This window comes from Grus americana, chromosome Z, assembly GCF_028858705.1.
Source record: "Grus americana isolate bGruAme1 chromosome Z, bGruAme1.mat, whole genome shotgun sequence".
Classification (NCBI taxonomy): domain Eukaryota; kingdom Metazoa; phylum Chordata; class Aves; order Gruiformes; family Gruidae; genus Grus; species Grus americana.
The window spans coordinates 19,264,239-19,408,417 of record NC_072891.1 but is presented as its reverse complement, the minus strand read 5'-3'; the positions used below and the strand labels follow the sequence as shown (position 1 = coordinate 19,408,417).

The 144,179-nt window shown below is 41.3% G+C and overlaps 3 protein-coding genes across 5 annotated transcripts; 2 read left to right on the top strand and 1 right to left on the bottom strand.

Moving 5' to 3' along the window:
• The first annotated feature begins 42,867 nt into the window (after positions 1–42,867).
• On the top strand, positions 42,868–46,118 carry MOCS2 (molybdenum cofactor synthesis 2). Its single transcript, XM_054810548.1, has 3 exons — positions 42,868–43,056; positions 43,463–43,584; positions 45,980–46,118. Exons 1-3 carry the CDS (start codon positions 43,045–43,047, stop codon positions 46,104–46,106), a joined length of 261 nt encoding a protein of 86 aa, XP_054666523.1. The 5' UTR covers positions 42,868–43,044; the 3' UTR covers positions 46,107–46,118.
• Positions 46,119–46,259: 141 nt separating this feature from the next.
• Positions 46,260–51,200, top strand: LOC129199677 (molybdopterin synthase catalytic subunit). Of its 2 annotated transcripts, none has more exons than XM_054810547.1 (5): positions 46,260–46,399; positions 47,235–47,370; positions 48,223–48,376; positions 49,803–49,926; positions 51,091–51,200. In XM_054810547.1, the coding sequence occupies exons 2-5, from the start codon at positions 47,250–47,252 to the stop codon at positions 51,157–51,159; spliced, it is 468 nt and encodes a 155-aa protein (XP_054666522.1). In that variant the 5' UTR covers positions 46,260–46,399; positions 47,235–47,249; the 3' UTR covers positions 51,160–51,200. The 2 variants fall into 2 exon arrangements, with proteins under 2 accessions (XP_054666522.1, XP_054666521.1); XM_054810546.1 differs by lacking the exons at positions 46,260–46,399; positions 51,091–51,200 and adding exons at positions 46,406–46,491; positions 50,085–50,840.
• Positions 51,201–56,966: 5,766 nt separating this feature from the next.
• Positions 56,967–134,104, bottom strand: ITGA2 (integrin subunit alpha 2). 2 transcript variants are annotated; one of them, XM_054810214.1, is made up of 30 exons: positions 133,974–134,104; positions 116,934–117,057; positions 105,968–106,077; positions 97,901–97,992; positions 94,037–94,151; positions 93,526–93,653; positions 92,238–92,386; positions 91,014–91,164; positions 90,426–90,591; positions 89,061–89,134; positions 87,489–87,627; positions 85,739–85,884; positions 84,877–85,020; positions 82,605–82,808; positions 81,666–81,802; positions 80,044–80,183; positions 78,900–79,051; positions 76,275–76,385; positions 75,593–75,675; positions 74,648–74,789; positions 72,918–73,010; positions 71,772–71,848; positions 71,590–71,673; positions 68,158–68,260; positions 67,231–67,341; positions 66,611–66,715; positions 66,182–66,295; positions 64,281–64,370; positions 60,741–60,857; positions 56,967–59,967 (listed from the first exon to the last, which is right to left on the bottom strand). In XM_054810214.1, exons 1-30 carry the CDS (start codon positions 134,008–134,010, stop codon positions 59,878–59,880), a joined length of 3,528 nt encoding a protein of 1,175 aa, XP_054666189.1. In that variant the 5' UTR covers positions 134,011–134,104; the 3' UTR covers positions 56,967–59,877. The 2 variants fall into 2 exon arrangements, with proteins under 2 accessions (XP_054666189.1, XP_054666188.1); XM_054810213.1 differs by lacking the exon at positions 133,974–134,104 and having other exon boundaries at positions 116,934–117,133.
• Between the last annotated feature and the right edge of the window lie 10,075 nt (positions 134,105–144,179).

Below are 144,179 nucleotides of genomic sequence, written 5' to 3'. Positions count from 1 at the left end.
AAGACAAAACAGAGCCGCAGATGATGCAGAGCAACAAAACCAAAGAGCTGCAGAGGGGGCTGGAGGTCATGCAAGCTTTATCTGCGTGACACTTTGGGCAGATTTTGGGCCGTCAGAGCTCACTACTTAGGCCAGATTTAATCTTGCCTTCGTGCTCTCCAGCTCTTGTGAGATCTCAATGTCCTTGATGGAGAGCTTCCCAAGTTTCTTCTCCCCTGCTCCTTGAGAGGTTTTGTTTGGCAGATGGCAGGTAGCAGGTGATGGAGCACATGGACCTGGTCATCTCCAAGCCCACATGGTGTATTTCCCACAGAGGGACTGTACGGTGGCATGTCTCAAAGATGGGCATGCTGCCAGCGGTGCCCACACGGGGCTCGGCAGCCACAATGTCAACCCTTGGAAAGAGAGAGGACGCTCGCCGCCCAGCTCATGACCCTCAGGGACCTGGGGGGGCGACTTGAACTTGGGTCACAGGTTTGGATCCATCTAGCAGCCAGCAGCAGTTTTTCGGGGTGAACTCCGAAGGAAAGGGTGCCACCTACTGAACTGCCACCCGCAATTCCCGCAGCACCTGACTTCTTGGAGATCCTCTCCGGTACTCACTGAGCTAGCCTAACCCTGCCATGGCTCATGAGATCCAGTGAGCTCATTGCCTAGGGGGGCATGGCTGCAAGCCAGATAGGAGAAATGTAATAATGCATGTGCTTCAGTGTTCAAAAATGCAACAATTTGGAGAGGGTAAAGAGGATGGGGGAAAATTGGAAAGCTGTTTGCAATGTCCAACATTAGAGCTTGCACCAGAAGCAAGACAGAGGACAATATAACTAGTTTACAGGGAAAGAACACTTCCAGTAAGGTTCATTTAGCCTATTTCTAGCAATGAAGTCTGTCCTGGGAAATTTCCATTGCATTATGATGGGCTTAATTAGAATTGTTGTAATCAAATAAGTGCATTTGGCAGAGCAGTGGGAAAGGAGAATGCTACCATTGCAGGGTTAGCTGCATGCCTGTCTTTTGCTCAGCCTGTCCAATGGTACCTGCTCAGATGTTGGGCTTTACTTTTCCTCAGGTGAAGTTCCAGTTGTTTCCCAGCCTCAGAATCAGTTTGGGGATATTCAGCTCTGAGCATTAACCCCAAATACCCAACAAGTCAAAGTAGATCTGGGGCTTGCACATCTTCTACAGACTCATTTAAAAAAAATAAAATACAGAAACAGGTTCTGGTTAAAATATTATGTCATAGAAGACTGTTCTGTACAGTCTAAACCCTTTTGCTGTCCCTAAAAACTAGATTGACTTCCATGGCAGAGTTTGGACCCTAATGACTTCAGTGAGATTAATTTTAAGCCTCACGTAATAATGCCAGGTCTTGCAGGATTCCTGGGAGACTCACGACAGCTCAAAATTGCTAGATTAGAGTCTGGTGTGACCCTCTCTTGCATCCTCAGTCTTGGTTTCTCTCCTACCTCAGACATATTTGGGTAATGCTGGAGGCCAGAGGGAAGATGATATGGGAGCTGCAGGAGGCTGCCATAAAGAAGCTTAGTCTTTTTGAGAGGAAATCTTCCTACAACTGTTGTTTAATGCTATTTTGGCCTTTTATGGTATATTGGGTTTGACAGGAAGACTAAGGCTTCTTTCTCCTCTTATTTAGGGCTTAACTCTGCAAATGTCTTTAGATCCACAGGTCTTATCTATATTACTGGTATATCTTGCCTAGAAACATCCACAAAATAATAATTCTAGTTTCACAAAACAGATTTTTTAGTAACATTGAATCAATTCTTTGGAACATTTTTTTTTCCTTCCTTCAAAGTGACTAAAAAATTGCTCTGTGTGAGAAATAAAAAGACCTCAGGAGCAAGAACTAAGGGCCAACACCAAACCAAAATTTTCAAATGTATCAAAACAAACAATTCTTTATAAAAAACCCCAAAAACCTCCCCAAAAAGCAAATGGTGATTTTGATATTTCTCCTAATTTTGCACCAAAAAGTTCCAAAACACTCCTTTTTCCCCCACCCCATCCCCCACCCTCCCATCCCCAATGGAGAGAAGAATTATTTTTCTTGTGTAGTCTTGCAGTCAGGGTTGAGGATGCTGAGCATCTTACAAGATCAGGCCCTGGAACAACTCCTCCGCAAGTCAATGGAATGATATTAGAGTAAAACTGGGCTAAAAAAGAGAATTGGGCGTGTAATATACCCCGGGGACTTAGAAAGTTCCAGTTTCCTTTCCATAGTCTTACATTACTTGCACTACTCCCAATGCCATGAATGCCTTCAGAATTTCAATTGTTAACAGTAAGCCATTTTAATATAGAGATCAATTCAAAAAGGGTGTAAAACCAGGTGAAAGAAAATGCATGCTGCTCCTCAATCAGGAGATTAGAAGACAACTAGCCAACAAAACCTAGGAATATTTCACATTTGGCTTCTGGGCTAAGAATTAATATTTTTTTTGCCAGATTTCAAACAATTTTATTGTAGCTACTAAAACAATCCACCACTAAGCCACCAAAATTATATTTTTGGAGTGAAATGAACTTTCAGTAAAATTTGATACTTCCAAAGTACTATTTGTAATCACTTGAGAGAGAATTTTTTTGCCTCTTTTTTTTTAATCTTCTCGTGAAGTGAGAGGAATGTGCAAACCAGTATGGGCTAGTAAAGCATATGACACCAAGTTTGGCTCTACTGAAGTCATAATTGGATGAGACTATGATCCACCCACAGAAATAACACAAATCCTTTAACAAGAGACTTAAGAATAGTTAACTAAAGCCAACATAGCAACAAACTTACCCTGAAAACACACCTTATCTCAGGAAGTGAAAAGTATTCACTGCCTAAATTTCAATTAACTTTGTCACGCTTTTCAGAACCACAGCAGTTGCAAGCTTGATTCACGTTATGATGACAGATAATTGCTTTTACAGGTCTGGTGTGGTGGAACTGTGGAAAAAGGCTTGCCAGACTGTATTACATGAGTGAAAAACATTAAATAGACAGCTAACATGTCTCATCTCTTCCTCTACCTCTTCTCTTTTTTTTCCCCCCATCTTTTGTAACCTTCCATGGAGGTTTATGTGTGTACATCTGTGTGTGTCTTTGTGTCTGTGTCAGTAAAAGCCCAAACATTAGATCACAAGTTCTTGTTTATATAAGCTTCAATTTACCCTTCAGGCAGAAACTTAGAGATTTCCAAACACACAGATGCTTGCCACTATCCAAATTCAATTTGAAATGCTCTGCACAACATCTCCTTTAACTTAACTAACCTTGCATTGTTCAAATACTTCATAATGTGTTTTGATTGCCAAACATCATTACTAACTTTGCCATCGTTAACAAAGCTAATTGAAACACAAATAAATGGAATTTCATAAAATGTCAAATCTCCTGAAAAAAAAAATTGTATTCATTTTATTAAACACATAAATTTGATTTTACAAATACTCATTATGCAAAGCTATTATGGAAAAGCTATCACGAAACCAAAAGAAAATGTTGCTACCTGGTATGATGTAGATCCTGAAACAGACCTTACAGGAATCTGTAGGAATGGGCCATCATCTGCCAAGAGTCTCAGGACTATAATTTATTCACATAGAGCAAAACTTAAGGAAGGGAGGCAGAAACCCCAGGAAACAAAGCAAGGTTTACTTAGGGAAATGCCAAAGAATGCTCCCCTCAAGGGAAGATTTGGAAGTCTGTGGAAGATAGAGAGAGAAGGGCCGAACCTAGCACGCTGTGGGGAATGTAAAGTTTTCAGACCATGACACACTGCAGTTTCTTCCCATGGGCACATTGTGGAGGCAGTGGTTCTGCGTTCTAGAAATAATTGGAATAGGAGAGACACAGGAAGAGAGAATCAGTGTTGCTAACTTCCAGAAAAGCTCATGTGGCAAATAACACGGAGGAGTCTTCAAAGCCTCACCCCTTATAAATTCATTTCAACAGAATACACAAGGCAAATGTAATTTAGTAACAGACAAAGGAAGCAGAAAGTTTGTCATCATTAATCTCCATTTCGCCTCCATGTTGCCAGAAAGTAATGCTGCTTTTACCTGCGGCTTTTTTTTTTTTTTCCCCTTTCAGACACAACATGGTTTAGAAAGTGGCTGCACATAACCCTCCCAAAAATCATGAAAATCTGAGTCTGTAGCAATGCCATTATCTGCTAGATTATGTGCTTTATCAGGAAGTGATATTCTGCATGGAGGTTCTTCTGCAGGATGTCCTGCTCCCACTTCTCCCTGATTCTCCTGCATCTCCCAGAAAAGGGATGTGGGTCCCCAGCCTGCAATTTCCATCTTATGGAATGGACATGCACAAACTCTTAATAGCAATTAGCTGACCCAATTTTACTGTTGTTAATTTTTCTCTAATGAGCTAGCTGCTGCAGAGTAAATTTGTGGCAAAGCATTTACTCTGTTAGAGCAGACCGTGATTCTGCAGTGTCATCTATCAGGGATGATGTTGTTTACATCTCAGTGAAAGACTGGCGGGGTGCGCTGGGTAGACTGCGAGATACAGTAGGTCATAGTGCCTGCATGGGATGCTGCCGCAAACAGATGAAACACTGCCAGTTTACTTCCTAATTTACCCAATAGTACCTTGCTCGTCTACCTATGTGTATTTGATGCATATTGAAAATATGTTATTCTATGCCTACAGGATATCCATATATTGTCCCTTTCTGGCACAACATAAATCTATTGCAGGAATTGTTGCTTAGCTTGAAAAATGTAAGCAGTGTTCTCCCAGATTCGTAGCAACATATGTCTGTGTATCTTGTTCAGAACCGTGCCTGAAACATGTTAATGTGCATGTACAAGTAACGGCACGTAAAGGGGGTTTTGGTTTAGGCACATTTTACCACTGGATTTATATGGGCATGAGGTAACAGCTACTTTTTTTTTTTTTCTTCAAAGAGCTAATCCACATGCATAATTGAAACAAGTCCTTATTCTGCTCACTATAAATATGTACCAGATGTATCTCTTATAAATGTTACATTTTGTAGTGTGGTGGGATTTGCTAGTACCTGTGAGTTATGTCAACCCTGATCCAAAGGGAAATAAAAATGAAGAGGATTGCATTGTAGGATATGGTGTGTCCTAGACACAGTCGCAGGCAAGTCTGTAAGTACAGTAAACAGCTACATTATCATCCTATTGATTTACTCTGTGTAACATGATGGCTTGATTGCTGTAAACAGGAATCATGCCACTAAAATAACAAACAAAATTGATTGTACTGAAGCACACACGTCGTAATTTCCACTGGCTTTTAGGCTTGCTGTGGTATACACTCACAGCTGATGGGGTTATGATGAGCTGTTCTTCATGGTCTAACAAGAGACTAAAGATGTGACAATGTTGTGAATACACTGCATTGCATCCTTAAGAATTAACTTTAAGTACTGGGTTGCTCACAGTTCGAAGGCATTTTAAAAAGACTAATTATGTGACAGTGCCTTGGCTTTAGTGAAATAAACACCCTGGGAATTCCTTCAAAACCCTTCTGATACAACACAAGTCAACCCTTTTAAAAATACAGACATACCACAGAAAAAATTGCTACTACTTTGAGTTCTCTGAAAATCTTATTTCTCTGAAAAATGATATCACAGGATGTCAGATATGAACCCTTTTTTCACGAGGTCCAGGTGACCAAATAAAAAGGCTTTACGCCCATGTTCACCAGCAGAAAATCCTGTGTGTAATCCAAGAGATACAAAACAAACTGGAGAAAAAAAATAACATAGCTTCAAAGCTTTCTGAGATGTTTATCCTCTCATTTGTGCATCTGCTAAAAGTCTCTGTTTTCACTTAATATATTAAAAAAATACAGGAAAAAAAAAGCAACTTGTGAACCAATTACTAACAAGTAAAAGTATAACAGATGCAAACAAAGAACTGCAGTATTTTTCACCATATGTTTCAAATCAATCTTATTCCTTCATCAGTTGGAAACAAAGCATAATGTTGTGGTTCTAACAGTAACTAACCCTGATCTATCAAACCGTAGAAAAACTAGCAGTACTTTGACAAGCCATTTGTTCTATTTATCATAAACAGTCAATAGGATTAACTAAGATTCACCATTCATTTAGAATTATATTACCTAATTATTCCCATTTCAGCTCCTTTTCTAATTGCCCTCTGGTGTTCAAATTCTTCTATTGCTCATTTACTAGCTTCTGCTCTATTCAGTTGGCATTTTGTTTAACAACCTCCAGTCTGCAATTTCAGGTACACAGGTCTGGAGGCGAACAAGGTGGTGGTGGGGAGGAGGACCTGGGCAAAGGGCTGTGCAGGACTGCAGCTGCTTCCCCCTCGCACACCGCAGACGGCGCAGAGCGCCGGGGAGCGCCAGTGCTGCGGCTACAGTCCCTGACGTCCTCCTGAGAAATCTACCCACACGTACAGGCACCTGCACAACATGGCATTTTTACTGTCTTTAAAACAAGTCATTCATCTTGAGGCTAATAGCAAAAAAGCTCCACATACTTTGGTTGCAATAAGACTACTTGAGAACCTGGACGTGTATTCTAAAACTAGAGGCTCTTTCTTGACTTCTCTCTTCTTCTCTCTCTTATTTTTTCATTTAGGCATTTATTTGGCTTTTACACCATAAAGCCCAAATGGTACTCCACATCTCAGGGGCCTGAGAAGACGGTAAGTGTGTGGCACTGGAGAGAACCCCACCGTTTCAAGCTTCAGGTGGGAGGTGCAACTGGGTGATGTCTAGAGAGCCTTTCCAACTGCTGTTTCTGTCATTCTCCCTTGCAGCTTCCTCGTGAATACACAGAGACATGTTAGTAAGAACTGCAGGTGCCTTTTTGTCACCTGTCTGCACTGTGTGCCACAGTGGCTTATTTTGTGCAAAGGTGCTTTCGACATGGATGTTCAGGTCTCCTTTACCACCTGTAAGCAGTCAGCCGCAGTGCCAGGATATTACATGCTGTGCTCACAAACATCTCGCAGGTTCATTGAAGCGCAGCTCCCTGTGCACGCAGTGGTTCAGGCAGTACTAGCAGGAGGACCTTCAATGTCACAGCATTTTTGGGCACACTGTTACTAGGTCAGACTCTCTGTTCCCTCCTTCACTTTCCTCCCAGCTCAGCTCAGGCTGGTGTTTGGGGGTGGGGTGGGGGGTGTGTGTAAATATAATCTTTCTTGCTTTGGGGATGTATGAACTGTAGAAACTGTGTGTTGTAGATCTGCCAGATTCCCAGCTCTCTGAACCACCTTAGCTTGTGTTTGCCAATCTTTCACAACCATGAACTCAGTGAACTTTGCACACCAAACTAAGGTGAGAAATAAGTGACTTCTAATGTAAATGCTATGTTCAGACCTAACTGTGACTTTGGGCCAGCTCCAAAAGAGGACTTAAGTACTTCATTTGAGATCTAGGAGCTTAAGTCCAAAACATGACATTGAAAATAGCTGCCTACCCCTGGAGATATCTGTGGTTAATTGTTGACTTTTTCAATTTAAATTTTCATCCAAAGTTGCTCAGTTTGTGTATCTACATTGACTCATCTTGACATGGACAATCAAGTTTAGTTCCCTCTTATTTATGAGAAGATTCAGAGTTATACCTCCTCCCTTAGAGGGAAATATCTTGACACCAGACTATAAACCAATCTGGGCAGACATACGGTCCACCACTGTGCCACCGCACTGACAAGACTTCAAGGTTTATGGGGCCAAACATGATTCAGTAGTTTAGTGGTTAAGTTGCTCAGCTCAATAGGAGAGTTCTGAGTTCTGGTTTTTGTTCCCAAGACAGTATCTGCATTTTGGATGAAATAGATAAAATACAGGAACGATCATGGAAATGGGCACCAGAACTGTGCTCCCTAGGTGTAAGCCTAACCGCTAGAGTATACAGTCATGCTCTGTCTCTCTCAGTCAGTCTTTCGTATTTTCTGCACAGTAGCCCCATTTTCCCAAGGGGGTGGGAAGAGTCTTTTTCTACCTCCTGCATCAGCCTGTCAGGATTAGGTAACCTCCTGGTGATCTCCATCTTCTGGAAAGTGGGAAAACAGGGATTAAAGTATTCTGAGATGAGGAAAGAATTGAGACTGTTTCCCCTGAGTGCTCTCATCACTTTTGAAGGGCACAGCACAAGTTCTGACTACATTTTAAGAGAGACAAATGAGCCCTGCCTAGTTCTTTAGAGACATATACCTTCCAGAGAAGGTCCTGGTTGTACATATCAAGTGCATACAAGCAATTTCTTGCAGCCCTGAGTAAAGGGCAAGATCTAAGACACATGATATCCTCGGGGTTTCTTTTTTGGCTGGCTTCTGGAGGCTGTATGCTGACTGACATTAGGTAGCTCCTGGCTTAGCTAGGTCTTAGGTTTTAGCTGTCATTCTAAGATGCCTAAATTTGCATGGACAATTTATAGACAACTAATTTGGGGTTCTGGTTTTCACGCTGGGGTACCAGATGTCTGAAAGGTTTTGAAAACCCAGGCTGGGTATTTAAAATGGATCAAGCCTACAGTATGGGAGTACTAAAATTTCTCTCCTTTCTTGGTCTCTCCAGCTCTTCTTGCCCCTGTCCCACCATGTGCCAGTGACAGGGAGAATATAGGCAAGACCGTGGCTCCAGGACAAGTCCCTTGGTCTCTGTGTCATTTTTTCCTTCATTTTCATATTAATCTGTCTCCTTCCTTCCTCCCAGGGAGAGCAGCTGAGATCATGTTATCAAAGGCAACCCCCCTTTCTCCTCTCCTCATTTGCGTTTACCCTTCCCATTGGTTAAAACACAATGGTTCCACAATGATGTCACCCCGAGGAGGCACGTCCCAGCCTCACTGGGCGCTCTCATTGGCCGGTGCAAAGCCAGAGCCTTTGCTACATTAAAGATTCACACGAAGATGAATACGCTGTGTTTGCCCTCACAGGCAGCGGCAACGCTCCTGGTCAGGTTCTGGTGGCCTTCACTCCCAGCTGGCTGAGTAGTGAGGGGGTAGATATAGACAGATGGACTTGATGACGCATATGGAAATCAAACTGGTTAAAACATACGCACGGAGAGATTGGATTACGACCTCCTTTTTGTTTTGTGTCAAGCCAGTATTAGCTAAGAAAAGGTCCAGCAAGAGTGTCATAACTATCTAATTACTGATTATGAAATGGGGTCATTCAGAGAGCTTTCTGGCTCTGCTCTGTGGTATTGTTCCCAAACTGAGGCCCAACATCCTACCTGACAGAAAAACAAACCAGCAGCAGAAGCCAAGACCCTAGTGCCTGGCTTTCTTTTCCCATGTAGATGTAAAGTGGGTGGCATTACAATACTCCCACTGGTGACTGGATGTAATTGCTTGCTCAGGATGAAAATGGGGCACATGGTGGTCATTTTCCCTCCTGCTGTACGCAAGGACAGTAGGTCCCTCTCCAAGGAGAGAACATTGGAGCTTAATGCCATGCTTTTGCATGCATGCTGTTCTTGTCCAATGGAGTCATTACTTCAGGCTCTTTTCTGATTCAGCAAGATGTAACCAGGTCTTCAATACTTAGAGTAAGTTTTCTTCACAGCTTTGGTTTTCCTGAAATAAAAACACCAAATGTAATACCATGACTGGAGTTATTGCCTCTTACATCAGTTTTGACAGGTGCCATTATGAACAGCTGACTGGACCATGCCACTGTCTGTGGATGTCTGATCTGCCTTGATTCTGTCATTGATCATTAACTGCAGTCCTTGATGCTGCCTTTAGGAACTGAGACAGAGAGCTCCACAGTCAAAAGGAGGACAGTATCAGGGCCAAAAAGTTCATTTTTTTTCCACATAGAATGATCTCAGGTACATAGAGGCTACCCATCGTCACAGCACTTGAGTTTCTCTCTGATTTGGTGTTCCTACCTACAGCACAACTCCTCTGGTACCAAAAAGGAGATGTGTCCCAGCATGTACTCAGAGAAGTGTCATAGCTAAGTGACCTGCACCCTGGCCTGACAGTTTCTTACCCCGTCTCTGACTGGCCAAATCCTGCACAGGTGGCTGTGGGTGAAGTTTTACATCGCTGAATCTGTCATTTTCAAAGATGGGTTTGGAGTCAAATTGTTCTTTTTTATCATGTTACAATAACACAATAAAAGACACGCTGTATCTTTCATGGTTGAAAATAATGCAGAGGGATGACTAATTTGTTGATTTTTGGACATTAAGGGCATTGGAGTTACAAAACCATGCAGTGTGCCAGCATGATGGATTTTGCATTTGGATCTCTCTGAATGATAAAATTACACACAGGCAGGCAATTTCCTACTGAATCAGAAGATACACATTTATATTGCCCACTCCTTGTAGCCATGTGAGATACACTGTACTCATTAAACATGCTGACACTGCACTGCCAGGTAGCAATAGCTGTTGAGCAGGGGTAAAACCCACAAATATTTGATCAGAACATGTCTTTCATCACAGCCACATATCAAAGCAATGTGATGTGGATGGTTTGAAGCAGAAATAGCAGTATCCAACACATGGTTTCACTGCTGGGACAGCGGTAGGAATTGATCTTTCCAGTGTTGATCTCAAATAATCTTCTAACCATGAGCAAGAGCAAAGCACAAGCAATGCGAGCCCAGATAGCTCCGCTACAGGTGAGAAGACATGGATTTCCTGAAAACATAAGTATTTTTGCTGACCAGGATTCCTCCAAGGTAAAAGTTTGTGGTTTCTCTATCCCTTGACCAAGCATCATGTTACTTAAAGACACTTGTGCCTCAACTGAGAAAATAGTAGATACATGCTGGAATTACTATTCTCATCGATAGATACTAATTTGAAAAATCGGGGTGTTAGGGTTTTTAAAAAAAACTGGATGATCATTTACACTATTTCAGCAGTATGAAAAGGACAGAAATCTGTATGAAAAGTCTTTGGTATATACCACTGAAAAGGTGGAAAACACATATATGGTGCTTCTTTATTAGGAAAATTGATTTTTTCCTAACCAAAGCATTATGACTACCACAATACAAAATTTTAGTGAAGATAAGGCAGCTTATAGTTTTCATACATTTTGGAAGGTTGTGCAGACAGCAGGGAAATCTAAGGCTATGGGTAAGCTTCCTCACCCTAGGAACAGAAGCTGGGTTGTCTTCAGCAGGATTTTTACCTTACGTTTATTTTGGTTCTTGGCACACGAGCAAGTCACTGCAAGCATGTTGTGGGCACAGGGCTGCTCATTGTAATTAACCTGGTGCCTGCTCTTCAGGAAATTCACTCCTTCACAGCAGCAGGAGTAAGGTAGTTTGCACTTACTGGAGAGTACGCTGTGCAAGGAACAAGTACAGAGAGGCCAAGCTAATGCACAGCTCTGAGGTCACAAGTTCATGTGACAAAGTCCTGGCATAGGTGAGGTCAGGGAACTCACCTTCATAACGAAGATAAAACAGCTGCGTACATGTGCAATGAGTCTATCTGTATCCCAGGGTGATCTCCCTGTTTACGCCACAAATCACTCTTTTGACTGAAGTACATGCTCATTAAGAAATTAGACACCATCTATTAAAAACAATAGCTCATAAAATCAGTGCCTGCTATATTGCTTATCTTTTAACTGTTGAAACTGTAATCTTTAAGAAACTTTCCTTAGGAAGTGAAATTCTCTTATTTTAGGAGATAAAAGGTAGCTCCTTTACAGCTGCTGAGGGTGAGGAGAAGGTGGCAGCTCCACTCTTTCTGTTGAGGTCTTACAGTAACTTGGGTATTCCCAACAGTAGGAATAAGTATTTGTAGGTAGTACTCAAAACACTGCAGCTACAGCTAGTAAAGTTAAGTATGTCCAAACCACTTCAGAAAATACCAATCAACTTTCAAGGATACCCGGTACCTTTTAGTTCAATTTGTGTTGTTACTGGGAAAAGCTGTGCTTTAAGTTGATGTCTAAATGCTGAACTGAATCAGATGGTGTTCTCAATATATTAATTGGATGCAAAAGCAAGAAGGATATTGGTGATGTGTATAGTCCCACCCTCAGACTGTGGCTGTTCCTATATTTCTAATCATTGTATGGCATTGCAATATTTTTAAGGGTTTGGTTTTTTCACTTCCAGAACCCAAAACCCAGGAGCAGTAACACTTGTCTACCGCGGAGAGGTGTTGTGAGGTTTTATAAATGTTCTGTACTGAGAAAATGTAAACACTATAAAATACAGGAAAGCAGATTGTCAAACCAGAAAAGATCAAATTAAACAACCAGTTCTCTATTCAAGCATTTAGCTATGCCAAGAGCTACTGGAAATTAGTGTGCACCTGTAGCTCTTGGTGAAAAGTGAGGACTTCCAAAGCTGAGACTGTTAACTTGGGTGCTCATGTATCAAATTACATTTTCAAAACTCATAAAGACTTGAAAATGCAGAGCTTATATTGTCTTTTTTTTAATACAGATATGTATTACCATCCATGTATATTTAGATATATGTGTGATACATCATTTGTGCATTCTGCTCCTCTATGTCTGTGTTTCAGAAATTTTCTTGCTTCCAGGAACGATTTTCAGGTGGCTGCAGCCTGCTTCAGAGCACGCAGTAACATTAATACAAGCTAACTACATGTTGTTTAGTTTGAAGCTGGACTGCTGTGAAAGTCCTGAAGCTCAGTGTCTTTCTGCCTTCCATCCTGCCATTACTCTTACAGGTTCCCTCCTCAGACCCTTTCTAGGATCTCTTCCCGGTTTTAGTTTGTACTAATGAGCTTTTTTATACATGAGTTTACTTTAGTGCAGATGGTATTTGTCCACAGCCGGAAACACTTCCCAAGAAGTACCATAGCTCAATAAATAAGTTCAAAAAACATCTCAGCGAAAATAAACAGTCAAATGAAATACTGCTTGGATCAAAACAGAGATTAGCAAGTATCAATCCTTACGAGCACCATAACTGACCCCTTTTCACCTCCCTCTTCTTAGTTTTAACAATTTGATCTAGTACACAAGGATAAAAAATAGAAAATTGTTTTCATGACTATATATATATGATTTAATGAGACTTGGTTACTCGATCTGCCGACACCTGTGCTGCATTAAAAACAGGATATTGTGCGTCTCTCTAAACTGTACCAGATAGAACTGTTCACTCAGGGTGTAGTATACATTGTGTTTCAGGACTGTGGTAACACACGCCTCTTACCAAGGACAGTGGACAGTCCCTGGAGAAATCCTGGCCATGGCTTTTTCCATATAGGTGGAACTTCTTTGTGTGCATGCCGTTAATTTTATTTAATTTGCCTTCATTTTGGTTTTGCATGTAAAGGAAAAAAGCAATGCAGGCATACTGTTGATACTTCATGATAAGCATAATTCCTATGAAAATATACCACACTCCCTTAGAGGCAACAATGGTAGGAAGCAAAAATGAACTGTTTTCATTGTGGCTGAAAAACATACTATGAAATGTTAATGAACAGCTCATCATGCACTTTCTTCATATAAATGCCCCATTTACCTGTTTCTCTTAGTGGGCTTTAAGAGCAGGCATTCATCCCTTAGCACTGAAGACTTTATATCAAGATTTGGCTCCTGCATTTGATCCATTTGAGAGGAAAAAAGTTGAGATACAACCATAATGAATAACATGAGATCATCCCAAAAGTGAGGAATTGCTGCTAACGCGTACTGCCACCAAATGGTCGATTAAATGAAAAGCACCAGTTTCCCCCATACACTAGGCAAAATGACCAGTATTCCCAGAAATTACTTATGTGGCCTGTTAGAAAAACATGGTTTTATTCAGAAAATAATAAATTTGATACAGTTCTTAGTATTTCATGAATAGAAAGTAGGAATTTAGGTGTTTCAGATCCAAAGGGGAATTATTATTGGGTTAAATAAAAATGCCTAACTTTTTGAAACCCCTTTCCTCTCCTTCATTCTTTCAGTTCTAGTCATTACACCATGCCCTCACTGACAGGGGGACATCTCCTGTCTGAACTGGGATTTCCCCCTTCATCACTGCACCAGGAAGCCTTTTTTTCCCCCTTTCAATACTTTTCTATACCTTTTGTTCCCCAAGCCTATGAACATTAACTTGCCAGGGATTTCCTGTCCCTTCATTATGGCAATAAAGAAAAAAATATAACCAAGTTATATGCCTCCCCCTCAGTTTGCATGGCTTTGTCTACTAAATTAATTTTATCAACTTCAAATTCTGCTTCAGGATGTACTCCTGGTGCAAAGCCTGCAAGAGACTGACACTGGCTAATGGCCAATGATGGAGACACAGTGGGCCACTGACCGATGCTCTCCCATATCACAGAAGTCATGGTGCATGATTTAGCACCATTCATGATTTAGTAACCCTGATGCCCATGTCACCTTGTTTATGATCGTACATTTGCTTCCTAAATTAAATTTTAAGTTCTGCAGAGCAAAGCCTGTATCTTCTTAAATGCTTGTATGGTGTTAAGCACAGCAGGACCCTGATTGGGACATCTGGGTACTATTACAAAACAAAAAATGAATCATGTCAATAATAACTAGGATTTTAAAAAAAGCAGCAAAACTTATGGTCAGATTTTGGTGTTTGTAGCATGGAAATGCAAGAAGTGCATCTCCTTTCTCATGGTCTCATGCACAGCCTGTCCTAATTTTGGCACTTAGGCTAAATTAAAAAACACATGGTAACAAAGACTGACTTATTTTGGGTGAGGGCTACTCTTGTACGGTATTTATGTACAGTACTTAGCGCACAGAAGCTCGGAGGGACTTGTAGGCACCGCCCCAGTACAAAAGTGCTACCACTGGCTCTGACACCCCTGCAATGAGATGGAAAGGTGAAGCCTTGCCCAAGACACTCTTCTGCACCAGACATGGGGAGCCACGGAGAAGAGCAGCGCTCTGCTGGCATGCCACAGACGGCAAACCAGTTAAAACCTTCAGCCTGTGCAGTCCTCTGGGACACACCGTGCCTTCCTATTTGGCTAAACGGGATTTATTTATCAACACCCACAGGTGCGCTAGAGCTAGAGCAGCAGGAGAAAGCTGCCTTTGGCATGAATCCCTCACTCTGACTTAGGAGGGGATGAGAAGAAAAGGAGATGCAGAAGTAGTGAATGAAGAGAAGATGAAGGGCAAGACAAATTACTGAGATTGCTGGTAGTTACAGAAGGCATGCAACCAGCTTGGGATAATATATTTTTTATTTCCTGGCACTACGCTTCACAGAAGTAAAGCTGTCACTCTAGTCCACGTTTGTCAGCCTGGGGGATGCAATGGTGAGGATGGATCGAGGTGCAGTGGAGACAAAGGTGTGGCTGAGACCTGAGGCAATGTGAAAAACTATTTGTGAGATGAACGGGACATTGAAGCTGTCACTGCAGGAAGGGTAGAGGGAGATAGCAATGCTAAAAGAGCAAATTTAAGTGCTCAACAGACAATTAAAGTGGCAACAATAGAAGAAAAAAGTATCTATAAATCCCTTTTGTCATTATGCATGGAATAATTTGTAAATATGAAATTAATTTTTTTATGAAAGGAAATGTCAGAATATAAATACCTGTGGCCAGAAGACAGGTTCCAGTATGCCAAAACCAAGCTCTGGTATGCTGTTCCAGACGGCTTAGTCACAAAACTAGACTTTCCTTAACACAAATGTTAATGCATGTACTTAGGCATCTGAGTATGTCTTATATTTTGTAGTCTTATAAAGGAAAGTTAATTCCATTCAATTATAGTTATGAAAAATTATATCCTGGAGGGCAAGACAAAAGAAATGCTGAGATCTCATACTATACTTGTCTGTGGCAACAACACAGTTAAAAAAGAAATCAAGTAACAGGCAGACTTTACAAAACCATGGAAAAATTAGTCTCAGTTTGCATATCCTCTGGAAAATTTATCACTGTGATGGTTTCAGGATTAATTAGAGTTCTGACTCTGCTTTTAAGATAGAAAGCCAAATATCAGTCACAATAAAACAATAAGCATTGTATATAATGTGATTACCTCAAATAGTGACAACTACTGCAATGTCCTGAGAGGTCTCTTCAGACCTTTGGTGCCCATCCTACTACACATCCAACCCTTCTGCAACTGTAGCTAATAACATACGCTTGAGCACCAGGATCCCCTCCATATCGATTTACTGGCCAAAGAAGCATTGCCTAACAAGCTGGGGAAATAAAGCCTCCCAGAGAGGACAACAGGTTTTCTTTACAAAACATATGTGCTGAATTGCTATGTTTTTACTCTTGCCCATCAGTTTCACTCAAGATGCATTGCAAGGTAATCACTTTATCATTTTTCACATATAAATATCAGCCATCCTGGAAAATAATCTCTTCTAGATTTCATGAAACAACAATGTGCTTTTGCTTTAATTGAAGGAGGGGGGAAAAGGAGAAGAGAGAAGAAGCGTCATTTGAAAATGAAAGACGTGTGCCAGACAGACTGCATCTGCATTTGCAATACCCTTGCTTCAGGGTATTTGGATGTATCCACAGTTTTGATTCAGACCATTAGAGAGACAGAACCCAACTGTAAAACTCTAAGTGAGATCTGAGCGATGCTTAGAGTGTATTTGGATATAGAGTTTTGGCTGACCTATTTAAAGGATGATGTTGTGCAAGCGATTACTCCATAATCTAGGCATGTGCCAAGACATATTTAATAGCAAAAAGTAGCCAAGACCTTAAAGTTTTCTCCTTTTTTTTTTTTTCCCATAAAGACTGGGGGGAAAAAAAGGATTATACACCACATTGTAGAGTTTTGCTGGTATCTCTCTGCAGAAGTTGCCATTTCTCCTAGAAAAAACAATATTCTAATTAGAGGGGGCAATTTAGGATCATTTCTGTAAAACAAGACAGATTTACTGTGGTTCTGAAACAACTGTGATGGTTTCTTTTCCAGTAAGCTGGAAAAGCTTAGTTACCTACTGCCTCGCGATCTCTTTGGGCAACTTCACCTTACAGAGGATCAAACCCATGGCCCGCCCCCAGGGCTATGCTTTATCTCTCTTTCAGCTCTTCTCTTGGCCTCTGCACAAAACCCAAGAGGGTTCAGCCATTATTGTAGTTGTTAGGTTCTTCTGAAACACTGGACCAAAACTCAAGTGCTGTAAGAAATGCTGTATTGCATTAGCACACTGAACAGGATAAGTTAGCAAAGAAAAGGCATCATCTAAATACCGGACGAGGAATCAGGATTTTAATCTGCCTTCTGCTAATGATTTCTTTGTGGCCTGGAGGAGTATCACATAATCTGTCTGCCTTTGCTTCCACATCCTAGCTGCTCAGTAAGAGGATAATGATCTCAAACCTTGTTGTAAGAATTAGTTAGTAACAATAAGCATGTTGATAAGGTCAACTAGCAGTTTTATGTAAAAAGAAAGTGATCTTAGGCATGAATGAGTCTAGTCCTGATGAAAAGCTGGTTTAAAAAAAACAGATTTAATCAAGAAAAAAAATGCCTTTTGGTCAAACCAGACTGTTGAAAAGATAGAAAGTCTATTACCGAAAAAAGAAGCTCCAGATTAGAAATGCAGACATAGTATTCACTAGTAAAAAGCAAGGCCCTCTTTGTAAATATTTGTAAATATTTGCACCAAGCCCCAAATCCACTCAAACATAGATCCTGTCTAGTCTCAGAAAATAGGTCAAGTTTATAAATGTACTAGCTAACATACAGAGAAGTGCTACCACACACAGAGCATCACTGCTAAAATACAGTGGGCTGGCTGATGTTGAGATGCCTCTCGTTGTGGGATGACATATTCATTAAATTCCATCCATGTTTGCAACAGCTTGATGGTAAAGGGCTCATTTTGGTTTCTCTTCTGAGCAAAACATCCCGTCCTTCCCACTGGGATCTTCAACTCTCTAGTAAGCCCCAGGGCATACCTGCAAACATCTAGAAATAAAAAAAAAAAAAAAAAAAAAAAAAAAAGAGAAAACATTCCAGGAAATGACATGTGGGATTGAACTTTATATGCAATCAACTGAACAACATATATGTGCAAAAACCAGTGACTGTGGAAGTCAGTCTTGCGCAGGCAGGGGAGAGCTGGGAGGCTGGTGCTTGGGGAGGCTGTGCACCGCGCTGCTCTCCCCGCTGCAGTGCCACAATGCCTGCCTTCCATTAAACTCTCCTCCTGGTGGGCTGGGAATTCTTGTGTTCCTAAACCACTCACGGACAATTCATAAGCATAATGGAAATTAAATTCATTGAATAAAATATGTGCTGTAAGTTAGGCAATTGTCTCTAGCATGTTCTCTGAAAGCTCTGTCCATTCAGTTTCAAATGATTCCAAAGACAGATACATGGATAGAACTTTTGATTTCCTCTGGCCCTCAGGACTCTAATGTCTGAATACTTTACCATCTGTAGCATATTTATTCTCACAAGACGTCTGTGATGTAGAGAGGGACTATTAAATCCATCTTAAGGATGAGGAATGAGAGCCAGAACAACGCTGGAATCAAATACGTGATCTGAGCTTGACTAGGGTATGAATCAAAGTTTTCCTGATCACAGACTAACACCTTAATTACTAAATGTTTCCACCCCCAGTACTGTCTTTGCTGGGACCTTTTTCAAGTTGGGGAATTCTGTAGCATTGACAAAAATTCTATGAAAAGGATTTATTTCCTTTTTTACAATCTATAGGGCTTTTTCCCAGAATGGAAGATTGGAAGGAGCTGGAGAGTGAAATCTGAGATAAGGGGAATAGGTTTGCAATCACAACATGAAGGTAACTTCCGTGATATCAGTGAGACAGAAATTCAAGCGAGGATCCAAGGATAGAGGGAATGGGAGAATTTCCTTATAGCAGTGGGCAAAAAATCCACAGGAGTGAAGCTTTTCACTTTTCAGATCATATCAAACTTAAGAGCACTACATGGCTATTACCCAGCACAGTCAGCTCTCCTGTCAGAGCTGCAAATAGGTTTAGTTTTTCAACTTGATTTGTAACTCAGCCCCTGCTGCCCCTTACTGCCTTCTGTTGTTCTCCTATGGGTGTCTAGCCCTGAAACATATTTTCTATTTAGGCACCAGATCACATTACACATATCTAACTGCTGCCCGTTGTTACTACCTTTCATTCAGTTTTGCTAATTTCCAGAAATTCTAGATTCTCTAGTTATATTAGGTTGCATTTTTTCAGGCTGAATCACAGTTAATACTTCCAACCCATATTCCTTACCTCTCAGCATGGACTTTATTATTACGCATGGCCTCCTTCTTGTCTACTTCACTTTCTAACCCTAATTACTCTAGTTTTACTATCCTTTTCCATTGAATCAATATTGACATGCAATGAGACTAATCCCTATGGCACTGTATGGATAATTCACCGCCAGCTTAACCTACTGCCATTAACTGTTACTCTTCATTCATAACCCTTCAGGTAATGAATGCACTGATCACATGCTTATTCCCTTCCTTTTGTAATTTTCCAAGTTTTCAAGAAGCAATGAACAAATTTGTCTCTCATATCTGGCTAGATTTACTCCATATACAGTATCATACATGCTGATTTACATGCTGCAATAAGTATCAATAAACAGAGGATGCTATGATCCCTCTCTCTCTCTCTAACGATCCCGATATGATCACTTTTATTTCTGAATATCTCTTTGCAGCAAAAGCACGTGATCAGGCTGCAAAGTGAGCAGCACATCAAACGAGCCCACTCATGGGGAACCCACAGCAAAGAGACTGAATCTGCAAAGGAAAAAGTTAGTTCTTTTCAATGACTTTGCAACTAGTAAAGGCTGGGAGAACACACAAAGTCAATCACCATGGCTTGGATGGCTTATGGCAACTTAATTGTATTTTTGAAATCAAGAGTGCTAAATCTCTGTACTGTAAATGCTTACAGCTCACAGTTCCATTGGCTCTGACATTCCCAGTACCAACGTATGCATATGTAGCATGAACCACTGACAGCAAATATAACGTCAGTCTTGCCACTGCCAGCATTCTATTGCACTGAATGACACCCTGACACAGATTCTGATATGACCCGGACATACTCAAAATGCCTTTTTGTTTCAATTACACCAGATGGAAGAGTTAGAATTGTCCAGTACTTTGGAAGAAAATGTGAGCATTTTGAAGGCAGCATTTAGTGACTAAATGGCATTTTCTCCTTTGAGTAAATTTTGAAACAATCCTTAAATAATTTTTTTCTTTTTCTTTTTTTTATATTTTTCTGCTGCTTAAGGTGCTGTTTCTGAGAAAAGGCAAAATGAAGTCATAAAAACTTGTGGCAAATTAAATATTTACAGATACCCATATCCCTATTACTGATTCATGTATTTACAAGAAATCCTTTAAACACGTTGACCAAATGCAAATGCTAGTAATTAGATCTGGCCTCCCTAAATATTCCCATTATTGTTTTGTATGAAGACATTTTTCTTAACTTCCCTTACTCAAAAAAGCTGTTATTCCTGGCATGGTATGGTTACCCTATTCTTCTCCAGCAGTAACTGCATTTCAGTGGTTGGGGAAGAATGATTTTTATATGTACAGTCTGTAAAACTCTTTGGGATCTGTCATGATGAAAGGTGCTCTGTGTACAACACTATTATTAACTTATTGTATTTCATCAGGTTATTCTATTTCACATCATGTCACTCTACTGAAAAAGTCTTGCCAAAAATAAAAGCTGCGCAATGTCATCAATTGAGAAAACAGACTCCTTCAAGAGGCAATGTAGCATGCCGATAGCATGGAAGTCCCCAAGAGTTCAGGCTGGCATTGCTATAGCAGGTAGGGACATCTGCGGTTTCAACATGTGTTAGGTGTAAAACACTGTGTTTCCTCATGTACAGAGAGAGGAAGGGTAAGAACTGAATTAGATTGTGAAGAATGCTTAATATACCAACTTTTGAATTAATACCTCTTCAGAACTACTGGAAATGATCATTTATACTTTATTAGTTTATGCAGATGGATGTAATTTGGCAAATTCTGAAACAGTTTCTTAAGCTTTTTAGCAGTCCTAACAAAAAACATCTGAGTCTTCTTAAACAGAAAGCTTCTATTCAATTAGTCATTACTTTAAGAGATAAAATAGAACCATTTGTTATTTCCATTTATTTTACTGGAAAGTCAGTGCCTATTACCTTTAATAATATTTTTTTCCCCTAGTTAGTTCTTTGTAATGCTATAAATTGGATCATGTATTTTTTATAAAATTTATGGAAGACTGTTGCAGCTAAAGAACAAATAAAATGAAGATCAAACTTAGGATCTGAATGATTTTTTATGAGACTTGTCACTGTGACTCCTGAAATCCTAATCACATTCATACAACTCCTGGCTTGCTAGAGGTATTCCATAATAGCTCATTTCAAAGAAGGAAACTAGACACAGAACAAGATCTAATGGATTTCCAAGAAAAAAAAAAATACATCAACACTTTATTACTTGTTTTGCAAATCTTTACACAAACAAACAAGTACTGCTGTGATTAATTTATTGTATTCCCAAGGCCTCATAAATCTACAGGCATTCTGTGACAATATAATAACAAGTTCTGTTTTGAAGGTTGTAGCTAATATTCTTGCTAGCAAACTTCCCTTTCCTTAAGGCTGAATGGTGGATTTGTTCCAAGCCCTAAGCAAGAGGCAGCGCATCGCTGCACTGCCACCAGCAAAGATCAGGTTTGTGCTTGCCATTTTGGGAACCACCTTCTGCTTTGGCCACCTCGACGATGTGAGGAGGCAGTGATATTACCAGGTTTCTGTCCCTTAAGGGGTGCGTTTCATGGGAGACAGGCCAGCACAGCATGCAGTCCCCTCTTTGCTTTGCACTTCCACCCTTCCAAGCTATCAGATGGCCCTGAATTATTATTCTTATTTTAACTGAAAGGAAAAGAAAACCTGTATGAGATGGATCAGATTCTCTGGTAAATCATGCTGTTCTGGGCACAGGGGAGTTAAAAGTGAACAAAGGTGATTCTTCTCTTCACCTTCCTAATTCTGGCCTATGCCTGAAAGTGGTCTTCCCTTAGTCCAACTTAAAACAGTCCAAAAATTGCTCAAAATTAGACTAGACTGAAATAGCTCTTCATAGGCTGCTTTGTAGGGAAAGAACTAGCCTAGTAAATGCACCATGGCCACAACCTCTGCAGCTGCAGACTCCTCATCAGCAGCTCATCACCTGCACTGGAGTTGAGTGGTACCCGGGTTAAGGTTGTTAATGCTGCTGTATGCTATGGGGCAGGCTGCGCTCTCTTCACAGCTCTTCTTTAAATGCATAGAATCATAGAATCATAAAAAGGTTTGGGTTGGAAGCGACCTTAAAGATCACCAAGTTCCAACTCCCCTGCTGTGGGCAGGGACACCCTCCACTAGACCACCTTGCCCAAAGCCCCATCCAACCTGGCCTTGAGCACTTCCAGGGATGGGGCATCCACAACCTCTCTGGGCAACCTGTTCCAGTGCCTCACAGTAAAGAATTTCTTTCTACTCATCCTATCTAAATCAACCCTCTTTTAGCTTAAACCCATTACCCGTTGTCCTGTCACTACACTCCCTGATAAACAGTCCATCTCCAGCTTTCCTGTAGGCCCCTTCAGGTACTGGAAAGGCGCAATTAGATCTCCCTGGAGATGCCTTTTCTCCAGGCTGAACAACTCCAACTCTCTCAGCCTGTCCTCATAGGAGAGGTGCTCCAGCCCTCTGATCAGCTTTGTGGCCCTCCTCTGGACTCACTCCAACAGCTCCATGTCTCTCCTGTACTGGGGCCCCCAGAGCTGGACGCAGTACTCCAGGTGGGGTCTCACAAGAGCAGAGTAGAGGGGCAGGATCACCTCCCTCGACCTGCTGGTCTCACTTCTGTTGATGCAGCCCAGGACACGGTTGGCTTTCTGGGCTGCAAGCGCACACTGCCGGCTCATGTTGAGCTTCTCATCAATCAATACCCCCAAGTCCTTCTCCTCAGGGCTGCTCTCAATCCATTCCTCGCCCAGCCTATAGCCATGCTTGGAATTGCGCCGACCCACGTGCAGGACCTTGCGCTTGGCCTTGTTGAACTTCATGCAGTTCGCACGGGCCCACCTCTCCAGCCTGTGGAGGCCCCTCTGGATGGCATCCCTTCCCTCCAGCATGTCGACCGCATCACACAGCTTGGTGTTGTCAGCAAACTTGGTGAGGGTGCACTCGATCCCACTGTCCATGTCGCTGACAAAGACGTTAAACAGTGCTGGTCCCAGTACCAACCGTGAGGAACACCACTTGTCACCATTCTCCACTTGGACATTGAGCCGTTGATCACAACACTTTGAGTGTGACCATCCAGCCAATTCCTTATCCACCAAGTGGTCCATCCATCGAATCCATGTCTCTCCAATTTAGAGACAAGGATGTCATGCAGGACAGTGTCAAATGCCTTGCACAAGTCGAGGTAGATGATGTCAGTTGCCCTTCCCTTATCCACCAATGCTGTAACCCCATCATAGAAGGCCACCAAGTTTGTCAGGCACAATTTGCCCCTAGCGAAGCCGTGTTGGCTGTCACCAATCACCTCCTTATCTTCCATGTGCCTGAGCATAGTCTCCAGGAGGGTCTGCTCCATAATCTTGCCAGGCACAGAGGTGAGACTGACCAGCCTGTAGTTCCCTGGGTCTTCCTTTTTTCCCCTCTTAAAAATGGGGGTTATGTTTCCCCTCTTCCCGTCGGTGGGAACTTCGCCAGACTGCCAGGACTTCTCAGATATGTTGGAGAGTGGCCTGGCCACTTCATCCACCAGCTCCCTCAAGACCCACGGATGCATCTCATCAGGTCCCATGGACTTGTGCACCTTCAGGTTCCCTAGATATTCTTGATCCTGATCTTCTCCTACAGTGGGCGGTTCTGCATTCTCCCAGTCCCTGCCTTCTGCGACCTGGGCAGTGTGGCTCAAGCATTTGCCAGTGAAGACTGAGGCAATCAGCCTTCTCCATATCCTGGGTAACCAGTTCACCCGTTTCATTCCTGAAGGGACCCACATTTTCCCTCGTCCTCCTTTTACCACTGACATACCTATAGAAGCTTTTCTTATTGTCCTTGACAGCCCTGGCCAGACTAATTTCTATCAGGGCTTTGGCTTTCCTAACCTGCTCCCTGGCTGCTCGGACAGTTTCTCTGTATTCCTCCCAGGCGACCTGCCCTTGCTTCCACCTTCTGTAGGCTTCCTTTTTTTGTTTGACTTTGCCCAGGAGCTCCTTGTTCATCCATAATAATGCAGTGTTAACATGGAAATAAAAACCTATGTTAAAGTAACATCATGTAAGTTAAAGTAAAAACTAAGATTTCCGACTTCAGAAACAGAGGCAGCTATACCAGAATATTTTTACCACACTTTTCTTAAAATCTCATAGGGTATTATTCTCAGCCCCCTGTGGTTGTAAGCACAATGGGTGAACTGAGCATTCGCTCTGCATATGCTGCTTGGCTTTAAGTCAGACTTCTTAACAGTATCTCAGTGGCATTTTCCCCAGGCCAATTCCCTTTGTTGTGGTTTGGGTTTTTTTGGTGGGGTTTTGTGTTTTTTTTTTCCAGGAAAAAAATATATGCCACTGAAGAACCACATGAGAAACAGTTTTAAAATTGTGACATATCCTTCATCTCAATGGAAATGCTCCCAGTGTTTCATACTAAAGAAAATATTGTAGGGCTGCATTGAAATGTAACTTCTTATAAGTAAATGCAAGAAAAAACAGGAAAAATATACTGGGTACCCTAGAGTGAAGTACATTAAACTCCACTGCTTCACTCTGTTAGAAATGACTGATGAAAGAGAAGATGATCAGCAGATATAAAGCAATAAGGAAGAAGGTGAGGAGGCTTCAGGAGAAGGGAGAAGGGAGTGCTGGGCAGAGGATGCTGAACTGCTGCCTGCCCAATGCCTTGTATGGAGGGAGTAAAGGTGTTTTTAGGACATCTGTCCGTTCAAGACCAGTAAAAGAAGAATCATGTATGACACACTTTATTTTCCAAAAAGTTGGGTTAAGCTAACCCACCACAAGCTTTTGCAAATTGCATTGACTGGGATCTTTTTGGTAAAAATTTGGATTCAACTACTTTGCAGAACTGCCATAATTAACAATTTATCTTTACATCAAATAAATCTGCTAGTAACTGACAATAAATATAACTGACTAGCAAACACTGTATAATGGTAATAATAAAATCAATAACTTCCATATATTCATATTTACAGAGCCTCTTTCAGACCTTGAATATATTCTTGGCTTAAGGCTTAATTACTCCACACTACTTCTTCCGAAGTTTTAATCTTCCATTAATGGTCAGAAGTTTATTTTTTGTTTATGACAATTATATGGGGTTTTATGGGTCAAGCAAGAGGCCTTAGGAAAAATGCTGGAATGGAAGGGAGAGGGAAGTGCTTTGAATGTCAATGAAGAATTAATTCAGAAGTCAGTTCTTCCAGGCTTTTAATGATGTTTTCTTTCTGGAAAGACATTAGAGTTATTTAATTCATGTGACCTCTGTGGCACTGAAGACAATGCTTTGATTTTTTTTTCTTTACTATGCTTTCTGTTTTATCTTTTTTATCTGTTATATTTAGAGGTCTTTGTTACTTATCAGATGTGATGTTTAAACTCTGCTGTAATTACCAGCTTTTCTTCTTTCTCACATTTACTTTATGAATGTTGTTATTCACATGAGATTGTCTAAATATTTTGAGAACTCTTCAGGGATTGATAGAGGGCAATTAATATCAACTGTTGGTATTCTCTTTTCTTTTTCCTGTGCTCCCAAGATCTTATCTTTAATCTAGATTAAAGGGATAGGAGAAGAAGAGGAATTAAAGTCATTTGGACCAGGATTTAGAATCTAAATGTCTTCAAAGTTGTGCTCAGCTGTTTTGGTTTAGCCTTCTGCAGTGACAGGGACCATCTGAGGACTTTGGATTTGGATCCAGGTTTGGATTCCTTGGATATGAGCCTCATACACAGAGGCAAAGATAAACACACAAACGTACACACAAATGTTCAGGCTGGACTGGGCCCACCTCTAGTTGCATATTTATAAAATTAATCTGGTATCATAACAAGGTTAATAGTGGAATAATCATAGACAAAAATAGATGGTCAGAGACAAACTAGGATGTCTCTAAGACAGAAATCTAAACACTATTGCTAGACCCCATTCCCTCTTCTATTAGCCAGTCTGGCACATAAAGCTAGGATACTAATTTCATGGCATTTTATGGATGAAGCAAAATGTCTTCTAGAAAATGCTGAAATTTAAAATGCTAAAAGATGCTGTCTGTCTCTAATGAGACGTAAGATGGCCCAGAATGTGGGCTCAGCAGTTAAAAGGAGTGTACCAGATCCACTACAATTATTCATGCACACAAGCTTCGGTGGGACAGAAAGAGTCCCAAACCACTGCAGGACTTGCTTTGCAGCAGATTGAAGTCTTTTCCCAGAAAAAATGTGGGCAAAACCCGGTAAAGCTGACAGGAGCTAGAGAAATCTCTCTTTGACGCCAAAAGTGTGGGAGGCTAGCAAGACGTATCTGGTATTGACTAGTGGACAATTATTAGATAGTGACAAAATGACAGGTACATGATCTGGAAATACTTAACCAAGAGAGGAAAAAGAAATGCCTACAGAATCCAGGACATATCAGCAGTAATCCCCCTTTTCTCTTTAGTCAGCTTTGCGTTTCTTCCTTCGTTTTAGCTTCTTCATATTTCACTTTTTCTGTACTTCTAGTTTATCACTGTGTTTGGGGGTGGTGGGATCAAATCCAAATCAGGATCTGAATCTCATGGATCATTTTTGAACCATTGCTGGACTCCATTCTGTAACAGGGCGGAAGGGCTGGAGCACAGGGTGATTGATGTGCAGAGCAGTTGTTTGCACCGAGGCAGATCTCACACAGCTCTGGTCCCTGCCAGGATTTAGGGGTTCTATACTCCTCCCAAAAGCCCAGATGCATATGCTCCTAACCCAAGACTTCCTACTACCCCCTCATCTTCCTCTCTTCATCTTCCTGTCTTTCACCTGCTCAGCTCAGCACCTTATTTTCTCACCCCTCTGCCCGCTGCTGTTGTGCGTCCCAAACCCTCTCCACGCCTGTGCTCCCATCCTCTCTGGTCTGTGGCACCTGTTCAGTCCTTGGGACATGCCAGGTAGCTTGCTGTTTCCAACCCTTCTATACAAGAACAATGAATTACTGTAGGGTAGGAGCCCACGCATTGCTATGACAGTGCCATTGGCATATGATAATTGAAGGACAGAAGAAAGCTTAAACAGGCCAGGTCTGAGGGGTTGCTAGGAAAATAAGATTGTTGCTTGGACTGTCTGGGATAAGGGCTGGCCTTATTAGCATTTGTACTCTGGCTGGTTTCATCTCACCTAACGCCAGGTACCTTCATCAGGAACGTATTCATTGTTAGCTCCCTCTTGAAGGACAAGGGAAAATCTTTCCAGAGTGTTATTCAGCTCACTCCTAATCCTACCCCCCGAAAATGCATCTCAACAGACTATTAAGGCAGCCTAGGGCAAATATGCTCCTAATCTAGTCCCTCAGTTAAACTGGGTGAATCATAGCTTTGCATTCAGCTCATGCCCCATAAACCTTAGCTCTACATGCATAAAAGAATGAGAGGCAAAAGTGTAGATCTGCAGGCAAGAAAGTGATGCAGATGAATCCTGTGTGACACTTTTATTCAGCCAGTAGCATAGCGCATGTTGTTGCATGAGCTGGCACCGTGCATTTGTGTGTTGGGACATATGGTAACCAAAGAAGCCACAGTGCTGCTCAGCGCTACAGGCAAAAAACGTGCCGGTCTTTGTTTCTTAAAACCCCAGAGACTCAGCCAGCAAGAAAAAAATGTTGAGAGGTCTGAAAGAAACCCACAAAAAGGGTCAAATAGTGGAACCAGGTTTCCTGCTCTCTGAGGAAGACACACAAGTAATGACATTTTCTGCAACTGAACAGTTTGCAACCTAATGGGTTGAGAAAAAATCTGGGTAGGAAGAGTCCTGAACGCTGGGCTAGTTCCAGCTGTGGATCAGCATTCTGTGGTTCAAACCCAATACCTGGACAGAAAGCAAAAATCTAGGCTGTGCCTCAGCTAAAGAAAAACATGAACTTGATGGTCTTTTTCTGTCTCAGGGCTGATTGCAAACATTTAATACCACTGACTGAAACTGCAGTCAGAACAGCAAGCACACAGAAGTATTTTGGCATCCAAATGCTAAACTTCCAATGACTTGGTTCTGATCTCAAGAGTATATAGATCAGTGTTAACCCCATGCAAGAAAATGGTGTTACGCTGCTGTAAAGGTAGTTTCTGTGAGAAGAAATTCACTTTCTATTATTGGTGACCAGGATTATTCAGTTCTTACCTAAGTTCCTAAGAAAAGTGTCCCACTTTTTAAACACTCATTTAATTGGTAAAAATCCTCTGGTGCTCTCATTTTCTCCTGTGAAGTCAGTTATTTTATTTTACTGATTAATAAGGGCCCATTTATGGGCTGACAAGTTCGAGTAGGCAATAAATGCGTGGTCCTGAGCACAGGGATCCATTGAGAACTGAAGTGCCAGAGTTGAAGAAATTAGCATTTTCTGTGGAAGTCCTCAAAATAATAGACTCACAGAAGACTTGACAGTGGGAGGGAGCTCAGGCCACCACCCAGTCCAAGCACATGCTCAGAGCAGAACTACTTTCAACATCAGGTCAGGCTGCTCAGTGCCTTGCTCAGCTGAGTTTTGAATGGAGACTCCACATTCCTTCTGGGCAACCTGTTCCAGTGCTTGCTTGATCCCACTGTGAAAATATTTCCCTTAGCATCTTCAAGAGGTAATTCCCAGAGTAATAGCAGGTGTCCAAATATCTTGACCTGATTCAGAGGTCCAGTGCTTGCTCGTGCCCTCACTTCCTGCCCCCCCCCAAAAAAAAAAATCAAGTCTTGCCTAAGCCTTTCCTGGAAGAGATGAAAAAAAAGTAACTTTTTGTTTTCCGGAAACTTTAAAAATGCATATTACAGAATTATTCTTCCTTCTTTTATGCCTTGAGAAAGTTCTTGGAAGAGCAGCCTCTTCAGAAACCAGTATAGCTGGAAACTGGAGATGCCAGAGCAAAATTAAAATAAAAGGGGCAGATAACAGAGCTACAAAGATTTTTGTTTTCTTTGCATAAATCTGTTGCAGAGTAACCTACAGTTTTGTGTTTTACACTCGGCATTGTGTATTGGAATTAGGACAACAAACATCAAAAGAGACGTCATTGCCATCCATGGTGTGTTGAAATTCTGGGAATATTTACTCAAAACAACTACGCTCCTGGCAGTTCATTCTGTTTCAGGGCTGACAGTTTCAGTGTTTCAAAAAGAGCAAGGAAAATAAATGATTATTTTAATGGGCCCTGGCTGCAGAGCCCTGTGATGAGACCACTTCATTGTCAGGGTCAGTTTAAATCAATTCTGTCATTGATCCCTGTTCCCCGAGACTGTTTACAGCAAATATCCTGTTCTTTCGCCATGACTAAGTGTAATGCTGATGTAATGGCCAATACTGTTGTTAAGTGCCAACAGTGAAAGGCAAGTAGTACGAGAATTACCCAGTTGTAAATTTTACCAAGCAAAGGTACTGAATTTGAAATAGTTGCAAAATTTATAATATGTATAACTGCATATTATCACTACCTACTATTTTCCTGTCATATACTCTGCAAATTTGTCCATCCCACCAGAAGGGTTCTAGTCCCCTGGAATTGGTCAGTGAAATGAAGCTGGGGAGCTCCATGGTCATCCCCTGCTCTGGGGAAGGCTAGTGAATTCCCAGCACATCAATGACTGAGGTGTGCAAGTTCTGGCTGAGTTTTGCAGCTGATGTCAGTGACAAGAACACATCAGCGAGAACACATCCAGATTTCTCACCTACGGACAGAGCGGTGTTATGTTTCTTCTGCATAAATATATATGCTTAACTTAATAATGTGGCCAAAGGCATCTGAGTGATTTCTTCTTCCTTAGAACAACTCTGAGTATCACACCCTCCATGAACACTAACAGGCTCTGTTGCTTGGGACTGTTGTGCTGTCATGCCCTCTTTCCGGCTTGACATGTTTTTAAGCTTTAAGATTATGGTGATCTAGCCTGCTTTAGTCTGCATGGCAATGAAATTATATAAACTAGTCTTAAAAAGGGATACTTACTAGCATCATTTTATGTATTTTAATCACATTTAAAGTTTCCTCTTCAGGTAGCAGTATTGTGAAAACTCTCATGCTGGGAAACATTTAGTTTAAAAGATTGTTGCTCTGTTTGAAGTACTTCAGTTCCTACAGAATGAAGTACAATCTGTTCTTGACAATTTACATTCTTTTTCCCCTTTATATTCTAACAGTTAAAGCAGAGATACCTTCCTCCACATTTACTAAACTATAGCAATGTGTCTGACACCCCAGTAGTTTGACTTTAACAATAAAACATCTTTGACAATGGTCAAGACAGAACTGAAGAAGTTCCAAGAGGAATATGTAGAAACATAATGCAAAGTCTTTGAAAGAAATATATTCTGCTTTTCCATCCCAGGTCCTGCTTCTTGAAAGTGTTGCTCTATTTCATTCATGTGCTGGTAATATGTGGTATATCTATATACAGTCCTTTATTGGTCTTTGAATGTGAGGACATGAATTTTCTTTCAGAGCTGCCAAAAGCAATGTGCTATAATTTGCCCTAGCCTCCTGAAAAGACCAAAGAGAAGGAGGACCTATAGTTTAAAGAGGCAAAAAGACAAATCTCTGTACAGCAACATACAAAGGCAATGCCAAGGTGAAAAGTCTTCACAGCTTGCATGTATAGCTAAAGTGGTGCTGCAATTTGCATCAAGCATTACATTTTCTTTATCTCTGTCAGATAAAAAGAACTGTGAAAAGCTAAAACAGGTACACATGATGTATAAATGATATTGAGACTCGTCAGTAACTACTTGAAGTTAATTCTGGCCCTGTTACCTTCAGTTTCACAATCTCTGAGATCCCAAGAGTGTACACACCAGGATTGTCACATACCTAGAGAGCAGAAAATGGACAAGACAGTAGAAGTAATTCCCAAACCACAGTTCCTCATGTACACTATATCCCTTGTCACACATATGCTGGATTGTTAAACCAACTCTTTTAACTAACAACTCCTACTCATCTCGCTGCAGAGAAAAAGCATCACAACATTGAGCAACAACTTTTTAAAAAAGAAATCACAAACAGCTCCGTTCTCTCTCTGTTCAAATCCAAGGGAAAGATCCAAAGTAAAAGCTCTGATCTACTACAGGCTTGTAAGCTACAGGCTCCCACTAACCATATTAACTGATGTGTGGATGAATGTGTACATAATTCAATCTTAGTAATAAACAGGCTAAAACTGGACATGACCAGTTTTAAATTGGACTGATGCCGGAGCTGTGTGAAACTGAGATGGGAGTTCAGAAGGAGAGGTCTAAAAAGAGGCATTTTCCCTTAGTCCTGAAAAGCATTCCCAAGATGCTTTTACCAAAGGAAAAGTAGCAACAGAAGCATTGAAGAAAAGAATGATTACCTTGGGGTCACTGGAGGAGGCTGTGTAGCATTTGAGCCCCTATTAGGTTTGTTATAGATCACATTCATTTCCCAGGTCTGAGATCCGAGTACTGAGCCCAGAGGAAATTCCATATCAATTTCTACTTTAGAGAGTTTACTTTTGCAAAGAAAGCTTTATTCCAGATTAGTTGAGTAATCCACAGGCCCTCACTTAATGGCAGGAGGTTACTTGATATTCTAGAGACTTCTCCTTGTAACTTCAAATACCACTTCTTTAGTTCAACTAATCACTTCTGAGTTTTTAATTTGATAAACCAATCACAGTCTTGACTTATAATACAGGACAATTTTACTTCCAAGGAACCACTCCTAGGTCAGCCCACAATCACAGCCTGTGTCTGGCGGTACAAGCACCCTGACCACAGCTGCATACGTCAGCCAATGATGTGCATGGACAGCACATGAAATGCACTCAACTTCATTAACTTGCACCTTCATTTCTTTGACAAAAGCATGCCCGTCTTTATGCACAATTTTTTAAACTGTTTCTTTTTTAAATTCAATATTGAGAGAACAATTACAGTCTGATATCAGACACCTGAAGTTCTTCTGAAATCTGGGTTCACTTTTCTGTCCTTAAATTTATGAATGACTAACAAGAGACTTTATCAGTGTGAGTTTCTACTTACACATCATTGTTATATTGGCAACCCTTAGTTTGTAGACCCATGAGCAGTTTATTTTGGCATAAACCCCACACTGCTCCTGAAATAAATGATCCCACCTTCTCACTGCTTGTTCCCACCCGTACCTTCTCTCCTGAGCTGGCATCAATGTTCGTGCAGCTGCATGGTGAACTGATACACTTTCTTTGCAAAGTTTTTTTTGGCTGGGGCTAGACAGCTTTCAGCAGTTACCACATTCGATGGTGAGGCTGGCTACACTATCTGAAATTGCGTACGGAATTAGAAATGCTACAAGTGTACATACGACAGCAACAAATGCTTTTGTTAGCCTTTTAATACAAGGCCAGTAATCATTAGCATCAGGTTGATTGAAGTGTATCTGCTCATTATCGAAAAAGTGGTAATCACTAACTGCTTATCTGCAATACTTTAAGAGTACTATGAATTTTGACAAGACTTGTAAGTGCAAATTCTTCAAAAGAGACTGTAAATGTCCTCATTGCAGAATGCACATAAAGCTGTGTGAAACTTAAGCCTGCAGATACCACACTGCATGTATTAAACAGACATGGTATGCTTCAAACTTTCCAGTTCTTTTTACTTCTCACTGTTTAGATATATAGGCTTAAGAGGAAGTGACAAGACTACTCTTAGGATTAGCTATAAATTCTGGCCAGCTAGGAAAACTTGAATTTCAGTAGTGGTTTCACTCCTGCATCTAAAATGGAAAGGCAAACAGACACTTCTTTATTTTAATCAATATTCATTTTCCATTTGTATCAGTCCTGTAGCATTTGATTGAGGGGCATCAGCTCTCTACAAAAGAGCCAGGTTTGCAATTCCCAGAGCCCTATAAAGCTGCTGTATGGAGTATGCTTCTCTCAAGCTGCTATGGGCAGCACTTTTACTACACTCTTGAAGCATTCTGCAGTGTATCTAGACTCTTTGCAAAGGTGGGGAAAAAAGGGCTGCTGCTGTCTGTCCTTCAGAGCAAACACCAGCCAGAAGCAAGTATGTCCAGGTCCTGCTGCTGCCTGGAAAAAGAGGTTACAGTTCCCTGGTTGTAGGTATATATATTTATTAAATAAAAATGTATAAATATTTATAAAAAAAAATTTGAAGAGGCTGGGAGAAGTCCAGATAAAGGAAGGGGAGGCCAGAGGACTGTATTGAGGCTGAAATGTGCTGGGGAAAAACAACGGGGACGTGCCCTGAACTAAAAAAAAAAAAAAAAAAAACCAAAACCACCATAATTCTACTCAAATGTCATTTATACTACCAAATGTTTGTCTTCACCTGGCAGTTGGAAAAAAAATGCCGTAACTGCAGTTTGCCCTAATATCTTTACCAATCATACCACTACTTGATCACCATGGCAGAGCTATCTGGTAAGTCATCTGAGTTAATCCACGGAAAACATGTTAGTGCTTCTGCTCACAGAAGGATTATTCTTTTAATAAACAGATTGTAGGGTTTTTTCCTGTTAATTTTCATTTTAATTATTGAATAGCATTATTCCAAATACAGCAGTGGAAAAGCATGAGCCTTTTAGGACACTTTAGGACTTGTATCACACTACTGTCATGTTGTTAACACATTTGGATTCAGTTTGTGAAATGGTCCATTTGAATTGAAGTATTAAGGAAGAGAAACTCTTAAGTATACAGGAAAATCCACGCTCTCACTGAATACCTATTAGCAAGACAGAGCTCGCGAGGAAAATACCACACATGACCTCTGTAGTTACTTCTAATTTTTTTCCAGAGTTGCCACTTCCCTGTACAAGGACTCCTGTTTTTTCAGAGCTAGCACTCTTTGTTCACACATGCACGACCATGCATCTGGATTGCACGCAGTCCACATCACTGCTTTCTCCTGTGTCACACTGGTGTCATTATTTTGGTGTAATTTTAAGTACCTGGGTCTCCACGTACTAACTAAGTTGAACTATTAAAACTTTCTTATTTAGAGTTATAAGAAGTCATGTAGAAGTGACCATTAATTGAGACATGAGCTGCAAATGCACAATACCACCTACAAATTGATGGAACTCTTTCTCTTAACTCTAGCTGTCTAAAAGTTAGGAGTCTAATCTAGTACCAGATGATCCCTCTATAGCCAGTGAAGCTCCATAGTTGCCTCTAGACAGCAGATATCCTACCCAGGAGATCTATCTTACCATAGGAGAAACCTAGGCAGCAAATTAAGGCTTGTTAAACAACCCTTGGACAACTAAAATTAGGTCAAACAACTCCCATCCTTTCTGACAGACCTCAGCTCAGAGGCTTCCCACAGAAATAGCCACTACTCCAGCCAGCCTTGCCACTGCTCTGTGCTCCAGCTTCAGTTTATAGTCTTTTATTTTTCATCCGTATCTTAGTTCTTGTAGGTCCTGCGATGCCTTCAAAATCTCGGAGTTGTCAGCACCACTTAGACTCAAAAGGCCTTGACTCACATGCATCAAATGCATCCTGGCACACAGAGTGTTATCAGCTTCACAACTCCCCTCAGGTATGAACACTCCTATAGTTCTTAGGGTACCAACTCTCTCAGGGCTTTACTCGGCAACAAAGCTACATTTTCTGCATTATTTCTGTTGTCTTAGTGTGCATGCTGAAGTCTCAGGTTCCCTGTTATGCATCATTAGCTTTGTCATCTTCTCTCAGGACATGGACATTTTCTTTTCTCCTATATTATCAGCTATGTTGAGCTAAACTGAGGTCTGACCTATGTTAAAATGAATTATCCTGAATCTTTAGAAATCTTCCAGTGTCTCCAAGGCATCAGGCTTTTCAGTTGATGAATATATATTCACTCAATCCAGCCTTCTAGATAGCTGAGCAAGTACTTTATGGATCAACCAGAACCTCTTTTACTGTAACACTTATAACACTTACTGGCTCTGCTGATTACTTTGACCTCAAAAAGTGCTTTGGAAAAAAAGCAATGCAAGAAGACAACCAAACAACTCTCATTCCCCTCCTCCCTTCCCCTGACATACAGTTGTCATTGAGATACAGGAGATACCTGCTGGTACCTATAACAAACAAGCACTCATTAATTATCTCTTGCATTTCTGTTGGTAATATCTGAAGAAAGGAAATAATCACTTAACATGCCTCTGGTGCCAAAATCATACCCCGAAATATAGGTCCCTATACACAAATACCTTAACATTTCCTGGTATGCATTTATATTTAGTGGACATGAAACACTTGCATGGCGAAGTTTTCTTTTTCGTTGCACAGGTGATGCAGGGAGGGATCTTACAGACAGTAACGTCTTCCTCTTTCCCAAAAATAAGTCACTTGAAGATTTTGGACCTAGAGTACTTCTGTAAATTTTGCAACACTAAATTACTGTGCTAAAGAGTGGATATCACACCATTTTTTCTTAGAAAATATAACCTAAAGATTCCTTAAAGTCACTATTTTCCATCAGAATTTCCAGTAGATTCACATCTTCACAACTTCTTAATATCTGCTCCAATGTTCAAGTTTGATCTCACGCAATGAAACATGCTTCTGTCTATGTATCTGTCCTGCAATAAGGACCGATGATAGTCCTCAGCTCAACACCTTTTCTGACTTTTCCAACTCTGTGGCTTTCTGCTGAAAAAAGTTTTCCTAGGCTTTCCACACACCAGAAGGCTATACTATACCACAGTATCTCTAGTCTTTAAATAATGGTATTTTGTTTCTCTGTCACCAGGAGAGAGACGAGCCCCAAGAGGCCAATTTCTCCAGACCACCCCAACAGTCGATGGAGAAACTGGCTTTGCCCAGGGGCAAGCAAAAGAAGTTAATTTGGTTCTTCTGAATCACTCTTTAGAAAAACCTATGGGTTTCCACTGCTTAGGAGTCTAGGGAGATTAGCCTCACTAGGCTAAAACAGCTTTGGTGAATACCCTCCAAAGCATTTTGGAAGTTCCTGACAAGTTTCTCTTTCCTTCAAAATGCTGTCCAGTTGATTCAAAGAAAAATACCCTTTTACATCAATTCATGTTGTGTGCAGTCACCTTTGTCAAATAACCCTACTGTCTGCTTGGGTAACCTTCCCTATTGAGCTAACATATGGTTACATCCTCCTTACAGCATGCAGTCTGCCAGCCCCTGAAGAAAGCCTCAAACCTTTGCAGGTTTGATTGCCTGACGCTTTGGGAGCTGGGAAAGGAAATGTGATAGTTTCTGTACTATATTTATGTTGGTCAACATTCTAGGAGTTCACTGGTGAAAGGAAGTGGACAATCTTGGTCCTAAATCCTCAGCCTAACCCAGAGATGAGCACCAATTATTCTTTGCTTTTTTTAAAACGATTGTATAACTTCTACAAATGGAATGGGTGTTGACTGCATATTTTTGTGGATTTAACAAAAATGAGACTAAAACCTTGGGATTTTTATTCTCCTATCAAAGCTAAGAAAGAATAAATGTTACTAATTTTAATGAGAGTTCACTTACATTCCATTATCCAGCCAGGTTAAAAAAGAAATTTTATTTCTTTCAAAAACTTAACATCCCCCAATCTCTATGTGATTAAAGTTTATTTCAAGACTTCTGCTGAATGTAGAGTTCAAGGAAAGTAAAAATATTGCTGCCCTAAGAATTGAAAAAGAATAAAACAAAATTTGGGAACTGTAACATTTAACAGTTCAATCTTTAGCTTTGCAAGTATAAGGATGGAGTGACCATTGATTGACTTGTTCATTTCAGAAACAGATTACACATTGAGAATCTGAGAATAAGATGTCAGCTGGTGCCCTCATGTGGATATGTGTGCCCTTATATTTAATAGAAAATGAAACTTTTAGTCAAGACGAAGCCATACAAACTCCAGCATCTCAGTTTTGCACACATAATTTGGACAGTTTATTTAAGACAGGCTTTCGTTATTCGCTTGCAGTGCAGGCAATCCCATATTACTTGGTTGTAAGCAGAATTGCCAGAGTTGGATGCCAGGATACAGCACGGCTCTTAATGTAAATTTGAAGTACAAACCTGAACTCATTCTTAACTGCACAGCCACTATCTATCTCCCTCACAAAAAATAATTATTCATGTTGAAAAGTAAAGGTTATCAAATGACTGGCTTTCACAACTAATCACACAACGTTCTTCCAGGGTTTGGAAAAATTTCAACAGACTATAGCCTTTCTTGAGAAACTGTCTGTCTTAATTACAGAGAAAGCATTCCAGTTGTCATCCAACACAGAGAAGAATTGAATTATTACAGGGCATATAGGGTGGTAGAAATAATTCCAGTTTGACCAACCTCAGTGGAAGACATTATCAGTCAAGATCTAACCATGTTTTGTCCAGAAATGTGCGAAACAGGTGAGTAAAAAGCATATAACACTTCCAATAAGAATACTGATTCACTTTTAATATATTGACTGTACAATGATTAACATCTGCAGACTGTCAGCAAGGGTCCTACATAGATGATAAGAAGGTAGGTATGGGAACATGGCATACTGCAAGCTGCAGCCAACCCCCCGGAGAGGGTCAGTGCAGATCTACTCCTAGTGTCTCTTTGTGCCACTGTCCCACTGGAGTGCTTGTAAAAGTGTATGCATTTTTTACTCTGTTACTCAAAAATGCTAAACTTTAAGTGTAGAATTAATCATGTATGTTTAAATACAAGCCCAGCAATCTACAGAATCACCTATATAATCTTTACATCTTAAGTGTAAGGAAAAGATTGAAGGCAAACCAACTATAATATTTTAACAGATATCGAAAGAATTAACCATGTGATATAACCAGAATCCAAACCTAAACTAGACTGCCAATGGCAGAATATCCTACCACAATTGTGCTGTGTGTGCCCCCAGAGGTAGGTAAAGATACTGATCTGAAAAACTAAAAACTTAGGCAAAACTTCCATTTTCAAGCTAAGCAAAACAGCTACAATGATTATAAAGAATTGATAGGTAGGGTAGCTGCAATCTATAATCTGATATGACAAGTGTCTACCTCAAAACTCAAATTCTGAACTGTTGGGTAAAGAGGTTGGTTTTATCTTTATCAGTCACCCACAGATCAGAGTAACTCCTGTGGAATTGCATTGGCTTCAGCAAATCCATATTGTGAAATGTTTCTTACCTTGTGTAATGTTTCAAATTCTTACACATTATGACAATTAGAGGGCCAACAATTTAATCTGGGAATATAAACTAACACTCTATCTGCAGGTGTTTCATGTCTCCCTGTGCTAGGTGCTTTACCAAAGGACAGAAAAGCATACAAGCCAAGCCAAATACTACAAACAAGAGAAAAAATTTATCTTTTTCAACATAACATCAGAGACACGACTTGTGGATTTGACAGCATTCAAAATTCTTTGCCCTTATAACTAGTTTGTTACACGAATTTGGAGCCTTTGCAGAAAGTAATGCATTTTTTACATTAGAAATCTTTTTCCATAATAATACATAACACCTTTGATATTTTAAATATTTAGATTATCTAGATCAAATAATAGCCAGGTAGTTCAGTACCAGGCACTTTAAAACATGAGTTTCTATGGGTTAAAACTTCTGCTCTCCCTTGGCATCAAAGATTGCAGAAACAGTTTTTACCTCAGCATCATCACTGAATGCTCCAATGCCCTTTCCCATCTTCAGAGATGCATTATGCTGCTTAATGATCATCCAAAACTCCACACCTAGCTTTATTTGAATGCTGCTGGTATGTGCGCTGGTTTAATACAACCTTTAGCTATACTTCGGGGCAAAGGACAGTATGAAAATGAAAGAGGTCATCTCTTTAGGAATACTGTAGCCATCAACAGAAAAGGAAAATACTTTGTATAAAACCTGAAAATTTATGGATTTCTTTAAAGTCTCATTTAAGAAGTTACATATTTCACTTACTGCTGTTGCTCAATGAAAATAAATTCTTGTAGAAAAGACTTGCTTATAAATGAGACAGTTGAACAGAAAGAGTTGTGAGCCTATGAATTATAGTTCCAGGCTGCTTATACTCTGCCTTAAAGCTGTGTATTCTTTCTCTGTACTTGTGCAATGCATTTATATTGGCAGACCCTCTTAAAACTGGGTGATCTATTGGTTTAGGGAGCTAAGGATTAATTCCAGATGTGGTCATGCTCTTCTAGCCCTTCAAAAAGTAACTACTGCACCATCTGTTTTGTAATAGACAATTTCAAAGAGTGCCAAGGGGAATGTTAAAGACATTGGTCAAACGGCCACATATACCTCACACACAGGAATCCTAGAGGTCATAGTGCCTTAGACAGATTCATATTTTTACTTTTTTCTCTCCATTGTTCCACCATGGAAACTCAATGAACAGCTCTCCTTCCTCTCAAAATAGGAAGGAGATGTTTTCCAGATTATTACCAGCGTTGACATGTATGAGGCCAAATTCAGACCTGAATTCAGTAGAATGACTGGAATTCATCATGACATATCTCTTACACCTGTCCTGCTTTTGTATCATTGTAGATTATTCCAAACAGCATTGGTTTTGGGTTTTTTTTAAATGAACTCAGTAGCAGGAGGTTAATGTTAAACTGACTTCAGATCTGGCTGGTTGCTCAAGACAAATGAAGGGTGCAACAGGTAATGAAGGGTTATTTCAGATCATGATCATTTTTATTTCTCCTGGTTATTTCAGGAAGCTTGAAGTAAAGGAATTGTGTCTGTTCTTCTAAGTACAGTGTTATGGAACTATATCTACATCTCAAGTGTGTAAAAAAGACGCATTCAGGTCTAGCACCAACATAAGTTAAATTCTTCACAACACTAAAACCAGAGTACAAGAAGTCCTCTGAAGACTTCCTAAGTATCAATCTAAACTTTAGAGCAGTAACTCATGATTTATACTAAATAGTCCTGAGAAAATGTCTAAAATGAAAACAAAAGGAAACAGAGAATCTACTAGAGGTTAGACAATCACAATCTTATACAGTCCCAGACAGTCATTTTTGCTGCAGTGCCATTAAGTAAATCATTGGTAAAAAGAAATAAAGATCAACTATATGTCTCCAGTTCATTCCTCTCTGTTTTTTTTTCCAGCACATCCAGTCATGTTTTATATCAATTCTTGTAACAAGTTATTACAAAAATAGTTTAGGACTAGCAGGCTAGTGTTCCTACTTAAGTTTCCTTGACTTTGCTGTGCTTCTCTCCATATAACAGCACACTGCAGAATCAGTGCCTCAGATTGTAAGCTTAGTGCCTGGATCTTCAAGTTCAAAGTTTGCTGCCAGTAAGACATAAATTAATAGGAATAACGGCTCGTCACCATTTGCCTCTCCTTAGTATTATTAGAATTGAATTTCTCTTAAGCCGTGGTCTATTTGGGTGGTGTAAGGGAATTTGAAAGAGTAAGACTTGCACTTTTTTCAGTATTAAACATTATTAAAACAAAGAAAAGTTGGAAATTAGAATAGGAAACGTCTGGTTTGGAGGGCTTCATCACAGCTTTTAAAATCGAAGACAACCACAAGAAATAGACTCTGAAACACTAATATACATATTGTTGTGGGAAGATGCATACACACCTGTTAGCTAAAGCAAAGGCCCCACAGTTAAGGACAAGATTTAATTCAAAATGTTAGACTGAATAAATAACAATTAGAACTAGACATTGCAGCAATCACAATTACACTCCAAACCAAAAGCTGCAAGAAGAAAACCAAAAGCCTAAAAGAAGGATCCAAACCAGAAACTGTTTTAAGGGAAAATCACGTGGAGCTAGCCCACAGAAATCGTAGAGAAGAGATGGCTTTGAAATCCCGCTCTCTACAGAGCTACCGTATCTGCTCCATAGCTATAAAAACATCTCTCATTTCACCTTATGTAGGTACCTGTACTCCCCAAACCAAGCCAACAAACAAGTAAAACCCCCTAATCTGAATAAAACTCACTCTTGCAAACCAAGCAGTGTAGTATTTACACCTCTTGCTGAGTCTGGTGTTCCTGGAAGACCTCTGGAATGAAGAGGTATTTAAGGAGAATTTTGTTTTAGACATTCAGCTTAATTCCTACTTTTGTGTAAGATCTTTTAATGTCTTTTTATCAGTTCCAGAACATAGTCAATAGATTATCAGAATCACAAATCCTACTCTATTCCTGTGCTGTTTAGGCACAAACTCTGCCTTTAAGTCATGCAACACAGGGCTGAAGACTGACTCATCCTTTTTAAAAATAAGAATTGGCTTAGGTGAGTCATTAGTTGGAGCTCAAATAAAGAAAATCCAGAAATTCACCACCAGTAACTCCTCTCTCCTTATTCCACAGGGAACATAAGTCTAAATTCAACCTTAAGTGTATGGATAAATCTTTCAAAGCTCATTGTTTTCTGGGCGGAGAGGCTAATTTGCTCCAGCTGAGCCCAGTGCTCACACACTTCACTCTAAGGACAGACACCTGTGGCACATCTTTTGCATGGAAAAACGTGCCAGCCACTTGCTAGCTACTGGCTGGGTTATATACACCTTGTCGAAGTGATGTATTTCAGTTAAGATGTATAGATCCAAAATTACACAGCCCAGAGGAAAAAAGAAAGCAATCGTTTTATTCATTTGACACATGCTGTCTTAAGGAGACCTCAATTTGTGACAGTAGTTAATCATCCACAAACAAAAATACAGTTTTAAAAAGTAACTCATTTGTTCCTTGCAGCAGAGGATTAACACATGGTGAACTGGATCACTGGTACAAAATGCATGCTCTGCGGAAGTAATCACATCTCTATTGCACATTTTTCAGAAAACTTTATCACTTTAACTTTCATTGTCTTTGTAGCTCAGAGACAACTATTAGATAGGAAGGTCTGTTTCCTTTCTCAGCCATCTTTTGAAATGACTGGATACCAGTTCTTTACTTGAGGGCACTCTGTTTTTCCTGACAGTGTTGCATCCAGCTAGGGCAGATGTCTTCCACCTGGCCACCTGCCTGAATCACAATTACCTACTACAAACTCTGTGTCGCTGATACCATGTAACTACAGAGATCACCTTGGTTCGCCTGAGACGAGGGGCTCCTCCTTTTCTGTTTGGAGGTTACGAGCGTTGCCTGGCGAACGGCACGGAAATAACCCAGTGCGCCCACGGGGACGCAGCGTCAGGGCACAGTTGTGCCCTATGGAACACTTGCCCTGGGTCTTTGCGCAGCACCGGCCACGTACCCCGCGACGCGTTTCCCTTCTTCCCGGCTGCAGGAGGTTAGCCAGCCTTATTCCTCCCTGCTCCTTCCACGCAGACCATGGCTGAAGGCGTACAGTTGCCCACGGGGAGACAGATACCACAGCAATCTCCGCAATGAAACAGGGCCTACCCCAAAAATCCTGTGTCAGCATGTTGGATAGATCCCTGGCTTTTACATGCTATGTATACCTACTATGTGTATGCGCAGTGGATGTATAATGTGTGCTGGGCAACGTGCGTGTAATGTTTGCAATCATTTGCAATGCCCTTGCACTCTGAGGGCTGAGCCCATATGAAAATCCGGATTTTAAGGTGCTGTCCCCAAAATTGCAGGCTGCGTTTCAAGGGCAAAGCTACGGCCTCTCATCCTCTGCCCCCACCACCCCCCGAGGTACCCCTCCCCCCCGCCGTCTCCCACCTCCGTGCGGCGGAAGGGCCCCGGCACACGGCTGCGCCGCACCAGGAGGCTCAGCTCGGCTCGGCTCTGCCCGGCCTGGCCCGGCCCGGCCCGGCCCAGCCAGGCCTCACAGAGCAGGAGCGGGGGCCGCGCCGCGCTCTTGGCCCAGGCCTCAGGGGGCGGTCCGTGGCCGGCGCCTCTCGTTCGGGCGCAGGCGCCACCGTGAGCCTGCGGCGGAGCGCTGCCCGCCCGGGAACGGCGGCTCCATGCGCTGCCAGGTAGGTGTAAGCCTGCCCGCGCCCCTGAGGAGCGGGCCCCGGCTAGAAGCGTAGGCGGATGCCGGAGAGGGCGGTGGGGCTCCCTTAGCCACTCTCCCCGGCAGGCAGAGGCGCCGGGCGGGCGAGGCCTGGACGGCGGGAGCGGGCCTTGGATCCGCGCGAACTTACCTTCCCCGCCCCCGCCTTCGCTGCTTTCCTGGCAGCCGCGATAGGGCTTATCGGCATTAAAAAAACCCCAAACACAAACCAAAAAACAAACCCCAACAAAATAGAGAAAGCTTTTCCTCACGCTGTTTTGGTTTCGGTTGGTTGGTTTGGTATTTCCGGAGAAGTTAATGTGCAGTAGCCGTTGGGGTTTTTTTTCAGTAGGCCCCGCTCCCCTGATCGGCGTTTGTTCCCCGAGCAGGTCTCGGTACTGTATTTCGCCAGGAGCGCGGAGCTGGCGGGGCTGCGCAGCGAGACCCTCTCGGTGCCACGGCAGATCACCTCGCTGCAGCTCTGGGAGGAGATCGTCAAGGTTCACCCAAGGTATTCGGGAAGGTTACTGCTGAGGTGCACAAAGTTTAACGTGCTTGGGGTTTTTTGGTAAAGACAGGTTCAGTATTTAGAGTTGAGCTGGAACATGTATCAGTACTTTGGTACCGTAAAACCACTGGCATTACGTTGTTCTTGTAACCTGCAGCAAGTGTTTTGTGTTTTGGCCAGTTGGAAATGCTGTAGTTTTATGTATACACAAGGAAAGACTGAGTCCAATAAGCGCACCCAAAAGTTGAGCCTGAAGGGGTACTCTAAGCCATGCAGCCTGTTGTCCAGGAGGGCAGTGATGCTCTAACTCCACTTGCTGCACGTGAAAACTGAGCTGCGTTATTCACCTGCGGAGAAGGTGGGATGACTCAAGGAGGGACCAAGAACAGCTAGGGCAATAAATAAATTCATGGTAAGGTGCAGGTGTACTGTTAACCGTTGGCCTGAGCTTACAGCACACTCTGGAAGGCGGGTCAGGAAGAGAACTGAAGCCCTGCCACAAGTGTCCAGCCACTCAACCCTTGCATAGGAAATAGTCTTAGCCACTTTCAACCTCCTCTGCTTGGAAAAACAACAACCCTGTTGGTTGCATTTCATAGGGAGTCTGGTCCTGAGCGAGTGCTAGGTGTGCACTGTAAGGACCCCTGCAGCGCTGGTGCTCTTTGAGGGTGTCAGCAGAAATCCCCCCTCAGGTTAAGGCTGAGGGAAGGTACTCAGTCCTGTCAGGAATGAGCCTGATAGACAACAACAACACCGTTTTCAAGGTGGGAGTGAAAAAAAACAAATGTAAGGTATAACAGAGGTTGAGGTCCTCAGGATTTACTGTTGAATGCACTGGAATTTCCATCACTTTAGACTTAGGTGCCAAAGTCTTCCTTTAGACACCACCCTTTTTTATTACGTCTACTGTCAAAGACCATGAAAAAAACCCCAACTATTTAGTAATGGCATCTGTTTCCAAATGAGAAGTTCTAACCAAATGTTAGACCATAGGCCTTTTGCTCACAGAGAATTGAGACGAAGTGTGCTTTGGGGAGGAGGCAGTAGGGAATTGCAGCCTATTACTCCTGTCAGAAGCAGCAGCATCACCTTTGGTCGGTTCACCATAGTTTGTCAACTTTGTCCTTTTATGAATGATGACTTCAGGCAGTACTTCTTGCATGTGCAGTTACTTCACAGCGACCTTCTTCGAAAATGCTTCTGCTTCTAGATTTTCTGGAAAAACTCAGCATAATTGCAGGGCATGGACCACAGACTTCTATTCACATTGCAAATGGATATTCAGACTGCAGCTTGAGCATACTTGACAGTGCTCTTCTGTTCCACCCATTTTCCCCAATGAATTAACTTGCAAGTGACATTAATTAGAGCCCGTCCTTCTAATGGGCACTTCACTTCCATAGTTGCACTCAGTTCCTCAGTGGCTTGCTTTACTTCCATGCAGTTCCTCCCTTCAGTGTGCCCTCTGAGTCATTGCTACTGTGTTTTGCTCACTTTGTGACTTGCCTACTTTTGTGTATCTGGCTGGGAGGAAATAAGATGATTTTTACTTTCACCCTTTTGGGGTGCCTACTTGCTTCTAGACAATACAGCTGTCTGTGCCACATTTTGTAGTCTCAAACAGTAACAGTTACCACACCTGCACCTTCTAAAGTAAAATATTGTCATGCCTTTTCTGGTGTCTTACTAGCGTTGCCCTCATAATCACTGTGTGAGTGCACTTAGTCATGAAAGCGGCTCCCTGCCTCATGGTATCCAGAGCTGTGGACTCTCTCACAGCAACATCTCATAGATGTGAAATCAAAAAAATGTATAGAAGATCTGCCAGAAAACACACCATATCTACCATAGTTCTGTTGCCCCTCATTACCAGTAGCAAATTTCAGATCTTTAAGTATAAAAGACCCAAAGCCTCATAAACTGTGAGGTTACACAAGAGCAACTCTTTGACCAGTAAATCTTCCTGAGATCTCACAGACAGCATCCCACAATGCTTCTGGCTATGTAAGAAAATTGCTCCCGTCCAGCCAGACTGAATCAGGGGAACATTTCCTTCTAATCCCAAATTGTATGGCTGCTACCTCTTGAGTTACCTACTTCTTTCTTAGAAGCTGCTGAAGTGGGTCTGGTATACATTGATTTGCTCTATGACAAATCCAGATCCCGACTTCTGAAAATTAGATACTGAGTTGGTTTCTCCTTAGCCACCACAAGAAAATCCAAGAGTAGTAGGAGGGCATTTGTTGTAATTTTCAAAGTGTATGTGAAGCAAAGTTGCATAAGTCTCAGTGGTATTTACCTCAGCTGCCCTAGACAGTTTGTTGTCTAATGAAATCTCATGGTTAAATGCAAACACTCTATGTAGAAACCTATCTGTGCTCCTGCCAATCCCCCTCAGGCTTGCTGTCATCCGGGATCAAGTGGTTTTTGCTGTTCGGCAGGAGTACGTGCTTCTTGGAGATCAGCTCCTGGTCCTGCAGCCCGGAGACGAGGTTGCCGTCATCCCACCAATTAGTGGAGGCTGAACCTGCCCAGGTTCTGTTAGGTAGGTATCATTTCATGCTTAGTTTCCTATGGACTGTCATCCCGTGCTAAAATATCTCATGGAATCTGTATAACGTTCCAGTAATTTGGGTTCTTTTTTGTTTAGATCCAGAGATGTGATTGCAGTTCTCTCCTTCCACCCCAGTGCTGTTTTGAGAGAGCATAACTTGCGTTTCCTGCTGGAGAGAACCATTGCATTGTCCAGAAACTATAAGCTGGTGCACCAATAAATGATTAACACGTATGCAGTAAATGGAAGAAAATTGCCAGAGAGGTCAGGCATTGTTTTGAATTTGGGTTTTAGGTCTTGTTTTTCTTTCATAGTTGTTTCTGGCTGCGAGTACATACCCTCCTTGCCTAAATAAGGTAATAATGAAAAACCTCGTGCCACTTTTTAACAGAAAAGATGATACAGAAAAAAGAATTGACTACTGCTTAAAGAAAAGTTTTTTTTTGTTTTGTTTGTTGCTGTCAAAGGAACAGGTGTCCTTAGAGTACCTTCATTTCTTTGCATGCTTTCAAGTGCCAGTCCATATATTTACTGCAGCTTGTACCATTGCTACTGCTCAAAATAATTCTTTTCCTACTCATTCTTAGATGAACTGGTGACTGGTTTCTACTTAGAGAAATTAGAAGTGTCTCCTGTGTCACCGTAACAGACCAATAGTATGAGGTCCTGAATGTCCTGGGGAGCATATTAAACTTAAAGATTAGAACTCTAATCCATGTTTATCAGAAATACCTGGTTTAAACTGTGTTTGATTTCAGGATAAGATAGGGAGCAGGGGCTGACAATCTTAACACAGATTTACTAGCACAGTGGTCCATGCTGGTTGATTGTACTGTTACACTGGGGCCTCAGAAACTAGTTCTAGTTTCATCCCACTGGACCAGACTTTCCTACCAGGAAGGAACCAGTATGCATTAAAAAACTGGTCATTGCTTGATATTAGCAGTTAATACTCTCTCAACAAGTCTGCTGAGAAGTGAATTTGCCATGAAGACTGATCCCTTGGTGTGAGGAAGTAGATGGTTGATGTTTTCTGCATGAATTGGGGTATCAGTGCTGGTATCGCCAAAACCAACAACAGAGTCTGTTTTGGTTTCAGCTTTTCTAGTGAGCTATGGATGAATGTGAAGATGTGCCAAAAGATTTTATCAAGCTCAAGTCTGAAAAGCTCTCTGTAGATGAAGTGTCAGAGCTGGTCATTTCACCATACTGTGGGGCAGTGTCTGTGTTCATTGGTGAGTTTAATATTTCTGAGCTGGATGTCTGGATGTGTTAGTAGTCTAATAAATGAAACCTAGGTTGTTAACACCCCAAACTTGTGCTTCTCAAATAAATAAGTTCCTGGGTCGAACCTAGGATGTTTAGAAAACATGTTCTAAATTATTTAGAACAAGACCATGGCAGCTTTTAAACAGTTGCACTGGGACAAAGTGGTGAGAAGGTTCCCTGCTGGTGTGGCTATCTTAGGGCTGAACGGAACAGCAGCTCTACAGTACGGGATGGCTTGGCAGCTATTCCCCTATCCTCTTGGCCACAGCTTGTTCAAGGTGGGAAGTGGGTTGTTGTGGCTATGCAAACCATAGGTCCACATCTGTATGAAAGCTGCTGCAACTCAGATCTTGGTTGAAAATAAAGTACTATTTTACCCATGGGCTGGTGAAGGTCAAGGCTGATACGCTGTGCCATTGCTTAATGTACGTGATACAGATCTTGAAACCCCTGTGTGCTTAAACAGTGCTACTGGGTTTCTGAGTACTGAGCATTGAAACATTGCATGGGCAGATGCCATAATACCACCTTAGCAGTTACCACAGAAGATATCCCAGCCTTGGACATTACAGACTGCAGACTTGTATAATGTGTAAACTAAATTCTTGTATATTAAAAGATTTCTCTTGTTCAAAGAATCTCTTTATACGGCCATGATTAGGGAAGGTTGTTTATATTTGCACAGTACTGACCTTGATCGTAGGAGGAGATCCTGGGTTTTTCTCAGTATTTATATATAATTTATTATTACATAATAAATATATAATACATGTATTTATTTACGTAGTGCTTTTGGTTGATAAATCATTTGTGTTTAGGTACTACAAGAAATAATTTTGAAGGAAAAAAAGTGATTCACCTTGAATATGAAGCATATACTTCAATGGCAGAGACTGAAATAAAGAAAATCTGCAGAGATGTTAGACAGAAGTGGCCATCAGTCAAACATATTGCAGTGCACCATAGACTTGGGTATGTATGGCCAGACCCCGTCCTTCTGCAAGTGGAGTATTAATCCTTGTCTGGTGCACGGCTGTGCTTACATAGTTGCAGGATGTGCAGGAGTCTTTATAAACTGTAACGCGGCAAAGCTGGCTGCAGGATTGAGCTCTTGCTGTGGAGCTAACTTTCGGAAACTGTCTTTTCAAAAATGTATGTAGTGGTAGTGTTTGCTGAAGTCCACATTTAGCCTGCAGGATCCTTGATGCTGGTGTGATGGTTTGAAAGTGGAGAGAAGGGATTGAGATTTCATTCCAGGGAAGGGGAGGCTGATGGTTCGTTTTGTCTTTTTTTAAAGATGTGGTGTTGGCAGCACTTTCTTTTTTTCTTCTCTCTTCCATTGAGGTTCTACAGAATGTTCTTATTGTCAGATTTAAGTCAAATTATGCCATAGGGAACCTGAAAGCTTAGATTATAGAGAGGGGAGAGGCACTGTAATTGCCAGCCATGCTTGCCAGACAGCCTCCTGTTGTTCACTGAGTCTTCGATAAGCATTTTCTGTTGGGTTCAAAACATGGAATACTAGTGTCTGACATACTCCTGAGTCTTCACTGTTCATCAGATTTCTCACTGAAACTAGCAGGATTTGCAGAGTCTTGTTTCCTTTTCTCTCAGCAGAATGAACTTGGGAGGTGATCGCAAAGGGTAGTACTAGCTCTGAGGGATATTTTCCTTACATTTCCTCTGTAGTCAACAGAGAGAATCATTCTCTTGAGGGCAGCTCAAAGCATTTAAGCTTAGATATTTTCCTATGAGCTATTTGCCAGAGGAGTCTTACCATAGAGGGAGGGCTGGGAGGCAGCTTTTGGAATACTACCTTTGTGAGGAGCAAAACAAAACCTTGTGCTATGTCTGTTAAGTTTGGAAAACAACACACCAAGCAGGAAAAATTTCATAATTTGAAATCAGAATTTGTGAAAAAATTAAGTTTCATTGCAAATCTGCATAGTTTGAGGCACTCAATTTCTTCTTTCACAAATTCTTATGCAAACTGAGATGATTTCTTAGGTTTTCAGATAAGAACTGGCTGTTCCTAGTTTGTTACTGTTCGTTATTAAGCCAGCTTCCAGTGAGTTTCCTATGCACTGTTGCAAGTTAGCAATTTTCCTCACTTAATTCCATGGACTTTATTTTTAAAAAAGAAAGAATGGAAGAAAAAAGCCTGTGTCTGGTGGCTTTATTCTGAAGTGTGGAATTCTCACATCTGGTACTAATTTTGATTGTGGCTTGCTTTCTTTTAAAAAGTGTATAATCTTTTGGACGTGGCTTGACACTTGCTCAGTATGAATGAGTCAGGAGAGCGTGTGGCCAGAATACTGATGGGACATGGCCACAACTTTTGGGTGCTCTTGATGTTAAGCATTAGCTAAAGCTGCTGTTGTTCCTCTTCTCTCCCTAGTGTGGTTCCAATAACTGAAGCAAGTGTAATTATCGCAGTTTCCTCTCCACACAGAGCAGAATCCCTTGAAGCTGTAACGTACTGCATCAATACCTTAAAAGCATCTGTCCCAATATGGAAAAAGGTACGTTTGGGGAGACATTTGATTTTAGGCCTGTGCTAGAGTCTTAGAGCTGGGCTAAAGGCTGCTGCTGCTCTTAAGGGAAGGAGCTGAAGCATTATGGGCAGCAGTTGCTCCTGTTGGGATGCCAGTGTCTAGTACCAGTGAGTTTCTTGAGCCAGGCTCATCTCTGGAAGGCCCTTCCTTGCCTGTACCGTCCAGCTCCTCTTCCTTTTAACACCATCCTGGGGTCAAATCAAAGGAGCCCTGAGCTCTCCGCTTTTGAGTGGCAAAACTCAGTTCTGCACAGGCTTGTGGAAGAACTTTGAGTCAGCTTTGCTTTGGACAGCACTGCAGTTTGTAAGTAAAAGTGGCATTTCTTGTCTTTCTGTTTTCCCCTCATCCCCATGGTCTTGAGAAAGCACAAAGCATTAAGCAACAGGACACAATGAAGGGATGAGCAGAGGTCCCAAAGCTAGTATAGGCACACAACAACGTGCAGAGAAGCCAGCTCAGGTCTAGAAAGAGCCTCATTGCATAACACAGTGTTGCATGCAAGTAATTAGCATTACCTCTGCCTTCTCTCCCAGGCAGAACGTGGCATGTGGTAACAGTGATGTTCTCTGCATTGCTCCACTTTTCTGACACCTCTTTGAGGAGACTGGAGTTTTGTGGTCTCAGAGAGAATAACCGGGCTCAGAGCCCTGCTGAATTTGCTGCTTGGGACTGGACTGCTGCTGGGTAGTCCAGTCTGTTCTGAAGATCTAATACTTACTGTATTTTGAGTATTGTTGTCATTTTTATGTTTTTAAAACTGACATTTTGTATGCACTTAAATACTTTCTTAAAAATGATGGTACAGTAGTTAACATGGCAACATGTAAAAAGGGCAGTTTCAGGCACAAGGGCTGTGTACTCTACAGCTTTTACATAATTTCTTCTAGATCTCTTTCTTGAATTGGGCTCATCTAAATTTAATGAGGCTCAGCCTGAGGTTCAGCATCTGCCCACATGTAAGTCAGTATGTTCTAAGAGTGCTGCCCTCTTTTGTGTTTGCCAGCCAAGTGCTGTGTAGTCCTGTTGTGATCAGTAAATAATGGCAGGATGGCTGTTGAGTTGTTTGGCTTGGCTTGTGGCTGTATGTAACAGACTTCTACAATATTTCCCATTCTTTGTTTATATTTGCAGGAGATTTATGAGGACGAATATTCTTGGAAAGAAAACAAGGAATGCTTTTGGGCAAATTTGGAAAAATAACTGTACTCTTTTAAAAATAAAGTGTTACTGTTCCTAATGAGCATACTGGTTTATTTGAGTTATTTTTACAGAGAATCTATATGTTTTTAAGCAGTTGTAACAGACCTTTCAATCTGTAATTTAATTAGGACTGAATAAAATGAATGAGTAATAATTAGGGTTTTTAAGTGTTCTTGACTCTCCTTTGAAATCATCTCTCTGTGAATTTAATACGGAGTCAGTTTTTAAAACAATCTTCCCTAAAATTCTTGGTTGCAAGGTGTTTAGTCCTCTGTGATATATACTGCTTTAATGCCTTTACACTGGTAGTCTGTGTTCACTGTCTGCATGGGAGGTCACAACAGGACAATTGGATTTTTTTTTTAATCTTAAAAAAAGTCCTGAGTAGTTTAATTTTATATGACTGTAGAATCAGTTTGCAAGCCGTATGCTATTTTGACATTCTTGTAACATGAAAGCTACTTGAAGTAGATTAAACATTTTGGTACAGACAGAGAAGGAAATATAAACTATACCCCAGAGTTATTAACTTTTCAGTAGTGGTTACATTCCAGTAGCTGTGTCTCAGAGAAACATTTTACTGTGCAGCTGATATTACAAGTCCGTTGCATTAAAAAAATATGGACAGACCTTGATTCAAAGTTAGATCTAATACTCAGCAGCAATAAACTTGCATTAGCGATAACACACAAACCGTAACTACTTAGTGATGTCTCGACATGATTAATTTTGAAGGAACTTTTTTGGCTATGTAATTGTATGGTGCTGCAGAAGAAAAAGCCAGCTATTACTACAAATAGACAACTACAAGTTTAATTAGTTTTAGTAGTTTGACTTTAGACATGTTAGGATTCAGAGTCATTGAAATGGATTATTTCTTCAAAGGAAAGTGGGTCTGTTGAACTTTTTTCAGTTTATATATTCATTTATATTCACATTTATGGTTTTAATACAGTTTTTCTCTTGTTACTGTTTTGAAACTGTGGTGGGTTGACCCTGGCTGGAGGCCAGGTGCCCACCAGAGCTGCTCTCTCACTCCCCTCATTCACTAGACAGGGGAGAAAAGGCATAACAAAATGCTTGTAGGTCGAGATAAGGACAGGGAGAGATCACTCACTAATTGCTGTCATGAGCAAAAGAGACCAAACTTAGGGAATTTATCTAATTTATTACTAGGCAAAACAGAGTAGAGGAATGAGAAATAAAATCAACTCTTAAAACACCTCCCCCCACCCCTCCCATCTTCCCGGGCTCAACTTCACTCCCGGCTTCAACCTTCCCCCCCTCAGCGGCACAGGGGGACGGGGAATGGGGGTTACGGTCAGTTCAGCACATGGTGTCTCTGCCGCTTCTTCATCCTCAGGGGCAGGACTCCTCTCATCGTTCCCCTGCTCCAGCATGGAGTCCCTCTCACGGGGTGCAGACCTTCAGGAGCAAACTGCTCCAGCGTGGGGTCCCCCACAGGGTCACAAGTCCTGCCAGCAAACCTGCCCTGGCGTGGGCTCCCCTCTGCACGGGTCCACCGGTCCGGCCTGGAACTTGCTCCAGCGTGGGCTTCCCACAGGCCACAGCCTCCTTCAGGTGCCTCCACCTGCTCCGGCGTGGGGTCCTCCACGGGCTGCAGGTGGAATCTCTACACCCCCTCATCCTTCCTCCATGGGCTGCAGGGGGACAGCCTGCTTCACCATGGTCTTCACCACGGGCTGCAGGGGGATCTCTACTCTGGTGTCTGGAGCTCCTCCTCCCCCTCCATCTGCACTGACCTTGGTGTCTGCAGAGTTTGTTACATCTTCTCACTCCTCTCTCCGGCTGCAAAAGCTCTCTCTCTCTAAGTGTTTTTCTTCTTCTTAAATATGTTATCACAGAGGCGCTGACTGGCTTGGCCTTGGCCAGCAGCGGGCCCATCTTGGAGCCGGCTGGCATTGGCTCTATCAGACACAGGGGGAGCTTCTAGTAGCTTCTCACAGAAGCCACCCCTGTAGCCCCCCCGCTACCAAAACCTTGCCACGCAAACCCAACACAGAAACCTTGTTAAAAGAGAAAAAGACTAACATCGTATGCCTGTGCTTCCACTGGAAACAATAGACTGCCCATCTGAGTAAGATAATTATATTTATATTATTGTACTGTGCCATGATAGTGTCATGTTCCATGATAGATGCTAAGCGTTCAAAATCCCACTGTGTATGGCATTTTTACTCATGCTGAGAGGCCATTTTATCCTGTCATTATTATCAATATTGACGAGAGATATAAAGGAAGGGAGATGAGGTAAAGAAAAGTAAAATGATTTGCTCAAGTTTATTAAATCACACAACACTTAAGTCTCAGCTGTATAATCCATTTCATTGTGTCTGCAATAAAAATCTACAAACAGGTGCTAGCTGCACAAAATAAACCAAGAAAATAGGTGATGATCTTTTTTTCCCCCCAGTAATTTCAACCAGTTTTAATACTTAGCGATGGTTACTGTATCTGAGTTAAGTAAACCCCAATGAAACAACTTTGGGCAGAAGCACAGTTAGACTGTGCTTGTTAACTTACTGATGGACCTTCCTCAATGGAAGTGAGGGAGTTCTTCGTCTGCAGGACAGCAGCTGCTCCTTGCGTGCTTACACATATGCAAACCGTGTGGGCCCTATTATCTAGGCAGAACTGAGCAAATTTGAGGTTGATTTTCCCTTTGCTTTGGAGATTGGAGAGAAGCCCTCTGCTATATGAATGTCATTTTTACCAGAAATTGTACAGAATCCTGAGTACAGATCACTTCCTCTGTCAAATAGTTCTTTTCGTTTTTAGAAAAGAAAGAAATCCACAAACTTTCTCATTTCTGGTATTCATTTTTCCATGTTCATGTTTGCTGTTACCATGCAACTAATTAGTGTATCAATTTCACAAAAATAAATGGCGAGCTTGCCTTGTAGTGGGTGGTTTATGAATGAAGTAAAACCTATGCAGTGCTTGCATACTGGTGCTGTGCTGGTACAGAAAAATAGTGGTATTTGGAACAGTTAAATTGCACTGGGGGCCCTATGATCAGGGGCAATTCCTGTTTTGCACTGGTGTTTCTTTAGTGCTGCAATCTTATGGAAGATTTCTCCAGGGTGACCTTAAATGCACCTTCCCCATCAGCAGTGCAGCTGGGAAGGAGGGTGCAGAAAAGAAGAGAAAGAATAATTGTGTACTTCCCCACAGTGACCAGGAACAATGAATGGAAGAGATGTTGTACTGAGTCACAGCTGAGTGTTACAATGTGTGTACGCTGCCATGGTCAAAACAATGAAATGTCATTTTGTGTCCCTAGCTGTGCATGAGGCAAGTACTGCTTTGTTCTGGAACAATGATGTATCAGTCTTGTGTAACTTTGGGTTCTTCAGCTGGCATCTAAAAGCGAAATGGAAATGCCCCTAGGAGGGATGATGTGCATAATAGAGGTAAAATGTATCTCACTGAAATTTTAAGTCCATACTCTGAGCTCCGTGTTCTGGCTCCCTCTGTAGGGCTACCCTCCCTGCTAGGCAGGTTTTATCCTAAGAGGGCAAATTACCCTCTTCTAAGATAGCTGCCTAAGGCTATGTCTGTAGGGACCCAGAAGTGCTTCCAAATTTCCAGGCCGGGGGATGAATCCCAGCTGCTCTGACTGTGTGTCAGGGAAGGATGTGGCTGCACATGTCCTGGTTTCCAGACACGCAGGACTAGGCTGCTGGGTGAGGGCTACCTTGTGTTCTGGTGAGGTCCGTGAGTGGGATGGTAGGCAGCTGCGGATCAATACACAGCGCAGCCCTAGCTTCTGGGACAAGTCCAGCTGTTTCTCTGCCTTCGCTACAGAGGAAGGTAGTCCCACCCCTCCGTGGCTCTTCCAGCTGTGTCATGGTGTGCTGCAGAGGTGGTGGCTCCAGGTGCGGACAGATGTTCCTGGCAACCTGTAAACCAGAGGGGTCATCGTGTGATTCCCGTGAAGATCTGCCAGATGGGGGGTGTTTGTGGAAGGGGAAGAATCTGTCCTGAAAAATGTCTTGATCTTGGCTGGCAACATTTGAATGCACTGATCCCTTTGTCTGGCAGAACGTACATATACCAGCATTGCTTAATTTAAAGAGTTTCCATGCCTGGTTTCAGCTGTGTTCTCAAGAGAAGCTGAGCCCGATGCATATTATGAAAACGGTACTTGATTGTCGTGAAGTGACCGGGAGCGGCGGTCTGTGTTATGAGGAGCCTCCCCAGGAGATGGCAGCCGAGAGACGGCTGCGCGGGAGGAGCGGCTCCCAGCCTGCCCAGGTGCTGCGTGTGCTGCCGAGTACAGGGCTCGCTTCCGCTGTCGCTCATCAAACCGCCAGTGTCGCGGTCGGGAGCCAAGCCTTTAGCTTGATAAACTTTAAACTGCGTTTTCTGGCTTTTTTCTCAGCTCACTTTCCCCATAGCTGTTAAAGGAATTTGTGGTTTTATAGACTAATGCATTCATTTGTTCCATCAGAAACATTAAAAAGAAAAAAAATGTTAAAATAGTTATTAACAAAGTTAAATTATCTGTGAAAGCAGACAATGCTACCTTCTGCCCCCCCCAAAAGCTCTGAAAACTCAGTCTTGAGCTCTTCCATTAAGTGGCCTGTGGAGGTACTTGAAGAGAGTTAGAAAAGGTGTTTCTCAGCAGTTTCTCTGTGTACCTTAGGCCTGTTTTTTAAAAACAACCATACATTTTGATCTTATCAGGTGTTAATCAGTATCCTGATGTACCTTTATAGCAGTTCTGTTTCAAAAGTTCTATTTCAACTATTTTAAGAGAAAGAGGCAAATATATTTTAAAAACTGCTAAGCACACCAAAGCCTGTGATTGCCTATGAATAACTGCTCATAAATGAGGACAGAAGGGTTGACTAAAGAGATAGCACTCAGCTTTTCTGAGGCTGTGAAAATTATGTACATTTTATTACCTTTAAAGGCAATAAACGGTTGAGGCAATGAGCTGTGGATTTTGAGATGCATTTTAATACTCTAATTTGCTTTAGTCTTTAATTTTCAAGTTTTTGTTGTACCTCAGTTTTGGGTATAAAGGGTAATAGATGCACAAGTCTGTATATAAGGAATATGGCTTTCAATTCTGCAGAACACTGCAACTTGGTGACCATGGAGTTTTGTGCCGTAAGATTAGGGTCATCCAATTCTGTATTATGGACGTGTTAATGTTGATAGCCTGAATGTTTATGTACCACTGTTAAAAGCATGGAGGAGCTGAAAGTGGAAGAGGGAAAAAAAAAAAAAAGCAAGCTAGTTTTGAGGTGGTTACTGCCACGACTGTCTTCCTAATGTCTTCCTATTCGCAGCCAAGTTCTTCCCTCTCTTCCTGTCCCACCATATTCCTGCTGAAATGTTGCCTTTGGCTTTTCCAGTGTATGGTGGGGAGCAGCCAGAGCAGGTGGCAGGAGATGCTACCGCTGACCAATTCTGTATGTCTGACTGCAGGACATGAGACTAGCAGAATACAGCATAATTTTAGATGCCAGTGATAAGTCCACGTTTATAGGAAGGCCTGACCATGGTCAGGTTTTAACACCAACTATTCAACCACAGCTATTCAAATATAGATATTACGCACTAATGAGAACTGACTTACCGGTAGTGTTACACATGTGACTATAACCTACAAGGCTTCAAGTGCAACTTCTTTGTATACCTAGCAGTCATCTCCTTAGGGTTTTCACTGTGTGCTACTGGAACAAAGATATATTTGGCCCCCTTTTATATAGTCCTTTTTCAGTAGTGTTTCTTCTCTTTAGGGTGCTGTTTAAAAAAATAAACGAGTCCGTGTTCAGCAGTATTCTTGTTTTTATTGTAGTAACGCTGCTGGCCCTCAGGTAGGCACGACAGTGATACAGTCCCTGCTCCCATAGAGCTTACATGCTAGCTTTCAGAAGTCAGTTTGATTATAAACTCTCTTGTACATCCCAAATCTATACACAGGCTCATATGGAACTAACTCTGACTTTGGACTTGATTCTAGTACTTCATGAAATTAGCAGCTAGATTTCAAGACCAGAATCAGAAATGATGTGAGTTTGCTGAAGGTAGTCCTGACTTCTCTTGCTGCAAGCACAAACAGAAGCACATGCTGAAGCTCAATATTTCAGAATATTATTTCATCTGTAACGTGCTATTTTAAAAAACTAAAACTAAAACAAAACCCAGAACACAGCTCCTTGCACATAATACAAAATATACATAATATTTCCAGCATTATTTGCAGGTGTGCCAACTTAAAAGTGCAATAAACTTACTCATTATAAAAACTTAATTAGCCATTTAAGTATTAATTATAAAAGAAAAATAAACTAGTAACTTTAAGTGGTTAGGATACAAAAACCTTCCCCATTGTTATGCCTTCCCTTTATTTTGGGAAAAAGTATGTCCAGGCCGGGGGGGGGAATCCTGTTGTCTGGGACAAAATAAAACCCAGTGAAGGCTAGTGAATTGAATCATTGCTACCTCATCAATAAACTGTTAAATCCCCAAAGAAGTTGCATGTTAGATATTGACCTGTACCTCTCACCGAAGGTGAAAGGAGGAAATCTGGCTGAATGCCTAAATTTCCCTTGCAAGCAGCACCAGAAATGAAAGATGTTGCCATCCACTGCATTGTGAAATTCCCCGTCTGGCCTGGAGTGCATGACCCTGGTTATGCAGGAGCTTCCCACACATACGGGTGTAGGGTTTTGTTTTCTTCCTCACAAGTTTATACAAGAATTGAGGCAGACAAATTTATATCCTTACTTTCAGAGCATTTGCCCTCAGGGTTTATAATTACAAGTCAGGAGCTTATTCTTTAGCTTTATGCAATTGCTACTTTTTTTTCTTTCACTTTTAAAATAATTGTTTTGGTCACAAACTCAGCTGATGGCAACAATCTTGTCTGACAATTGAGATCAGAATCTGGATTGTTTTTCAGAACGTTAAAAAACCCACCCCAAAACATAACATTTCATAGATAAAAAATAAATCTAAACCACATAAAACTACACTGAGCACAATCCAGCTGTCACTGCAAATGAAGCTGTTATTTGCCAAAAAGATGGTTGGCTCCTGACTGATTACTGATTAAAAAAGACTGAGTAAAACTTTCAAATGTGCTCAAGCCTAGTTTTTGAAGAGTCCCTCAGAAAATAATCTGAAAGGTGCCTAAGCATAATTATAATCTAGTTTTGGGGGAAAGAAAACATGACTTTGGGTTCTCAGTCAGGCACATTTAAATGTTTTACTCTCCAAGTAAATCACCTCGAGTTGAAAACAATCATCTCACTTGCATGGCAGTGTACAAGAGGACAACACACACATCTTCTCTCACAACTGATTACAAGCATAACTCCCAGCCATGAGAGAGAAAGGCAGCCAAAAGGCCAGTTCCCCTGACTGTTACCAGTCTTACAGCATAGGCCTTTTTAAGACTGAGCTTTCATTAAAACCAGGCAGCGTAATGGCATGTGATAAACTTGAGGTGTGTAACCAACACAAAGTCAACCCAAGTGTTGTTCTCAGAGCTCCTTCCAGAGCACTACAGTACTTTTCTGTATAAAACATAAGATAACTTCATCAAGGCATGAACATGTGGGACAAAATAAAATGTGACAGGTAAGGAGGTCATAATGAACTTTGGTCTCCTGGAGGGCACTGAGATGCTAAAGAAACAAGTGCAGTAAACAGCTTAGCTTAGATCTTCGCTACCCTCTGTCCTAACGTGCATACTTCCTCAGTCATTATCCCCTTTAGTTCGCTTCATGCTCTTTGTCAGGCAAAATCTTTCAATACTGAATTGAAGGCAAGATCTTGACTGTCTTCCCTATTGATGTGAAAAGCCAAACTGGTGTCAGAGGGACTGTGAGCATAAAGCCCAGTGTAACAGTAGTGGTAGTGCTTCTCGAGATGAAATATGAAAACCAATCACAACATTGCAGAGAACATGTAAGTGATTACGAAATTCATATTTTCTTCTCAGAGAGAAAGTATGCAGAAGGCAGTTATACATACCATTTGGCAATATTTCCCCAAAACAATGTACTTCAGTAATTTAGTTGTGACCTTAGTGCAAGGAATATGGTGAACTTTCAGACCAGTTTCTTCATCCAGTTGTCCTGTAGCACCCAGACAGACATCCTGATACACAGTTCCCACTTTATAGATTAGTTAAGACAAAGGTTTACTGGTGCAAATTATTTCTCTAAAACAATAAGGATGGAGCTTAGTCAATGAAAAAATTAGTTTCCTTCTCCCATTCTGGAAGCAGTATTCACCACACATTCATCATCAACTTAATAGAAAATGTCCTTTACACATATGGTACTTGTCAACTGAATTACAAACTGATGCTGTTCCGCAATAATCTGAAATAAATTGCTCTGTTTCACTCTGCAGTGGGTCAGGAGAAGGGTTGCTGGCACAATATGTTACTGTAAACTCCGGACCTGCCAGTTCTAAGGGCTAAGTTTGTTTGAAAGGCAAAAATTTACAAGAAAAGGCACTATAAATCATTTTTGAAGAAAACAAACTGTCCTGCAGTTACTCTTACAATAGAGTAGACTCTGTAAAATATTTTCATCTATACAAAGACACTTTCATTAAAAATGTTTAAATGTTACTAATCATTAAGGCACTCCAGCTGAAGAACCGACTGGATCACAACTACTGTTGGTGGCTCAGATCTCCTCTCTTCATCCATGCAACTCATCTTCTTCAGTCTTTGTCCTTTGTGAGTTCTGTAATTTCATCGACATCTTCCATATCCTGTCTCATTTTCTCATACTGTCTCTTGAAGAAGCCAAGCTGTGAGAAGTATTAAAATAACACATCGCAGTCAGTCATCAATAGTTAAATTTCTCAGCTAAGCTAAATAGTGTGATGGCAGGAATGCACGTGTGCGTGTACACACATACAATGTTTGATTTGCAGACAATTTCTAACGCTAAAATGAAAGGAGATGGGCCTTAAACTCCTGCCTGGTGCAATTAAATGTCAAAACAGCAGTGCTGACTAGCCACTTGTCTCACTGCTGAGATATAGGCATCCCTGTGCTGCCTTGGTATGCCAAGGAGCCCTTCAAGCACCAATGCCCTGGTATGCAGAAAAATTTTTCTCTCCCCTTAATCTAGGTATCCTTTGTAAATGGCTTTTTGCCCTCACCCTTCTCTGTTCTCTTTTTGTCTGTTCAGTGTATATCCTCTCCCTCCTTGCTTCTAATCCCCAGCCTTGCCCACTTGAATATCATGGGAGTTCAGAGCCCAGCTTCAGAGTTAGGGAAGGGGGCAGACAGTGTCAAAGGAAAAAAGTAAATGCCACAGCCCCTGTTTTGAACCGCTGGAAACTCATTTATCATCTTCACATTGCCAGTATCTATGGGGACCCATTTCAGAATTTTGATGTTTAAAGCCCTTCTAAACACTCCCATCAAAGGCGCAATGCCAGTGCAGTAGTACTCATACCACCAAACTGCACGTGCAGCTTTGTTCAGCACCACAGAAAAGAGATTCCAAAGAAAATAGCCCAAATGTATTTATCTCTTTCTACTTTTCTTTCTAAGAATATAAACACCTACTTACTTTCCACAGAACGGCAACCAATACTAACAGCAAGATGAGTCCAGCCAATACACTGCCAATCACAACACCAACTGGTATCTCAGCTTTCTCATCCGGCTTTATTATTGTAACTGGGATCTGAAAGTAGAGAGGTTGTGAGTTAGAGGTTAATGTTAACTGCATATAAAGTAGGATTTGTAAACCAAATACTTCACTAATCAAGAATAGCTGGACTGCACACATTCCAGGATCAATGACTGGAACACAGCAGGCAATTACAGCCCTTTCACTGCTGTCCACAGGTACCTGGTTGCACCACTATGGCACATGGCAGTGCCAGTTAAGGATTAGGGGCCGTCGCCACTCTTGGCCATACACAACAGGCAGAGAAGCAATCTCTTCTGCCAGCTTTCTGCCTCTCCAGTAACAGGAGGTCTTTCAGAGTTGTTCCCATAGCGCATAGACACACCATCACTAGGTAACCAGATAGGCTTAGATGCAGGCAGGAAATAGCCTTGTGTAGAGCCCCACCTGCTCAAAACAGACTTCTGCTGCATCAGCTGGAGGATAACTTCTTTCAACAGAGCACTGTCAGAGCCTGTTAGCTGTGGCAGGCAGCTGTAGGAGGCAATACTAATCATGGAGGCCAGAAAACATCATGCACTCATTGTGTGCTGAAATTTCTCCCCTCCTGCTGGGCAGGTACCTCTGTCTCCTTTGTCTGCTGTTCCTACCTTCTGGGAAACCACTAGCAACTTCTTAGATCTTCTCATGTTAATCTGTGTTCTCCTGAGTCAACTGCATGAATTTGCTGTAAGATGTATGGGTCAAACAGGAGTGTTTCTAGCACACTTAGGCTTCCTGAACTACACGCAATAACAGAGAGCTCCCAGAACAGCATACTGTGTCTGGAAGTTAGTTTTCAGGTGATACCCTATCTTGTTGGATTTGGTATGACCAACTATATAGTTACGTATAACATAGTTGCTCAGGGAGACGTTGCTGTAATATTTATGAACTGTCAAATCTTTGGATTTAATCGTGGAACAACATGCATTTAGCATGAAGGTTTTTTTCTTCCTGAAACATGATAAAAGAAGTCAACGTTGGTTTACTTTCTCAGTGCATTTGTCTGGTGTAATTTAATCTTAAGCTTTCTGGGAAACTTGCATTGGACTGACATCTCAGTGATTTAAGTAATTTCTGCTGGAAGGCTCCAATATTGTCCTAGGTGTGGCTATGTGTATTCATTTCACTGAGGCAGGCTGGTTTTGTGTATTTTCTAACCAAATGGTCATAATGATGATTATAGCAGGTTAACTTTCTGTCCTCCAGCTGGCAGTCCTTTCCAACTTGGAAAAAATCTGAAAGCTTTTACGCAAAGATACCTAAGCAGCTTCCCCACATAGCATCACAAGGCAATATTAATTTATTTGGCTACAGAGCAACCCAGCTCATCCAAACTAAAGAGCCAATCTGATATGTACGTGCAGTTTGCCTAGTAATGCTTTCTCCATTAGACTCACAACAATGTGGCACTGTTGGAGAGGTAAATGGATGCGTAAGAACAAATATCTCCCCTGAAGTCAAACAGTGCTCAGTAAGACACCATGCCTGGGATTCACCTCATCTAGTGTTGTATCTACAACATAGTTCCTTGGCTTCCCATGGAGAAGGATAGGCTCTTTTAGGGCCTAAATCACCCTACTTATTTTCAGGATTATCTTTAAGATGAGATGAATTGCATTTCAGAAATACCTATTCTTTCTACTGATGGTTTATAGAAGGGCTACCTCTGATGTGGATGACTAACACAGATATTAAGTTGGATGAATCCTACCACCCTCATCTAAAATAACAGGGTAAGTAGGGAAATAAACTCAGATTGCTTCTGCACTGTCCTGTTCCCAAGGAAGTGAAGGGCAGACTGGGTATCACTGCCAGCCTGCCAAGAAGTATATGCATGGCTGGGTACTGAGTCCATCACTGAAGTGTCAAAGGAAACTCTGCCCTAGGGACAGTATACCTCCACCAGCTGACACATTTTCCAAGACTTCTCACAGGGCAAGGGGCTATCGAGTAAGGATCAGGCTGTAAGCATCACCAAAAGCCACTGTGTTTCTTAAGAGCCCTATGGATAACTTTCAGGGTCTGTTCAGCCACTGCTTCCAAGCTGTTGAAGTCCCAGCTGCAGATGTTTCAATGGCTGGCTGAGGAACTACCTTTTATTTGTCAACTGACTTAATCAACAGTCATGTGAATAATTAAATTCTGGTTCTCCTGAAACCACCAACAGAAGTGCTGGTACTGTAAATTTGGAAATAATCATGCTCCAACTGTAGAAAAATACCTAGTAATACGAGGTTTATGAGCTACCTAAAAAGCCTGTGCAGTTAATTGGAATATTTGCATTGTGTATTAATGAGTTTCATTTCCTAGCAGAAATAATACTGTGCCACAAAGCTGAGGCATTCAGCACACTTCAAATACAGGCATATAATTTTTCTGCAAAAATTTGGCATTATTTCCAGAACTATTTCTGCTTCTTCAGGCACTGGGGTTTCCCTGAATACAAATGGATCTGTTTAGAGGTTCTTCACAAGAAATGGAGTGATCCATGAGACAACAATGACAAAAAATAGTACTGAATTATGGTCTTATTTCCACATTGAGATAGATAATGAATAACCGCCTTCATACATATTTAACTGAATTTTCCATTGCCTGTGAATGAGCTATGCTACACATTCTCACAGATATTTGACTCCCTTTCTAACTTGCATTTTAGTCTTCAATGGCCTTGGGTTATTTTTATGGATAAAACAGGCTGGTAAATCTTGTAGAAATAAATCTGAACTTAGTACTGCAAATGGAAGAGTATTCCTCCCTCGATAGGCCAAGAGAACAAGGTATCTTTTTATTAAAACAGCACCACAGTGCTAATGTATTCTTCAAGTCTTGTTTATGTTTGTATATAGCGGATGTAAACCTTGGGACAAGGACTCTACATTAATAAAGCGGTGGTTTGGAGACTTTTTTGAGATTAGCTGTGTCCATATGACAGCCATTCCAAATGAAAAAAAATACTTCACAAATGAGATTAAGTATACTTTCTAGAGACCTGTGTCAAACATCTGTCTACAAAGATAAAACAAAATACACTTACAGAAGACTGTAAATCAGATTTGCAAAAATGTTTCCCAGAGCTCACTTATCTACAACAATTAATTCTGTTGCAGAAAGAAGTCCCAATTTTGATCTTTTCATGAACAGGAAGCTAAATGAATTTCAGAAGTTTGTAACTGAGTTTTGCTGATAGTTCTACAATCTATTTGCGATCTACAGGTTTTAACTAAGTCTGGTTTATATAGCAGTTGGCTGAAATGAAAACATCTTAGTAACTTCAGGGAGGTTGTACATAGCCAAAAGGATACATTAGTTCACCATCATCAGAATTTTTAATTTGCTATGTACTCCTAACAGACACTGAAAATTAAATATTATCACTTTAATATGGTAAAAAGTAGAGAAGTAGAAAAAATATACTTATCTATCACTTACAGTTAGGGTGTTCTCTCCAATTATAAATAACTCAGGGTTATGTGTATCAATTTTTGCCTCTGCAGAGAGCTGTAATGTCTGGAAAGTTAACTGAAAGAGAAGATTAAAAAACCTGTGAAACTGTATTACATGACAAATTGATTAGAATTCAGACATCCTAAAATAATTCTCTTGCTTTGAAATCGAGATTTCAGAAGCAGAAATAAATCACAGTAATAAGAAAATAAAAAAGATCTTTTTATTAGACCAAAGCTAAAATGTCTATGAAAGTAATCATGTATCAGTAATCCAGATTTAACTTTGCTGTTCTTACTTATTAGTAATGAAACTGGAGAACTGGCTTTTTTTCTTGAGCATATAGTTCAAGAAACACAGAAGAATTTGATTATGTACCCATTTTTATAGTTGTTTCAAAGCTGTCACTGCTGCTAGCAGGGGAGAGATGGGGAAAAATAACAGTGAGAAAGGGAGAAATAGCTCAGCAGCAAACGACAGATGGGTATACATCTCCTGCCTTTGAAAGAAATGGAAACTCGATGTTCTTTCTCTTTTTCCCCCCCTCACCTCTATCCAATGCTTCTGGTTTTCCCCATTTATTTTTTCCTATCACCCTCTGTTCCTCTCCACTGCTCAAATTCCAACATCGCTCCCCCAGCTTAAAGAAAGACGACGACACAAATCTTAAGTCAATTCCCATTTGAAAAGGGACCTTGTGCCAGATCCCACTTTCCTCTGCACATGTGTAGAGAGGCAGAGGAGCATGGCTGGGCAGCCACTGCCAGCTCACCTCTGCTCTTCTCCCCACCTGGCAGGCATAGAGACCCTCATTTCCTACAGTACCTCTGGGATAGAAAATACCAAAACGGGAGATGAGAGGAAAATTGTGACATGCAATCTTTCCTTCCTATCTCCCAGTGGTAGACAAATTATTTCCACTCACTTTCTTGTGAAGGTAGCAACCTTTTGTTCAGGTCTCCACCTTGTGCATACCTGACAGCACTAACAAGTGGTCTTGACTCAGCTGATTTGAAAAATACGAACTTTTAAGGCAGACAGATGCTTTCCTTCACACACTTGCATAAGTATATTACATTATCAACCTGACCTTTTCCTTTTCAGCTGAATGCTAAACCTGACAACAGCCTTGCTGTTAAATGTCAATACCTGCCATAAGATTTGCCAGACAGACTAAGGAGACTGCGTCATGTTCGTGACACCCTAGGCAAACCCAGGACTCCAAGACAGTTTGGTTGGTTGCCTAGCTAAGCAGCAAACATGGTCTCATTTCAAAAGTCTGGTAATTCATGATGAGTTATATCCTGGAGGACACATGGTGATTTAAGTCAAGATATTATTGATGAATATTTTTGGTCTTTAAGCAAGAACTGTTTCCTTGACACCAACTCTAATAAAAACAAAATTCAATTAAAAAAAATTCCACACCTTTTCTAACAAATATAACTGGCAGCACTAACAGGCTTTTGATATTTTGATGTGACTTAAAATGATCACTATGTAGCCTGTGATGTTCAAAAGCTAAAAGCAACATTATTTTCCAGGCTATGACGATACTATACTCTGCTGTCCTATGTTGAGTTTTGTGGAAACTGTAGTTCCCCTTGAATGAATTTAACAGATGCAGAAAATGTTTTTTTCAGCTGTGAAGATTGCATCATCACAGCATTTTCTTAGGTTTTGTGCTGGACTGAAGGTTATCAACTCCATATGCAGCCTCACTACCTTTATATTCTTGTTTTCAATCTTGAAAAACACACACAAAAACATAAAGTAAAGGAAGCTCTTTCTAGATTGGAAGACTTCTTTACTGAACATTGAAAAATATCAGGAGTTAGGAAATATCTGAGTATTGGATCCTTCATGAAGATGCAGCTGATACTCACAGCAGCAAAGGTTCCATTCCAGATTCGGGTGGACACATTCACAAAGTACTCTCCCTTCAGCATAATGTCTTCCAGTTTGCATGCGATGGTACTGCACTTCACATTCTTGCAGTTCTTCCAGGGGAAACAGCAAGAACCAACAGCGTGCATTAAAGATACAATTTAAAAAATGCTCTTTTTAACATCCAGATTTTTTGCCCTTGCCTTTGCCATTCTGTGCATACAAATTAAGTGCTTGCAGGCTATGAAGAACATGCACCTTTTCTTCTATCTAAGGCAGATGCAGCATGTGTGACAACATCCATAGGCTGCACTCCTGCAATGAGAATGAAGAATGCCACCCCCACCACAGCTGTCCTTATAGGTACAGCAGTGGACTCATAAGGGTCAGCTCTGCACCCCTGTCCTGCAGCCCTGAGTCTTACTCACCAGTTCTTTTGAAGCTCTGACGTTCTCTTTTGTGAAAGATGTGGAATAAGGTCTTTTCCCTATTTGCAGTGGATTTATCTGAGCTTGACAAGTAACACCTCTGGCCTAGGAAAGATGGCAGGAATGAAATTGGAGGACATCATACTCTGGAGTTTATAGTCAACATAATAATATATATTTCTGGGATGAGATAGTGGCTGTGAAAGGCTAGATTGTGAATTATGTAACACTGGATACTTTAGGAAACTAAGAGAACTGTATCTGGGTTTGGTCAGAACTAAACAGCTCTTACAGTAATTTTTTTTCCCCCTAGATTGACCTGAAAGGTTTGTCCCAATCTAAAAATTCCATTTTTACTATAACCTTCCCAGGAACTTGGACTAGAGTTCCAGAGTCATATGAAAACTCAGCCATGGACTGTAGAGAGAACCCACATGTGCCAAGTAATAGACTAGTGTACTGCTGACATCATGGTCCTCCCCCTTCCCTTTATGAGGAAGGGACAAGGAGATATGGCATAGATTCTCCAAATCTCAGCCATACTGTGAGGGAAAGAACTGATGCTTATGGTACTGATTAAAGCCCAAAACACAGCATGTTCATGTAATTCAGTTATTCACCTGATCTGTGGTGACTGCAGTTATGTACATCAGTGGGTTTTCTTTGCTGGTCAATTCTGGAAGATAGATTTTTACAGATACCATCTTTACTGGAATACTTCCTGTTGTTACCTGCAAAACAAGTAACTCACAATTAATTCAAGTAGCTATACTTACATATACATAAATTACTTGATATAGCAAGAAAATCAGAAATTGTGGATGAGTATGGAAGGACTGGACTCCTTTTGTATCGATTTTTTTTGTACTAATACACTTACTAGGGTAGTAATTACATTATACCAATAGTAAAGCAGAAAGTGTACTGTATAGCTTCAGGTCTCTGTTTCCTTAGCAAAGCTCTTATTAACTGCATGAAATACATTTTGAAAAGCAAATATTCTGCCACAGCCAACAGGCCTGTTATTTAGTCCTTTAGAGTAGCAGTTACAGGAATATAAATGGAACATAATTTAAGTTTCTTCCACATTGCATATTTGGATCTAAGTTTTTCTCAGTTATATAATAAATGTTGTGATCTGGCTAGTTCTTGCACCTGGCTTGAGCACTTAACCCTTGCCAAACTTCGTTTCAAAGTCCAAGTATGCAAAGACTTGTTTTCCTTTATCAAGTCAGCAGAAGACAAATATGCTCTGTGAAAAAAAGTCTAAATTGACCTAAAGTTAAGCATTAACCATCTTCTAAATATGTAAACAGTGCAGGGCCAATCCCTCCCCCATTCTACTTGTGCAGTAAGTGCAAATTTCATCCTTAATCTCATAAAGACTCTAAGTATTTATGCCCCAGTTATTTGCAATTTTTTTCTTACTTGACTGATTGAAAAGCATCAAAATCAGACAGTGAAATCAGGAATATTTTTTCAACTACACTTTGGGACCAGGCTACAGGAGGCAGCTTCTCAAACCAGAACCAGAAACATTTACTAACCTTAACTGAGAAGTTGAACGTGGGGCCAATATCTTCAAAATTATTCACAGTGGAAGGAATGTTATGACCAGAGTATACTTCATAGAAGTTGATGTTGGCAAGCCTAGTTAACAACCATAAAACAATACATTTCAATTTGGCAGCTGCTTTGAAAACATGTTACTGGATGTGCCTTCGTGAAACAGGTCAGAAGTACAGTCAGAGGAAAAACCATTCACTTATACTGCTGTTTGAATTTTACAAAGTTGGTTAAGAAAACACATGGTGTATTGAAGCCTGGAGCAGAAGTGAGCATGTGAAGGTGAGACAGGAGGGTTGCATGTGATGGAGGCTCCGCTCAGTCTCCTGCACTCCATGGTGTTTCAGTGCCATACTACAAGCTCTCTCCCAGGCACAAACTGTGACTTTCAGCCTTGCAGTTGTGCCCGTCCTCAGAAAGCAGCCCCCTGATGGTTCCCCTTGGTACATCTATAACAGCAAATACCAACAGTCTGAGTGAGATCCTGGGCCCTAACGCCATAGACCACAGGCAGACCTATTTCCATATGGCCTGGGCGTGGAAACACGCACAGCGCCCTGCTTGTGGGCGTGGTACACATCACATAGCCCTCAGTCTCCTCTGGGCCACTTTCTTTAGTATTTATGGGTTTCAAAATTCAAAATTTCCAAAAGTAATATGAGGGTGGTTGCAGCCCACCACAGCATGAAATTACAGGTATGTGATGGAAGGACATTGTGTGAGGGCCCGAGGATGCTAGAGGGGCTCAGCCAGCTGGGACCATGCTCAAAGACAATGAAAGCATCCCTGTGTAGTGCATTGCATCCATGTGCTACCTGCAAGCAGCCCCTGTGCTGAACCATCCCAGAACTGTTTCTGCTTTTCATTATTAGCTTTCATTAGGAGGCTAATTTAAGCAATCAAAAAGCAAGCTGGGGAGTGAGTTAACAAGATGCAGGGGCTACCATGATTCCTACATCAGCTGTTCTTGTAGCAAAAGGTGAAAATCCATCCTCTTTACCGGTGTCACTCTCCCTGTTTAATCTGGGTAACATCTGTGCATACAATGCCAAATTAACACGTGTGCAGTCTCACAGAGGTACTTCCTCAACAGTTGTGCTCCTCCATACTGCATCATGGATCCTTTTCAATCCTCCATACTTCCTCCCACGCCCCCATTTCTTGAACGACCTCCTCACAAGAACTCCTAGGAAAACCCGTGTGATGCATTTTCTGCTTCCTTATTGCTCAAATCTCCAGTCCTTCCAGGATGCACAGTATCAGCTCCCTTGTCCTTGCAGGAGTCACTGAAGGACTGATTCTCACCTCTTCTCCTGGAAACTCAGATTAGGAGAGTTGCCCTAGAAAGGCTTCATTTCAGCAAGACAATGCACTTTTCTCAACACTTTTTATTTTAAGAGGTTGCTCCTCAGCTATATTACCTGCCTCAACAAGGAACTATCTCCAGATAGGTATTTCCTAAGTGGAAGAAATTAACAATCAGCAAACTCCACAGGAAGCATTTAAAACTGTACCTTGGCGTAATGTGTGTACTTCCTTTAGTCCTTTTAAGTTGATTCATCTCCAAGAATAACTAATCCTTTTCTGGCAGTAGGAATTCCTTCATGCCTTGACTTGCATATGAAATCGCATTTTCTCATACTCAGGAGAAGCACCTGAATTCAAACCCCTGTTTTTCCTTGAGTAACTCTTCTATAGAATCCATGCCTGGCCTTTTCTGAAGCACTGAGTTTCCATTCGTATTTCTCAGCTAATTAAATTTGCTGATTCAAGTTTGCACCATCTGAATTTCCTAGGAGGCTGCTGAAGTTGCTGTGCTAGTCACCTAGTCAGATGCTTCTGTAGCCTCTGTGCTGCTACTAACTTTAGTAACAGTCTGCTTCTGCTGAAGTCTCACATGACTTTCTCAGGGAGCTGAAAGAACTTGCATCGCTGATTCAAATGCTTCTCTGCAATTAAAATAATCTGAGAAATTCTGCATGACTCTGGAATTAGTGCACCTAGCTGTGTGAATGCAGGGCCTCTGAATATTCTGAAGGTGCTGCTGCAAAGCAGGTTATTAAACTCGGCTTCTGTACTGTGGTCCCTAATTCCAGCTCAGGTCATCCTACGCAGCCAACAGTTCCTGTAGTTATGGTGGTCTTTGAATAGTCATTTCCTGCATTCATTCTTGCTGTGCATTTTTAAGCAGTTCCTCTTTTTCAAATTTCTGTCATTCTTTGAATAATTACTATTTATTTTCTATCAGTTTATGTTTACAAATTTTTGAATGTTTTGGGATGCAAAAGTATTTTTTTCACCAAGAATTGGTGACCAAGTACATCAAATATAACTACATGTAGTTTATGCTAGGAATTCAGTAATTGGGAAAGATGAAAAAAAAAAATCTTTTCTTTGATGAAAAGTAAAATATCCTATCTTGATCCGCTTTTTTAACGGTTGGACTTGATGATTTAAAGGTCTTTTCCAACCAAAACGATTCTATGATTCAAGAGTCAAACTAGTGTATTTTTGTTTCAGTTCTAATTTAAGTTAAACTGTAACTGAAATTATCCTTCTCTGGAACAGTGACTAATTACTGTTTCAGTGCATCCCAAATCACCAGGGGTTTCCAGGGCTGGAGATAAGAGGTTTCAAGGGCATGATAGGAACATAAGTCTTAAAGGTATTTTTGTCTGTCTCTCCTTACAAACTGCCCTTTCCAGGGTAAAGGATCCCTCTTGCAACAGCCCTAACCTGCCTTCTGCGGGGAGGGGAAAGGGTTGACACCAGGAGGGAAGGAAGGGGTAGGTGTGAGCCAGAGGTCAGGCATGTGGAAAAGCAGAGTGTGCTGCTTCGATGCCAGCGCAGCTGCAGCAAGGGGGAATCTGCCATGTGCCACCTCAGGTTTTAGTTCAAATTATTATCTCAGACTGCTAACAAGTGTTTTTATTTTTGGTCCAGGTCCAGCCAATATGTCCATAATTATTTTTTTCTTTTTCCCCCCTACCCTTTGCTTAGAGTTTGAGCTGGCACATTTTTTCTTTTGTTGTTGCTGTTTTGTTTAGTTTTGATCACTTTAACTTCAAATGTCACTACATTTGAGTCCAGAGGCCCAACTTCATTATATAGTATATACTAATTATATTATCAAAACCATCATTTGGTTTTTATACCACTTCCATTCATGGGAGCATCTGTAACAATTGTGCAGAGGTAAACATGCATCCACGATTTCTTACTACACATTCCATACTTTTTGAAATGTAAGATTATAGAACATAAAATTCTGCTACTGTTGATAAAGTGAGAATTTCTTATGACTTCCAAAATGAAAACAAAGTTTCAGTATCTTTTTCAGTGATGTTTCAGGACTGTTATTATATTCCAAAGCCTTGGCAAACTGATAGTGACTCTTACATTATTCAGCGTACCTTGTGAAGTGAATTTCTGCATCATATCGCAAAGGAATTGATAAGCTGACCTGGTTGTCCAACTCTTGCTCTTCCTTACTTTCACTGTGCATCAAAACAGATTTAAGTCAGATGTTAGAATATTATTTTACACAAATAAGGTATTAATACCTAACTTGCTTTCATATGATCACATACTTTACCTCAACGCCTGAAAACTTAGAACTGCCACATTCTGAAGATTTTTCAGGTTAAAATCAAAACTAATATCAAAGGATACCTATGGAAGAGACAAGGAACACACAATATATGAGTTGATGGTACAACATCCAACGAACTTTCCAATAGAAACACAATTATTCATATGTGCAACAGCCTAGAATTGCCCTCTGTATCTGAATTCTCCACCAATGTCTCCATAATATTTCAGTAATTTCTAATACTCCAGAATTGCTTTGTTCCCACTTTCCCCTACAAATGGGCAATGTGACATAAACATAAGCTATGTGCATTTTTAAACTGCATATAACTAGCTACAAGCTGCAATAAAAGGTGTTCAGGATTACTTAAATGACATGCTTTTAAACACTAGCACTAACACAAGTTTTGTATTCACTCTTTTCTTCCATTTGTTCCAACAGGTCTGCTTTGACCAATATCATAAAAACTCAGAACAAACTTAACTTTTTATATGTAATTAGTTCTTTTGATTTTGCTCCCCCTGCCACAGAATGTCATGTTTATATTCTTTCTAGCAAGTTTCTTATTTCTCCAGCTGATTGTGTTAGAGGCTGGAAGCCTATTTCTGTTCTGCCCTTGAGGAATAAGACATTAAGTTCCATAAAACCACGGGTATTCTGAGATTTATCGTATATATGAGAACAAGGATATATGACCTCTCCTAGGGCTGCGTGGGCCACCTCTCTCCTCCCAAAGCAATGCTGGTTTTGTGGAGAGATGAGATTCACAGAGCAGGGGAGGGAGCTACCGCAGGTTCATACAGCAGGAGGGGTTTTATGGAATGGTGCTCAGTTCCCAGGACGCTACGCACTATGCTCTCAGCTTCTGCTCCCAGCCCTCATCCTCCAAGAGTTACAAAGCTACAGTAGCATTTGAAAGTCGTGGGTAGGGATAAATGTGCTTCAATAGCCTTTTCTCCTTTAATGTGGCAGGGGTCACAAGATTTTACCCCTTAGTTTCCTTCTTTTAATGCCTCTGAAACCCAAAGGGAAGTTAACTTTTGCCAAATCTAAGAAATGCTCACCAGCAGTAAACGCAGATATAGTGAAAAACAACAACAAAAAAACTTTTGGGTATCATTCAAGGTTTTTTAAACATGCTAACTGTACCTGTTGTCCTGTTCTGAAAACAGGATAGCTTATTTGGCAAATGACTGTACTTTGTGCCGTTCCTGTCTGACAGGAGACTTCAGTCCCATCACTCTGCCGAGGAAACAGACAGAAAAGTCAAGTTTTGATAAAGCAGAGAGCAAGTTCCCAGTCTGTATCTTCAACAGGACACATACTACACTAAGGAGTAGTATAGATAGGTGTTATGGCAGTAATTCCTAGAGATGCAACAGATGGGTGGGGCATAGGCAGGGCTAGGAGAGAGGCAGGATAAAGGTGGGACAAAGACCAGTCCCATATGATTTCTTGTGAGCTGTAATGACCTTCTTAGAATTTTGTGCAGGGCTTTGAAGAAGGAATACAGGCTAAAGAGTACAGGTCACTCACAGCATTAACTCCTACAGTGCTTTTTACAGCATTTTTCCAGAACTTTTGCAGCCATGTTTACAGGACCTGAGAGCTAGTTAAGTACTCCTACTGTAGGGGAGAGTGTGCAGAGGGGAACTCTATCATACTTTTTGTAGAAAAATCTACAGTATGTAAGAGTTTAGGTACTACTTTGCAGAATATTTAGCATGTCATCATCCTACATCAAAAGACAAACTTGTAGATCATAGCCAGTCAGCACCACTTTGAAAAGAATTCATTAAGATGTACTGTCTTTTGTTAAAAGCATCCCTACAGACATTTACCATTCATGAATTATGCTACCAAAAAAACCCCCAAAAAACAACCAACACCAATACCTTCTCAGCTTAAGCTTTTCTTCCTGCTTTGAAGCAGGCATATTTTTGGTTAAAAGCTTCACTTGCAGGCTGAAGTACTTCTAAGCAAATGGGCTTTTAAAGGAAAAGAAAATCCTATCTCCAGTGTGATCTTTTGGCATGAGTGGAATGAGCAATTTTACTGCACACCAGGATGGGGAAGTAGAGGGTCACCCTCAGCTCTGTGTGGAGTACTTCTGCCAGTTCATTGTTCAGGAAAATGCTGCTCTTGGGCAGTGATGAATGCTCCTATCCCTGCTCTCCCTTCAGTATAAGGATTGCTCTGGATTCCACCCCTAGGATTATCATGCACCTCTCCAGTAGCACCCTGACCATATAAGTCAAGCACTGCAGTCCAGATTTCATCCTTTATGAATTGTTTGGGAGCAACAGTTGAGATTACAGATTTACTGCATTTCCCAAAATAGTATATATAATTCCTTTCTTTTCCCTTTTCTAAGACAAAATTCATTAGAAGTAGAGCTTCTGGTATAGCAATCATTTCAATCTGATTAGCTGTCTAGCTGGAACACATGGTCTTGGCAATAACACTATTTCTGGATCCAAAGTCTGTGCTTTAAGGCTGCATCATCGATGCTACATGCTTGATTTATCAAATTTAAATTCCCTGTGGCACAGCAACTGCATTCAGGCATGCTGTTGGGAGTCAAGCAGAAGATGTGGGTGCCAAGGCCTAAAGAAAGGAAAAGATGACTGAAATACTGAGGTGAGGTCAAACTCAGCAGGTTGCCAACTTTTATGCTGAGTTGGCAGTGTCTCTCCTTGACCTAAATAAACTGATATGCTGAAGGGAATAATTCTGGTATGCAAGAAAACAAATTGGGAGAGAGGTTTGCACACACATTCTTTCCTGGGATAGGCTAGGAAGAAAAAAAAAAAAAAATTATCTGAGAAGCTCAAAAATCAGTGGCAATAACAGAAACAGCGAGGTTGCGTATCACATACCGGTAAAGATGACGAAGCAAAAAACAAGTTGTCTGAAAATGTAGCTTGGATTCTGGTGTTATATGCATTTTCCTTTTTATTTCTCAATTTCACGTTGAACGTTAGTCTTCTGGTTTTGCTGCTGACAACAAACTGCTGTTTGCTGTTGGAAAATAAAGTCCGTTGTTGTAAACAGAGGTATTAGAACAGCTGTGGATCATGAAAAATGTGTTGCCTGTAGTCAACAACAAATAACAAGCACAGCAAGACATTTCCTACATTCTACACACTTAAACACTCTACTTTCTAAACCCTGTGACATAAGAAACTCTGTGAATGGAATTAGTGTCTTCTTAAAAGTGTAGGACCTCGATTATGTATGGCCAAAGTCACTTTGCTGTATTTTCAAGGGCTCTATCCTGGTGGGAAGATTGGTAGAGAGTGGGCAGTGGACTTGGATGGCAGTGCCAGAAAGAGGCAGCCGTGTTCGTCTGCATACTGTACATGTATGTGTACAACTGCATATGGACTTGAAATATGTGCTGCCCGAATGGCTGACCTCAGCTCCCCAGTGGCACAGCCTGCTGCAGGATCCTCACTGCTCCCTGCGGGAGGGATGGAAACAGCTGCTGCAGCCGCTGCTGCTCTCCCAGCATGCTCCCTTTCCCGCCAGCAGCCAGCCAGCCACGATTCTTCTGAATGCTGTGTCCTCAGTCTCTAAGGTACCGAAACTTGGGTTTGTCTAAGCTGACAAGAGTCCGACTTCTGTATCTGTGTTCCTATCATACCTCTTTTTTCTTGATGAGTTATTTAGACAGAAATGCTATTGCTTTTTTTTATCCCTACTGTTTCTAAGCAGATGTTGAACTAGAAAGGCATTCTCATCTAGAAATTCATCCAAAGCCTACAGACAAACCAACTGGTTAAAACACTTGACCCCAACAATTCCACTTATTCAGCTCTTACCCATCATCTGCCTTCTGCTGAACGTTCAGAACAAGATCACAGACACAAAGTTCATCTTCACCACAGTCTTTAATAAAAGGAATCTACAAAAACCAAATACATTTCCTGAATGACAGTGCTCAACTTCAAAATTATCTATAGATAACAGAGTGCAAACACCTTTGAGTTCGCACATTCTTGGTTTGCAGGTAAGAAAATCCCTCTGAAGGGTATTAAAAACTCTGACACATGAAAAGTTACCACTGAATAACACGTTACTACGTGTCAACTGATCCGTAAGAACGGTACAAGCAGATTATCATTAACCCCCAACAAATGTGATGTAATCGAAGGGGTTCCATCTCTCTTACGTACTCTTTTATAGAGGGCCAAACTAGCCTAGAATAGTTCTTCTTTGCCATCAACTAGAAGTTCACATCAACAGTGGCACGGCTGAACCAACAAGCTTGTTATGCCATGGTGGCTGATACATGTGTGTGTGAGCAAGCACACGCAATACAGGCAAAGACGTACGAGGAACCAGGGGACACCCCCACCCCCCTGGGTGCCTCCTTTCAGCCCAGTTCTAGAAAACTAGAACACCAGTTTTCACTTGCATGTATGTCTTTGGTGTTTGTGCAGGACACACATTATGAACATGTGTATAGCTGTGCATTTTTCGATCATAAGTCTGCATACTTACACTATAAGCCACAGATGCAGGAGAATATATATCAAGGACAGGGCCAGAGCCAGGATTTGCAAGGCCAATGTCAATGCGCAGACTAAGGGAATTCACTGCATCGGAAGGTTCCTGTAAAACAAATGGTTCAGATGATAGCTGTCAGCACAGCAAACAGGGTAAAATTGGTAATTCTATTGTAAATTGCGAATGCCTAGTAAAATCATACTTGGCTCTAAACAAGAAGTAACGGTGCAAAGCTTTCTTTCTTGACTGAAATAATTTTGTGAGATTGCCTACTGTGGGCTCCTCTTGCTAAATAGCTTTTAGTGCCATTTCCATGACAAAACTAATTTTCCTAATATCACAGAATGGTTTGGGTTGGAAGCGACCTTAAAGATCACCTAGTTCCAACCCCCCTGCTGCGGGCAGGGACACCCTCCACTAGACCACCTTGCCCAAAGCCTCATCCAACCTGGCCTTGAACACTTCCAGGGATGGGGCATCCATAACCTCTTTGGGCAACCTGTTCCAGTGCCTCACCACCCTCACAGTAAAGAATTTCTTCTTAACATCTAATCTAAATCGACCCTCCTTCAGCTTAAACCCATTACCCCTTGTCCTGTCACTACACTCCCTGATAAACAGTCCATCTCCAGCTTTCCTGTAGGCCCCTTCAGGTACTGGTAAGCCGCAATTAGATCTCCCCGGAGCCGCCTTTTCTCCAGGCTGAACAATCCCAACTCTCTCAGCCTGTCCTCACAGGAGAGGTGCTCCAGCCCTCTGATCAGCTTTGTGGCCCTCCTCTGGACTCACTCCAACAGCTCCATGTCTCTCCTGTACTGGGGCCCCCAGAGCTGGACGCAGCACTCCAGGTGGGGTCTCACAAGAGTGGAGTAGAGGGGCAGGATCACCTCCCTCGACCTGCTGGTCTCACTTCTGTTGATGCAGCCCAGGACACGGTTGGCTTTCTGGGCTGCAAGCGCATACTGCCGGCTCATGTTGAGCTTCTCATCAATCAATACCCCCAAGTCCTTCTCCTCAGGGCTGCTCTCAATCCATTCCCTGCCCAGCCTATAGTCGTGCTTGGAATTGCACCGACCCATGTGCAGGACCTTGTACTTGGCCTTGTTGAACTTCATGCGGTTCGCACGGGCCCACCTCTCCAGCCTGTGGAGGTCCCTCTGGATGGCATCCCTTCCCTCCAGCGTGTCAACCACACCACACAGCTTGGTGTCGTCGGCAAACTTGGTGAGGGTACACTCAATCCCACTGTCCATGTCGCTGACAAAGATGTTGAACCGACCCAGTACTGACCCCTGAGAAACACCACTCGTCACCATTCTCCACTTGGACATTGAGCCGTTGATCACAACTCTTTGAGTGCCACCATCCAGCCAATTCCTTGTCCAGCCAGTGGTCCATCCATCGAATCCATGTCTCTCCAATTTAGAGACAAGGATGTCATGCAGGACAGTGTCAAATGCCTTGCACAAGTCGAGGTAGATGATGTCAGTTGCTCTTGCCTTATCCATCAATGCTGTAACCCCATCATAGAAGGCCACCAAGTTTGTCAGGCATGATTTGCCCCTAGTGAAGCCGTGTTGGCTGTCACTAATCACCTCCTTATTTTCCATGTGCCTGAGCATGGTCTCCAGGAGGGTCTGCTCCATAATCTTGCCAGGCACAGAGGTGAGACTGACCGGCCTGTAGTTCCCTGGGTCTTCCTTTTTTCCCTTCTTAAAAATGGGGGTTATGTTTCTGCTCTTCCAGTCGGTGGGAACTTTGCCAGACTGCCAGGACTTCTCAGATATGATGGAGAGTGGCCTGGCCACTTCATCACAGTCACTGTGATTTTAGGACTAAGGAACGTGCAGATTCTCTGCAGCTGCAGAAGCTGGTCCTCAAAAGCCAGCAGCAGGTGACCTTCATTGTCACCTGGCTGCGGAAGTCAAATTCCTATTCCACTGTGCCTTACCCTCACAGAGAGCAGCTGGGCCTCAGCAACGCTAAAATACAATATATATACCTCATGTTTCCTCTGTTTCTTAGTACTGGATGAATGCTCTGTGAATGAATGCCCTGTGGTTCATGGCTCCACAATGGCACTAAATGTGATCATCAAGTCAAAGATACTTGCATTGCAAAGCAAAGCAAGAATCAAAGTCCTCTACCTGACCTAGCATCATGCAGGGGGCTTAAGGCAACTCTCAGGGCTGTGTTCGGTCTTTGGTTCTAGGGGAAGATAGAAACATTCTTAATTTTATTTTTCCCTAGGTATATTACCTAGGGCTAGCAGGCATCAGAAGTCTGCCTGAAATGTTGTTAGTTTGAGAAAAAACATTTGCATGTATGTCTCAGTTCTTACAGAAGAATCTGCTCAGAAGGAAATTAAAATCTATTGAAACTATGGACTATGGACTCGGTGTTATGTCAGACCTGAAGTACATAATTAAAAACTGCCTCTAAAATGCTGTGCTGAATTTGACAGTTTTTAGGGTTTTTTGAAATCAGAATCGTACTAAGTATTTTTCAGTTGTTGGGGAATCTGACAAACATAAATCATTGAGTAAACCAGGCATAAAATTCATCAACATCTTCATCTGATCATTTTTGTCACATAAGACTGCTTGCAATTGCACTTACCTGTACACTGAAGATGTCATGAACACAATTCTCCTCATGACGTACCTCAAGATCCCTCTGCATGTACCTTTCATTATTTTCTTTGAATAATCCTCTAGAAGTCACTCTTGAGGACTGGAGATCTGCATCCAATGTTGCATTGTACTTTATAGCTATAAGAAGAGTAACAGTACATTTTTAGCTGAGTATGACTGCCCATGATCTCATTATTATGCTCAACATTACAGCGTGACTGGGCTTTCCAAACTGCACTGAATATTTGATTTTTTTTTTTTGTATCTTGCTAAACACAGAGCAGTCTCAAAACGATAAAATTTTCTTTCGTGTTTTCCAAAGCAGTCAAACAGGTTTCAGTACTGACGTAAGTTCTCATCCACAATCAGCACATTAAATGACAATCAATCCAATCTCCACTGCAGATGCCTGAGCCTGCATCTCTGGCAAGAAGCCAGTCAGCAGGCCCAGGATTACACTAGATAAAGGGGCCTTGCAACCATATTCTGGAGCTCTGAGAAGACTATAAAGAATCTGCATCTTCTCTTCAATCACATAATAATGTGTGTCTTCTTCTCTTCATATTATGACTAATACTCTGTGGAAGCTCAACATTATTTTATAGCTCACAATCATGAGTTCCTAAAGGCACTATACATAGTGCTGAAGCAGTCCAACTGGTGTTATCCATGATGTGTACATTTAACTAAATAGCTTCATGAGAGGCCAGTGCTGGTCTCAGAAATATTTGGTGCTCTCCTGTCCTCTGAAAAGAAGAGCATCTCCCCACTGAAATCTGCATTGAGCCTATGGAAATTTTTATTTACTTTTTTGCTGAAGATAGAAGAAAAGTCTGCAGTCTGCTGTTGAAACCAGTAGGTTGAAAAAAATCATCTTCTCACGAATGACATTTTCTGGGGTTTGTTGAGGATACAGCTCTCCTTTATACTGTTAATTCCTCACTTTTCAAAGATTATGGAGCCTTTTATTAAAGTAGGTCTTAAAAACACTTTCTCAAGCACTTCAGTTTTCTACTGATTTTGCCTTTCTTGACATTCAATCTAATATATCTTTAGAATTTCCACTACTCATTTGAATAATGGACTTTTGAAAAAAATTAGTATAAGACAAGTCATTGAAATACTCTTACCCACTTGATTATTTCTCTTAGCAGGTCTAAATGTAGCCTGAAAACATATTTTGACAGTTATATCTGTGTTCTTGTTCAGCAGACTGATTTTCTCAGGTTTAAATGAGGCAATTATGGACACATTTGCAATGCTTTGTGACCTGAAAAATATTTTTAAAAGGTTTAAAAGACGATTTTGAAGAGCACTGGGTAACATAAAAGCTGTTGTGTATTACTATCTGTAAATGTAACATTGATTTTCTTGGTTCCCAACATAAACATTTTTAATGGCACTGGTAAAATTATTTTTCTTTGCATATAAGTGAATTTGTTGATACAGTAGCTTTCAGTAATGACAATAAATAATTTATTGTGTCAAGTTACTGGAAAATCAATGTCTTTATCCTAATGTTCTAATCCTTTCCTCAGGATAACAGAGAACAAAGCCCTTGTCCTGTTTTCCCAATAAGTAACCTTCTTCTGCTCCTTTAGGGAAGTTACTTGGCTCCTCTTAGAAGGCCAAAAAGGGTAGTTCTTCATTTTAATTAATACTCCTATTTTTCAGAAAAACAACTTAAATGTAATTAATCAAGATTTTGAAAAACAGTTGCAGAGGAACTCTGCATGTAAAACCAAACACTTTAATCAAAAGTAAAACTCATTAATCAGACCAAATGCCAGAGTGAAAGAAAAATGAGCATCTTCATTAATCAAATCTAAATAAATGCTGGTACTCCAAGAAGCACAATTTTCTTTAATGCAATTCCCACCAGCATCAGCAGCAGTTCCATTGTGGGTCAAAGGTCCAAACTGACCACTCATTTTTAATAATATTGTTTCATTATGAAATAAGTAGCAATTCAGTGATGTTTTCCTTCTTACATTGGGGAGCCTCAGGCAAGAAGACAGGCAACAGAGAAAAGCAAGCTGCATTTTGATTTAGCTCCTCAAGGAAGTAGTGGAAAATACACAGTACTCAGGGAGGCAGAAGATTCGGGTTCTGTGAAGCCTTTATTTTGTGGAAGTACTCAGATTGCTCTGGCAAAGGCCACATGCCAGAAGAAAATGGGTTTCTTGCCAGAAATAGGTGCCAACTCTCTTTCATTGCTCTCTGTCCTTACCCTGCAGAACAACTCTCTCCCCTAGATCAGCCCACCAGCCAGTAAAGGTCACGCAGGTTGTGTGGGAAGTGGTTTCATCTGTCTCAGGCTCAGCTAACAAAATTATAATGCGGCTGCTGAAGTACAACCTGCTGTTACAAATATTCTCAAGCAAGCCCCACTCCCTGCTGCTGCCCCTTCCCTCTGGACAGCACCAGCAGGCAGGGGTGTCTCCTGGCCTTCTCCTTCCCTGCCCAGGTCCCTCCCAGCAGCCTCCACCACCCGGCTTCACCCCGTGTGCCCTGGCTCTGGCCCCCACACTGCCTTGGCTTTCAATGGTTTGATGATACATGCTCAAAAGAGGTTTAGTCTAAAGCAGTTTTTCAGCTAGCTACTATCGCAGCGATGAGGCAATAAGTGTGTTAGCTCTGAACAAAGGGAATGAAAGAGCTTTTTGGTTTGTTTGTTTTACTGTTTAATTAACTAAATGCTCCACTTGCATCTGAATCATTAAGTGCTTCCTTTCTAAAAGAGTTTACCAACCATAGCAGAACCACATTTCCATCAGCACCAACTGATACGTCAGTAATGTCATCGTCATCTAAGTCTCTATGGCCATCTACTGATCTTCCAAAGAATTGGAGCCGTTGTCCAAAAGCAGAATCCGATCCTAAAATTTTCTGGGAAAGAGAGTTTGGTTACTGAGTTTGCTACAAGTGTGCTTAAGTCTGTAGATAGCAGCCTAAGCAACAGATTTTCACTGATATTCCCTGTATATACAATGTATTGTTTAAACAAAATGCTTTTGTGGATGTTTTCTCAGATGCTTTTAAGCACTTTTTCCTCCCCTGTTGGAGCAGACAATGGACTAGATTTTTCTGTCTTGGGAGTAGATCAACTAACTGACTGCTGTATGCCAGCTAGTACTTACTGGAAACTTTTTCCATCTCACATTGAGCAACTCAAAGAATAGGAAGCTTAACAGGACTTCTAACAAATACTTTCTGCAACCAGAAAGTCTGCATGGAAAATGTCACTAAAATTACCATTATATTGGCATATAGGATATGGAAAGACCCTTGAAGGTCTCTTCCTTTAATACTATGTATTTATAATTTACACAGCTGGGATTTATCTAATCTGACCTACATTGCTTTACAGCAACCCTAAAAACCTGAATAATTAGGTTCAAAAAATCTATAGGAAATTAGCTGATTTCATATGAAGGAACTAAAAGGCTCAGATAGAGGAAAAGGACTTGCAAGATGCTCTATATCCTTCAGTTATAAGCACCACCACATCAACCAGGGCATGCTGACAGCTGAAGTAAGGAGAGGCACAAAACTTGAAATAAGCCATGAGAATAACGGTACTCCTTTAAGAGGATCAAACAGTAGCCAATTAAAAGATAGAAAATCCTTCTGTTTTCCTCTACCAGAGCTAAAGGCACCAAGTACAGCATTATGCAACAAAGTTATCTACCTGAGAATATTTGGTACGTATAGTCTTTTGAAAGCCATTGTAAATATAAATTGCTCCAGAGTTTTGGTTTTCCAGTGGTGCACCTACTATAACATCATTAAAGCCATCCAAATCAATGTCTGCAAGTGCTGCAATTGCTGATCCAAAGCGAGCATTTTCTGACCCCTGTGGACCTTCCAAGAGTTCTTGCTGATCCAAAATTCCCTTTAAAAAAGGACAAAGAAGAAAAAGCAAAAACACAGCTATCATTGCACCAGATTAGACATAGGAGCAGTATCTATGTGCATTGGTTTTTGTTTCTGTTTTCCAGTACATTCCTCTTGGACTGCTCAACCCTGAATTCCTTCCCCATTGTATTGCCCATTCAGTTTGCATTATGTCTCAGAGTCTTGGCAAGCATTACACAGCAAAATCAAAGCATGCTATGCAAAGCACTAACATCAAATATAACCATATGTACGAAGCTTAAATGCTCTCACTGTCCTCATCTGACTGTTCTGAAAGTTTCACAATACATTGAAAAATACAGTTTCCAGTTTTGGATTACCAGTTTTTATGCAAAGGGAATGGAAATTATGTAACTGGACATAATTCTTTGAAACAGAAATGGAATTTCCTAACTAAACTAATGCAAAAAACATGTGTCCAAATGCTAAACTCCTGACCTCTCCACTGCCAATGAAGAAAGAAAGATTGGAGATTTTTACAGTTAAATAATCACATTTACACTAGCTTAAATTCACCTTTCCAGCAAATACAGGTCTCATCTTTTAAGCACAGTGTGATAACTGAGGTTAAATTTTAGAAATACCAGCCAAGTTATTTATAAAAAATTACTAGAAAAATATTATTTGTGTAACATGGACAAGTTGCACAAATCCAGGTTCCTTAAAAAAGAATAATGAAAGAATGATTTATTTTAACTTTTAAATAATTATAAACCTAACATTTGACAAAGACTAAAAGTTTTAAGGCTAGCCTTCCAATTTATTCAGTTTTCAAAACATGAAAAAAACATATCCTTTCATTTTTCTTTTCTTCTGTATTTCATGTCTAAATTCACAGCCACGAAGACCAATGTAAGCTGCCAGCACCTTCATCTACCTTGAAATTGCCTCACGGTACAGTTTCCTGTTGCTCCAGAATGATCTGACTGAGCTGCTGCTGAAGGGGGTGGTACTTCCTCTCTATTTATTTGATTGCAATTTACCTAGTAAAAATGTCATGTTCAGTTTTTGCTGATGGATGGCAGGTATTAATTTATTATACGTATTCAGACATCCAGTGACTGACTGAGAGACTGTTCAAAAGTGCCAAAGATTTCAGGCCTCTGAATACAGATATTCTGAAAGCACCTACTACAGGTCTGAATAAAAACCACAGTCAGTCAAGCATAAGAAAAATAACATAGCTTCTCTGAACAAAGGAAACATGAGTAATAACAACCATCCAGTGTGAAAGTCCACGAAACAATGCAGAAAACTGTCAGAAGAGCATATATTAGAACTGTTTGGGGAATACTGTTAGGTGTTGAATAGATTTGCCAAAATCAAATTGTCAACTTTGTGTTATATTTGTGTATAGTGCCTAGCACAGTGCCTAAAACCAGGACCAGGGAGCCACCTGGTCACTAGTAGTGCTTAGCTTAGCTACCAACTTGCTTATTGACTCCATTTTGGTCTGTTCCAGCTGGCTTATTCCCAGATTACATGCACAAGTAGTTCTGTGGAAAGTTTGCAGCTGCTCCTGAAAAGCAGAATGGGCGAGATTGTACTGGGAAGGACTCCATTCACAGTCCTCTAAGCAGGCAGGCTTGGCACCATTTACCCCTTGCCTTTATGCCACACCCCAGGAAAAAGCACATGCTCCGTTTCTGCTTACAAAAACACCACTCGCAATATTTCAAACACTTTGAAAAAAATCACTAAATAGTGACTAAGAGGCCCTGAAGAGATCCAGGGCCAGAGGCTTTTTGGCATGCATGTGGCCAGCTGGCTTTGAAATACGCTAGCCCTAAGCAATGCTGGCTTGAGTGAGTCTGCTGCAGCAGTTCGCTGTGGGGCAAGGGATTGCTCTTCTGATCACTCTTTGATTTAACAAAACAGACGCTACTACTAAGCAGTATTGCAGTTTGGACTGCTTTTTCCTTGGTAAAACTGTAGTCCAGGGAACAACAGTAAATCCCTCCAGCTGCAAATGAAAGTATATCAGCACTTATCATGGATGGAAAGGCAGGAAGCTGATTCCAGCTTTGCTACAGTACCCTTCTTACCTTGGTGATGGAAAACATGTATACTCTCCCTTCCTCTTTCTTCAAGTCATTCATAAACATTGGTGCACCCACAAGCAGCACATCTGTCACAGAATCCCTGTTAACGTCCACTGAACACACCACACTGCCAAAGTAGGAGCCAAACTGAAATCAGTAGTAAGAGAATCGTGTTTGTACGTGGGTTTTGTAAAGCATAACGTTTTAGCATCTGACTCAGAAAACTAACACCAAGAAATACTAATGAATGAAACTGCCCATTGGAATGAAATTACTATATAACATACTCCAGTGTTTGAAGAATCATATCCTTATCATGTGTGCACTGCTTCTGCCCAGTAGCTGCCGCTATGGTTTTACCACTCAGCCATAAGAACGTCAACAGAGAGTAAGTTATGGGAGGTGTATTTTTTATATTAAACTGTGCACATGAAACTACTCAATCTCTGATTTACTCTCAGATTTGTCTTACAAACAAACAAAACCAAAACCATCTAAACTCTCTGCTCTTTTCCAAATGAAGAAAAGGACAATGAGTGTACAAATCTCTCTTTTGACATAATCTACTTCACAACTTCTCAGGCAGAGTGGAGCTTACTGAGTCCATTAGAAGTGCTGACAGAATGATACATTAAGTACCTTTGTATATTATCTTTTACCACTAATTGGATGACCTCCTAAAATACTGTTTAAGAGTTACAGTTAACCTCATTGAAACAGTCCAGTGGCAGAGAAAAGTTCAAGTGGATTCTAAATGCATTGCAAAAAAAGAGGAATTTTCAGAACAAATGCATTGCAATTTACTGCTGTGTCAATAAAAACAGATGCCTTCAAAATCTGCGTTCATGACCAAAAATATACGTGCCTGCTCGCCTCTCTGGGACTGCACAATTGTGATCTTGCCATCACTGTCAACATCATAAACTACTACTCTGCCAGTGTAGTTGGATCTTGGTGCACCAGCAACAAAATAGATGGAACTCTGAGTTGACAGAACAGCAACAGAATAACCTGGGGAGAGAAGCCAACATTTAGCATGTGTGAGAGACCATTAACTACATGTCGTCAGTTGGTTATCCATAAAGGCACAGAGAATGAGTCAATCTGGTATGTTAGTCACAGAGAATGATGCTTCCAGACGGGAAGTTAGGCTGTCACATATGCATAAATCTGCAATAGTTTTCTGGAGAGAATGATGACACACAGATCAAGTTGAAGCAGGTTTGCAGAACAGCATGGACACAAGTTTAGCCTGTTCAGTAAAACATATACCACAAAAATGTCATGCTTGTGAAGGAGATAGGAAAAAGAGCTCAAAGAGTATCCTTGGAATGAAGAAATAAACACAAATATGAGATTAACATTTGAACCAGCCTTCAAAGTGAGAAGGAACACCTAGCTTCTGCAAAGCTTGCAGTGCATTTTCCCACAGTTCACCAAACCACAGCCCAGTGTATTGGCTGACTACAAGAGGCTATATTAATAGCTTGTCAGCTGATGGGCTTAGGTTGATTGAACTTCTTTAAACATTTTAATCCTCATTCCCATTATTCTAACTTTATTTGCTTTCAGGAAACATCTTTTAATACCTGCAACTACTTTAAACATGTATTAGCACTATAACGCTAGCATTATTACCTATTTTATATTTCTGTGGTTTAATTACAGCAAATTTATTTTAACAGAAAAAAACCCCATCCTTTACAAAGACTACATTTTAAACTGAATAACAAAATCCCAGTGACTGGGCAGAATATGCAGGTTTTTAGCAAGCTGCAGGACAATGTGAGGAGCACAGTCTAAATGAATTATGCCTTGGTCATTACGTACACCAGTCTAATTCAGATTTGTGTTCAGTCACTGTTTTTCTAGGGAGAGGACATCATCGGAAACTAGAAGTTCAACAAGCAGCAACAAGATTTTATTCTGCAAGTTAAGGCCACGTTTCTAATTAATACACCATACAGCCATTTGAAGCGAGAGGGTGCAGTGAACAACAGAGGCCAGTCTAGCAAGCTGTGATGTGCTAGCAGCCCTTTAGCTTAGGCGTCCCCAAGCTGCTGAGAGAGACCTGGTATGGACACCTCTTAGTGAAGGACAGGAGGTGGAAAGGAAATGACGGGTCAGAAAAGGCATCAACATTGTTTGCTCCAAAGAGATTAAGGCCAAAACTCTAGAAAGTGCCTTGTGGAGAAGTGCCGAAATGAAATGACCTGACCTTTTAAGAATTATTCTAGATAAGCAAGTCAGTCAATTTCTCATCCACATGTAATTGGGGAAGCACATACAAATATTAAACCAGAAGGTATTCATAAGGATCCATATGATACACTAAACAGCCTTTTCAAATCCCATGACTTCTTATGTCTTTGTGACAAAGCCCGATTTTTTTTTTTTTAGTTTACCACATTGATACGAGTAGAATTTTAAAAACACGACAAAGATTTCATTCAATGAGCTGTTGACCAGTAAATAAAATCTTTTTGGATGCAAAATTCTTCTCATATTCTCAAATCAATTCTTAACAGGAGTCTGGCTAAAGCAGAATTACCCAAGTTCTTTAACATCTTAATAAAGGTTTGATACATTTCCAGATTTGTATTTCAGCCCCTTACCTAGATAAGAGCTATGATTTCTGTCCTGTAGAATTTTCTCAAATACGTGGCTTGGAAAGGTGGTGACTCTGCCTGAAGACTCCTGAACTACTGTTCCGCTCCAGTCATAGGCCCCAACAGCACCCAGCAGCAGAACATCCTTTAAAAAATAAAAATCAACATTTTAGAACTACCTATTTCAGGGAAAGTGTGAGCAAAGCTGAAGTTACCATATGTGACGTCCTACATCACTGTTTTTAAGGCAGTGATGTACAGTCTAATGACTGCAAGTAGTTGACTGGAGCTGCTTATAATTACCACTACTTATATGCAGGACTTTACTGCTCCATTAAAAGGGATTATCACCCCTCTACTGCAAGAGGATAAATGACTGCTTTAGCTTCCAGGGCACTGCAACTCAAGATCAGATGGGTTTATTTAAACACTGTGATAATTTCTTAAGCCTGTCCACCCTGGGGTTGGGCTTGCCAAGTCTATGCGATAATGCATTCATGATCCCTGGAAGAATAAGGATCAGACAAACTAAAGCCCCCTTTTTGCCAACAAAAGTGCCAATGACATCACACAAAAGCTGATGGAAAAAGATACAAAATTTCATTCTTTAAGTGTATTGAAAGGAGATGTCCTTGTGACAACAGTTAAATCTAAAATCCAAATTAATATGGTTTATTATACAGAATACTTAATATAGAAATACTTAATCTTAAGACTTGCACACGTCAAAAACCCATAGTTTAGAATATCCACGATTAAAATTCTTTACTGAACTGAGATACTGTTATAGAAAACTGCAGTAAAAATAGTATGTGTAACTTCCCTGAAGAAAACTTTAAATATTTCTTAATTTTTGCTGTTTCCTAGCATTATGTGCTAAATAAATTAAAACTTCAATTTGTGCAAACATAGAGGACTTTTTAAAAATTATTTCATTCATCTTAAGGGCTATGAGAAACGAACAGTCTGTGTTTTTCACTTGAAAGCTACTTGAACCACATTGGAATTTTACAAAGAGAACCTATTCTGTCAAGATAATATTTTTTTTGCTAATCAACTTTAAGATATCTGATTTATTATTCTTTCAAATTTTTAAGTGTTAATATACTTTAAACAAATATTACTAACTTTATAAATATTAGACAAATTCTATTCAGACTTTATGTATTTACATCTTGGTGACTGCTTAGAAATACAACAGCTTTACAATAAGGTTTCAATTCTTCTGAGTTACTCAACTACAAAATATTAACTTGGAGCAATTGAGTTTTTAATGCTATGTGAACTCAGAAATCACTGAAATAATTGGATTAACACATCTCAAAATCATTACATGAAAGAAACTATTACTCAACTTCACATATTAATGTATTTTTTCATTTTAGGGATATACAGTATCTATTAGAAGTAATTTTTGTGGTATTCAAAAAAGAGAAGATGATTATTTTACATTCTGCTTTTTAAAAAAATCTTAAAATTGGTCATTGTGTTTTATTAGTCTTATTTTGTTGCACTTCTAAGCACTCGTGTCTGTGTAATTACATCTATTTGTATCATTAAATAATTAAATTCACATACCTTTTTTCGTGAGTAATACGCACTGAAGCCCACCTGTGACATCTCCATTTGGAATGTATCACCTTGATCTGTACCTGGCAAAACAAATATTCACATAAGGTTAACCCTACAGAACCACACAAAAGATCCAATATTGCTGCCTCTGAGCATAGCTATATAGGGACTGTATGTTATTTTTTTCCAAAATCCACCAATTCTTCTAAAACATTTCCAACATTTCCAAACAACAGAAACCTGAGAGCTAATAAACTGCAGAATATTTGGATGATTTAATGCAAAATTGGTAAGATGGAGCCATGATGTTATAAATCTCTTCCAAAAAAAGGCAGAAGATGATGATAAAGATGGCTTCAATCAGTCTGCACAGTGTGTCACTGTGGCTAATCTGTTTTTATGTTTTCTAGGAAGCAGTAACAATACACTGAAGTTAGCAACTTTAATAACTGTATATTCACGACTTTCAAATAAATTTTTATTATTATATAGGACTTATACAACTGTTGTAATTGTCCTGAAAAGCGCTGTGATGTGCAGGAATATTTCCTAAGTGACATGGATGGGACTCAGGTAATAGGAATTCAACACAAGTACAAAAAACTGAAGAGGGGGAGCTCACCTGATCCCCTTGACTTGATTAGCAGCACAGGCCTGGTAAAGAATAGATGAAGGTGAAAGAGAAGAGGAGTTCACATTGAGCACAGGAAGGCTGCAGCCACGAAAAGGTCCTTGGGCAGGGCTGAGGGTAGGTCACAAATCTCCCAAGCATGGTCTAAATTTGATTTTAAAAAGCTTGCTTTTGGGGGGACAAAGTGCCTCTGAGTTGCCTCTACAACACCCTCCTCCAAACAGTACACAGAGGACTGTGGGTGATGCTAGGGACAGAGCCTGCCAAGACACCACACAGATTGCATAACTGTAGATTTTCAGTTCTGTAATCAGTAACTGAGGCTTCTGATTTGCTTTTTAAATTCACAGTTGCTTAGCATTAACAGAAAAACACAGGTGAATCTGACAAGCATAAAGGCACCTTTACTCCTCTGGTGGTAACAGCTCTGAATACATTTGGACGCATACAGACAAGCCTGCATTTGATGCCTGAAGCCCAGGACTTGACTGGAATTTTCAGCAACCGGGGAATATTTCCCACAAACTACAGAAACTAACTTCAAGCTCAGGCTTATTAGGGGTGGGGTAGCTGGGGGAACACCTGTGCAAACCAGAGCCCTCCTGGGGAGAAGGGAGCAGCCCTCAGCTCCAGCTGCCCCTCATTTTCACTGCGCTATACTAAGGTGAAGCTAAATAAAATCCTTAGCTCATCAGCTCAGAGAATCTGATCTAATTTTCCAGAGACATTGAGTATTTTACCTTCTATGCTAAAAATGCGCTCTCCGAGTGTTCCTGCTTCTTCCAGTAGTGCAGCCTCAGATGACACATTAAAGAAATACTTGTCTGTTGGATGACTAGCAATTCCTTTGATTTCTTTAATTAAGTTTTTAGTATCGAGTTCTTGCCTGATTAAGTATCCCAAAACCTTGGGCAAAAAAGAACAAAATAAGAAGAGTAAAGGAACTCATGGTGTTACTCCATTTCCTTCTGTATTATTTAAGTAAATAATCTACATATTAAAGAAAAATAAAATTACCTTAATTCATATAATTGAATTGCTTATCAGACTATACAAGGGACCACTCATATTGAAAAAATACATAAAGCAAGGGAAAGGAAAAAACCACTGAAGTTGCTCAGGTAACATTGTTTTTACTTTTTCAGCCAATTAAAGACGACCAATATTTCACTAGTTCATAAAGATTAATTTCACCAAGTTTCAGTCTCACCAATGTAACAATGAACGTATTACATACAGCTTATATATAGAACATGCACTTTCATACATACACAACAAAATGATCTTTCAAAAATTGCAATAATATATAAAATTATAGTATTACTTACAGCAATGCCAAATCTGGTTATATTGTCTTCATTGCATTTGCCTATCACTGTTTTCAAGTTGGAGCCATCATGAGATTCACCGTCCGTCACAACAACCATTACTTTTGTGGCTGTCGGACGTCCTCCCGACTCAGGTGAGAAGGCAAACTGTCTGTTATAAAATATTGGATTTATCACGTCAATTTATAATGGATGGAATTCAGTAATACTGTAATGAATCTGTCCATCACTGACTTAGAACAAGGTGCATCTGTAGTGTTTTTTATTTAAAATTAACAACCTGCAATAAGAAGTTTCAATTATGCTCTTGACAGCTTCTTCTCAAAGTACTGCTCAAAAAGCCATCAGAAATGTAATCAAAGTAGTAGGAAAAAACTCCAATTAGGACTGGATGGTATTTCCATAGATAGCAATGTACATTCCAGGAAAAACATTATTTTTTTGTACAAATATTTCTAAATAAAAAAGGGTTTTTTTGTCAGAACTATTAATGTTTTTGTAACACCGCAATAGCCAGGAATTGGCTCCACCAAGTTCAAACAATAGGGGAAGAGTATTAATAATAGGTTCCACAATATTACTGCAGATATCACCTCCATTGAAGGCTGAGTCTGTCCCTAAATAAGATTTTCAAGGCCATTTGATTCAGCATGTATTTTGGCCTAGAGTCCTGTCCCTGGTTCAACTGTAAAATAGCATCTTCCTATTGAAAAACTGACCTGGTTTGTACACATATTCATAGTCACAGTAGACTGTTTTAGTGTTTCCTATTTTTCATGCTGCTGGTGCTGCAATGAAAAACTGACAACAAACAGGAGATTTGTCTGCAATCAACCAAAGCCTGACCTGCAAACGTGAATGTTACCGGTCTCACTGAATCCCTGGATAAACTTTACTTCTGTCAATGGTTTTGTATTTTTCATAAAAGCTTGTCCATGTTGTTTAGACATCTGTGACAGCCTAAACAATTCTGTTGGGTACCAGAACTATTTTAGTGTAGAGTATAACCAATGGTTAAAGAAATGCTTTTCAGCAAATCTAATTTACATATCCCTGTACTGTTCTGCATGGGGCACAGTAAATGTATCTGAAGGATTCTGCCTGGTGCTGGGAACCTCCTCAGAGGCTCCAAGCACGTGTACTCCCAGCGGAAAATTCAGGATGTGCCCATTGCCTTGTAAGGTAAGTTACAATAGTTGCACAGTAATCATCAATGTGTTTTACCTTGCATTGTCAATGGCTTTGAAAGTATTAGTTAGATCTCCTCCCTTCTGGGATGTTCCCTCCATTGCTTTAACAACCTCATCCTTTGTTCGATATGTATTCAAGTTGAACACTACACGGGGATTGTTAGCATACTGAATTAAACCCACCTATGCAATAAAGAAATTACGTTAGATTATCACACATTACAATCAGTTATGTAGAATCATGACACTTACTTAACTGTCAGGTTGGAGTAAAAGATCTGCAGATGGACGTGGTTTTACAATTTTCTTTCAACATATACAAAAGCAATTAATATTAACATGCTTGGAAAGCAAAGAAAGCTAAGATGCTCTGGCACATTATGTTATTTATTATGGACTACAATATGTTAATGCAAACAGTCTGAAATAGTAGGCATTAAATGTTTGCTTGGTTACTTCTGGAAGAGCTGATGGATAGCAATAATACAGGGAGCTCTGGGCAAAATGAGAAAATGGCAAAAATTCTACAAGCTGACAGCACCTCAATCTGATCTTTTCTATGGACATCCTAAAGTTACTTGACAGTACCGCAAACCCTATTTATTTATTTTATTAGGTGAAGCTAAAGACATATGTCAAAATGTACATTTAGTATGAAAAAAAAAGAGAAGATGCTAAAGGTGACGTTCAGAAAGGACTGAGCAGGAAGCCTAGTTTTCAAGCACCTCACTTCCAAAGTTGCCCCAGGAAGAAGGCAGCCTTTGGGAGAAAGATTTCCAGTGCCCCAGTCTTTGTTCTCAGAACTGTTTATGGAAAATGGATAACTGTAAAGACAGAAAATGTTTAAAAAAAAAAGTATAAAATTTTCCTTACCATCACCAAATTAAAAGGAAAAAAAGAATTCACACAGTAACCAAGCAGGAAAAAACCCTATTTTAACGATGCAGCAGCTGGAAAGTAAATGCCATATGAAAAGCCCATTAAAAAATCTGGTTTACTTTTACCACATCCCCACAGACTACATTTTAATTACATTTATATCTTATGCATGAAAGAGATCTGACCCCACTAGATATAATCTAGACTTCTATTTCAATTGTCTTATGTTTTGAATCAAATTACTAATCCCTTTTGAAATAGGTTAGCTGTGAGATAAAAAAACTCAGTTCTGAAAGATACAAGACAACTGTGTAATGTGTGGCTTTGGGGGAGGTACTGTAGTTATGCTAAAGCACACTCGGTTTCCTTTCAAATTGCTCTTAAAACCAATTAACCCATTGCCTTTTTTTTTTTGGTCTTTCTCAAAGAGGTCTTTGACTTACCTGGGTTTTGTTAGGGCCTATGTCTAAGCCTTGTACAAATTTTTTCAAAAATGCCCGCACTGCATCCCAGGGATAAATGCTGTTTGACTCATCACAAACCACCACAACATCTATTACAGAGGAACACTCTAAAACAAAAATAAAAAGTGGAGATCACATGCACTTTCAGCCTCAATATACTTACAACTCTTTGGCTAAATCCAGGGATGTATATTTAGGTCTCACACAGGCAACGCTTCAGATAGGAAGGTTTTGCCAGAATAAGGACTCAATAGAAGCATATGCAGATTTTGAGTCTGCGCTGGTGCAATGCCTCTGAATTCAGAGGAGTGAGTCCATATTCATTTCAGCATTGGATCATGATTTGTCAGTCCTTACGTGTGAAATCACGGGACTTTGCTTTTTGCAGATACATTTTTTTAAAAAATCCCAAATTAAGAGTCCCCGACACAACATATCTTTATTTCATTTTTTTTTTTTAATTGAATCTGTTTTGCACATGTTGCCTTACTTTGAACAGCAGGAGAAAAACTTCTTAGGATCTGGAAACTTGGACTGATTTCAGAACAGACTCCTGTAGCATAGTATTGGCTTCCACACTGCTGTGCCCACAAAGGACCACAAGTCTTTAAAAATAACAACAAAAAAGAAACTATAAAAATAACAAATACTTGTCTCACTGTATCCATATACAAAAGCACAATAAGCAGGACTACAGGCATATAGGATCAGAGATACCCTCTTGGGTTATCAGGCCAAATCCCTGGCAATCACAGTGACAAGTGTAACCCCTTTCATAGACTTTCTCATTAAAAGGATTTTCTATTGATGATCATCCTAATGCCTCCTTCTGCAAGCTGACCGCTCCAGACTATGCGTAGCTATAACATGTAGAGAGTGTGACTTGGTCTGCAAAGAATCTGTGCTGCTTTAAGCCATCTGCTCTGCAAACTACAGGTTTAAAACTAGGGTTGGTACTTGCACATCGCCTATAAGCGTGCAGAGAAATACTTCCACTAACCAGGAGGTGGCATCAGAGCCATGAGCATGCAGGTTGCTGCAAACACGCAGAAAGGAGCTTTTGACGTACGTCCAATTACCACCAGTCTGTGACCAGACTGAAGACTTTTGTGATAGGTGCGCACACACATTTATTAATTTGAGAAGTCTTGTTCCCAAGGGAAATCCACTGTGCCGAAATATTTATAAGTTAAACGTCACCATCTCCAGTGAGGCTGCAGCCTCACAGTATGCACTGTCCTATTTAGCTGCCGCTAAAAGTTTGGCTCTGGTCTCACATATACCTCCACTACATGTTTCATTGCCTTCCAGGGAAAATAATCTTGCTTCTCTGCTGAAAATCTCTGTAAAAAGAAACGTTTTCAGCTGGATCAATGAGCTGGTTGCATGACAGCCACACCTCTGATATTAGAAGGATAGGTACAAAAGTACCTAGATAAGAGAGACAGATACGTGAGATGGTATTTTGTCATGAGGATATTGGCGAGGGGCGGGGAGGGGAAGAGGATTTTCTTTTCAAAAGAAAATCAGGTTAGGAATTCAAGGAAAAAACATAACCTCTACATAACCTTCACCCAACAGTTGTGAAAGAAATTATATCTTCATTACATATACTATCTGATTGCCTTATCCAGTTGGGACAGCCTGGAAAACCTAAAATGTACCATCTCTATTTAGGAAGAGAAGAGAAAGTGAACAGCACTGTTACCCTTTTCTCAAGAACACTGAAAAAAGGTAATTAAAGGCAGAAGTAAATGGAAAATGAGCTAAATCACACAGTGGTTTACCAGCAGTAGACCACATCACACTTTCTAACATCTTCAACAAGATGGCAGATTTTCTAGACACAAGAAAGGAAGTGTATCTACATTATCTGATCTTAAGTAAGTGCTCTTTTTAGCTGCTACATGGGGCATGATTAGTTTTACTGGAAAAGATGGATATTTACAGAGGTGAGAGGTACAAAATAAATCATCTATATCAATAACTATAGGAGAATTACTAGTCTTTGAAGTTATTTTTAATTTAGAGTTCTTAGATCAATCTCATTTGCACATTTTCTAGTTTTCTTCTGTATTAGTGGTAACTTAAAATTGTGATGTTAATCTTGGAGCAAAAAATAAATGTTCTAATGAACTTTGTTGATATTCACTTTTTTTTAAAAAAAGGAAAAGCTCTAATGTTCTAGCAGAAATTTCAGATGCATCATTAATGCAGGGTAAAACTGGGGAGATCCCATATCAAGACTGATGAATTTGAAAAGTGGAACATTAGAATGGGGCATAGACTTGCCCCTCAGGACTAATGTTAAGAAATGTGTACGTAAACTGGGACCTCATTGTTTGAAAGACTTGAGCAGACAGATTGGGCACTGGCTGACTGCAGGGTGACCATAAGCATGCAGCCAGCATGCAAAGCAAATAGAGCCTAAAGGTATGTGACAAAAAGCACTTGCAGTTGAGACAAGGAAATACCAAATACACTATACAGTGCCCTGAAGAGACTCATGTGGAATACAGCATAGATCTGCTCATTCATATTTGAAAGAGGTGTATTTTTAAAAGTGCATTTCAGTCAAAACACTGTGTTTGTTTAGCAAAGCAAAGGACAAAGGAGAACGATTGTGGGGTGTTAAATACAGAAGGGAGATTTTACATGAAGGGAGATGGGAGCTGGAATCAAAAGTTGGAACAAAGTTGTTAACCATCAGTGAAATCCTTAAGCACCTTTCCAACAGGACCGAGCATGCCTCAGAAAAATGTAATGAGCATATGGAAATGACTGCCCTGTATTTAGGATACCTGTGGGAAGCAATCACATGGCATCAAACAGCTGAACCAGCAGGACTCACAAGCTATGGCACAGACACCGATGCAGCACAGACTGGTGCAAGTGGATGGAGGCTGAGAGACAAGCAGCCGCAAAAGGAAGGAGCACAGTGAGCTGGGAGGAGGAAGCCCTGAGCATAACCCAAAGAGCACACCACTAGGCTAGCTGCCAGAGACAGTATCTCGGAGCGAAGCCCTGGTTGGCAGCAGCTTGCAATTACGAGCAGGCCGTTTCCACTTGTTGTCCGGTTCTTGCCACAACTGGTTCATGGGGCTTTTGATATTTGTTGAGGCCGAGTACCCTGTTGTCTTTATGTCAAAAAGAACTGCTGTTGCAAAAGACATGGCTAACTGCTCATGTCTTAACATTCAACCTTTTTTTTTTTTTTTTTTTTTTTTTACTTTATGCAGTTTAAGGAGAGTCAGTCAATAACATATGGATCAGGACATCCTTTTGAACTGAGACAGGTTCAAGTATTATTAGGAAATACAAGTTTTTCTGCATGAGATGTTTTAAATCACTGCAATTATGGTACTGATTAAAAGTGGGTATACATAGAACAGTATTAACAGTAATTCAAGGTATTATCCAAGAGACAGAATAAGATTTTTTTTTTTAATCACTATCTTCTCAAACCAACAATCAAGAAGAGCTGCACTCTTGCTGTTTTTTGAAGTTATGATTAACTTTACTAACTCTAAGACAGCTGCTGGAAAGGCTGGAATTAGACCTACTTTTAAGTACTTCAGTGTACTGGGCTATGTGGAAATGAAGGTAATAAACATTTTAAAACTTTTGTGATTATTAGGAAGATGCAACAGAAAAATACAAAGCTTAAAGTGAACCTCAGAGCTATTTTGTAGTTTATTGTCTCACTTAGTTACTGCATATGCCTACAATGTATGCATCAAACTGGAATACACCTGCACTGCAAGTTTTCATACTTACGGTTAAGATTGTAAAAAAGCATATTAAACAGGTGTTAGCTTCCTTTCAATTATGAAATCTGTTATACAGGTTCCAAGGAGAGTGGTTTGCAGAATATACACATACAAAATGCATCCTCCTCCAGCTCACTAACCAAATAAAAGGTGTCACAACTCCACAGGACTAGAAATCCTAACATCTCAGGAGAACAGTCACTGTGCAAGTGCACATGGCGGGGGAGAGATCCCATACTGTCTTTTGAAAGCATAATCAGAACTATACAAGACTACCTTAAAGATATACCTGGTGGAAAGATTCCAGCCTATGTTGTCCGACTTAAATCACATAATCTTTAATTATGTGCCCTTCCATAGGATATTTAGATAAATGATGAAGGACAGAATTCGTAATTTTCCTGATTTTGAACCCTAGGTAATGACAGTGGCATTGAATATTTTAAAATATGCAAAATATGTATTAATCTATGCTGCATAATAAAACATATTCAGCTTGGACTTCTCAAACAACATGGAAAATTCTAGTTTCTTCATTCTCCTCTGGAATTTCTGTGTGTACCGAATATATTCTTGATACGTACCAAAAACCCTCCTGTTTTTGAGTTCTGTATCAGAGTCAAGCCAAGGTTCATGTTTTCCTTTACCTCAGTCACATTTGGAATATTTATTAAAGCTGAAATAAAAAGAGATTAATGACAGAATAGTAAATAAGAAGTAGAAGCAATTTCCTTTTCAAAAGCTTCATCTCTCAGAATCTAAGACACCTTTTCCAAATGGCTGCATACAATTCTGAGACAAAAGAAATGAAAGCTAGACTTTGTCAAAAATTTGCTAACCATTAACTATAGGTATGAATTAAGTATGGCCGTTTAGAGTACCTGCCCTCAAAACAGCTGAAGGCAAAAGAGGAAGAAAAGGTGTACCTAACTGACTATTTTTAGCTGGCTGAGTAGCTGCAGTAGTAACTGTTACATTCCTCAGGACACCAGACTCCTCTGATCCAGTATCAAGCTTTAGACAAAAACCTGGAGGGAGCAGTGGAGGACAGAAATGCCCCACACCACTAATAAACATAAAGTAGGCATCTCAGCATACTGCTGCCCTGTATTTTCACTATATCCAAAAGTGATTCCCATTTTATACTCTGTTTGCAAACACACAGAGGCACAAAAGGCTTCAGATAATACTAAGTGCTACTCAAAAGGAGGCTGTAACAAGTGTTAAGTTATGTTAAGAGCGTGGTGGCCTCCTCCAGCTGCTCTGGCCCAGGTCCCTCCTTGCCGGCCATGGGAGGCCAGCCTAGCGGCCAGGGAGCCGGCGCCTCTGCCCAGGCCGAGGGATAAGGCACCAGTAGTGAAGCTGAGCAGGTACTCAAGACACACATGCACAAACACGCAACAAGGGCCCTGAGGGGCTGGTCACGCAGACCACCACCGGCAGCACCTGCGTACAGAGTGTGCTCCTCCCAGCCTGGCAGCGTGTGCACACAGATACACATGCAGACACACACACAGACACACTGGGTTCACAAGCACCAGCACAGCCACTATGTCTGACCCACGGCTCCCCTACTCCCCAGCTGGTCGAGCTCCAGCTTGTGCAAACACGCGCACGCTTACCTCTCATGCACTCCACGGGCATAACTGCATGGACTCCCCCACCCACCTGATACCTGGGACCTAAGGCCCCCCTAAGCTGGCTGGTCCAGCTGAAAGTTTGCTAGTGAACGCGCGCACACACACACACACACACGTGCGTGCACCTGCTTTGGGGAAGACACAGATACTCGTCCCCTCAGCAGCCAGCACCAGGCCCCCGGGCTGTGACTCGTGGTCCCACTCCAGCTGCTAGCGCAGAGACCCTCACTGGTGTGGAGCCCTGGTCCCCCCAGCAGCTGGTTTTGGGGCACACACCGTTCCCGCCTGTCCTGGTTCTGGCAAGGCTAGAGTTAATTTCACAAGGAGCCAGGACAGGTGACCCAAGCTGGCCGGGGGCTATTCCATACCATGTGACATCATGCTCACCATAAAAGGGGGCTAGTGGGCAGGGGCGGGTTCGGTGTGGCTCCGGGACGGGTAGAGTGTCTGTTCGGTCAGTTGGTCGGTCATCGGATCGGTAAATTGTTCTCTGTTATCACCCATTGTTAATATCTGTTATCAGTACTGTTGTTTATTGTTTCCCTCTCTCTTGCTGTCCCAGTGACCTGCCCATATCCCAACCCTCGAGGCTTTGCCGTTGTTTTTCTGTTCTCCTCCCCAGCCTGCCGGGGGAGGGGTGAGTGAGTGGTGCGTGGCACCCAGCTGCCGGCTGGGGCTAAACCACGTCAGTCCTTTTTGGCGCCCAACATGGGGCTCGAGGGGTTGTGATAACGACAAGTGTGACCCAAGTGTGTTAAAACAAAGTTATTATAAGCATTTATAATGTTATTGAAACAGTCGCTGGTCATAATGATGTTGTTTGGTCACATGGCTCTGGTTTGTAAACCCGTGTTTACTCTATGTAATCCCTGCGGCGCTGTTTATCATCTCTGGGAGAGGGGTTTATGTTCTCATGTTGTTGTATTGTGTGATAAGACTTATGATAAGACATCATGAGTCTGAGCTGGTACTTGTATGTAGCATTTCTGTCAGGCCCGTACCTCGGTCAATATCTTTCAGAATTGATTAATAATTGCACCCAATCTATGGGGAAGACGGGGGGGGGGGGGGGATACCTTCTCCCACTCTTTCACCTCCCCTTTTCCCTTTTGGTTGATTACAACAATTTTTGAGAATTTTAAATACCCTTGGAATGTTCAGGCCAGTATATTCCTATTGCTAGGTCTCCTGCATGCTTTCCAAGTCCTGTTCAGGGTTAGCAAAAATTGTTTCAAGAATACCACCCAAGGATCTTCCCCAAGGCTGAATGGTCAGGGCAGCATGGCATGTGGGAGAGTATGGGCGGGTATCTAGAGACCTTTCACCCCCAATGGTTTGGAGCTTCACTCCCGAACAACTGCAAGACCCTGATAAAATGGTAGAATATTTGAAAGGAAAATGCTGTGGGGATTCTAAGGAGACACAACTTACTGCACTGTGCTGGGCCCTGGCCACAATCTATCAAACACTGCTTGAGAGCAGACAGCACCACCCAGAGGGAGAGAGTGGACCCACAGGCCCTGCAGCTACCCAGACCCCCGCAATAGGCCCTGCAGCTACCCAGACCCCTGCAACAGGCACTATAGCCGAGCCAAAAGATCAACCCATACGAGTATCAGTCGCCCCTATACACAAAAAGAAATACACAAGGAAATCGGTTTGCTTAGTGAAAGATGATGATGAACCGGGGCCATCACGAGAACCAGAAGTGATCACCCGATCCCTGTCCCTGAGTGAGCTGCGAGATATGCGGAAAGATTTCAGCCGCCTTCCAGGGGAGCACATTATTACCTGGCTGCTCCGCTGCTGGGATAACGGGGCCAGCAGCCTGGAACTGGAGGGCAGGGAGGCCAAGCAGCTGGGATCCTTGTCTAGGGAAAGGGGCATTGACAAGGCAATTGGGAAGAAGGCACAGGCCCTCAGCCTCTGGAGGCGACTCCTGTCAAGTGTGAGGGAAAGGTATCCTTTCAGCGAAGATGTCGTATGTTGGCCAGGCAAGTGGCCCACCATGGAGAGAGGTATCCAATATCTGAGGGAATTAGCTGTGCGGGAGATGGTTTATTATGATCCGGACAATGCACAGTTGCCCGCAGACCCCAATGAAGTCCAGTATACCCGACCCATGTGGCGAAAATTTGTATGAAGCACACCATCATCGTATGCCAACTCACTGGCAGTGATCAACTGGAAAAGTGAAGAGGCACCCACAGTGGACGAAGTGGCTGGCTGACTCCGGCAATATGAAGAGAGCCTTTCTTCCTCCCTTGTCTCAGCTGTGGAGAAACTGTCCCAGGACATCCGGCAACTCAAAGAGGATATATCTTACTCCCCACTTGTACAGACCCGTATTGCAGCTGTTAGGAGTAAGCGTTTTTCTGCTCCAGAGAGGGCATATAGAACATACACACCACGAGGTAGCCGGTGGTTTTATCTGCGTGACCACAGAGAAGACATGAGGAAATGGGATGGGAAGCCTACCTCAACCCTGCGGGCATGCGTACATGAGCTACAAGGCAAGACAGCTGTACAAAGGGACTCTTCCAGAAAGAATGCTGCTCCAGTTTCCACCGGGCAGCCCCCCAGACCAAGTGAAAGGCCCGATCGCACTTATGACCCTCTTGAAGGGACTTCTAAGCCCTTTTTGCAAGAGGTGAGTAGTGACTATGATGAGCAGGATTAGAGGGGCCCTGCCTCCAGCCAGGTGGAGGAAAGGGACAATAGGGTTTATTGGACTGTGTGGATCCGATGGCCTGGCACATCAGACCCACAAGAGTACAAAGCCCTAGTGGACACTGGTGCACAGTGTACCCTAATGCCACCAAACTATGAAGGGGTGGAACCGATATCTATTTCTGGTGTGATGGGGGGATCCCAACAGTTGACTCTGTTGGAGACTGAAGTAAGTCTAACTGGGAATGAGTGGCAAAAGCACCCCATTGTGACTGGGCCAGAGGCTCCGTGCATCCTGGGCATAGATTACCTCCGGAAAGGGTATTTCAAAGATCCAAAAGGCTACCGGTGGGCTTTTGGAATAGCTGCCTTGGAAGCGGAGGAAATTGAACCATTGTCTAGTTTGCCCGGTCTCTCGGAGGACCCTTCTGTTGTAGGGTTGCTGAGGGTTGAAGAGCAACAGGTGCCGATTGCTACCACAACTGTGCACCGGCGGCAATACCGCACCAACAGAGACTCCCTGGTTCCCATCCACAAGCTAATTCGTCAACTGGAGGGTCAGGGAGTGATCAGCAGAACCCGCTCACCCTTTAACAGTCCCATATGGCCAGTGCGGAAGTCCAATGGAGAGTGGAGGCTGACGGTAGACTATCGTGGCCTGAATGAAGTCACACCGCCGATGAGTGCTGCCGTGCCAGACATGCTGGAGCTTCAATATGAACTGGAGTCAAAGGCAGCCAAGTGATATGCCACAATTGATATAGCTAATGCATTTTTCTCGATCCCTTTGGCAGCAGAGTACAGGCCACAGTTTGCCTTCACTTGGAGGGGCGTCCTGTACACCTGGAATCGACTGCCCCAGGGGTGGAAACACAGCCCCACCATTTGCCATGGACTGATCCAGACTGCACTGGAAAAGGGTGAAGCCCCAGAGCACCTGCAATACATTGATGACATCATTGTATGGGGCAACTCAGCAGAGGAAGTTTCTGAGAAAGGGAAGAAAATAATCCAAATCCTGCTGCAGGCTGGCTTGGCCATAAAATGAAGGAAGGTGAAGGGGCCTGCGCAGGAAATCCAATTTTTAGGAATAAGGTGGCATGATGGGCGGCGTCAGATCCCAATGGATATTATCAACAAAATAGCAGCCATGTCTCCACCAACCAACAAAAAGGAGACACAGGCCTTCTTAGGTGTTGTCGGTTTCTGGAGAACGCACATTCCGAATTACAGTCTGATAGTAAACCCTCTCTACCACGTAACCCGGAAGAAGAATGATTTCAAATGGGGCCCTGAGCAACGACAAGCTTTTGAACAAATTAAACAGGAAATAGTTCATGCCGTAGCTCTTGGGCCAGTCCAGGCAGGACCAGATGTAAGAAATGTGCTGTACACCACAGCCGGGGAGAATGGCCCTACCTGGAGTCTCTGGGAGAAAGCACCAGGGGAGACTCGAGGTCAACCTCTGGGGTTTTGGAGTCGGGGATACAGAGGATCCGAGGCCCGCTACACTCCAACGGAAAAGGAGATATTGGCAGCCTATGAAGGGGTTCGAGCTGCTTCAGAGGTGATTGGTACTGAAGCACAGCTCCTCTTGGCACCCCGACTGCCAGTGCTGGGCTGGATGTTCAAAGAGAGGGCTCCTTCTACACATCATGCAACCGATGCTACATGGAGTAAGTGGGTTGCACTGATTACACAGCAGGCTCAAATAGGAAGCCCCAATCATCCAGGAATTCTGGAAGTGATCACAGACTGGCCAGAAGGGAAAGATTTCAGAATGTCGCCAGAGAAGGAGGTGACACGTGCTGAAGAAGCCCCACCGTATAATAAACTAACAGAAGATGAGAAACCATATGCCCTGTTCACTGATGGGTCCTGTTGCATCGTGGGAAAACATCGAAGGTGGAAGGCCGCTGTATGGAGTCCTACACGGTGAGTTGCAGAAGCTGCTGAAGGACAAGGTGAATCGAGCCAGTTTGCAGAGGTGAAAGCCATCCAGCTGGCTTTAGATACTGCTGAAAGAGAAAAGTGGCCAACACTGTACCTCTATACTGACTCATGGATGGTGGCCAATGCCCTGTGGGGGTGGTTACAGCAGTGGAAGCGGAGCAACTGGCAACGCAGAGGCAAACCCATCTGGGCTGCCCCATTGTGGCAAGATATTGCTGCCCGGCTAGAGAAGCTAGTTGTAAAGGTACGTCATGTAGATGCCCACGTACCCAAGAGTCGGGCCACTGAGGAACATCAGAACAACCAGCAGGTGGATCAGGCTGCCAAGATTGAAGTGGCTCAGGTGGATTTGGACTGGCAGCGTAAGGGTGAATTGTTCATAGCTCGGTGGGCCCATGACACCTCAGGCCATCATGGAAGAGATGTGACATATAGATGGGCCCATGATCGAGGGGTGGACTTGAGCATGGACATCATCTCACAGGTCATCCATCAATGTGAAACATGCGCCGCCATCAAGCAAGCCAAGCAGGTAAAGCCTCTGTGGTATGGAGGCCGATGGTTGAAATATAAATATGGGGAAGCATGGCAAATCGACTACATCACGCTCCCACAAACCCGCCAAGGCAAGCGTTATGTTCTTACAATGGTGGAAGCAACCACTGGATGGCTGGAAACATATCCTGTGCCCCATGCCACTGCCCAGAACACTATTCTGGGTCTTGAAAAGCAAGTCCTGTGGCAACATGGCACCCCAGAGAGAAATGAGTCAGACAATGGGACTCATTTTCGGAACAACCTCACAGGCACCTGGGCCAAAGAGCATGGCATTGAGTGGGTGTATCACATCCCCTACCATGCACCAGCCTCTGGGAAAACTGAAAGGTACAATGGACTGCTAAAAACTACCCTGAGAGCAATGGGTGGTGGGACCCTCAAACACTGGGACACACATTTAGCAAAGGCCACCTGGTTAGTTAACACTAGGGGATCTGTCAATCGAGCTGGCCCTGCTCAATCAAAATGTCCACGCCCAGTAGAAGGGGATAAAGTTCCTGTAGTGCGCATGAAAAATATGTTGGGTAAAACAGTTTGGGTTATCCCTGCTTCAGGCAAAGGCAAGCCCATCTGCGGGATCGCGTTTGCTCAGGGACCAGGGTGCACTTGGTGGGTGATAAGAAAGGATGGGGAAGTCCGGCGTGTACCCCAAGGGGATTTGATTTTGGGTGAAAATAGCCAATAAATTAAATTGCATGATATTAATAGCTATATACTGTATCAATGGTATGACCATAAGAATCACCCAAAACTAATGAAGGATGGACTTTGAAACTGAACAAAATGCCATGATGATGGAACTAGAACTGACTTCAACTGGTGCCCAGGAACTTCATTAAAAATCACATCTTTGACATCCAGACTGCGAGCATGGACCATAACAGATACACCGGCCATGAAAAAAACCTCCGGATGCAGCATGCAACAATCCAGTAGCATGCACCATTGCTTCTGCTCTGAGAGACTGTAATGGCAGATGGAACCCAAAGCCATGGACTAAATGAACTCGACAGACATTTTAGAGTGATAGCCCATAGAGTAAGGGAATGAGATCTGTGAAATAACCTGGGCATGATGTAGATGGTATGGAATAAGGGGTGGATAATGTCCTGGTTCTGGCAAGGCTAGAGTTAATTTCACAAGGAGCTAGGACAGGTGAGCCAAGCTGGCCGGGGGCTATTCCATACCATGTGACATCATGCTCACCATAAAAGGCAGCTAGTCGGGCAGGGGCGGGTTTGGTTGAGTGTCCGGTTGGTCGGTCATCGGATCGGTAAACTTTTCTCTGTTATCAGTACTATTGTTGATTGTTTCCCTCTCCCTTGCTGTCCCAGTAAACTGCCCTTATCCCAACCCTCGAGGCTTTGCCATTGTTTTTCCGTTCTCCTTACCAGCCCGCCGGGGGAGGGGCGAGCGAGCGGCGCGTGGCACCCAGCTGCCGGCTGGGGCTAAACCACGTCACTGCCCCATGGCTGAAGGTTACAGGCCCCAGCGGCTCCAGCAGCTGATGCCGAGACCCCCGTGGCTCCAGCAGCTACACCACAGGCCAGGGCGCCCACACCTCGGCCCCACTCCAGGGGCAGGCACCAATTTTCACTCACACAGGTCTCACCAGTAGCTGGCACCGAGTCCTTGCAACGCGCATAGACACACACAGAGGCACAGACACACACACACTCTTTCTCTCTCTCACACACTTTCTCACACAGACACACTCGAGACTGAGATTATGCAGAGGGCTAAGAAAGTATTTAGTAAAATAGATTGGCCTGGTACAAAAACAAGGAAGAACTGAACAACTGTAGTGACACATTATTCATGACAACTTACCTTCTAAATTCAATTTTTTACATGCAGTTTTGATCGTACCAACAGGACATGCGTAGATATCTCCAGTTCTGTTAGACAGATAGCCACTCCAGGGTGAGCCAACCAACAACCTAAAGTAACAGGAAATTCAGTAGGTCTTTAATGATACTGGAAAAGCCCAGCAGCATTATTGGCTAGCACATAGTAGGGAACAGGTAAAGAGGCTGTTAGCAGATACAGCACCTAAGGCACCCAGGAGTTTTCTCCAGAGCTGTTCAGCAGCTCTACTTGCATGTTCATACACTGGATTCACTAGGGGCAACTTTGGTGGAGAAGCCTCCGGGGATTAGGCTGTATAGGCCTGAGTATGTATACTGTTGTTTCTGTGACATTACATCGTAGTATCAGAAGAAATGCAGCAAAGATATTAATATATACAGATGCATACGAATTTAGAAATATATACATTGGGGATTGAGAGACAAAAAAATTATTGTCCTGTCAGGTAACAGTTAACTGATTCCTTTTAAGTTATTCTTTTAACTGAGAAGAAGCATTTCCTACAGGATCTGCTCAGCAACAGTCAAATGCTTATGTCTGAGCTTGAACACCACCACACCTTCACAACACTGAGTCAGAAAGAAAATACTGCAGGTGATAACAGTTTGCTACGTGAAGTACTTAATCCGGAACAAGAAAGTTAAGATAATTTGTGCTTGCAATACAAAGTGATTCACTTTCTCTGACTCATTCCTTCATCTGCCATGAGTTTTCCCTCCAATATATGCTCAAGACCCCTTTAATTTTTATCTCTCTGAAAGCCTTCACAAATCTGCTTAATTCACCTCCTGGGAATACTGTTTAAGAACATCTGTTTTTCAGAACAACTCTCTGCAAGAGTGAAGCCACCAGACAGTACAGGGCCATGTAGTGCTGGAAGAGGGCAATTCTTTATACAGTTTAACACGCAGCAAAATAAGGGCAAGGCAAAACATGACTATAGGAAGATGATCTCGAGGGATATGAAAAAATGAAACGGATTATTAGAAAGCAGGGATTGCAGGTATTCGCTCCAGCTGTAATATGACTTTCCTTTCATACAGAACAGTCTATGGTAGTAATTAATGAAATTATGGGACAGTAAAATGACAAGCAATGGGACCCCAGACAGAATATGGAGTTTCATAAGAAACCATCTTTTTTAGTTGGTCAATAGCTTGCTAAAAGGAAAATTGTCATCGTCTAAAATTTTATAGGTAGCTAATGCAAATATTTTGCACTATAAAAAGAATTCATTTTGTAAAATTACTGTGTTTCAAAGCAATTGCTATATATCATATTAACTTTAAAGGCATCATCTGATTTTACTGCTGCAGTGTTACAACTAGTTTGAATAAAATGGCTTTGATAAAAAATACATAGTTTTAGATGCAGAAGCAAGAGTTTGAGTCCTTTTTAGCTTTCTCAAAGAAAATCATGCTAATTGCATTTTTTTTTAGTTTATTTCATCTCAATTAAACAAAAACTTAAGAGCACAAATAACGTTATTCTATTTTGCCTGTTCAGTTGGGGGTAATCTCAGATTCTATTTTCTGTGTATAGGAATATTTTAAAAATACCTACCTCCTTCTCAATTACCTTGTTGAAAAACAATGATTACACAGGCAGCAGGAACAGGATTTTGTGTACTTTTAGCATCTCTAAACCTACAATTCAGGTTCATATAAATACCTCTCTCTCTAAAAACAGTGTATGTTACAGCTGCTGTAAAGAGGCCTCTGATCTTTTTGGTATTTCCTGAGGAATACAGCCTTTTCTGCACAGTGGAAACCAGAACCACCATAGCTCAGGACCAAATAACCAGAGCTCATCAGAAACTACTCCATTGGTCATGCGCCAATAGATAATATAAGCTGCCAACACTTGCAGTGATACAGGGGGCTAGAGCCAGTCAACAGTGACTGACAGGAGGAAGACATGGTATTACAGTCTCCTCCCTTGTTAGGTACTACAGATTTATTTACAGTTATAAAATGCTGACTGGGCTGATGGGAGAAAGAAAGGGCTAACAGTTTTCATGGAAACAGAAAACAATTTTAAAAAGGATGGCAGCACTGCATGTGTAATATCTGAAACTGGAACAGCTTTTCAGCATTAACTGTCAAGCTGAACATTGCACTGTGTACATTTATAAATATTTGCATGTTTCTTCTAAGTTTCCCAGAAGGCAAATGTATTTCAGAGTCCCTGCAGGAGGACGGCTGCTGTTCAAAGAATGACCCTAACTGATCTTGGAAATACCCCCTGCACTACTCTGGTCGCGAAACTCGCTGTGAATCTCTGTATCACACTGGCATTGCTCTGCAGCCATCGGTTATCCTGAAGGCCAAAGCACATAGTTTCACTCACAGAGTAAGGATGAGAGGAGGGAAGAGGAGGAGATGCGTGCTTGAGCACTAGCTGTCCCCAAATCCAAGCCTAATTCCAGCCGTCAACCTTGCTATGGCATAAACTAGAGACAAACACCATCCAGAGTGCAGAAACAGCAGTCCTCTCCTCTTTCAGCATGCATATTTGTGCTCACTCCATGGGCTTCATGCTGCTCAGCAGTAATGTGGGCTCTGAAACTCCTGTTTTCCCCAACCTCAACATTAATTCCAACCCAGACATGTATTTATACCAAGGAACCATCACTCTTTGTACCCATCCACTTCTAGAACTTAATATTCACAACTGTATTTTACTTTTTCTAGCCCTAAAACTAACCTTGTAGCTGTTGCGTAGTACAAACAGAAAAACATAAGTCAAACAAGACAAACTCTTCTAATTTTAAACCCAAATCTAAATCTATGCCAGCTGTGCCCAAAGCAAACTTAATTTTGTCTTTCATTCAGCTTGCACATCTCATACTTTACTGGAAATTATTATACTAACTTCCCCTTTGCTGTAGATTTATAGGGTCCATGAATCTCAATCGTAACTATGTCGTAGGCCAAAAAATGCCACTCTGTACACAGAACTTAACACTTAGAACTATTACAGTGATTTTCAGAAATGAACAGAGCTATTAAACCCCTTCCCTTATCTGACTTAACTAATCTGTCATCAATACGCTCCTGAGAAAAAAGTTATTAACCAACTTCTGCCAAGCCTAGGCCTCTACTTTTAATTTCCAACCTTAAAGGTCCTAGGAAATAACTCATTATTTCTCTTGTATCTTGAGTCTTACTTAAGCTTAATATGAGCCTTAATCTATACTAGAAATCAGCAAGTCCTACTTGCCTTTGAAAATTAATATAAACCATTACAGTACAGAGTTACACAACACTGCTCTGGGAAAATGCATGTGTATCTTTCTGAACCATCAGAAGTGAAGAAAGCAAGAGGGTATCTGGCTAGCATCCTAACGACAAAAATATTTTTTTACTGTGATTAAACAGGATGCACATGAAGCAGAGTGAAACAGAATGAATCAGGAAAGAATGCAAGAAATGAGTACTAAAATACTTGAAGATGCTTGTTTCCAAATAAACTGTATCATGTATAGGGTCTTTTCCAGCCATGAGTTAAATATTTATTTTTACAAAACTTCCTTATGTATCTTTGTAGACTGTCTTTACACAACACTATAGTGATTAGCATGTAATATGGCCACTGATTTTATTCTTCAGCTCCTTAATCAGTCTCCATCACTGTATACAAAGCAATGGAACTACACGAAGTCAAATAAAGTTCAGTGGCAATGCCATACCACACAGGCTGCAGGAGTGGCAGATCAAAGTGCAACAGGAATTATTTCTGGGAAATTACACCATGACAAAGCTAGTAACTGGCAAAGTGTGATGTAGCAGAAAACAAAATCAGAATTCATGGCAAAGGGCTGAATTCCCAGCTGTTGTCAGAGCACGTTTTAGATTTTCTGGTTTCTTCTTTTTTTCTTTTCATGCATTTGCTCTTCAGTGTGTTTTTTTAAACACAAAGATGGCTAATAGGAAATAGGAAAATAAAAGTAGAAAGGACCTCTTAAATCATCTGGCCCTTTTCCCTACAATTACAGGAAGCAATGAATAAGACACGAAGACCAGAAAACTTCACTCTCATAGATGCTTTTCTGCACAGCCTAAAACACTTATCGCCATCTAAAACTTTTGATCCTTTGAACAAAAGACTCAAAACTTCAAAAACTACAGCGAGCTATAGCAAGAAACTTTGACAAACTTAATAGGCCTAGGAGACAGAAGCCAGAACTGCTTCTCCAAGCAGGAAAAAGGGAAACTGTAGGGCATGCAGTCAGGGGAAGCAAAAGCTGGGCAAGGAACTCAACGTTAGCAGTGGTGTTGGCACCCTAACCATAACAGCATTTTATTAAAAAAAAAAAAGTTGGCAGAAATTGCCCTACTCATTAAAATCAGACAATTTCACAAATGTATTGATTTCAACACAAGTTGCTGCAGAAATGTGTCTTTTCAGCAAAACATCTTATTAGTCTGAAGCAGCAACACATGACCTCAGGAGAAAGGCTGCTGAGCCTTGATGACTAGTGAGCGGTATGCAATGATTTTTAAAACTAGTAGTGCAATGATTATGTGAAATATCAGTAAGGATAGTGCATATTAAGGTGTCATTACTGACATGATACAGAATGAAGCAAAATATTTTAAAAAAGAAAAATGCCATAACATAAATTCCAAAACAAAATTCAAAAATTCCAAGTCCTATGCACGAGACACAACTGAGCAGGGTGGCTGCAACTTGATACCAAGCAGTACCTCAACAGGAGACTCAGATTTTAACTTTGTTGTGGGATGCATCCACAAACTGAAGACACATATGGGTAGGAAAAAACATTTGAACAGCTATATACAGCTATTCAATCTTCCTTACCCGAGATAGATATAAAACCAAATATCAGTATGGAGTAGGTACTATTATATTTGCTGAATGTACTATATTATCAGCTGCTGTTCAGGGCATGCACATTGAAGACGAACTTGACAGGGGACAGTCTGCCTTTCTAAGAGATTACGTTTACAAAATAACAGAGAATTTGGTCTCAATTTAAGGTTCAAATACAGATGATCTCATGACAGGAACCAGACCATAAACTGAATTATGTTTTTGTTGTGACTAATTACTTGTGTGATGGACTGCTTAAACTTTTCTAATTGATGAGTTTCTTTGGTGTTCACAACTTTCCTTGATATCACTAAAGAGCTCCTGTTTTGAAATTCCCACCAGACACCATGAAAAGCTTCAGCTGTGCTTAACTTGCAAGTTTGTCCTTATTTATGAGCATCACATGCCATCAATACACAGCAGAGCAGTGTCCAATTATCCTGGATCATCTGACTCAACACAAAAAAAGGCTCCCTTGGTGGTTTGTATCACAGCTTCCCAACATGTACCAGCCCCCTCTATAGCTCTACATGCCTGGTTGGACTGTCTTCCTTCTTCTCTCTGAACTCATTTCAAAGGAAAAGTGATAACACACTGCTGCATGCAGTCGCAATTCTGCAAAAACTCTCTTTATCATTTTCTATAGCCCTTACCACCTCAGGAGATGTACCTCCCAGAAATACAGCTGAATAATATAACTAGCATGTGCTGGGTTTTCTGTATCTCTTCTTTCCGCTCTTTGAGAAAGTACAGGAGGATTTTTAAAGCTGTATTGACTATAGCATCATGTGATTTTATTAACAGAAGCAAGCTCTAGGAAGTAATAAAATTACTGGCGGATCTCAGATCCTGGATAACCACTCCCTTGCAGAGAGGTGCCACCCCAGAAGCTTTTGATGTGGTGGGCAGCCCCACTGTGCCTGAACTGAGTTTTTGAGTGCATCACAATCTTGCTGCACAAAGATAGCCTATGCATATAGTGATAAATGCTCCCCTCTCCAGAAAGCAGCATCCTGATCTTATGCAAGACACAGTGTTTATCTCACTCCTAGTTCAGCCCTATCAACAAGCGCCCTGCACAAGGACTGCAGCCTCTGCGATGCTTACAGGAGAAACCAAGTCTACTGAACAGCTTGAGTGTTTTGTGGTTTGGGTTTTTGCTTTTTTTTTTTAATAACGCACACAAGAGAAAGATTAAATGATCACTTTCTCCAAGCTCAGGAATGATGCATCCCAACAAAGAGGAAGTCAGGCAAAAATGCCAGGAGGCCTGCATGGATGAACAAGGAGCTCCCGGACAAACTCTGACACCAAAAGGAAACCTACAGAGGGTGGAAGCAAGGGCAGGTAGCCTGGGGGGAATACAGAGAAACTGTCTGAGCAGCCAGGGATCAGGTTAGGAAATGAAAAGTCTTGATAGAATTAAATCTGGCCAGGGATGTCAAGGGCAACCAGAAAAGCTTCTATAGGTATGTCAGTGATAAAAGGAAGACAAGGGGAAAATGTGGGCCCCCTCCAGAATGAAACGGGAGACCTGGTTGCCCAGGATATGGAGAAGGCTGAGGTACCTAATGACTTCTTTCCCTCAGTCTTCACTGGCAAATGCTTGAGCCACACTGCCCAAGTCTCAGAAGGCAAAGGCAGGGACTGGGAGAACAAAGAACCACCCACTGTAGAAGATCAAGTTCGAGACATCTGAGGAACCTCCATGGGACCTGCTGAGTTGCATCTGCATGTCCTGAGGGAACTGGCAGATGAAGTGACTAAGCCACTCTCCATCATATTTGAGAAGTCCTGGCAGTCAAGTGTTCTCATTGACTGGAAAAGGGGAAACATAATCCCCATTTTTAAAAAGGGAAAAAAAGGAAGACATGGGGAAGTATAGGCTGCACAGTGTCACCTCTGTACCTGGCAAGGTTATGGAGCAGACACTCCTGGAAACTATGCTCAGGCACATGGAAAATAAGGAGGTGATGGGTGACAGCCAACACGGCTTCACTAAGGGCAAATTGTGCCTATTAAATTTGGTGGCCTTCTATGATGGCATTACAGCGTTGGTGGATAAGGGAAAAGCAACTGATGTCATCTGCCTGGATTTGTGCAAAGCATTTGACACTGTCCTGCATGACATCCTTGTCTCTAAACTGGAGAGACATGGATTCGATGGATGGACCACTCGGTGGATAAGGAATTGGCTGGATGGTCGCACTCAAAGCTGGTCAACAGCTCAATGTCCAAGTGGAGAACAGTGACAAGAGGTGTTCCTTGGGTCAGTATTGGGACTGGTGCTATTTAACATCTTTGTTGGTGACATGGACAGGGGGATTGAGTGTGCCCTCAGCAGATCTGCTGACAACACCAGGCTGTGTGATGTGGTCGACACGCTGGAGGGAAGGGATGCAATCCAGAGGGACCTCCACAGGCTGGAGAGGTGGGCCCATGCAAACCGCATAAAGTTCAACAAGGCCAAGTGCAAGGTCGTGCATGTGGGTCAGGGCAACCCCAAGCACAACTACAGGCTGAGCAGAGAATGGATTGAAAGCAGCCCTGAGGAGAAGGACTTGGGAGAGTTGATTGATCAAAAGCTCAACATGAGCCAGCAGTGTGCGCCTGCAGCCCAGAAAGCCAACCATATCCTCGGCTGCATCAAAAGAGGTGTGACCAGCAGGTTGAGGGAGGTGATCCTGCCCCTCTACTCCACTCTTGTGAGACCCCACCTGGAGTACTGCATCCAGCTCTGGGGTCCCCAGAGCAAGAAAGACATGGAACAAGTCCAGAGGAGGGCCACAAAGATGATCACAGGGCTGGAGCACCTCTCCTATGAGGACAGGCTGAGAGAATTGGGGCTTTTCAGCCTGGACAAGAAAAGGCTCCAGGGAGACCTTATAGCAGCTTTCCAGTACCTGAAGGGGGCCTGCAGGAAAGCTGGTGAGGGACTGTTTATAAGGGCATGGAGTGACAGGACAAAGGGTAATGGGTTTAAGCTGAAGGAGGGTTGATTTAAATTAGATGTTAGGAAGAAATTCTTTACTGTTAGAGTGGTGAGGCACTGGAACAGGTTGCCCAGAGAAGCTGTGGAGGCCCCATCCCTGGAAGTGTTCAAGGCCAGGTTGGATGGGGCTTTGGGCAACCTGGTCTAGTGGAGGGTGTCCCTGCCCATGGCAGGGGAGTTGGAACTAGATGATCTTTAAGGTCCCTTCCAACCCAAACCACTTTATGATTCTATGATAAAATAGGAAAAGTTAATCCAAATTTACTCACTTTCCCAAAACCCACGACACATCATTCAAGGAAATGGTCCTGGAGGAGACTTTATAGCAGAAGTAAAAATAAAACAGGGAAATATAAAACTTAAATAGCCTGGGTGAGTCTGGAACCTAGTGCTCCTGTTGCAAGCTTATATAAAAACTTACAGGAAGTACAAAACACAAGACATAATTTATCCATGTATCAGCCAAAGCATTCAATTCACTTCAGACGGACATTCTTGTTTTCCTTCAATGGCTTTACACAGAATTTAAAAAAAAAAAAAGCTCTGATCTATGGCTGACTAAACACATAATTAAAGTAGGCAGAAATGCAGTGAGAAGCCACCACAACATCAGGTGAGGAGTGGGGGTAGACTGGGACCCTACCCAAGGGAGGGAGAGGAAATGCCAAGCTCCTAGTTTGGAGGGTACAGCTCTGCTTTCCACTTATTTTGCCTCCTCGTCACTGGTGGTAAACAGTAATGTCATAGATGCAGTGGGATTTAGGTAGTCTTACATCTTTGCATATGCAATTGGTTGCAACTGTACAGTGTCTCTGTACAGGGCTATGCATAAAAGTCTCAGCTAGCTCAGTATTTTCGTATGGGCTTTTCCAAACTTTAACTGTAAAATACATTTTCATACGCATTTCCATGGATTTCAGATTTTGACATCCTTCTTTCTTTTTACTGAAAAAACTTCTGTTACTAACTATCCATCAATCATCACTGTATTGGGTTTGCGTGGCAAGATTTTGGTAGCAGAGGGGGCTACAGGGGTGGCTTCTGTGAGAAGCTGCTAGAAGCTTCCCCTGTGTCCAACCAATGCCAGCTGGCTCCAATACAGACCAACTGCTGGCCAAGGCCGAGCCCATCAGCGATGGTGGTAGCACCTCTGGGATAACAGAGTTAAGAAGGGGGAAAACAAACCCCAAACAAAAAACCACCAGGAGCAATAGCAACTGGAGAGAGGAGTGACAACAAGCAAGAAAAACAACCCTGCAGACACCAAGGTCAGTGAAGAAGGAGGGGGAGGAGGTTCTCCAGGCACTGGAGCTGAGTTTTCCCTGCAGCATGTGGAGAAGACCACAGTGAGGCAGGCTGTCCCCCTGCAGCCCATGGAGGACTCCGTGCTGGAGCAGACATGTGCCCACAGGAGGCTGTGACCCCATGGGAAGCCCAGGCTGGAGCAGGCTCCTGGCAGGACCTGTGGCCCCATGGAGGGAGGAGCCCAGGCTGGAGCAGGTTTGCTGGCAGGACTTGTGACCCAATGGGGGACCCACGCTGGAGCAGTCTGCTCCTGAAGGTCTGCACCCCATGGGAGACACCCACGTTGGAACAGTTTGTGAAGGACCGCAGCCTGTGGGAAGGACTCACGTTGGAGAAGTTCATGGAGGACTGTCTCCTGTGGGAGGGACCCCACACTGGAGCAGGGGCAGAGTGTGAGGAGTCCTCCCCCTGAGGAGGAAGGAGCGGCAGAGACACCGTGTGATGAACTGACCACAACCCCCATTCCCTGTCCCCCTGTGCCGCTGGTTAGAGGTAGAGAAAATTGGGAGTGAAGTTAAGTCTGGGAAGAAGGGAGCGGTGGAGGGGAAGATGTTTTAAGATTTAGGGGGGTTTTTTTCCCCCTCATTATCCTACTCTGATTTGATTTGTAATTGGTAATTTGATTGGTAATAAATTAAAATCAGTTTTCCTGAGTTGAGTCTGTTTTGCCCATGACAGTAACTGGTGAGTGATCTCTTCCTGCCCTCATCTCGATCCACAAGCCTTTTGCTATATCTTCTCTCGCCTGTCTGCTGAGGAGGGGAGTGACAGAGCGGCTTTGGGGGGTACCTGGCCTCCAGCCTGGGTCAGCCCACCACAAACACTTAAGCAAACATGTCAGTTTGTGGCTATGTTGGTTCTGATATTGTTTCAATCTATGGAGAAAGAGACATCTAAAATGTCGTCTCGGCTTATGATAATATATATAACTTGTGTGACTTTCCACTATAGACTTAAAACCACGTATACACAAATAACAATTTAAAGTAGTTGAGTACCACTATTTATAGACATGTAGTCCTTGCCATGAAAGACACCTTAAGCTTTGAGGTTGCTGAGGCTGCAGAGGCAACTGTGTTTTCCACTAAATGGGCTTACTCTGGGTTAATATTTTAAAGTTCTTTTTGAAACCAACATTACCAGAAAAAATATTTTACTAATTACTCATCAAGCTCAATGTTGTAGCAACAGTGGATTTCACATCAAATTTTATGGCTGAAGAGATGCAGTGGACACAAGGCATTTGCTAGGATTGTGTTATGATATACATCTGAATATGCTGTCCCTTGAGAAGTGAACACAATACTATATCAGACACAAAATTATATAAATTTAAGTTCACTTAATTTTAATATTCATAATTAGAACATCCCAGCCCTAATCATTTGTTTTAACCTCAACAATGTTAAAATGGAAAGTATCCCACAGTTACGTAATGCGTAACAGAGATGCTATTGGTAAAGGAAGGAATTAAGTGAGAGTTAAAATTTTACAGGAATTGTAAATCTGAAGAAACTGGTGTATTGGAGATGAAAGTAAAAGATTAACGGAAAGAAAGACTTCAGACTGCATTGTGTAAAGGAAAAAAGCCTGAACCTTGACATGTATACATCTTTAGAATATTTTCACTTTCATTTTAATAATGTAAGTATTTACTAGTAAAAAGGTAACTGTAATATAAAAAGGAATTAATTGGAATGCATTGAAATGAAATTTGGAATTAGAAAAATTAGTTGCGATATTTTTTCCTTAACTTTTTAACTGGACATTTAACAAGGTGTTCAAACTGCTTACCATTTGCCTTGTTCATTTGTAAACTGTTGAATGGCATATCCAAACTGCTCAGTTGATGGACCAGAAAATATTTTTGCTTCTAGGAGTCCAACATTGTAGGCTTCACAGCAGTTATGAAGAATGCCTGTTAACAGAAAGATTATGATTATCACAGAAGCAATTAGAGAAGAATTTTGATCCCAGTGAAAAAGGCTCTTCATCTGTGGCAGCTCCCCCAATAGAAGAAAATTTAGCCTTTGACATGTGCAAGAAAAAAACCAGCCTTTTCCCTACAGTACTCATCTGCCCATGTGTAATGCCTGTCTGGCACAATCTTTTAAGGTGTTATAATATCGTGGGCAGAGATTAAAGACTCATTCACTGTTTGCCTTAACAAAAGTTGCAGCATTACTAATGGGAATGTTTTTAGCTTACGGGAGCCAAGAGCTATGACTCAGAGGTCTGTTATCCTCCTTTACCTTAAGGCATAAGTTATGCTTATGGCACAGCAAACACATCAACACCCTGCTGAGATACATCAAAATGAAAATGCACTGACTGTAACTGCTAATACTGTTTATATTCTAGTGTCTATCTTAATGTTTGAAGCACTGGAACAAAAAACAGATTATCTACTGCAGCAGAAAATCTACGTTTTTGAGTCATTGCATTATCACACCAGAAGCCTTTGTTTTCAGTCCAAACAGTCTGAACAGTTGTCCAAACAGGAAAGCTTAGAAATACAAACATGCAAAATAGAACTGCGTTAATAAATCACGACAATTAACACAAACTCCACTTTGCTGTGGTCATGGTATTAATTGCTTTTCCTTGGGCACTTGCGTGCCTAGGAATAAGGGTATGCCTCTCTATGCCATTTTTTGGGGGGCACTGGCAGTGTGGGCTGGGGACAAGGTCCTAAGTGTTTGCAAGGCACGGGGGCCCACTCCTCATTCAATAAGGACCTGCTTGCTTTCTGATCAAGAGCTGTAAGTGGACATCTAGGAGAACGTCCACTACAAGAGCTGCAGGAAAAGGCACAGAGTCCCCTAATAACCAGGAGTAGGTAACTCCTCCTGCAGCTTGCAGGTGGTAGGACTGAGACAATAGTGGGATCCCAGGAACAAGCTACAGCCTGGCTGAGGAACACCTTAGGGCTCCTGACAACCCCCCAAAAATGGCAGTGACAGCAGAAACCATGACCTGTGGTTGCACCGTGCAGTTACTGCCCAAGGTTCCCAGGTGAGGCAGGTTCATGGAGTTGCTCATGGGTTAAACAACATCCTTCACGTTTCCCCTCCCTTCCTGTGTGCCCAGACAGAGTGAGTTTTACCTGCTCTACACACAAAATATGCCTCACGGTAATGATTTGGTATGAGTCATCGTGTAGCAAAGTGGCAGCCGGTATAATACCTTATAACAGGGTACCTTTAAGGAGATATATGCTGGGATCTCAAAAATATAAGCTTAAATTCTAAGCGTTTCTCTAGTTTTGATGGGCAGAGCACTCGTCGGTGTCACTCTTTTCCAGGTCCCAAAACCAGCTTTGGAAGAGAGGTTAACAGGGACTATATCAGCATAAAACAGCCATCACAGTAGCTTAGCTGTAATAATAATAACATCATAGTGAAAATATTAAAATCATAACCACAGGTTTGCAGGCAAAGTTCATGACACATAACAAATTTAAATTAATTTTGTACCTTTGCCCATAGAATAGAAAACACAAATGATACTAGCAGAAGACTAAATACAACTCACACAGTTACTACTTTTTTTACCATGAACTCAAAACAGGAAATCATATATTACTTATTTCAAACAACCACTATCTACAGCTGTTCTCTGTAAAGCAAGCAATTACCCTTTGCTAAAAGTATAGTTCCTTGAGAAACATCCTTAGAGATAAATATATTTCCTGAGTCATGTTTTTTAAGATTGGAGAAGGGAATGTGTACAGACATATCACTCTGTGTTTTGCAGTACTTTTGACATGAAACACAACCACATATATTCATAGTTCAAGTCTGGGTTTTGGGGAAGGGGAAAACCCCACCTCTGAAGACACACTGTCATTGGCAATATTCTTATGGATCAGCTTGCCTCTCACTCATGACCGCTTCACAAAATCGAAGTAGAAAAGCTAGCAAATGCACTCTTGACTCACCATGAACATTATCAAGTGAACCATAGTTTCAGCATATTTCAATCACAGACATTTTAAATTCCACATTTTTATAATCATCAGAAGGTTTTTGATTTTTAGATCTACTCCACACAAATCTTACTTGGTTTGGGCCTAGCAAGTATATACTTGCAATAATATACTAAGGCATTTCCCTGCCATTTTTCACCATCTTATATATAGTGCTTACACTATAAGGACATCTTTTATCCATTTTGTACATCTATCTAAATACAGTGTTCAGAACAAGAAATTCAAACATTTGTAGCCAAAAAAGAGAAAATGCTAAGTTTGCTTCAAACCTATTTTAAGCCTGTGCCAGAATAAGAGGGTCTCTTATGCATTAAAAGGGTGCCAATCATTGAAGCATCTAGGTTCAGAGTACTGTATATTCTAGGCTGGAAAGATTCAGTATCTGTTGCTGCCCTCAGGCACTGAACTTTGATAATTTAAGAATCTTGAAATAAAGAAAACTAATTCACTATCTGGATTTTAATAGCTTTTGGTGACAGACTTCTACTTTGTGACTTAACGATCATGATGAGAGATTAGTCAGGCAAGTAATCACTTCCTAATTTCTTTCTGTAAATGGCACTTTATTTACAGTCAAATAAACAGACTGCATGAAACAAAGGAAGCCAGATACAAGCCTAAAGCTTCTGAAGGCCCTTCTGAAGACTTCAAAAGCAAGTTTCTCTCTGCTGACTGGGTAGGGGGTTTGGGCACTTTGGTTTAAATTGGACAGCTTCATCAAGCAAAGCAGCTCCCAACATAAAGCTTCAGACAAGAAAAGTTAGAAAAAAGTGCTTAATGGGATAAAAGGAACTGTAAGCTTTCCAATAAATGCCACTAATCTCTTTGCATGTTTTTTTTTTTTTTCCTGGGAATTCCAGTATTTCAGGAACTGCATTATTGCAGCATATACCACAGCAGCTGCACTGTAAGAGTATAGCTGCTGGTATACTTCTGCACCACCATTTTCTTGCTTCTAGTAGGATGAAAAATAATACATGTTCTGACTGTGCACCTTTAAGCCTGAACGTGTGGGAATTCTTCTGCAACTATAAATGACATGTCTAAAGATGGCTATAATGCCTTCAGTTTGCTGCTGTTTAAGTGCAAGCTGAAGCAAGTTTACTGAAGTAACAGCTCATGTTAGGTACACCCAGTTCATAATTGTTTTGATTTTGTAAGCAAAGCTCACAGCTTAAAGCAAGCAAGCAGAAAATATCTGTTGGATAATCAATCATTTGATGTCATGATTATAATAGTTGTCTGATTATAGGCTTTCAGATTAATCAGTATTAAAAAAATTGTTCAATTGGATGAGAAAAAAAGAAATCAGATTTTGTGTGTTTGATTACTTGGTTTGTGGAATAAGTTTATAAAAAGTTTAATAAAATATACTAAAAATATTATTAGCCTGCATTTTGTGTCATAAGTGTCAATAAATGTGTCATTTTGTTTTCAGTCTATGAGTAAAATTGAATTTCTAATCACTTTATACTACATTGTAAAGATGATGCTCCAATTTAAGAAGGCAATATAGGACAGAATCCCATAATTATACAGACTAAGTTATGACAAGTCTCATGTCATTAAAACATCCATTCAAACAGAGGCATTCACTGCTGCTGTTATTTATAGCTTGCATCAAACAGGTCTAGCAATCATAGTACAAAGAAAAAAGACGACATGATGGTATTTGACCACTGAGTCTATAAGGATCCACCCCATGCTAAGCATTAGTTTTAAATTTATCTAGTATTAACCTTGCCAGTAGGAAACTTTACAATGAAGGAAACCTCATCACCTTTTTTTCCTTAACGGCACAGTGTTTGCTTCTTTAAGCAACTACAGGATATAAAACAGAAAAAGTTTCTTACATAATCCAGCTAAGCGACCCTTTGTCTTTGTAAGCGAGGATTCGTGCCAGTAACGATGCCAGGAGAGGGAAGAGGGGGAGCCCCTGCGGCAGCTCCCCTCTGCTCCGCAGCCCGGCCACAGCCATACCCGCTGCCCCTGTGCCGCCTCCAGCAGGGCAGCGGACCCTGACAAACCCAAACCCATCAGCATGCTGTGGGATTTGGGGTGGAAGGGGCAAGTGTGTAGTCACTAAAGAAGAACAAAGCCGTGACCTGGCATTATGGTAAAACCAAGACAGTATTACATGCATTCTTGCATGGGTTTTTTAGTCCACAAATTGTTTTGGAAAAAAAGGTCAAGAAAATCCTACTGGATTATTGTCTGCTTCCTGAAGCAGTTTCATAGATTGGCAGCCAGTAAAATGTGTACAGCCTACAGTGCCTTAATTACTCAGTGTAGCATTTTTTTCAAGTATGTGCTCTTTCCAGAAGAGGGCTTTTCTTTGCCCTTTGTTAATCTGCTCTAAGACAGTCACTACAAATTCCACTAAAAAAATTTTCCCCTTGGTCTGAAAGATTTCCTTCTCCAAAGAAGGCACATTGGTAGGGCTCTGAAGCCTGTCAGACTCTGCTGGGGCAGAGAAAAGAAAAGGGTGGGAGGGATGAGAGAACTTGTAACTCTTCTTTTCCACTGGCTTTATCTCACAGTGGATTGACAACTCTGGTTCAAGCTTTCTCCATGACTGAAGGGCTCTCTTTGAGGTGGATTTTCTGGTGGTTTGTACTATGCAAGGTCACACTGGATTGCCTTAGATGTCAGGGAACTTGTAAAAGCACTTTTGTCTCACTCCAATACCCAACTAGTTATTTTTTTTCATCCCTCAGCAAAAATTTTCTGAAATTGGCTCACGTTTTCCAAAGTTAGTAAGGGAGTACAGGCACCTACAGTTACTGCTCACGCTATAGTTACTTGAAATATTAGGAAAAAGGTAGAATGAAGGCAGGAAGAGAAAATAATGAAGTTAGGAAAGAGGGTAGTCAAGTAGTATTTGCTTCATAATAGATATATTTACTGTTACTTTACTGCTTTTTATTAAAAGGCAACAACATTTTGGTGTAAGAGTAAAATTAGTCCCTTATTATTCAGAACCTATGTTATCAGAGCAATAATCCAACTGCAATTAGTCAACTATTTTTACAGAAAGAACAACCCATAATTTGAATAGCTTTCCTAATATGTTGTTTTGAAGGTTTTACTGACAAGACTCTGAATACATAAAGAACACAACAAGCAGCATAGTTACTTCATTCTGTTGAACTGCAGCACAGATATTCTTCATTGTGGCTTCATTCTCATGGCAATGAGCTTGTTCACGGAGCAAACCTGCCCAAAAAAGGAACCACTTTTTTTTTTGCTAATGTGTTAGTCTTCAGCCAGATCTGCTTTACTGTATTGGTACATGTGTTGTGTGCATGCACAGGTAATGACATCAAATCAAGTTCTTTTCCATGTAAAACAAAAAATTCTATATTGGTTGCACTGTTTGGGGCTTTTCTGTAGATTAACATAAATATAAAAAACACCTTTTTGATATATCTTTAGTATACTCAGTCAGGGCTATGTGGAATCCAACTCACTTAATGCAGGGAAAACAGAGGACTACTTATAATTCAATCTGGAAAGGTATATGAACCTTTAGCCAATACAGTCACTATAAATCAAAAGTATTTTCTCACTAGTTTTCTCCTGTATATTTACTTCTCTATTTTTTGTAGCTTTTTCTTCAATATGCACAACATCATCAGTATATACTCACAATGGCAAGTAGGTATCTGCAGCTTATGTACTGAAACAGCAGTTTTATAATCACAGTTAATCTATTTTTATTTTAAATCTAACATTTCTTATTGAGAAAAACCTTCTAAATAAAAACAACATGAACCGCTGACAAGAATCAGAAGAAGCAAAGAATGCTATTGGCAAGACATTGGCTTTTTTTAGTAAAAGTTGTAGTATTCTATAATCCTCACTTCAATTACTTTGTTGATATTTCATTATGTTTACAGAAGCCTTAAAAGGCAAGTCTTCATCTTACTGCTTCATCTATTTGTTTTATTTTCATCCTGAGACCAACATTTTCTTCACATCAGCTACAATATCTCAAGCTATTTAATAATTAACAGTGATTATAATGTTTAGTGTAGAAAAAAATTATAGGCTACCAAACCCCCCCCCCCAAAAAAAAAATCAAAAAACCAAACCCAAAAAAACACCCAGAAGAAAGGAAAAACAATACCTCATTTAGTAACAAATCCTCCCTCCCTCCCGCCCCTCTTCCTCCCCTCCTCTCCCTCCCTCCAACAAGTTTTCTTGGCTTAGTTGGCCGACCGCTTCTTCCTGGAAGTAGGTCAGCTTCCAGCCTGAAAGCCTCAGTGTGTGAAAGCCTGAGTCACTGCCTTTCAGTTACAACTGTTTATGGTCCAAGAAGTTGCAGCGAAGAGTTACCAACAACCTGCTAAAAAGCAACCCAGACATGATACAACACACAAACTGTGAACGAAAAGTTGGAGAGACCGGGATAACATGACTAGGTGCTCTCTATTTTACTGTTCTGGCACTGCTGCAGAGTAAGAGATCTAATTAAATTTACCCACGACTGCATTAGTTACTCCGAAACACTTGTCTTTCTCTTTCTAAGTCCCTATTTGTGGCCCACACATTGCCCTCCTTGGCTCCCAGAGCACACAAATAAGCTGCTCTTTATCTGGAGCTAATAAATTTCAACAATCTACTGTACACACAAGGACTGATTCCAAAGTAATGCTTGAGAGCAGTTCCTGCAGGACTGACAACTTCCTATCTGTTTTTAATAAAGACAGCAACTATTCAAGCCCACTCAAATTTATTATCCTGGCATGTTTCCATCATTAAGTTCAGTGGGAAAAAACTTTCTTTTACAGAAAATTCACATAAATTGCATCTTTTTAATATATCCTGGAGGTTTTCATTTTATCTTGGTACAACAAACAGGATTGTTTCAACTTTGTCCTTAGACTACCACAACTTGTTCTCAACAATACAAAAAAGAGATTAAAAAGTACATGAGGCTATCAATCTGTACACATATATATGCAGTTAGGTCACTGGCTTTACAAGTAAAGATGATAAAAAAATCTTCATATGCTTCCCTATGATAACTGACTTTTCAAGCAGCATTTCACTCCAGCAAATTCTCTTCCCCTTTGTCAACCTTATCAGTTGTTGACCCTTTTTTTAAGCCAACAATATTTCCAAATATAGTCAGAGAAGCATGAGCCACATTACGACTGTAATAGAGGAAATGCATGTCACCACACAGAAACCGATGGAACTGCGATCTCTATACCCTATTTGCTGCTTTTGCTTGTTTCAGCTGCCACGAAAAGGCGTGTTTGTACGCAAATGAAAAGGCATGTTTGCACACAGGTATCAAGAAGATGGGAAAGCAACCAAAGGCATCTGTATTTCCTTATCCATATCACACTCTAGGCTATATGAAAATTTCAGTGTACTATAATGCATTAGTGTATTATATCGTATTTATCACTGTTAAATGTGACCTGAAAAGGCTAAATTAGAAAAAGGCTGAGGGACGAACCACCTTCATCAGTCCCTCTGCTGCTCCAGTGCCGCAGCCTGCAGTGGCTCGAGAGCAACCCTGCCATCACGCTGTTTAGGACACCGCGTTTAGGACCCTGTTCCTCCCTCACGGTTTGTCAAGGTGTAGCCGGGAGCTCAGCTTTCTGCACTGTACACAGACAGCCCCAGAAACAAGAACAGCGTCAGCTGTAAAAAGTTTGCTACATCAGCTTCCTGCAACAAGAAAACCTCCAAAGCACCACAGGATATATAATACAATAGTTGGAAGAGCTATAATTATCAGAACTTTTGTTTTCCTATAGCAGACCTAACGTCTGTTTCTCTCCCCCTGATGGTAATGGGAGCTTGTAGCTTGGCAGCCTGAATGGTAGATAGGTGGTCCCAATCACCCACCTGAAATTCCTCCTTAATGCATATTGAAGTGATCAATTCTGGCATCAGATATGGCTTAGGCAGAATTTGGGATCATTACAATTAGGAAAATTGTCCAGGAACCCCAGACTTCGGTAGCTGCCTAACCCAGAATGCTTTCACCTACATTTCATAGCACAAAGTTGCATAAAAATTTAGAATATGATACAGGTGTAGAAGCACCCCTAAGAACAAGGTATCCTACCCGACTGTAGGCCCACTCTGATGTCATGGCCAGAGGCAATGAATGCTTACTGATCAAATAATTTCTGCTCTAAATAGTTAAATGATTTAACTAAATAGCTAAATAACTTTTTTTTTTTATGCACTGCCTGTTTACCAACTGTGAATTGCTTGAGCAGTCCAAAAGGGCCAACTCAGAACTCCTCCTCCCAGCTAAGTGCCCCTGACGTTGTTAGGCCACAGGCAAGACGTGTCTTTGCTTGTCTGCCTGGAAACACAAACATACATCTGGGGATGAGGTGAGACCTGGTTTCTGTAACAGAGGTAGAGAGTGCTTCCCTGACTACTTTATTGCCTGGTACCAAAGATGCTTCTGGAAAAGTCTGAGAGGTGAGTCTACATTGCAGTGAGCCTCAAGGGAGAGCTAAGCCCACATTTCCCAGGTTTCCCATCACTTCTCAGGCAGCTACTTGATAGAAAGCTGAACTGGACACCTACCTCCCAAAATTCTTGCCCCCACTCTTGACCTCAGGGAAGGAGGCACTTTCATGCAGGTGCCTGAGAAGAACAGAGTTCAAACACTCCCCTCGACTCCCTGCTTAACTGCAGGAGCCTTCCTGCTTTGCAAGCAAGCATTTTTCATGCACTTTAAAAGCACCTAAATGACTTTGCTGAGTCCAAGGTACCTAAATTTGCACTCTGGGGCAGGGGGGACCAGGTTTCTGGTGAAATGGGGCTGCAGGGTGCACTCTCCCAGCCCTCAGCCAGACTCTGGCGTATCCAGATGCCTGTGGTCAGGTGGGTAACAAGGTATCTCCAGTCAAGAGTTCAAAAAGAAGTTATCTTTTTTTGTAAAATGCAGGCATTGTACATTTTGGGGTCAGAGAGAAGGGCCCACGTACATTTAAGAAGAGTTTTCTGCAGATAATATTTGCTTCCACAGAAGCAGAACAGTTGCTTTTTGTCTTCAGAGAAGTGAAGTCTATTGTAGCTGTCAACTTCTCAGAAAGACAAATCCAGAGACTCTTACAGTATTCTTTTTTTTACTGTTCGATATGATGAACTAGGTTTGGGCAGTTTGGAAAAGAAAAAAAGAGAGAGTTAGAGACAGTGAAGGATATTTGGCTATAGTCAAATGGATCACTATTATTAGCAGAGCTACAAAAAAACTACTATCCGAGAAGTGCTGCTGGATTTTTTTTTCTCTGTTTATTGTTTTGTCCATCTTAATAATATATTTGCTTCATTTAGAATAGCAGAAATGACTGAAAATGAATTTCAGGCATATTTAAATGGGAACTCTATTTGGTGGGCATAGTTAGATGAAGTATCAGGCCACTTTTTTTTTTTTTAAGGAAAGGTTACCTAAATTCTCATTTGAGAAATTTCAGCTAAATCTGAATTTAATATCTATAAATCAAATCAGTTTTATGTGCCTCTGAAGTATTGCACCTAGATATAACTGAGTTTTATTCTACACAGTAGGAATATTGGATTAAATTGCTCTCATGTACACTATTAGACCACTACTCTTAGGGTCTTATTAGAATTTACAATTAAGAAGGTAGAACGGGTGAAAAACTATTTAATAAAATGTTGTGCCTTTCTTCAGTTAGCAATTACCATTGTTCTCAAATAGAAAATGCAAATAAGGATACAGGCACAGGAACATTTGAGTCACGCACCCTCCACTGCAATGATATTTGGTAACCATCTAGGACCCACTATTTGCCCAGGGACAAGATATCCCACTTGCTTCTGCTTCAGACAGGTGTCTATCAAAGGGATTATTCTGTGTTTTACTTTCCTTATTGTAGCATGTTGCTATTAAGAAACCAGGCCACTGACTCTTGACACAAGTTGCCCTGATTTGGACACCTACTTAGACATTTACCTAACTAAGAGAACGGGACCAGCCAAGAGTAAATTTAAGCTTAAAGTCCAGTAATTTACTGATTTGTTGTTTTAGCAGATTATGTAATGAAGTAGAATTTCTTACCGGGTGTGCTTTCGCAGCTGAAGGGAGACATGAACACAACAGTCACAAGGACTGAGAAGTTATGAGAAGTGACTGCTGCGTACGTCAGAGAGGTAGACACCTGGTTAGCTAATCCAGCTGGTTACCTGCGGGCAGCTGCCTTACTCCAGGCAGCATAGAGCATGACACAAACACATCCCAAAAAACGTGCTGGGCTCACAGCTTTTCGTAACGGCATCCATCGCTGCACTCAGCTCATGTGAGCCAAGCACGGGTCGACTATTCCTCATTCGGGCAAGCCGATCTTGCAGTCAGCTGAGGTAGTTATTTACTGGGTAGTGCAGTGGGTCAGGCAGCCTGGGCATCTGCAGTCTTACCACTACATACAGCTTTGTGTCGCAGCCTGAACACAGCATCGGCTGCCGCCAGCTTTCTTGCTTAAGGGTCACGTGTATTTGAGATAGATAGCTAGACAGGCAGACAGATAAAAGGTAAAAACCTAATTCAATCTTTCCCCATCACCACCACCCCAAACTCTGTTATTTCCTCAGGTACTTCCACTGTGTGATACTCTGCCCTCCAGAAGTGTGTTGTTAAGAGTAATTTTCTAAAGAACAGACAATAAAGAAATCTTGAGGAAATAACCAACCGTATTAGCCAAGGAGATTTCTGTGGTTAAAAAAATATTGTGTATGTAGTAAAGGAAGAATGATGAACTTGGAAGCAGGATTCAAAGAGCAAAACAAATCGGTAATAAAGCAAGAGAGTTCCACTAGGTCTGTGCATAACTTCCAAGCCCTTCACCCCATCTACCAGTAATTTGAAAGGGACAAAAGAATCCGTGACATTCATCATGTGTGACATTCAACCATGCAGAAGCCATTCAGTTATACACAGAATGTCTTTGCTTGTCCTGCATTCAAAGAGTCTGTGTTGATCTCACTTCTTTGCCTATATAATTCCTCTTGTAAGTTCTGAATAATATGCAAGTCTCACTAGATTTTTTTAAAGAATATGCATCTCCAGGACAAAATAAAAGTTAGTCCTTTGAAGATCCTGAAATGCTATTCAGGGACTAATTCAAAGTAACAGTTATTAGTACTCAGAATATTGAGTTTATTTAGTAATTCAGAACTCCCAGCCTGATTTGGAAGCTATGGACACACTCACACAGCTTATGTTGACTCCACTAGATGCCTTAATATTCTGCACCTTGAGAAAGTGCATGCGTATCATACATTGCTTTACAGAGATACGCGCTCACACTCAGCTAACGTAGACAGAAGGTATCATTTATCCCATGTAATTCACATTAATTTATTTTTATTATCCTTTTATCAGTGCCTTGAGAGGACGTTCATATAACTATTCAGCGCAGATACATGTCAGTCTTTCACCTGAAGGTTTATAAATAAAAATCCTTCTCTGTTACCTTTAACAGAAATGAAAACCAAGGCTGAGACAATTCTCTGATGTCCTTGACTAATTTGAATGGGAACAGTACAGGCAATTTATTTACACAAAAAATAAACTTATCAGTTTTCTTTCTCTCGCTGTACAGTGTCTGAAATCCTAACACAGTGCAGTATCGCAGGGCCAGGGATTGCTATGTGAAAATGAAGTCCTAAACATTAAAACTGCTAATGGAAACATCCTAATCCAAGCAGATAACGTGTGTTGGTATGCAAGTGCATGGCTACGCCGATGAGAATCCAGCCTGTGTCCCGTCTGCATTTCGGCATGGTCACCATGGAAATGGGAACTCGCCTGCACAGAGCCTAACAAAGGGAACCTTTAAATGAAAATAACAACACTGGATAGATAGTGCCCGAGATTTCTCCTGGGGAAAATGACTTGCTTCACTCGTCTGAAGATGTAGAAACTCCCTTCTACTTGCATTAACCCTAAAGGAAAGTATTTTATGAACATTTAGCTGTTTCAACATTAAGCCATTACATTGGCAGTTCCAGTTATTAGCCCTCATGAAAATATATTACATGAAGTACATGCAAAATGCACTTTCCTTAATTCAAAATTAACAACAGTGAAGAAAGACCACAATGAATATTATTTATATAGTGGCTAAGAAACACAATAAAACCAAGGAGTATCGGTCCTCTTACTTCTTTGACTTCTTAAATGAAAATTCTCTGTCACTGAACCAAAAAAGCAAAGAGCAATTTCAAAAATTGTTCCAGAGCCAGACAGCACCCAGTTAAAACTTGTTGGTAAGGTCTCATGTTGACTTTGCCCAAATTATGCACAAATATTAACTGTTAATGTGTTTAGGAGTGTGATGGTAATACCCTGTATGCTTTCTAAAATAAACATCATTTGTACAAAATACAAGTCCTGTAATACAGTATGAATGAAGCCTCGCTTCAATGCGCAATGCTGTGAAAGGCAAAACTCCAAAAATAACACTCCTACTACCTGACAAATTCCCTTAAAGTAGGGAAAACTAGAAATAGTTTTAGTTTAAGAAAAGTTCATGTTTGGATCCTGCTTTCAAGCAATCTCCAGATTTTCGAGTGATTTTTAACATTACTCACAGATACAATAATAAAATAGCAAGGTAACAAAAGAAGAATACAAAGAGGGGGAAAGGCAGAAATTAAGATGAGTTGTACAGCTTTAAGTTGGTGTGCGCATGCATGTGTTTTACAATCATACACTGCATTTTCACCTGGACTTCTGGCTTCATTTATTGCACCAAATGTGCAATTTTTACTTGCTATTCAGTTATCAGTTTAGCCCTTGCTGTTCAGTACATGGCCTCGTACTTTTTATGTATAATATTTTAACCTACTGAATTAGCAGCTTCCTTGTGGATTCATCTCTACATATCTTGACCATAAGCATGTAAGTATTTGCAAATGACAGAGAATTTAATTTTCAACACTCAAGTGAAATATCATCCTTAGCTCCATTTAAAAAATAAATAAATAAAAATCAAAGTTAAAAGTACTTACTACTTTTGGATATCTAGTGATACATCTAAAACCTTATTTTTTCAGAATACTTAGCACATTCAAAATACAGTTTCCATTTACTTCATTCACAGCTGTGAATACACAGCAGCTTTGCATGTCAAGATGCACTTCAACAACCAGCCCAAGCCAGCTGAAGTGCTGGCTACCAGTGAAAGGGACTTTTCCAAATTCCCTCCCTCCTCTGGCCACGAGTTCTGCCTGTCCCCTATGCCAGCACTAGCACTCAAATAAATTGCTCAAGTGAACAGGATCAGTTTAACTCATCTCCAGAACCAACCTGGCTGAAAGAAGGGGAAAAAATTATTCAGACAAATGGGTCCCTGACCTGTTCCCCAGCCCAAGCCCCAGTGGTAGCACAGGGAAACTGGTGGGAACATGCAATCAGGAGTTGATGAAACGTCCTTGCAGCATCAGCCCCACATTCAGGTCAGCTTAACCAGATTGTCAAAACGCAGCTTCAGTTTTGAGAACCCCTGGCTGAGCAAAGAGAAAGAGAAGAACACAAAAGCTCCAACCACGTGTCAAAGATTTGATTTAAATGACTCGCCTAAAACTGCACTCGGCTTTTGTGACAAAAAAGGAGAGAAAGAATCCAGTTCTGCAAGGGGAAAAAAAAAATAATTCCTTTTTCACCCTACCTTTCTTCCTCATTCATAAAACACCTGATTTCAAAACTAAGCAAGGCAGGAGACTCAGCCTCTTCTCTGACCTCACTACCTTTCCCTGTCCACAGGCAGCGACTGATGCACAGAAGGGACAAATCCAGGTTGCTGACTTATTTCGGGCACTTTCTACCTTTTGCATGTTAAACTCTTATCACAACTTTCATCCCAGTTTAAACAAAACCGATCTGAAGAAAAAGACTATGTTACTGGGGTCCTCTCCTATCCCTCTATACAGCTCTACAGCCCATTGCCAACAAGGTCCCCAGGACAACAGGATGTTCTTCATCAGCAAGGGTCAGATATGTACCAAACAGAAAAGGGGTTACACTTGGAAATTCTCAATTCTATCCAAAGTTTCAGAGAATCCTCCCTTCCCAATTTCAGATAGGGCTCCTTCTTCCTCCAGACTGCCTGGTTCCTAGAGGGAGGCTTGAGGACTTGTGGTCCTCAAGTGGTACACCTGTGGCCCAAAGGCCTAATAACCCTTATTTAGCTGTGATTTTCCACTTCAGATTTAAATAGAGTGAGGGACGCGTGCTTCACAGAGTGGAGATTTTACGAATGTGCCAGAGTGATATCATTCACGTCCTGGGTTGTTGGAGGAAGGTTCGTGGTGTGCTTGAATGTGAAAGCCTGCTGAGACAGTATAGGTGAGGCCATGCTAAATTTGATTTCCTCCACTAGGCATGGTTCTCCAACACTGTCACTTGAGAATTTGTTCTGAAGTGAATTATTCTCATAAAAGGGAAGAACAAGCTGATTTCACCAGGAAATCAGCTAACAGCATGCAGTACGGACAATCAGCAGACCAGGACCCAGAAACAAACTGGAAAGCAGAGTGCCTCAAACAACAATGGAGACGGCTGTAAAAGTACCAGATAACATGAGAACACAAGAGAGTTTCTATGTTTGCAGGTGTAGATCTAGACGTCACACAAACACAGCTACACCCCACTACAGCTCTAATAGCAGAGGAAGTCTGAGAGAGCTCCACACCAAGGATGGACAGAATGTACTGTCAAGAATCAATGTAGAATCAAGCTGACAAAAACAGATTCCTTTCCAGAGCAATGCAGTTTTCCAAGGATTTGTTACTTGGCCAAATTTAGGTAGATATTCAAGATGATGCAAATAGCACCTTCCTGCCAAATTTCAAGTATCTCCTCTGAAACATGAGGGCACTCAAGCTTTCCAAAGAAAATGTTACCAGAATTGAGCCCAGGAAAGCTACTGTATTTTCCACTGGCCGCACTCTCAGAAAATGCTGGGCTATGTTGGCTCTGATTTTTAAGAACTGGCTAAGGAAAAAAAATAGATCCTTAAAATGTAAATTTAAAGAACCAGATGTGGCAAACCTATAAGCAGCTAACAGCAGGGTGTTACAACAGAAAACATCAGGCTTTGTTGTATAGGTTGCCCTAGTAAGTCCTTCACTTACTGTTACTCCTCTTAACATAATCTACTTAGGTATGCTATATACTTTTTGATCAACGAGTAATAAAGTTGATAGCAAACTCATTAAAATTGTAGTTCTATTGCATTTCTATTCCTTTGTTCTTGTATAATCTACAAAGTCTTAATGACTTTCCAAACACAAATGAATACACCAACAATGAATAACCCACACCTTTACTTTTGTGTTACTTTTAGTTGAATTTGTGGAGACACCATAAAGCAATACCTCTATGTGGTCCATTAGCTGACAATTCAGAAGTGACTATATTGACATAAAATCAAGTTTAAAATAAAGTTGGGAAGTTTTCCTGAAGTACTGACTAATGCAGCTTAGCTAGCCTGATTAAATTCAAGAACATCACCTTTGAAAGTAAAGCAGTTAATTAGAATTCAATCAATTTAAAAATGATTATGGGAAAGCTGCAACAGCACCACCACAGTGGGACTCCAAATCACTTGGGGAAAATGCTCCAGTCCTGAAATTTTCTTTTCCCTGCTACTTCTACAAGATGGAAAAGGCCTAAGAGAGTATTAACTCAGCAATTACATCCACTAACATCAAATGTCACACACATCTGAAATCAAAATTATGACAGCTATCAACTGTATAAAAGAAGACAAATCATGGATAGTGCCTGAACAAAGCAGACCAATCCCACTTCTGTCAGTCTCATTGTCAGGGGAATCGTCCTCTCACAATCAGTCCTTAACTTCTGCTTTCAGCACCACTCTACAAACCTTTGCAAGTCCTAAAACCCCATGAATTACAGGGGATTTTAACGTTTCTGGTGCACAGTGGCTGCAACCAGGAAAATAAAGGATGTGCAAAAGCACAGAGTGAATGTTTTGACCATTGATGCTTTTAAGAATTTTTCTTTTTAAAAAGTTACCAGGTTGTCTGTATACTGTATATCTTACCACAGGTTAATATTTTTGTATTTGATTTCATACCCTGCAGCCGCACATTCCAAGGCAGAGTTTGCTGTAGTTACTGAAAGAACAAGTTGGAACAGCTCATCAGTGAAAACTGATTTTTATGCTGCTTCTTCAGTAACTTGCTAATTAAGGGTTTGTGAGAATATACAGTAATACTAAAACTCTGAAAGTGCGTGGGAATTCGCTCATGGCATGTGAATATGATGGCTTATAGTTCCCAGGAAAATGTATGTAATGGTAATTTAGTCAGCCAAGAGAAGGAGATGGTTCAAGTTTCCCTGTCCTTTTCCAAGGAGCGACATCTGCCCAACAGGGTAGGAACAGACCTAGACGACTCTTGCAAATTAGGAACAGCATTCACAATTATGAATATCATCTTCCCTTTTAAAAAGGCGTAATCGCCACATAACCATAAATTCACACATCAAACTGCACCGATTCCCTCTCCCTCAGCACGCACACGCTCCATTTTATGGAAAGGCGAACTCCACGCCAATCCACGAGTTTGGGGGTTAACCTGCTTTAAAAACGCCACCGACACCCCGCACTGCACACGGGGCCGCAGCCACACACACAGAGTCCGGCCCAGAGGCACTCACCGCCCGGCGCTGCCCCGTCCCCAGCGCACCCCGCTCCGCACCGGCTGCGGCCGCGGGGAGACCTTCCTTCCCGGTGCGGGGAGACAGACAGACCTTCCCGGTGCGGGGAGACAGACAGACAGACCTTCCCGGTGCGGGGAGACAGACCTACCCAGAGCGAGGAGCAGCAGCGGCAGCGCGGAGCCCATGGTGCGGTGCGGAAGTCGGGCCGGTCCCGCTCCCAAGCTGGCCGCTTCCCAGCGCGGCACTGAGCGCCACCTGCTCCTCGCCGCCCCGAAATACCCCTCCTCCTTCTCCTCCTCCTCCTCTTCCTCTTCTTCCTCCTCCTCCACGCCCCCTGCGCTGCGGGCGCGGAGCGGTCAGAGGCAGCTCCCGCCCCCCGCCCCCGCGGTGCTCGCCGGCGGGGTCCCGGCGGTCCCCGGCAGACTCTGCGGCCGGGTTGTCCCCCTCGGTTCTCCCCCCGTTTCAGTCCCTAGAGGAGACACCCGCGCCCGCCTCGGCTGGCGCTGCCCGGGGCTGCGTGCCCGCTCCCCGGCGCTGCGCTGGAAGGAGGTCTGCGGAGCCTGAGCCCGGGGTACCCTGAGACAACGGTTTGGAGGGGTGGGGATGCCTCTTTTCCAGTTTTGGAAAAGAGTGCAATCGTGGTAAAAGGCGGATTTATGTAACAGCCTAGAGTGGCTGTCTTCCTCGAGTATTAAATTGAACATTTAATGACATTAAGTCTGTATCTTCTCCTTTAAATAATATTCCTGCAGAATATGCCCTCAGCCACACAACTGATCCGAAGTTGGCAATGAGGTGAGAATGTATTTATTGCTTACACAAAATACTGCCTATGTTGGCTTAGGTGCCAGGCCAATATCCAGGGAGACGATGTGAATCAAAGCCAGTAAGAAGACAGAGGTGAGGATTTCAACTCACAAAGAAATCAGGAAGAAGTGCAAAGAGCAGGGTACCCGTGTGCTGTGCAGCTTTCAGCCTATCTAGCCTTGTCAGCACTGTTTGAATACTGTATATTCAGAGTACTTGAGAAACATTCATTTTCTCCATCCCACAGTTCTGGTAAATATCAGAATCTGTGGTGCCCCCTTTTCATATTGGGTGTATTCTATTGTGTAAAAATTATTTCTGCTGAATAATTTTGAACTTCTTGGTATTAACATTGTGTAATGAAAAAGACAGTTTGCTTGGAAAATTGAAATAGAAATGCTTCCTTCCTTCCCCCTTCTCAGCATCTAGGTTATGGTCCTTAGGCGTGACACAGACAATAGCTTTTATTTCAGGGGTGCTATAAAAGTACATGTGTTCTCTTAGTTTCTTATTTCTTTTTAACATTCTGAATCTGAATTGTAAGTTAAAATGAAGAAGCTTGTCAACAGGTGGGACTGTTCAACAGGTATTTATTTGGACATTAGTCCTTTATGGATATAGTGTAATTCAGGAAGTTCTGCCAGGACATTAAAGTCATTGATGGAAGTACAGCAGGGATCTGTCCCTGTATAACTCACATCATTGATTTATTTCATATATTTACTCTTTTAGGACATGCAAGCATGTTACTCATCCTTGCACATGAACTCACTGTTACACATGAACCTTGCACATGGACTCACTGTGAGCACTTCCCACCGTCTCTTCTGAACTCTGAAGCCCTTTTCTAACACTAACAGAAATGACTCATGTCTTAGAGCAGTTCCTGGGTTTCCTCTTTGCGGTGTCACAGAAGCCTGGCAAACAGATGCTTCAAGGTGCAGATACCTGAGGCAGAAGCATCAGCTTCAGTACCAAGTGCAACCCAGGGATTGCAGGCAAGTTGTGATCTGGAGAGCAGCTCTAGCCACTTCTCTTCCCATCTGCGCTGAGCGTATAAATATTTGTGCAGCTCTGGGACGAGGAGAAAAATCTGTAGTTCAACAAGGAAGAAGAAGAACAGTAATTAATAGATACTAATGAAAGGACAATAAGAAAAAAATCCACAGCATAGAGAAAAATGGTTTCTTAACAGATGAAATAAACCTAGAATCCCCCTCTGCCCCACCCTAAAATAACCTCCACAGACTAAGATGTCTCAGTTTCCTAAGAAACAATGTCTTTGATTCAGTTACATCATTCTAATTATAAATATACCCTAAGGATACGAAACTGTCTTCCTCAGCCAGACACAATGTTGAAAAATAGTTTCTCACACACAAAGGCTGTCTCCCAGGGTGTTTCTTCTCAGACCAACATTTGTCTGTATCTACAAAGAATAGGTCATAGGAGAATAAATACTGTGTGAATTATTGTATTCTTTAGTAGTATTCCCTTAGATGAATACTTCTGTTTTAAATAGATTAAAAGGCATTTGATAGCAACCCTTTCATATAATGCTGAGATACATGTAATTCATATTACAGAAAACCAGATTTTCTATATTGTGTAGTATTTCACGTTTTTGACTCTTTTCAGCTACTTTATACATTTTATACTTATACCGAAAAATTATTCCTTATTATAGTTCACCCACACTGATAAAAATAATCATCCAGAGAACAGTTTGGTTAGTGCTTTTTATCTTTGCAATTTGAAATGGGACAGATATACACCCTGTGCTGCACATATCTTTGTTGTTTAATGATGTGTTTTATACCACCCTGTTGTGTCTGCTTGTCAGGGACACTTGCCAAAAACACCATGTCTGCTTAAGCCGGTTTGCAAAGTTTCAAGCTTGGTTCTATGCAAATATGGATTACTTGAACGTTAGAAGAAACTATTTTGTTGGCAAGTGCCAAAAGAACTTTCTTCTTCATGGTGAGGGCTGTGGGAAGCAAGTAGTTAGATAAGTTCCATTACAAAAAGATTACTATAATTTTTGCATTTTCAAGAAAAATTAAATGTTGCAGAGGGAAGATACTGAGCAAATATTTGATATTTAAAAGATATTTTGGTGAACACCTACTTAAAAATCAGTTTCATTGTGGGATTTTACAACTAATGTGTGTTATCCTAGCTTTTTAATGTGATGACAAAATGTACAATTAATGCCAATCTTCTCAGAAAAACATTCAGATATTTCCATTTTTGTCATCTACGAGGAGTGGCCACAGACTCACGGTTTCTGTGGTATGCAAAACTGAGGAGTTTTTTGTTAATATGTTTCGGGGAGGAGCTCTTGCAAAGGTGATGTGATTTGCACACAGGGAGGCCAAGGTGTATGGCTCCAGGTCACTCCTTTGATATGATTTGTCCGAAGATGTTAAAGGGATGGGCTATCAAGCGTCAGTTATTATTTTTGGCAGACACATGATGTCTGTAAACCAATGTTATGTTAAGGGCTGCACTGAATGAAAAAAAAATAAGATACCAAAAAAAAATAAAATCTAAAAAGGAAATGTTAAAATTAGCTGTGCGGATGTAGGTTAGACATTAGTAATAATTCAGTTTTGGTGTTAAACTGGAAAAGGTAAAAAATACACAAATGAGATTTTAGCGATTATTTAGGCAGTGAGTAGAAAACAGCTATGCTACTGTCCAAAACACACATTTTTAACACTTTGTGCAAGTTTGGTTCAGTGATCTCAAAATGCTACAGCAGAACTAGAAAAAAGTTGAGACAGAATAAGGAAAGTGGGGAATGACCTCAATGCAAAGGCTAACCAAGTATATTAGGACTCTTTGTTCTGGAAAAGAGATGCCTTTAAAAGGAAATGGTAAATATATACTAGAAGGGGCATGGATCAGGCCGATGGGGTCAGTTGTACTTGGTCTTTTACAATACATGAGTGAGCGATCTGATGAAGCTGCCACCTAGCAAGATCAGCACAAACAGAAGATGATTCTTCTCCCAGGGTGCATGCAGGTGCAGACCGCAGTGCCGCAGGGGGCAGATATTTAGAGCTAACTTGGGTTCCCAGTCAAGGTCAGGGAAGAGAAATGTGCCAAGGATTGCTAAACACATTGAAACCTTCCCAGCCTATGAAGACCTTGAGCTGCAAAAAGGCTGGAGGCTGGAAGAGTCCTTGTGGGAAGCTGGTCGCCTGCATGCTTTGGTCTTACGCTTTCCCCTTGGTATCTGCTTTGGCTGACATGAGACACGACTTGGTACTGCATAGACCTTTGTTCTGATCCAATATTGATTCTTTTATGTGTTTCTGCTGTTGGGCCAATTCATAGTTTTCTATTCAATTGATTTAATTATAATGAATAATCAGGAAGAGAGACTTCTGGTATGTATAAGGATTAGTTATTTTTAGTATTTAGCTCATTCCATGATTTAATTCCAAGCCATTATTGAGAATATCATGGCTGATTGAAAGCTGGAGAGGGACTGTTTACAAGGGCATGGAGTGATAGGACAAGGGGCTTTAAAGTGAAGGAAGATAGATTTAGATTAGATATAAGGAAGAAATTCTTTACTGTGAGGGTGGTGAGGCACTGGAACAGGTTGCCCAGAAAAGCTGTGGAGGCCCCATCCCTGGAAGTGTTCAAGGCCAGGTTGGATGAGGCTTTGGGCAACGTGGTCTAGTGGAGGGTGTCCCTGCCCGCAGCAGGGGGGTTGGAACTAGATGATCTTTGAGGTCCCTTCCAACCCAAACCATTCTGTGATTCTATGATTTGATTTTAATAGATATATTTCTGTATTCTTAATATTGTATCATTAACAAGATAGTTGCTTTCCTCTAATGGAAATCTGCATAGAGAGCAGAAGATTGGTGACAGTTGAAAATATCCTGTAGTCTCACTTCCCTTTGAAAGCCTCTGCATGCAAAGGGTGGACAGCTAATTCAGGCAGCAAGACTCCCTCTGTGTAGTTTTCAGAAATATTTACGCTGCTGATTGAAGGGAAAAGCAGCCATGTAGTTCAGGAGGACTGGTGTGTCAGACACCCAAAGTAGTATGTAATGTCTAAAGCGATACGTCAAGACCCCTCCATGGACACACACACATGCACATCCTGTATGAGGCAAACTGAGCCCCATGTTTAGTGCCTGTTCCTGAGCTTTGTGTTTGCAGTTGAAAAGTCATAAGGTACAGCAGTTAATGCCTGCCATAAGTGACGTATTCATTCTGTCTCACTTTTGGTTGTGCTTTTAAACTAAGGTAAGTCTGGATTCAGTCTCCTCTTTGCATGGCTGTGCAGTCCCAAGTCCACCTCGTGGCACTAGCGCTTATGCCAGGGCATAAGGAGTCAGGCAGGGGGTTGGTGTGGCTGAAAACTAACACAGAGAGACCCAAAGGAAGTTGCAGATGGGTTACAAAAGCAGGCAAAAGGCTTAAATCAGTTTAAAATCCATGGAGTTGCCTCCTGTAGCTCCCCATGCATCTCAAACCCTCTAGGAATCATCCAAATCCACTTTGGGAAGCTGATTTTCTCACACAGTGATCAAGAGTAACCTACCTTGTTACACAATCCATCACAGAGTAAAAATTTTAAAGTAAGTAATCTGGTTTTGACAAAAACTATTAAAAATGAAGAGAAGGCTAACAGAGATGACAAAGACTCAACATAGACCATGGCAAAATGTTTGAAAGTCTGGCTGGGTCAGCATGCACTTGATTTCTTATGCAGGTAATACAAACCTTGGAGAGACTAAACCAGGATTGAATATTGAAGAAGTCAGGATTTTAGGGAGAAAACACAGAAATTGTAGGTAGTTTAATACTCCTTTTCACTACAGGTAAAAACAAGTATACCAGTGTTTTGATCTGAAGAGCAGTCCTGCAGGAACAATATTAATGTCCTTTGAAAAATAAATGTGAATAAGACAGGATTCAAAGTAAAACCCTCAAAAATCATACAGTGCGTGTGTCACGTCCTCAGCAACAGCTGTATCGCTCTCCAGTCCTGCTCCTGATGCACAGCCCTGCTTCCTACTCTAGATGTACCAGCACACATTTAATATTATATGCTGGTTTGACCGAACTATGTCCTGCATAGCACAGAGTATATACTTTTTTTTACCAATTTTTTTTTCCAGGTGAGCAAGGCTTGTGCCTGTCATAGGGAAGTTATATTAATGGGAAATAAGGTAGCCAGTGAATAAATGTTCCCACTCACCAGTCATCCCCAAAAGTGAGGCCCCCTATACAGGACCCTGCTAATGCAGCCTACGTAATTTCCTGCTCTCTAGAGCAGCCAGTGTGCTCCTCCAGCAACTTCAGCCCATTTACAAAAGCATTGACCTTGTTACAGCTCCAATAACCACTTCAAATCATAAAAATAGTGGGTATCTTGTAAATATTTCTCAGACAGGAGTTATAAGTACTTGATGAGAAGATGAGAACCTCTATCTTCTCAGATATGCCTTTATTTACATTTTTGACCATTTTTATTTTGAAAACAGTAGTTGTTTCCTGGTTTGTGGAATTAAGACCTATCTGTTCTTGCTTATTATTTGCCCATCACAAAAAATTGCACGATTGTTTGGTAGGCATTTTTAGCAAATCTGACTCCCTTAAAAACTCCCACTGGATCACATATTAATTTTAAATTCATTAGGTGAGATGATGAATTTAAGTCTTTATGCATTGGTTTGTTGTTGGGGGTTGTTTGTTTGTTTGTTTTTCTTACACTGTTTGCAGCTTAAATGTGTTAAGCTAATAAAAAATAATACCGAATATAAAAAAAGTACATAACTGCTGAATTGGACCTATTCTCAACTGATCATTCTCTAAATTATCTACTATTAGCTTCTAAACCTTGAATTAAAGATGAAATATCAGACAGGTAGGTGGGGGGATAAAATGTGGTAATGGGATCGAGTGTTGTCCAGTTGACCAGATGCACAAACGTATTCCTTGTCAAATTGCAGAAATCTTACCCATTCAATAAGAAAAATTCTCTTGGGGGAGCAAACAGTCTAGCCCTCAATAACTGGAATGAAACCTGAAGGTGCTTTGCATGAAGCAATGAACTATGTTGTAGCAGTATCTTATAAAATACATATTGGTCTTTCTTTAAATATATTTGCTAATTGCTGTTTGCTAAGAGCTATACATATCTTTCCAACTAGTGGAAATTCATGACATAAAGGAGGCCCAGAGACTGTGAATTATTTTTGGCAGATCCCTCAAATAAATGGCAAAAAAGCAACACGGTAGTTTTTGAGGTTCCTGAGAGTCTCAAACCCTACAACACCAATACCACCAGAACTTTTTTTTCCAGGCTAGCAGGGTAGTGGGAAATTTCAGCTGAACTCTGGAAGTTTTGAGATGTAATAGCATCTGTTGTGGCATAGTGTAAAATGACTGAGGCCAGAGTAATAGGCTTGTGTCAGTGAGATTTTATAAGTTGTCAAACAAGAAAGTGAGGTATTAATGGCTATTAATTTGGGCCATGAGTTGAGAATACTCAGCAAGGTTTGTGTATACAAATCCCCAATAGGAAATAAAATTATTTACTTTTCTCGAACTGTGTCTACTGTCACAAAATTGCAAAACTTCAAATGCTTTTTAGGGAAAACTGAGGACATCCTCTGTTTTTCATCTTATCCTCCCTGATAAGATGAAAAGGCTCTGTAATGGACGATGATGTGAAGGAACTTTCACTAGAGAGATCAATTCTAGTCCATTACCCCAGGAGTAAGAACAATGGAACCCTTAACATAAATAAACCTTATGGACCACATGTAATACTGAACCAGATAGGTGAAACTTTGCAATAAATATTAACTTCCAGAACCAAATCAAGCTGAACCATAACTGAGAAGTGGGATTTCACCATGGCCACCATTGAAAGTGAACAGAGAGTGGGGAAAGAGGATGGACAAAGTGCGCCAAGACAACTGGCCCGCTAGATCTAAATGTGCAATCCACTTTGAATACTTCTGCTCCCTATCCCATTTCCTTGAAAATCCATAGGAGGTGAAACATTCAGTGAGACCTTGAGGAATGTCTGTCCTTTCTGAGAAGACTTACAACACTGAGAGAAGAAGGGCAGAAGGGTAAGTGTATGAGAGAAGAAAAGCAGTAAAGGAGCACTATGTCTCACTCTAGTAGAGTCAGAAGAAAAATCTGTCTGAGGGTCTTTTACTCACCTTGGTTTTGTTTTTTTTTTTGACTGAATGAGCTAAGTCCAACATCTCTGGGGTGCCAGCCCTCAGTCTTTGTCATTAAAACATGATTGCATTGAGGATATCATCTGCTTCTTTAAACAGAATCCAGTTGTGCTGTCTAAACTGTGGTATCAGCCAGTCGTTACTAAAAGTTCATCAGTGGTTTAATCTTCATCACTCTTCATTCTTAACCACACCCACTGCTTGAACTGCTATTGCCTTTGAACTGTGAAGTGTTAGGGCTATTTCTGCTAAATGCGATGAATTATAATCCAGTTTTGTGCAAATGATACATAATATTACATTTGCTGTGAGAAAGTGATTCTAGTTCTTTTTTAATTCTATTGAAAAACAATTAAAAACAAACAAACAAAAAAATAAGCGTGTCTTTTATTTTCACTTAAATACTCCCATGGAAAACGTCCAGCAAACTCTCATGATCAGATATATACAGAGTAGGACATTTTGTAAGCACTCCTCTATGACTAGACAGGATGTTGCTGCTAGAGAATTGTGATTCACTATCAAAGTAGTCTCTGATGAGATAACAGTTAAGTAATTACATTGGTTTAAATGTTTTCTAAAAGTTAACTGTGATATAAAAGGTGTAAACTTTGTCTTCTAGGAAATTGTGATACAAATGTTTATTAGCCTTTAAGAAAGATGATGTGAATCATTTACAACTACACAAGACAGACTGTTTGGGTCACAGCAGTAAGTTGTACAGAAAAATCTCTGGATAGGTAGAACAATTAGATGAATGAATGTGTCTTCAACTTTTATGTATATAATATAATGGAAGCAAATTTGTGTCAGGAAGTCATATGGTCCTCTGAAAAGCTTTCGAATGCAGCTGTAAGTTCAGAATCTATACAATGGCAATATATTTTTGACAGGTTGACTACTTTCAAGCTTTCCTTAATATGCTGAGCAAGAATGCTTATTTCTACAATACCTTTCTATTGACAGGTAGGTGGATTTGGTTTTAGGTACCAACATGCCTTTATATTATGCAAGGTCCTGCATGTGGGTCAGGGCAATCCCAAGCACAACTACAGGTTGGGTGGAGAATGGATTGAAAGCAGCCCTGAGGAGAAGGACTTGGGGGTATTGATTGATAAAAAGCTCAACATGGGCTGGCAGTGTGCGCTTGCAGCCCAGAAAGCCAACCATGTCCTGGGCTGCATCAAAAGCAGCGTGACCAGCAGGTTGAGGGAGGTGATCCTGCCCCTCTACTCCACTCTTGTGAGACCCCACCTGGAGTACTGCGTCCAGCTCTGGGGGCCCCAGTACAGCAGAGACATGGAGCTGTTGGACCAAGTCCAGAGGAGGGCCACAGAGATGATCAGAGGGCTGGAGCACCTCTCCTGTGAGGACAGGCTGAGAGAGTTGGGATTGTTCAGCCTGGAGAAGAGAAGGCTCCGGGGAGATCTAATTGCGGCCTTCCAGTACCTGAAGGGGCCTGCAGGAAAGATGGTGAGGGACTGTTTATCAGGGAGTGTAGTGACAGGACAAGGGGTGATGGGTTTAACCTGAAGGAGGGTTGATTTAGATTAGATATTAGGAAGAAATTCTTTACTGTGAGGGTGGTGAGGCACTGGAACAGATTGCCCAAAGAGGTTGTGGATGCCCCATCCCTGGAAGTGTTCAAGGCCAGGTTGGATGGGGCTTTGGGCAACGTGGTCTAGTGGATGGGTCCCTGCCCGCAGCAGGGGAGTTGGAACTACATGGTCTTTGAGGTCCCTTCCAACCCAAACCGTTCTATGGTTCTATGATTCTATTATATATCAATGAAAAGCGAACTACAAAGGAGGCTTGTTAGACTCTTTTAATATTTTTTTTTAATCAATAAAACACATGGAATAATTCTACAGGAAAAAAGAAAATGCTGTTCAGAATATTGTGATTTTCTTAAAAAGGATGCAAATCCCCTCTTATTCCTGTTAAGTGGTATAATTAACAATGGTACATTCTGGCTCTCTTGCTCTGCTTTTATTTTTGAATGAGATTGTTACCTATACAACAGTTAATTCAAGAAATTAAAACATTTACACTATGTGGAATTCATTAGATGAGCATGACCCGAACTCCAGCCTCTCGGTGCCAAGTGAGATGAAAACCCTTGGCTCCAGTTGCAGGTGTATTCCCCTGACTCAAGCTCCACAGAAGAGCAACATCATGATCAAAATGGCTCAGCACAGGAGATGTACTAATGGGCTCAGGTAAGGGTCAGGATAGGTGGGTTGTGTCTGCAGCAAGGGCTCTTAATACAGACCGGGAGTGATACCAGACAAGCACAGGAACATAAGCAGCAGCTCAGGGAG

Bases quoted from the DNA above. Each gene is read 5' to 3' on its own strand.
- MOCS2 (XM_054810548.1), top strand. The intron at 43,585-45,979 runs GTATTCGGGAAG...AATCCCCCTCAG, and splicing joins ATCGTCAAGGTTCACCCAAG to GCTTGCTGTCATCCGGGATC.
- LOC129199677 (XM_054810546.1), top strand. From the start codon at position 47,250: ATGGATGAATGTGAAGATGTGCCAAAAGATTTTATCAAGCTCAAGTCT. The intron at 48,377-49,802 runs GTATGTATGGCC...TTCTCTCCCTAG, and splicing joins GCAGTGCACCATAGACTTGG to TGTGGTTCCAATAACTGAAG. The intron at 49,927-50,084 runs GTACGTTTGGGG...TTCTTGAGCCAG, and splicing joins CTGTCCCAATATGGAAAAAG to GCTCATCTCTGGAAGGCCCT.
- ITGA2 (XM_054810213.1), bottom strand. From the start codon at position 117,133: ATGAAGAGCCTTTTTCACTGGGATCAAAATTCTTCTCTAATTGCTTCT. The intron at 91,165-92,237 runs GTAAAACACATT...ATTTTATAACAG, and splicing joins AAAGCCATTGACAATGCAAG to ACAGTTTGCCTTCTCACCTG. The intron at 64,371-66,181 runs GTGAGTATCAGC...CTTCTCTTTCAG, and splicing joins GGAATGGAACCTTTGCTGCT to TTAACTTTCCAGACATTACA.